Source organism: Rhinolophus ferrumequinum, chromosome 10 (genome assembly GCF_004115265.2).
Source record: "Rhinolophus ferrumequinum isolate MPI-CBG mRhiFer1 chromosome 10, mRhiFer1_v1.p, whole genome shotgun sequence".
In the NCBI taxonomy this organism is placed as follows: Eukaryota; Metazoa; Chordata; class Mammalia; order Chiroptera; family Rhinolophidae; genus Rhinolophus; species Rhinolophus ferrumequinum.
The window spans coordinates 30,117,279-30,261,457 of NC_046293.1; the positions used below are offsets into that span (position 1 = coordinate 30,117,279).

At 37.1% G+C, this 144,179-nt stretch overlaps 2 protein-coding genes across 2 annotated transcripts in view; one reads left to right on the forward strand and one right to left on the reverse strand.

Moving 5' to 3' along the window:
- Positions 1-28,107: 28,107 nt before the first annotated feature.
- Positions 28,108-97,812, reverse strand: SLC15A5 (solute carrier family 15 member 5). Its single transcript, XM_033118558.1, is given in 9 exon segments — positions 28,108-28,255; positions 32,746-32,854; positions 54,182-54,313; positions 62,171-62,359; positions 70,058-70,245; positions 74,485-74,704; positions 82,739-82,908; positions 93,343-93,565; positions 97,452-97,812. Coding segments are annotated over 9 exon segments (1,740 nt in total).
- Positions 97,813-143,600: 45,788 nt separating this feature from the next.
- MGST1 (microsomal glutathione S-transferase 1) overlaps positions 143,601-144,179 on the forward strand; it is a 16,657-nt gene continuing 16,078 nt past the window's right edge. The window contains exon 1 of the mRNA XM_033118045.1: positions 143,601-143,810. The gene's annotated coding sequence lies outside the window, so the exon portion shown is untranslated. The remainder of the gene's footprint in view (positions 143,811-144,179) is intronic.

The window sequence follows — 144,179 nt, forward strand, 5'->3', positions numbered from 1 at the left end:
CAGTAGAATTTAGGTCATTTGTTCTGGAGCCTTCATCTGAAACAGAGAATATGGAAAACTGAGAAATTCTCCTTTCTGGATAGTTTCAATCAGGCTCCCAAATGAAGTCTTGTTTCTCTAATTCTATTCTACCACCAGACTTGTTTTCATTTAGGGAAAAACCATACAATTTGCTTGTAACTGAGGAGCAGTCTCTCCGCACACGGTTCCTGCTGGGAAAACAGAGCTGGATCCCATCTTCTGGGACAGCGCCTGTGCTCACTTCCATGCATTGACTACCAGGTTACTGATTAGTACTTCTTAGAGGAGGAAGCCAACTCCTTTTTTGGGTTCTGCATTCTCTACAATCTCACCAGTGTTTCTATATAGTTTAGGGGGGAAAAAAAAATAAAGATCAGATAGTACTTCTGACATTGGCAGCTTAAATGAAAGTTAATTCAGATTCAGAAATACTGTGTGATCTAAATGAGGGTAAGATTCAAAGATTCCAAGGCTTTCCTTCGCTTTGGCTTGATTGAGAGTGATTCTAAACTGATGAGAGGTTTGGTAGTTCAGGAATTGAGTGAATGAAGAAACCATACTAATCAGGGTCCATGGCTGAGACACAATTCTTGTAAATTGGCATCGGCTTGCCTATTGAGAGCTTTTATTCATCATGTTTTGTAAAAGGAACCCACCCACAGTGTAACCATGCAAGATGCTTGTGCGGCAAATTACGGGCTCTGCTGCCTTTAAGATCTTTGGACAGAATGAGTAAACGTGCAATAACATCATCATGAGTTAACCAAGGACTGGGGTAGGTCTCGCTGATGGTTTCCCTTTTTTGGAAACTAATACTGTGTCTTGATTATGTTATTGCATGTTTACTCATTCAAGAAATGCCAATGGAAAAAACTAATTGCCCATTGTGAATAAAAAAATATGCCCTTTATATTAGTTCTCCAGTTTGGGTAATAAGCTTGACTTTATCTATGCAGACTGGTTCCCAACATCCCCCTGTTGTCTAGCTGTTTGTTGTTTGAAAGACCACTGAGGAAATGAGGAAAAGGTAGGAGAATTAAACTGTAACCTAATTAGCTCTAACTAGCTGAGGTAACCAATCACAGAAGTCTAAATTGAGCGCAAAGTTTTGTATGTGATCAGAATCATCTAAGGTGTTTGTATAGAAAACAGTCTTGGGCATCTTCCTCGGCAATTTTAATTCAGTGGATTTATGGTAGGACTCAAGAATCTGCATTTTTAATAAGCATAACTGGTGATTTGTCCTCAGATGGTTCCTGGGCCAAACTTTGAGAAACAATGGTTAAGTGATGCCTGAATCATTTGAATTCATTGGAGACTAGCTGGGATGCTACAAGGAAACAAAGCTTTACCTTTCTCCCAAGGGAAAAGAAGCATCAGAGCCCAGGAAACTGAGGGAGAAAAGGAGACAGGGAGGAAATGAAGTTGGTTAGATGTCTGTAGTATTTACTGCTATCATACACCCTGGGAAATGTATGAAGGCTTTCTCTCATGGTGATAGTTAGATAACTATCACCATTGTCTAGTTAAGACTGTGGGCTACATGTAGTTTGGAGGGCAGAGGAGCCAAGAACATGGACTCCGGGATCAATTTGTCTAGGTTTGACTCTTGGTTCTGCCACTTATTAGCTGTGTGACTTTGGGAAAGTTACTTAATCTCTAAGTGCCTGTGTATCCTTGTCTGTAAAATGGGAATTATAATAGCACTTATCCCATAGAGTTATTGTAAGGGTAACATGAGTGAATCTATAAAAAAGTGCTCAGGGCAGTCGAATGGCTCAGTTGGTTAGAGCGCGAGCTCTGAACAACAGGTTTGCCGGTTCAATCCCCACATGGGCCAGTGGGCTGCACCCTCCACAACTAGATTGAAGACAACGAGCTGCCGCTGAGCTTCTGGAGGGGTGGCCAAATGGCTCAGTTGGTTAGAGCGCAAGCTCTTAAGAACAATGTTGCCGGTTCAATTCCCACATGGGATGGTGGGCTACGCCCCCTGTAACTAAAGATTGAAAACAGCGACTAGACTTTGAGTTGAGCTGCACCCTCAACTGGACAACGACTTGGAGCTGATGGGCCCTGGAAAAACATACTGTTCCCCAATATTCCCCAATAAAATTTATAAAAAAAAAAAAGGAAAAATGCTCAGAACAGTGCCTGGCACTTAGTGATAGATAAAAGTTAGCTATCATTACTCTTCCAATTCAGTGCCTTTCTGGAAAGAAAGGGGATGCAGGTAGAGACAGAAAATGAAGCAATGGGATAATGTTATGAAGAATTAAAAAAAAAATGTAGAGCTTGTGAGCCCTTAAATTGTGCCATGCCATTTTTGTGACTGGACTTCAGTCATTTTAAGATCTTATAAATTGGTATTTGAAAATATATGTATTTGAACTTCTTGTTTTGATTTTGCTTTGCTTCTTGGGAAAGTCCCAAGAAGAAAAATTCCCATGTTGATGTAAAAGAATTAATGCCCTAGAACATTAATTCTGGGGCTTGAGGGAGTCTTGGAAGTTAAATTTTGCCTATAGATACTTAGGTGCACTTGTGGAAAACAGGTGAAAAATTTTTCCCAACCGAATTCTGTGACAGTACTGAGCCACTTAAAAGGTTACCAGTCATCCTCTGAGAGCCAGTGTACCTGTGGCCGCTTCCTGACCCCACTTTCTGTGACCCAGGTGTGGGTTTTCAGCCCAGGGCAGCTTTGCCCCCTTTTTCTCTGGGGGCATTTGGCAATATCTTGAAATATTTTTGGTTGTCACAACTAGTGGGTGTTACTGGAATCTACTGGAATCTAGTGGGTAGAGGCCAGGGATGCTGCAAAATAAACCTACAATGCAGAGGATAGCCACTCCCAACAAAGAATTGTCCAGTCTAAAAAGCCAATAGTGTTGAGGGTAAGAAACCCTGCCCTGGAGGTAATGTCAGTAGAAGCTCAGCTGGAGACTAGAGGCACATCTGGGGAAGGTGGGCACTAAGTGAGGAGGGGCAGAGCTGGGGGCAAGGGAGACACCACTCCTTTCCTTCTGGGCTGTTCCTTTAGCAATAGCAGGGGCTTGCTGTCAGTGCTATGCCAGATGCCAGTGGCAACTAATCTTCATTTATGTGTAGAGATATTCCTACCAACACTCTTTTTGGGTCTTCATGGCTTGGTACTATGGGGTACACTTCTGTCGAGTTGAATTTTACCACTTACCCCACTCATAGGTCAAATATTAGGTAAGCTCACTTAAAATTTGAATGTTTGATTCATAGGCAGACAGATTTAAATTTCTTTGTCTATAGCATAAACTTTATCAGGGAGACATTTCCTCACTTGGGTAATGGAATCCTTATAATAAGTAGCACTAATTGAGAATGAAGGAGGCAGTTTTGGTAGAAAGGCTGACAACTAATTCACTCATTGTGGTGACCTAGGGGACGAGTCTTGCAGTCCTCATTTTGTCACATGGATGAAGAAGAAGGAGGCAGAATTGAATGAGATTATTAAATTATTTTTTCAAGAAGCATTACATTTGTTATAAACAATCAGGAAAATATTTATTTGGGCCAAATGCCGTGAACCAAATACACACACACACACACACACACACACACACACACACACACACTTCTCTCAAAGAGAATCTGATCTCTACTTAATTATAGATAGAGATCAGAGGGTCAGCAAGATTATTCTTTGAATAATATATAGGTTCTGTTTAGTAGCCTGGGGATAGGACCACACGTGTCCAAGTCATGTCCCTAGAGTGTCTTTGTGTGACTCCTACTTAACTTTTCTTCAGTTTCTCCATTATTAAAATGACCTAAACTTTTATTGTTTTCTCTTCTGCGAAAACTCTTCCTTCCCTCTGGAGAACTACATTTTAAAGTGAGGTCAACATCAGAAAGAACTGTGAAATTTAAAGAGATGTGAGTTCATTAGCTTTCTAGAGTTATATCTGAGTTATCAGGAAATAGAGTGAGTATGAGAAAGTCATTTAGATGAGAACATTCCTTTTTGATGAATCACAGATGAGAAAAAAATCAATGAAAAAAAACTGGAAGACCTAGGGTACTTGCTATAGAAAATGAGATATAAGACTTTGGCTTTGTCATATAGACCTAGGGAATAGATGCCAATCAAAGTTTGCAAGATTTTGACGGTTTCTCTCTTATATTTCTCATGAGAGTACAGAATAAGAAGTGGTGTGGATTGTATGAGGGCAAGTTTTCCCTACTCCAGGACAAATGTGGCAGATGCCAAAGCTATGAGAATATCAGTAATCTCTGCCCTGTTGTTCTTGTGATTTTTCCATGAGGAGAAAAAATAAAGAATTGTCTGGATTCTAGTTCCAGCTTTGTCAGTCACTAGCTGAAAAAAAAAAACACAGAAAAACTTTCTTCATATGCCAAGAAGAAGGGATTGTGCTAGATGACATTTGAGTTCCCATGCAGAGCTAAGTTTCTGTAAAACTAGACTCCATGATGTTTCAAGAACACAAATTCAATCCCCAAAACATTTTATGACAGAAATTTCTATGAGAAATAGAGTAACATTTCTGTAATTTATATCCCTGTAACTCCCAGTTCTGAACAAGATCTCAAGCTCAGACTTTCACCTGGCCAAATTCATCATCAGAATTAAATTACTGCTAGTGAGTTCCAACCTTGAGTCTAAGCTGCTGTCACTGGAGACAGTTGGACATGTCTCCTTTTGGCAAAATCAAGCCAGTGAGATCATTCACCAGGAGCCTATTTGTACAATAGACCTGCCAACTCCGTGTATTCTCTGTCCAAGGAAGAAATTCTTAGAGAAGAGAGTTCTAGGCACCCAAGCTTGCTCTAACTACTGGCCTTGGTAGTTGAAAGGGTTTTGAATACATAATGGTGCCTATTATTTCTATTTGCCTGTTTCCACTGACATCTCCACAAGACGTAAAAGTGCGTGTGTCCTCTGCTTTTGGTAATGGGGGGCAGAACAGAGCACAAAATGGGCAAACTGTTTGGCAGGGAATAAAAGTGTGGCTTCAGCAAGTTGAGGGCTTCAGAATACAGAATCTAAGAGGCGCTGACAAACTAATAATGTCAGGAGCTGTCAAGATGCCTAGAGGCTCCAACAAGGGTATCTGGTAATGATGTTACCTGGGTGGGGTGGTCTCGGGTATACTGGAAAGCAGGACTCTTACAGTAAGTGGCCTCACTGTGGATACATGCTGTAGCTGTGCCAGCAAGATCCTCTTGAGTGTTTTTTTTTTAGTGAGTATGTATGTGTCTGTGTGGGGGTGGGACACTATGACGTGTATAACACATGGGGTGGAGAAGACTCTTCCATGAGAACTTGTAAGTCCCCCAAGGTTGAGACTTTGAGTAGGGCAGATGCTCCAACAATTCCAGGTCCAGGGGTGAGTTGGATAGACCTTGTGTATAACTGGAAATATGACTCCCTGTTTTCACTCTCCCGCTTTTACCTCTAACAGCTCTCCACCCCAAGCTCCTCTCTGACCACTCCCTCTTTCTGTCCCCCAGATGAAAACTACTTAGAAGTGAAATCTCATGGGAAGTCTGAACAGAACAGAGCTAAAACAGTTGCAGTAGTAGGTACTGAAGTGTTTGAAAGCAGTTCTTACATAAAAGATAGAAATAGAAATGACATTTTGGAGTCCAGGATAATTTGATGGTAAATTTGTGTTGATAAGGGTAATGCTAAAGGAAAATGCTAAAAGAAGCATCCAGATGGAATATCGTGGGACATGGAGGTGAGTAGAGACAGATGATGGTAAGAGAGACATTGAGTTCTGATGCTATTAGGAGCTTTCTGTAGCATCATATCAGACTGGTTTCATGGCTTTATGTCCTGCGCAGTTGCACAGGACCTGCGCTCAGAAGGACAGTGCACTTGGTTTAATGTTCAGCTGTTGCTGTCTTGAAAATCTTACTGCATTTTATGTTTGGACTTGTGTTTTGTAAGTGAAGTTCAGTGGGGACGATAAAGCATGCTTGTGAACAGAGGAGTACATGTAATACGTGTCTACCATTCCTTGTTACGTCATTTGCATAGAACATTCATGATGAACCAAAAGCACAGAATTCCAGTATACCCCAGAATATGTAGAGGTTCAGTGAGACTCAAAGAGAGTACAGGGTAAGCCCGCCATGTTTATGACTGAGTAAGCAGGGGTGCTGGCAGTCCTGAGAGGCCATGCTTTCCCTGGGAATCAGAACTTGCTTTGAATGCAGAAAGAAGTCAGTGACATTCTAAGAAACACAAATGACCAGAGCACCCTGTCAGAGCCTCTCTTACTTGTGTGTAACTTCCCTGTATTAGTCAACCATTTATACTGAAAATTATGACATAGGGAAAGGCAAAGAAAGGACAACCTTCAGTGCCGTTTCTGTTCAGTCCTTCCATACTCATCAATAAATCTGGGGGAGCAAGTGCTGGTAGAATATGTATGCATCGAGAAGTGAAATAAAAATTGTTGAGTGAGTTTCTGCAGTGTTTCCATTGTTCTGGTTAGAATGGCATACATATGCAAGTACAAGCTACAAAATATGAATTGTGCGATTTCGGTGATCCTGCGTGTGAGTTAAATGCGCTCACATTTATATTTAAAACTGGCATTTCATAATATAGAGATGAATTGTAAAATTCATGGTAATAATTTAACATTTAAATTTTTTTCTTTTCTTAGAATCATTTAAATAGCAAAACAAATAAAAAAAAAAAGCACCAACCAAGCAAACCGAAAAACCACTCCAAAAACCCAAACAACAAAACCACCATGAGTCAGAGGCAGGCTCGAGAAGAAGGAAAGAAGCCTAATGTTTTAGTATCTTTAGTGGCAGTCTTTTCCTGCATTTTGAAGCAGAAGCATGACGTTTTCATTTTTCACTGGATTCTGCAAATCATTTATTCAGTGCTGCAAGAGACTTGTGTTACTTTGCTGGGGCTGCTATAACAAAACACCAGACTGGGTGACTTAAACAACAGAAATTTATTTTCTCACAGTTATGGAGGCTAAAAGTCAAAGATCAAAGTGCTGTTAAGATTGATTTCCTCTGAGGCCTCTCCTTGGCTTGCAGATAGCTCCCCTGTTGCTGCCTCTTCACTGGCCATGCCTCAGTGCATACTCATCCCTGGTGTCTCTCCTGTGTGTCCACATTTCCTCTTCTTACAAGGACACCAGCTAGACTGGATTAGGGCCGACCATAGGACCTCATTTAACCTTAATCATCTCCTGAAAGGCCCCATCTCCACACAGACTCACATTCTGAGAAACTGGGGGTTAGGGCTTACACATATGAATTGTGATGTGATACAATTCAGTCCATAACTAGACTTTGCAATGGCATGAGCCAGTACGTTGCCTTTGTGTTTACATGAGGTATCTTGGGCGGCCTGTAGATGGTGCATTAAACAACTGAGAATGTGCAGATGATGAGCTGCTTGACCAAGGAGGCACAAGCTGCCCACTCGAACTTGGCCAGTAGCTCCCTCAGCATCTGAGCTCCCACTCTGGGGAAGTGAACACCCCTGGGTCGTTTTCATTAAAGGTGTAGTTTCAATACACTCATTCAAAGGGAGTAAAATCATAAGATTTATTAAAGATCACAGAAACAGGGTGGCATTGGGGTGGGGTTGGCGGCTGTAATGAACCTGGAGAAGGGCAGTCCTTCATCCCAGGTCATGACTGAGCAGGAGATAGAGAGCAGGGTAGCAAAAACCTATTACTTATAGGTGGTTAGGGCGGAGGTCACTAACTTTTCTTGGGCTCAACTCTAAGGATTATTTTAAAAAGTATCCTAGGATACCCTACCAAATCTTTATGGACAGTGTAGACGCCTGACCACTGCAGTGTACACTTGAAGCTGAAGCTGGATAATACTGAATGTCAACTATAAGTATATATATATAATAAATATATAATTATTATTATTATTAGTTTCAGGGGTACAAAACAATGTAATAGACATTTACACCCCTAACAAAGTGATAACCCTCCTCCCCCAATCTCCTACCCCTCTGACATTGTATATAACTGTTACAGTTCCACTGACTCTATTCCCTATGCTGTACTCAACACACACACACACACACACACACACACACACACACACATATATACATTAATATATACTCATATACCCTCAACATATATATACATATATATGAGTATATATTCATATATACTCAACATATATATATGTTGAGTACAGCATAGGGAATAGAGTCAGTGGAACTGTAACAGTTATATACAATGTCAGAGGGGTAGGAGATTGGGGGAGGAGGGTTATCACTTTGTTAGGGATGTAAGTGTCTAACTATTACATTGTTTTGTACACCTGAAACTAATAACAATAAAAAAAAAGGTGCCCTGGGAAAAACAAAGTGAGAATTTGTGGCAGAAATCCTAAACTAAGGTTCTTATGTAAGTGTCCAGATTCTGGGTGTGAGCAGAGTTGTCATACTGTAAAATGCCTAGGCAGCAATTCAAAATAGCTGTTTTCTCCTCATGTCAAATTAGGTCATTGGTTTTGTTTGTTTTGGTTTTCTGTTTTCATCACTAGAACTTGACTCTAATTGAGACTACTTCCCTGTGCAGCCTCTCAGCGCTTACTCCTCGGTATTCTGATCTCCGTGACAAAGTATTCCTTTTTATTAGTTTCAGGTGTACAAAACCATGTACTAGTTAGACATTTGTACCCCTCACAAACTGATAACTCCCCTCCCCCAATCTACTACCCCTCTGACATCGTATATAGCTGTTACAGTTCCACTGACTCTATTCCCTGTGCTGTACTCCACATCCTGTGACCATATATATATATTAAATTATAGTTGACATTCATTGTTATTCAGAAACAGTCTCAGAGATATAGAGAAAAACTGAGGGTTGCTAGATGGGTTGGGGGTAGGTATGAGGGAGAACATGAAGGGATTAGAAAGCACCAATCGGTAACCACAGGATTGCCACGGGGATACGAAAGACAGTTTGGGGAATATAATCAATAATGTTGTAAAGATTTTGAAGAGCATCAGACAGGCACTTGTCTTATTAGGGAGACCACTTCATAGACAGTGTAGATGCTTGACCACTGAGTTGTACACCTGAGGCTGAAGCTGAATAACAATGAATGTCAACTATAATTTAATATATATATATATGGTCACAGGATGTGGAGTTTCTGTTTAGTTTGTTTCTGATTAGTTTCTGATTAGTTTGTTAATTTATTCTATGCTTTAGAGTCCACAGATAAGTGAGATCATATGGTATTTGTCTTTCTCTGTCTTATTTCACTTAGCATAATGTTCTCTAGGTCCATCCATATTGTTGCAAATGGTAAGATTTCATTCTTCTTTATGGCCAAGTAATACTCCACATGACAAAACATTTTTAATGTTCTCAAGAGACCTGGAAATGAGGGAAGAGAGACAGATAAAGTTGCCGCGAAGGGCAACCAGGTGCTTAGGAAAGTATAGTTTCACACTTTGTTCATGAAGCTCTGAAAATATCAGTGGTAGTGGACATCAGATATCAGTCAGCCCCTTCATTGGCACAGGTAATAATAGAAGAGAGTTTGGAGAAGTCAAATCCAGATAACGTGGGAAGCAAGTACTAGAACCCACCTCTCCTGATGCCTATGTTATGATTCTTTTCACCCTACTCAGTGGTTTTTACCTCAGTTGTCCATAGTACAGAGATGAAGGGAATAATTTTTATCCCTGAATTTGCTCACCTTTGTGATAAAAAACTCACCTCTCAGGTGGTGTTTGCAATTTTTTTTAAAGCAAAAGATCATTTGAATGAGATATGTATCGATATACCAAGATGCCTGGCTAAATTCAAACCAGCAAAATATATGCCACAGAAGAGTGTTTTCTCATTTTTTAACAACTTATTTTATAGAAGTAATGCAAATAAATGCATTTCTTATTCAGGAAAAATCACAAATGCTACAATCTAAACTGAGATCTTTGTAGATGTGACTTCAATTGCAGTATGTGCGAGGTAATCAATAATTATAGAAGGCAACTTCTCTAAGGCAGTATTGGGCTTCAGAACCAGGATTGAGATTTAAAATTTAGAACACCCTCCACCCGTCCCTGGAGTCAATTCCACATGCACAGCATGGACTTTGGTCTCAAGAACAAACAGGGAGCAGAAAAACACTATTTTACTTGCATAATTTTCTAAAGAGGAATCACGTACAGGGTGGATGGATATTTTTTATTTATTGAATGTTCTCAGCATTTCTCATTGGTGTCTCTAAGCAGCGGAACTAAGATCAATATGAAGACATAAAGTTGCAAGATGGGAATGAAAAATGAGATTAAGAGTAATGCTTGTAAAAATGCAAAGATCCTTGTAGAGAGACAGTACAGGCTGCATGACCCAGACCTCCCTCAAGCTCTCCTCTCTTCTTACCTGATAGCACTTACCCTGTAGCTTCCTTGAAAAAGCTCTTTCCAAGATGTGGAGAAATAGAAGGCATTCTGGAGATTGAGACAGTGACAGAGAGCATACGATTTCAAGGGAAAAAATGATAGTTCAGTCAAAGTTGAGATGTTTGTCACTGCCCTAAGTACCCATAACTATAATGTGGCTGTTTTTTGGATTGGTTTTTGTTTTTCACATATATACTAATACATCCAAATGAATATTTTCATTCAAAATAGTCACCTTGATAACACATGTATTACAAAATAATAGCCATTGCTTCAAACATCTTTGGAATTGCCTTTATTCTTTGAATATATTCAGAGCTAATAAACATGTATTTGTTGAATTTTGGAAACTGCCAGAAGCCTGCAGTTGCCAAGTTTGGTGAATAAAGCCATGATTTAAGTGAATCATTTTTTCTTCTTTTTCTCCCCACTCTCTTTCTTTTACAATTGGTAATCAAACATGAAGAATCAATATAAACTAATGGAATTGATTTTCTTGTATGGTTTGTACAGTGATGCTGAAGGCTTAAGAAAGAGTTTGAACAATGACAACACCATAAATAGAACCTCCCAAGGTAGATATTCTGAAAGTCCCGATATTCAAGTACATTTGGTTATGTTTGTAAACACACACACACACACACACACACACACACACACACACAACTTGTATTGCAGTATTTTCAAATATCATGGTTGTGTAAAAAATATAACTTTATTTTATATACATTCAAAAACATTATTACTCTTTTCTTATAAACAACAAATCTAAGTCAACTCTGAGTTTCCTCTAGTTCTGGTTTAAATTCTACCAAGTCATAATTTCCCCTTTTTCCTGGAACTAATCTAAGCTGTAAGGTTTTCACAGTCTCACAGCAATAGTGAAGAGATAGTATTTACTCCTTGGTCTTTGCTCATCCTGCGCTGGTCTCCCTTGACATGTGCAGTTTACCCATTTGGTCCTCCATGGTGCTTCCTGCTGTGTGCCCCTCATCATGCCTGCAGGGCCCACCGGGGCACTTGTTCTCTCCCTCTTACTTTTCATTCTCCTCTCTCTTTTAGAGAATAACTTCTGTAAACCGAAAAGGTGGGAACAAGGGAAGGGTCAGTGTATCTCCCACACCTTTTGAAGTGCTGGGGACTTGGAGAAATCTTGGGACCTTTGTCCCAGACATTTTGTAAAGTCATTCGGCTCTACTGCTGCCTTGCTTTAGTGGTATAAAAGAAAAGCCCTATAAAGATATGCCTGGGACACAAGGATCTCTATGAATATTTGTTGATTGGCTAAACTGAATGTACATGCTATATCCCAGAGTTCCAGAAGGGAAGTAGGGAGTTTGTTTTCACTTCTTTTGGATTCCCCAAATTACCTAAGGATTTGATTCTTTTCTCCACTCTCTTTGAAACTAATCCTCAAATGGAAGCGGAGAGAAGAGGATGAGGCCCTTTCTAAGAGGCCTCAAAAGAGTAATTCTAGATCTCTAAGGACTTCCTATACCAACGTATTCACTTGAGGAGGCTGCCAAGTGCCCCACATTGTTTGGTTAAATTATACTCGTCTTTTAGAGTTTAGCCGAGACCTACCCCTTGATTCTTCTCTGGATTGTGTGGCCCCTGAGGAGTCTTTCCTGTCTGCATCACCTTTGTATTAGTAGGTATTATGTTTGGTATATCACCAGTCAGTACATATCTTTGAAATAATGTGAACGTGGATAATTGAACTATTTGAATCAAGCTATTTTGACATTTCAGAGGGTTACTGGTGAATAAAGCCATGATTTTGCTAGTTCAGTTATCTCAGAAGACTGGGAGGGAGCATCATCCCAGTCCTGGCTGCATCTTTGCAAATCTGGAGATAGTGACTTAAGAGGGAAAGGTTACTATTCCCAAGTAAGCGTTCCTTGTACAGCCCAAACTTAGAGAGATGATCTGGTTTTAGGATGTAATTTATCTAACTTTTCAGATAGTTGGTCAAAAGTTTTTATTTTTGCCACACATTTAAGAGTGCTTTATTAGAGTGCTTTGGGACAACTTGAGATGTGACAAAGTCTGTAACCATATGTAAATTTCTGGTTATATAACCGATAATCCATTTCTTACAGTTCAGATTCCTCAGTGACCATAAATGATTTTGAAAGGAAAAGTAATCCTCACCAACGAGTACAGGGAAATCTACATTGGACACTTTGCACAGTGAGGATTAGGAATGGCTGGTAAATCTTTAATGGACAGTTGGCTCCACTCTTCATGGGTTTATGAGAACAGCTGCACCAAACTTACTAAGTTGAAATATTTTGTATTCTGCTGAGAAAGGTCAGTTTTTCTCTTCTTTCTTTCCTTCTTCCCTTTCCCTTGTCCTCCCTCCCTTCTTTCCTTTTCTCTTTATTTTCCCATTCCATTGCTAGCCCGCATGTCTTTAACCTAGTTAACTAGATTTGCACAGAAGTAATTCTACTTATGATTGGCATTTGGGGATAAGAAAGAAGGCTTACTTCCACTTGTTCAACCTCATCCATATCCAATTCAGCTGTACATGGGAGCTAAATATTTTTAGGGGTGAAGAATAATATCCAAGGAAGATAGCAGTAGTCTGAAATTTCCTCTGGGCATAAAAACCTTCCTTTTATCAGATACAAATGATGGAGGGTTGTGATATATCCTCAGAGTCAAGACAAAAATTTATCATGTACATGCAATATTTGCTCGTTATTAACTCGAGTTCATCACAACAAGGCAGTTAGCCAATAGGAAGGGTGGGAGTTAGAAGATGTTAGTCCTTAATATTAGATTTGGGGTAGATTATTTAACTATAATTTTGAAATCTGAAACTTTCACTGGAGCAAACATACACATTCAATATGGTTTTTTTCTTCTTTCCTTTTTCTTTGTTTTGCAGTGGATCTTCCAAACATTAGATGAAAAACCTGGATTATTAAGAATCCTCTATTATGCACCGAATTGCATATGTCACTGACATACCAATAGCATTTATAACAAGCACACTTTAAACGAAAGTTTTTAGTATGGAACACTTTAAATACATATACACAAAAGTAGTGAGGATGGATTAATGAACTCCTGTGCACCCAATCCTAAATCAACAGTTACCAACTCATAGCAAAATTTTTTGATCTAAACTCCCACCTCTTTTCGTCATCCTAAATTATCTTGAAGCAAATACTAGACATCTTGCATCAGCATTTCTATGTGGATATCCAAAAGATAAGAATTCTTTTAGAAAACCACCATGTCATTATTATACCTAAAAATTAACAATAATTTCTTAATATCATCAAATATTGTCAACGTTCAAATTTACTCTGTATTTTTTTTTTTACTTTTGTTGATTGAATCAGGATCTAAATGAGTCCAAGTATTGCAATTGATTGATATGATTTTTTACTTTGTTTTTAAAAAAATTATTTTCTTGTGGTAAGAAAATTTAACATGAGATCTACCCTCAACACGTTTTTAAGTGTACAGTACAGTATTGTTAACTATAGGTGCAATGTTGTACAGCAGATCTCTAGAGCTTATTCATTTTGTTTAACTGAAACTTTATGCTAATTAGTAACTCCCCATTTCCCTTTTCCTCAGCCCCTGTAATCACCATTCCATTCTTTGATTCTATGAGTTTGATGATTTCAGATACCTCATATAAGTGGAATCATGCAGTATTTGTCTTTCCGTCTCCGGCTTATTTCACTTAGAATAACGTCCTCAAGTTTCATCCATGTTGTAGCAGTACTGGGTCTGGGGTAGCTCCACAAAAAGTCAGGATACACTGAAGCCTGCTGCCACCTGCCTGCTCCCTTAAGTTTCAGCCTCTGATAAAGTCTCGTGCAGTACACAAGTTGGGTGAGGCAGGGTCTTGGGGACTCACTAGAGTGGGCAGACTTATGGTCACCAGGTTAGTGTAGATTCTATTTTGGTGCCGGTGCTGAGCCTGGAGCTATTCAGCAAATCTCAGAGCAGCTCGAGGCCAGTCGCTACCGACCCGGGGCCCGCGGACTCCAATAATTTTCCAAGAAAAAGTACAATGTGGCCAGTGCTGGCTGCACAAGAAGAAAGTGCCTCTGGTGTTGGGGGAGGGGAGGGCAGGTTTCTAGTGAGTCAGTACCATGGAGCAGCAGAGCTCACCAGACCGGTCAGATTCAGATTTGGCCGTGAGGGGGTGGGCTCAACACAGAAAACATGGTGCCCCTCTGCTGGCTGTACAGAAGGAGGCTCCCTCACAGCGAAAATGGCAACTATCCTCCAGCCCTCACCCTGGAGCCACATGCTTCAGTCTGCCTCCCATATGACTGTGACGTGTCCCATTGCTGGAGCCCAGGGTGAGTGCCTGCAAGTGAGTGAGTCTGTGAGCGTGTCCCTTAAGAGGACATCTGGGTTTCCTGCAGCCTTCTGTCCAACTCAGATGGTCGGGATCCCCACTGTTGTTCACAGCCAGATGTTTTGAGGACTCCTCTTCCTGACACCAGTACTACGGCTGGGAAGTTTGGTGTGGGGCTGGGGTCACTTGCTCCTCTGGGAGGAACTTCCATGGCCCAGAAATCCCTCCTCATTCTCAATCACCACACGGAGGTTTGAGCCAGCCCTTTTTGCATCTCCACCTCTCCTACCAGTCTCAACGTGGCTTCTCCTTTATAGCCTTAGTTATAACAACTTCTGTTCAGCTAGACTTCAGATGCTTCTCCAGGTTGATTGTTCTATTATTTAGTTGTAATTTTAATGTGTTCATGGAAGGAAGCATGCACAGTGTTTATCTGCTCTGCCATCTTGGATCTCTATCTTTGCCTTTTCCTAATCTTAGAGGAAAAGCTTTCAGTTTTTCACCATTGAACTGATTGTTAGCTGTGGGCCTTTCATATCTGGCCTTTATTGTGTTGAGGTAATTTCTTTCTATTACTAGTTCATTGAGAATTTTTATCATGAATTTATGAAAGATTGTTAAATTTTGTCAAATGCCTTTTCTGCATCTATTGAGATAATCATGTGATTTTTGTCCTTTGTTCTGTTAATGTGGTGTGTCAAATTAATTCATTTTCATATGTTGAACTATACTTGCCTCCCAGGGATAACTCCCACTTGGTTTTGGTGGTCCTTTTAATGTGCTGTTGGATTTGGTTTGCTATTATTTTGTTAAGGATTTTTGCATGACATTTATCAGGAATATTGGCCTGTAATTTTCTTTTTTTGTAATATCTTTGTCTGGTTTGTTGGCAAAGTAATGTCAGCCTCATGAAATGAGTTTGATATCTTCTCCTCTTTAAGTATTTGAAAGCGTTTGAGAAGCACTGGTGCTAATTTTCCCTTAAACATTTGGTGGAATTCTCCAGTAAAGCATTCTTGTCCTGAGCTTCTCTTCATTGGGATATTTTTGATAACTGATTCAACCTCCATGCTAGTTATTGGTTTTTTTAGATTTTCTGTTATCTGCATGACTGAGTCTTCGTTGGTTGTGTATTTCTTATAGGTTATCCAGTTGGCTTACAGTTGTATGTAGCAGTCTCTTATGCTCCTTTTTATTTCTGTAGTATCAGTTGTAATTTCTCTTTTCATGTCTGAATTTGTTTATTTGAGTCTTCTCTCTTTTTAGCTTACATAGCCTAGCTAAGGGTGTGTCATTTTTGTTTATCTTTTCAAGAAACCAAGTCTTACTTTTATTGATTTTTTTCTATTGTTTTCCATCTTCCATTTCATTTTTGCTTCTGCTCTTATCTTTACTTCCTTTCTTCTGCTAATTTTGAGCTTAGTTTATTCTTCTTTTTCTACCTCCTTGAGAGGTAAAGTTAGATCATTTATTTGAGATCTTTCTTCTTTTTTCATGTAGGCATTTATTGCTACAAATTCCCTCTTAATACTGCTTTTGCTGCATCCCAAACATTTTAGTATGTTTTGTTTTCACTTTTATTTGTCTCAAGGTATTTTCTAATTTTTTTGTTGTTGTTTTTACTTTGACCTAATGCTTGTTCCATTGTTTAAATTTTACATTTTGTGAATTTTCCTTCAGCAATTAATATCTAATTTAATTCTACTGTGGTCAGAAAAGATATGTGGCATAATTTCAATTTTAAATTTCTTAAGATTTGTTTTGTGATCTACCTTGTAAACTATCTTCAAAAAAGTTCCACGTGGGCTTAAGAAAAATGTGTATTTTGATGCTGTTGGGTGTAATGTTCTGTATAGGGCTATTTGTTCTATAGTGTTATTCAAGTTCTTTGTTTTTTAATTGATCTTCTGTTTGGATGTTCTATCCATTATTGGAAGTAGGGTATTAAAGTATTCTACGATTATTGTATTGTTGTCTGTTTCTCCCTTCAGTTCTGTCAATGTTTACTTTCTATATTTATATGGTTTGATGTTGAGTGCATATATAATTGTTATATCTTCCTGTTGAATCTATCATTTTATCATTATGTAATATCATACTTTGTCTATTGTGACAGTTTTTGACTTAAAGTCTATTTTGTCTGATTTGACAGCCCTGCTCTGTTTTGGTTACCATTTGGATGGAATACGTTTTTTTCATCCTTTCACTTTCACTCTATGTGTGTCCTTAAACCTAAAGTGAGTTTCTTATAGACAGCATATAGTTGATATTTTTTATCCATTCAGCCACTCTGTCTTTTGATTGGGGAAATTTAATTAAATTACATTTAAAGTAATTTTTGATTGAGAAGGATTTATTGTAATTTTGTTATGTTTTTTGTTAGTCTTGTATTCTTTTGTCTCTGTTTTCTTCTTTTGCCATCTTCCTTTGTGCTTTATTGTTTTTTCATTGTATTGATATCTCTGTCTTTTGCACAGGTCAAGTAGGAGAATTTAGTGGGCATGTGGTGGGAATAACCACACCTGCATCTTTCAAGTCCTTAATAGTGACACTAATTTCTGCAATACCTCCAAGAATGTAATATTGCTTTTGGTTTACTATTTTCCTATGTAGAGACAGTTCTAGTGGCTTCCACTTTGTCTATCCCACTATAATAATGCTTATTATATAGATCAGGGAGTTGCTAAGTATGTCTACTCTAATTATGCATTCTGGAACTCAGAAAATAACCAGAGGATGGGTTTGGGGACCCACTGGATCCACTGTCAGATAGATCTGAGCTAATACTCCATTTATCAACTCGCCTCCATAAATCCCTACTCTTATTTGTGGGACACAGTCATGTTTTTTTGTCTCCTGGAATCAAAGTCAGTTCAGGGCCAGTATCCTGTAGTCCCCAGATGGTCTGATTATTTTCACTTCCTCAATGTACAGGTACTCTGGTAAAGGCAGTAAGTCCTTTTTGGAGAAGGCTGGGGGAAAAATTAACAGTATAACATTTCTATAGTGCACTGAGGTCCGTTCTCAAGGGGACTCCCTTTCTTCCAAATGGTTCTGGGTTTATAAACTGGCTCAAGCCTGGGAATTGATTGAAGACCTGTGACTCTGTTTTTATGATTCAGGTTAGACTTTTATTTCTTGACCTAGAACTTTACTGCTTATACAGCTCAAGTAAGATTCTAGCATTTCACATTTAGGAACACCATGATCAACTAGCCAATGCCATAGGACTGCATGAGTCAGGATATTCTGATTGCTGCTTTGACTCTGCTGTCCATTATGGTATCCATACTCACCCTGCCTTTGGTGTTTGAATGCTGCCACTTGGCCCTGCCACCCTGGGATCTGATCACTCCCATTGCATTTAGGTTTCCCAATTCGGTGACTGCAGTCCCACTGTAAGTTTTGGCCTCCAGAGAATAGTAATTACAGAGTTCTTCAAGGATGCTGGGGCTCCCTTACAAACTTATTTCTCATACTGTGTTTCCCTCAAAATAAGACCTAGCTGGACAATCAGCTCTAGTGCATCTTTTGGAGCAAAAATTAATATAAGACCCGGTCTTATGTTATATAAGACCAGGTATTATATTATGTTATATTATATTATATAATATTCCATTATATTATATTATATATAAGACTCAGTCTTATATTATAGTCAAATAAGACCGGGTCTTATATTAATTTTTGCCCCAAAAGACGCATTAGATCTGATTGTCCGGCTAGGTCTATTTTCAGGGAAACACGGTAGTACTGGTGAAAGGTATGTCTTCTAGACCCTCCCAGTGTGGGTGAGTAGATCTTAAATGATAAATCCAGACTAGCATTCCAATCTCTAAGCCTTTGAATCCCTTCCTATCCATTAAACCAAGGCAGGCTGGGCTTTTCCAGTTTGCTCACTGGTGGCCACCCTTTGGTCCATCTTTTAGCCAACCACCTGAACAAACTGTTAGAGAGCTTTTTCTATCTCTGAGCTGCAACAGTGAATGCAGAATATTGGCTTAGTGAGCCTATATCATTAAATTCTGCCTGATCCAACTTTATATTCTTTTTATCATTATTCTTTATCTTTAGTATACATACCCACACATGCTTTCTGATTTTCTGCCTGTATAAATTATAAAACTCAGGTAGTTCTTCTGGAGTGTAATGTATCTCCCCATGGGTCACATGTTGTACTTCACCTTTGGAGGTCTGGTGGCACTTGAGTTTAGAGGCAAAGGTCTAGAAGCAAAGAGGGTTGTTGGGGTGGGTCCCAATGATACTCAGCATTGTCCTGTATGGCAACTGCCTCAAGGGAGGCCATAACAGTTTCCTCAGGCAGTGCAGGGCTACTCCCCAAACCTAGGTGGAAAGGTAGATACTACTATGGGTGGAGAGGCTGATTCCACTGGGTGGGGGGTTATTAGGGGAATCTTTCCTTCTGGCAAAGACTCAGAATTTAGAGGTTCAATGTCCCCAGCTTCCTACACATTGCCAACCCAACTTACAGGATTCCTTTCTTTCCCAATCAATGCCCTCACTTTAATACCATGTTTCCCTGAAAATAAGACCAGGTCTTATATTAATTTTTGCTCCAAAAGATGCATTAGGGCTTATATTCAGGGGATGTCATCCTGAAAAATCATGCTAGGGCTTAGTTTCTGGTTAGGTCTTATTTTCGAGGAAACACGGTAGAAGACACATGAGGCTAAGAGTTCAACTTGGATTGTACAACAACCAGTCACAGGATGTTTCATTTGATTTTCAACAATTTCAGCCCTGTAGCTGCAGAATATAAGGGTCTCCTTCAGGGTACACATCGAAAGTCTGAAGTCATTTATGTGGTGATTAAACTGGGAAATCAAATGTCTGAGGTTGTCCTTTTTTTGCACCACTGTGTCCAGCAACGTTAGGAACAACAAGTTAATGTCATTATATTTATTACCTTTTCTAAAGTATCCAAAAGTATCATATACAGAGTTACTTAGCTTCTTGGTTCTTATATGTGGTTGATTAGGCATATTGAGTGCAGATGTTTTGTGTATCTCTATTGCCAGATCATGCCATGGACTATCAGTCCTCTCTTTACTACTGGAAACAAACACATTAGCATCTTTAAATCTAATCAGATTAGACAGCCAATTCCATAAACTCCAGAACAAATTGAGAAAACTTATCCTTAACATTCTTTTCTCCAGAATCACCGAGTACCAAAATCTGTATTAGTCAAGGTTCTCCTGAGAAATAGAACCAATAAGATATGCATAGGGAGATTTATTATGAAGAATTGGCTCACATAATTATGGAGGCTGAGAAGTCTGATGACCTGTTGTTTACAAGTTGGAGACTAAGGAATGCCAGTGGTGTAATTCTAGTCCAAGTTCAAAGGTCTGAGAATCCAGAGAGCAATGGTATAAATCTCAGTCTGAGGGTAGGAGGCCAATGTCCCAGCTCAGTAGGCCGTAGGGAGGGAATGAATCCTCCCTCCACTTTTTGTTCTGTTCAGGCCCTCAGTGGATTGGATGATGTTCGCCCACATTAGACAGTCTATTTTACTGGGTCCACTGATTCAAATGTTAATCTCATCTGGAAACATTCTCATAGACACACCTAGAAATGGTATTTAATCTGGACACTCTGTTGTCCCATCAAGTTGACACATAAAATTAACTATCACTGTTTCTTTCCATTTTATATAATGATTATCTGTCTGAGGCTCTATAACTCCATTTATAATTCAGTTATGAGTATCAAGGAAGAGGATATTTATTAATTGTATATCTGGAAAAATTCCAAATTACATGAAGTAAAGACTTGTTGTAATGAATCAATAGGAACTTCTTGTTCTGATAAATGATATTTCTATTTCTCTGACTCTTCTAGCCCCCAAATTGAAAGAATTTAGGGTCTAGTATCAAGACGATTTGGTGTTAATGGATAGAAATTTTATTTGGAGTAAAATAGGAAAGACTGAATGGTTTTAGTTTTTCTGAAATAAGAGTGAGGAATATAATATTAATTAATATATATCTGTGAATGGTTTGGGAGTATAAATGATATTCAATAAATATTGGCTGATAGAAGAGGAGGAAAAAATAGAATGTGACTAATTTGTACTGACCATCTTTGTGTCTGAGGGTCTTTGCTACATGCACTATGTATGCCGATGTATAAAGTACTGTGAAGAGTATGTTCTTACCCTATTTTTCAGATGTAGAAACTAAGGCTCAGAGAGATTAAATAACACATCAATGGCCACACAGCTACTACCCAGTGGAGATTTAATTCAAATCCAGTCCTGCCTGATTTCAAAGCCTATGTATTTCCCACCCTACTAGCATTTCCAATTTACAGCAAAGAAGACCAGTGCTGAGAAGTGTTCTCCGAGTAAAAGATCGTGTGGCCATATGAATGTAGAAAACTCTTTATTTAGTGAAGTTGCATTAATAGTCACTTAATTGCTTAAGTCAAAAACCTGGTGATAATCCTGACCTCTTTTTCTTTGTCACCACCACATCCAATCAATGTAGCTCAGTAATTAAATGTGTGGGCCTCACTGTTAGACTCTGTGAATCCTAGTTCTAATTGTGGGAAAGTGGGCAAGTAGCTTGATTTCTCTATGTCTCAGTTTCCTTGTGTAAAAAACTAAAGATTCCAAGATCATAGAGTTATTGTGAAAATTAAACAAGATGATTAAATGCACAATGGAAATTCAATAAATGGATGCTTCCTATTAGTCTTTGAATCTCGTAAGTGCTTCCTCTTTTCCCCATCCCCAGTACTGCCACCCTCAACGCAAACCTCGTTGTCTTTTACCAATATCCACTTCCAGGTAGTCACCAACCTGGGCTAAGTCTTATCCAGTCCTTACCAATTTATCCTTTACTTTTTTGACTGAGTGTTCTTTTGGAAACACAAATCTGTTACATTTTTCTGCTCTTGAATTTTTTGCTCCAGTCAAACAACTGTTCCAGTCAGAAGTCCAAATGACTTGCAGGTCTCGGAATACGCGGTGCTATGTCACACTTTGCTCTTTTGCTTGTGTTACTTCCTAATGGTACCTGAAATGCTCATGCCGCTGCCTTTTGTTCATCTAACAGATATCTGTTCATCTGGAAACTTAAAACGCCATAGCAACATTTCTGGTCCCAGCTGAATGTCTAGCATCTTGCTACTTCTCATAAAGAGATGGAGCCCATTTCCCCTCTCTTCAAATCTAGATAATACTTTCTGATTGCCTCATCAAATAGAATGCAGTAGAAGTGATTCTATGTAGCTGTGAGGCTAGGTCAGAAGAAGCAATAGGTTTCTGCCTGGCTTTCTTTTTTGGGATACTTGCCCTGCGATACCAGCCACCAAGCTCCAAAGAATCCCAAAGTAGCCCGTGTAGAGAGTCAACATGAGGAAGTCCGTAAGGAGAGACACAGAGCTTCTAGCCGATAGCCCCCGTCAACTACTGGCTGGAATTCTCTCTCGCTGTGTGTGTGTGTGTGTGTGTGTGTGTGTGTGTGTGTGTGTGTGTGTGGAAACATACAGATCCACGAAAATCTCTGCCTTCATGGACCACAAATCTTCTATAACCTTGTGGTCATGTGTAGGAAATAAGGATGCTGTAATAAAAGAGATGTCCTCAATAAGGCAAGAAGAGAGGAAAGTATCTTTCTAGATAGACTTAACTCATTAATGTGAAAAATCATTTACAATTTAGCATAAATTAGAAGACAAAGCTGGAAGGAGAGAAGGCCTTGGATTTTTTTTTTCCACCTGCTCATTTAGCCAGTGAACTTCATGGACGGTTATGCATTGAAGCTTCTTTGTAATGTAAGCCCTCTCTGTGCTGCATATGGCCATCTGAGCTAGCTGTCTGGGATGTGACTCCTGCTTCAAGAGTAATGATAAAGTTTCTAGCTCTCACTGTGGTTGTGGGAAGCAAACTGTTGTTGAAGTGTTATTATTAATGAGAATTACTTCTGGACAGCTTGATCTAGAGGATATTTATTCTCCGTTAACTTCTAATTGCAGTAAAATGGTTCATTCACTGTCACACTTGTCCATCTTGTTTGTTCCTGTCTTTCAGGCACGTTTGGCTGCAATGAAATAACGCAGAACTGCACAAGCTGCACGAGAAACAAAAGTCCACATTTCTGGAGACACCATGGAAACAGGTCAGAAAGGTTTAACTTGTGTAAGAGAGGCTTGGGAAAATGGTAAAAATCATTCTGGCATGCTCCAAGGGATTATAATCAATTCATATGAATTGAGGCACCTACTGTGTGCAATGTATTATGCCAAAATGGGAAGTCAGTGTTTCCAGATGGCCTCTCACTGCTCTCGTTTTTGAAGCTCACACTTTCTCTTTGACATTTCTGATAGTTCTTTCTCTTATTTTTTAAATCTAGCATATCCTGTCTACTCTGTTTATCATTTTGCTTCAAGAGATTGCATTGGGAAAATGAAAACTGTCCAGGATGATGACATATATGCTTTTTTAGTAGTATCTTTGATGATATGGTGTCTTCCCCCTGATTTTTGCCAAATTTCTGCCTCTCACTGATTCCATTTTTCTCTATCTTTTCTCCCTGGTGGAACTGTTGCCTTGCTCTTTGCATAAATGTCATTAAATGTGCTCCTGACTTGCTGCTACCATGGTAATAGACACTTGTCATCGGCTATTGACTCATTACTGTATTTATATGAGATTTGGTCACTTGTGGTTTAGCAGGCTTAAGAAGCAACCTGATTCCCAGCCAGTAAATTGATTCAAAGCTGTCTAAGATGGATGATAGATTAGGGTTTGGGTGCTGTTATTATTTAATAGTTAGTAAGGTCTCTGAGTGGACTAGTGACAGGGTATCACCTTGGGATGTGATCTTGGCTGTCAAATAGCATCCATTCTAGACAACCTTAGTGGGACAACAGCCAGAGAGTGGGGGTTGGGGAGGAGGCGGGGGTAGAGTGAGAGACAGAAAGAGGAAGAGAAAGAGAGGGAAACTGAGTCATGTCATCACTACCCTTGATTATCTTTGACAATTTTGTACCCACTGGAGAACAGGAAGCCTGGAGGGATTCTAGGGGATGTCTGTGTAGATGATAAGGAAGTGGAGAACCTAGTTACCTCTGGTTCCCATCTTGATCTAATAATGATGACTGTTTTATTTGAGGAAAAGATGGCTTAGGTTGTAATTTAAAGAAGACTGGAAAAGTACCCATACAACAGTTCTTAGATACATACACTCCCATAGAACCTGAAATTCTGCCTTTTAAGTCATACCTTTGGGTTTAAGCAGGAAACAGTGATTATTCACGAAAGGGGAGGGAGGGGGCACAACCTGGAGATGGTAAGAATGTCTGTTATTTCAATCCAGCAATTACTGGTGGAAGGAGTCATATTCTGCTGTGTTGGGACAGAAAAAGAGTGAAATCTCTTGGGCTAAGGTATCGTCTTCTGTGGAAGCCCCCTTACTATACAAAAATCTATTGTAGACAACAGCTACACTGAGAGACAGTTATGTAGAGAGGGCTAGCCCAGATTTTGTAGCCAGACTACCTGGGTCCAAATTTTCACTCTGTCCACAGTGTCTTTATAACCCCTGGAAAGTTATTAACTCTATGCTTCATGTTTTTTATCTTTAAAATGGGGTTAAGATTTATACCTAGCTCATAGGATTATTGTGATGATTAAATGCGCTAATATACCCCAAAATACTTAGAACAGTGTCTTGCACTTAGCAAGTATTGCAGGATTCTTCACAATTATTAATAATATTTGGAAGGTAAATTTGTTTACCTCAGATTGTTCTTATTAAAGGCAGTTTGGAATCGACCGTAGCACATTCAGGTTATTTGATGAAAACAAGAAGAAAAGGGGGTTTCTGAGCCCAAGATGGCCCTCGTCCAGCCCCGGCAATGGTCAGTCTGGGTGCTGTTTTCAGGGGAGGTGTTTCTGACGGCCTAAGGTCCACAGAAGGACAGTGCATAGCCTCACAGAGGAAATTGACTGAGGGGAAGAAATGTTAGAAAAATGCTTGTTTCTTGTTAACCATTTTGTCAGGGTCTCTGACCCCAAACGGGCTTTCCTCTTGTTCTTGTTCCCTATCGGATGATGTAGAGAGCATTTTGCTTAAGTGGTTGGGGATGATCCAGTTAGTGACATTTTGAGTGACGTTTGTAGAAGGAGCTGGCACTTCAGTGACAGACCAAGGTTCAAGTCCTGTCGGTGACATCTACTGTCTCTGTGACTCTTGATACATCAGTAATGTCTGGAGCTGCAATTTTCTCATTTACAAAACGGGCATGCCAAACTGTGCCTACCTCCCAGAAGGGTGGCGCTAATCAAATGTGATGATATGTGTGACAGCAACTTGTAAACGGTGAAAGGTGACAGAGACATGAGTGGTTATTATTAGTGGTTCCTCTAATTTCCCTGTTCTCTACACGCAGACCTGACTTTTAGCAGCGCCTGTGTGCTGTCATCGCTTGGCTGTTAGTTTTATTTGAGGGCTTTACTCCTAAGCTGGTGACCGGTCGTTATCTCTGGCTTCCCTCACAGGGGAAATGGTATATGCTCATTGCTGGACTGGCTGGGGTACTGACACCGAAGCTCTGTTCTCATAAAATAAGGAATCCTGATAATGTTCAGAAGGGGTGATTCTCCCTCCTTCAATTTGTAAATTACACAATATTAACAGGAAACTTTTTGGAACGATGAGCTGTGTTTTTGGTGATGCTGTTAATCTGATAGTCGATAAAACACTTTCAGAAACCAAGAGAATTAGAGGTTGGCCAGGGCGGAAAGAATGCTATAAATCAAGATTACCTGAAGGGGAGATGAGACATAAGGGATTAAGGCAAGTGAAGAGATAAGGGGAAATATCTAAGAGCTTGGACAAATTTAACCAACTTCCCGGAGCAGATTTCCGAGCGTTGTTCAGAACATCACTCTGATGGCAACATTTTCACTAGCAAATTCATATAATAAGAATATGGTTTTCTTAATTTTGTACACGGGTTCAGTGTAGTGACTTTTTGGCTGCACTGGATTGAAATGTTACAGGAATAAAAGAGGCAAGAGATGTCCCTGGCCATTGTAGATAGAATCAGGTGGGGTCAGACCTGTGCTCGCTGCATCACCGAGGACATTCTCACACACCTTGCCTTTCAGGTCTCGATCACGGACCGAAATAGAGCACAGAAGGTGCTTATTAGGGAAGACTTCATTTCCCCCATCTTTCACAACTGACAAATGGAGCGACTGAGTGGCTGGATATAGGCCCTTGGCACCAAGTGACTGGGAGTAAATGAAGCACTGCAGGGACGCAGAACTTTGCCTGCCATTAAGCATAATACTGGGGAAGTGCAGTACAGACCCAGCAGGCTTCTGCAAACAACGCATCCCTTTGAGTTAATTGGTGTTATATAGAAGCTGAAATGCTTCGCTTATTTACAAAGCTACGGATTTATGTAAAGCAAAACCAATTACACTTAATGCCTAAACTATTCCAGGTGCTCAATGATAATGTTGCTAGGCACTAGAGAAGCAACTGCTGTGTGAATGCATCCTGTTCCGAGTGGAAGCTTGTGTAGTTACATAGTTACTGCAATTTAGCTAATCATGAGTGTCAACCTCAGTGTGAGAATTCTGAGCTCTTTTGGCGTTTGCTTTGGGTCAACTTTATAATTCTGTAGATCTCTTCATCTGTAAGGACACATGAAAGCACAATGAGAAGCTTTTTCTATCATGCTGTAGAAAGAAGGAGAGGAACGCACATTGTTTTGGGGAAAAAAACATCAACAAAATAAGACAGACCCTTTTTCCAATGGTGAGACAGACTGTTAGAGCTTCTCACGTGTACTGAGGTGAGGTGTTTAAAGGTTCCTTGATCTTTTGGGTGTTCATTAAACTCAAATTGCAAACTTGGCATTTAACCTTTTGCAGCAAAGAACGTGTCTAAGGTATATCAGGGGTTGGCCTCACTGTTTTGTCAGAGAACAAATGTGAAAAAAAGGATTTGAAAAAGTTACAGGGCAAGAAATAATGTCTGTAAGAGCTAGTCTTTTTACTTGTCCTCAAAACAAGCAAACAAGAACACCAAAAAAATTAGTTTGAGTAAGAGAAACACCTGGTACTTTACAGCTGCTCTTTAGCAATTAAAAATGCATATCATACCTAATCAAGGTGACTACACCTTTTATTCTACAGATCTAAAATAATTGAGGTCTACACAAGGGAGTTGCTTAATTGCAGAATCATTTGCAATCAGCTGATAAAACCACCTATGCTATCCAGCATGAACTGTCCTGGAAAGCAGTAGTGCTCACATTCTGGGAATTTAAGAATAATCTGGATGTGTTCGTTAAGGCCACTGATTCCTGGAAAAAGATTTGGGTAAAGGCAGTGCTTCATCTGAAGCACTGAAGCAGGTGCTCTGCAACCAAACTTTCATATGCACTGCTACGAAGATACAGAACATTAGTTTCATTTGACGTGTGTGTGTGTGTGTGTGTGTGTGTGTGTTTCCACATTTCTTTGTTTATACAGGAAGAATCTCTTTCGGAAGACAGTTTCCTCAGTGTGTACGAACTGGCAGCAGTGGTGACCCAAAGATGTCATTTGGGTTAGGGAATCCCTTTAAGCATCTCCATTTGATTTGACCACTTGCCCTACTCTCAGCATTCATTTCACCTTCCTTAATTTTCTTCATTCTTTTCATCTCCGTAATTCCATAATTTACAATTCTTATACACTTTCTTCAGTATGTGGGTATTCTCTCCTTGGTAAGGTCCTCTATTTTAGTAGCATTGCTTTTCAATTCTGAGAAAATTGCCTTAGTTCATATCTTGATAATGTAATGTCAAGATCAAATATAGTAAAATCATGTGTAGATTTATTATTTGTTCAGAATAGACAGTATATGATCACAATGCCTGGCATATAATAAGTGCTCAATAATCTTAAAAGGAAGAATATAACATACTGTTATTTTGATTCTAATGGCACATTAAAACTTCAGAAAATATCATATACGTTGCTTTCAATGGCTGAACCATTGTAAAAAGTTGTAAACTATTGTGATGCATAGGAAACTGTCACTTGTTGTCACAGAGTAATCACCTAGACTTTGAAATTACTTTATTAACTCTAATGTATTAATTCTAATGTGTAACATATTAATGCAAAAGCATAATAGTTTACTAGAGGAGTCAGAATTACTCTTTGTAAATAAAGTATACAGACAGTATTCATAAAGCCACTCCCATACATATTAGCTCAAACTAAAATGCATCAAATATTCAGCTGGAGAAAACAATGAATACTTTGCTCATAAGACAGGTGGAATCAAATATAGTTTCATAGGGTTGTCTCCCAAAAATCAATACTCGAAGAAAATTCCTGCGTACTGCCATAAAATTTCAGAGACTTTTCACGGAGGAGAAGTGTTTCTTCAAGATTACTTCCACTGATGTTCTGGGCATTAAAATGATTTAGATTACAATATCTAAAAAAGAAAGAAAGCAAGCTTTTTTTTAGGACCAGATGTAGATGACTTGATAAATCATTTGCTTTCCTCCTGTGCTTGTCTACCTTTTATTATGGGCCCATAGATACTGGCACAACAGTGATGATTATTTAAGAGCTCCCCTCACCAGAACAGTCTTTATAACACGACAAAAGGAGTTTTAGTGCGTATGACGGTGTCTCATAAGGACCTTTAGATGGCGCTCTTTTACAACCTGCAATGAGTCTGACAGCCAGAGACTGAAGTCTGAAACCCTATCAACTTTACAGATTTCATGACGGCTAAGACTCATGAAAGGTTTATCAGAAACACTAGGGATTTGTAAATTTGGTGCTGAGACTATGTGGAAAACAACATTGTCGAAGAAGAAATCCAGGAATATATTTCTAGAATGTGTACCCTCCACCCCGACCCAAGAACTTCCTGGCTTTCCTGAGTGTCTTCTAAGTGGCAGGCACCAACCATGCTAGGGCACTAGATTTACTGTAACGCACTGAATTATCACTACAATCCTGGAAGGATGAAATCATGCCATTTCACTGAAGTTCCGAGAGGTTAGATGACTTGCTTCGAGTTCATATGAATAGTAAGTAGTTGGCAGAGGCTGGGTTTGGAATCAGAATCTCTTGCTATTCGGAATCCTGGCCTTTTCCTTCTATGGCATGCTGCCTCTGAAGACAAAGTATTTTCTTAAATACTTTTGAGTAAGCTCCAGGAGGGTAGGAATTTCAGACCGGTTTATTCACTGCTGTATTCCTAGTGCTTTGGACATAGCTGATGTCCAGTATAGATTTACTAAATGAACAAATGAATATGGGTTATAAGTTCATTTTAATCAAATACATATAAATCTCTGGGGTCACACATCTATTGTTGACTTGTGAAGCTTTCCAAATCTAATTTTCCCTTCTTTTCCTTCTCAATATATTGCTAAAAAATAACTGTAAGAGAAGAATATACATGAATAACTGGTTATTGGTCTTTGATTTATGTCACTTTCAATAATTGTTACAGGTTATGCCCAAAAGATTAAGTACAATGATAGATACCAAATTTATAAGATGTGTTTTACAACATGGAAGGGACAGTAGGGTTGTTATAAAAACAGACATCCATTTGCCACCTCCCCCCAGAAACATCCACAATGTCTTTTTATTTTAGCATCCAGTATGGTATATGTGTTTATATTAAGCACTATAGAGGTTTTATCTAATACTTTTCAGCAAGAAAAAGACCTTTCTTCTGTCTACTTCCTTCACCTACCACCTGTAGAACCTCAGGTACGACATTTCACCATTGCCCTTTTCAGATTTGATTGAGGAGGACTCTAATACAGAGTCAGGGAGCTGTTTTTGGTTTGTTTTGTTTGTGCAAATGCAAGGTAAATATGGCCTGACGTTCATGGATCATTCCTAACTGTAGCCAGTTACATGGTATTCCAGTAACCCTGACAGGGTCCGTTTGGTTCTATGACTTACACCAGGATTACATCACTCTACTATAACTTGGTGGGGTACCCTCCTGTGCTAACATAGATTTAATGCCACCTGTATATCGGTGGGGATGCTGTTTCATAATTAATCCACTGTCCTCAAAATCTTGGGGACAAGAAGAACTTGGGACTGCCCTGTTCTTGATAGATTAGCCACTGTTATCTGGCTCTAAACACCTTTGGATTTGGTAAAAATTGGATTGTGGTGGGATGTGTATTGTCATCAAACACTATCTGACTCACAAGTAATATGTTTCAATAATACTGTCCCTGGGACACCTGTGTTTTCTCCTATTTCATCTCATACTTATTGTTCATTAGTGTTTGACAATAATAATCAGTATAGAAATAAATCAGAATCATATACTCCTCACCGCAAACACGGATCTTCCTGCCTTAAATCGTCTACACCTTCTTGTTTCACGCTTCTGGCTTGGCCTGTCCTGTCCCAGTGGGCAATGTGTGCCATCGCTCTATGTAGTTGGTTCTAGCTACTTAATCTCTGCAGGGAAATTTTCCCTTTCTTCTGATAGGCGGCATCCATTCTTTTCTTGTGGAGTGGCCGATTAACAGGTGAGGGTGGATATAGTGACTTTAACGGAAGAGACTGGTTTCCTCCCTACCCACCAGAGTTAAGGGGTTGTCAGAGAGCAGGTAGCGGGCTCCTCTATGGCAATTAGAAGCAGCAGCATGTAGGAGAAAGTGTATTGGCTTTAGAGACAAACAAACTTGGATCCTGTGTGAACTCACGCTATGTACTTATCTAGATTCTTTAGTTTTCTTAAGTACAGTGATAGGATCTATGTAACAGGGAGTGGGTAGAGATTACACGAGGTTATTTGTATGTGTCCACCACGCTGCCCAAGACACAGAAGTGCTAAGCACATGGAAAATTTATTTTTTCCCTTCCTGCTTGTTTTGTCCTCTTTCTCCCTCTTTTTTTCTTACCTCAAAAAGTATGCAGAAAAAGAGAAAAGAGATGACAGGAGAGGGAGATTTACTAAAAATCAGATTTATTTCTAAATAAACCCTATAATAGTACTTAGTCCCTTCTCATCTTTGGTTTCTCCAATCTCTGGTGCTTTGTATATTTTATTCTCGCCTCCTTCTCTGCATCCCACTCTACCATCTCCCATTTCTTTATAGTAACATATTTGCCTGACAATCACCGAAAAAGAATCACCCTTAAATATTTTCATTCGAGCACTAGATGTTAGCTCCATGTAGACTGGTAGTTTGCTTTCTTTAATTCTATTTCTCTAGTGCCTGGAACAATGCTTAGTGTGTTGATGGAATGAATGGATGAATGAAGAAAGGAGGGAATAAATCTCTGAGCTAATAGATTCTGGTTCCAGTGCCAGTTCTACCTGAACTTAGCTCGTAATGGTCGTCATCTTGGCCACACCTCAGCCTGAATCTAGAAGAAGAATAAAAAGGTGGAAGGAGGGAGCATAAAGCAAGGTCTGAGGCCATTATTATTACTATTGCTAACATTTTCGAGCATTTACTCATCCTAACAACAACTTTATGGCACAATTACTATTCTTACTGTTTCCATCTTACAAATGAAGAAACTGAGGCTGAGCAAGTTTAGACAGCACACTGACGTGTGTGCCACTCTGTTGTGAAACTGAATTCAACTGGGTATACTTTAGAGATGGCCTTTTAAACTACTGTATGAAAGACAGGGTCAAATCTTACCCTGAGAGAAAAAGTGAAACCTTGAGAAACAGTACAAATTTGTGACTATTTGCAAAAGGGCACCACTTATGTGTTTGGAGGCAATAGACGGAGTGGTGAGAGGCCCTCCCGTCAGCCTCAGTTTCTGTTGTTGACTCTGTTTTGCTACAAAGCTGAGGACATTCTAGTTGGATTCTTCTGCAAGAGTCTGATTTTCTAATTTGGCTTTCAATTGAAGAATGAGGTAAACATTTCAGGGAAATTATACATTGCGGAGGGTCAATTTGATCACTTGCACATTTTAGAAGGTAAGAAATTTTATAGTTCAGATAACCATTGAGACTTTTGATTTTGTCATTAATTCTGCCTCTCTCATACTGGATCATAAGCTTCATGAGAGCAGGAGCGTAGGTGTCGCAATACATTATTGTCTGACTGAGTTTATATCCTTCCGGTTGACTGCAGCACTATCACATGACTGATGTTCCGAAAGAAATTTATTAGCTGAATAAAAGAACGATTTAGGCAAGGGAGAAGTGGCAATGAATGTGACAAATACAACTAAATTGATAAATGAATGGAGGGAAGTGAAGAAAATGAAGATCTGCTTCATTCCCACTATGTGGCCGATATTATGTTTGTCCCTTTATCAAAATTCCTCTCTCTACAGCCCGCAAGAGGTTAGTATTATTGTGTTTATTTTTATGTGTGTGAAAACAGAGGCTCAGAGAGGTTAGACAGTTGGCACAAAAGCACACAGCCATCCAGTATATGTCAGTGAGAGAGAGAGGTGTCCTGCAATGGATGAATAGTAGATGAAACATTCTGAGTCACTGAATGGTGTCTCAGGTGACTGGCTAAATCGTTTTGCCCAGCTTGTTATTGACCTTGAAATGGTCACTGCTGATTTAAAGGCCTGAATGGAATCCAAATCTGAAGCATCATTAGATTGCTAGCTATTTGTTTAATGATAGTTGCTTTTAGTGATAATGATTCATTCATTCTTATTACCAATATGGTTATTTCTAATTCTAAAGTGGTACTAAAGAGTGGAGGGAAAAAAAAGTCTTCCTTTAGAACATGATTTAGAATCAAGTAAAGCACTGTTTTAGTATAAGGATCTATGAAAAAAGTGAAGCCTAAATTGAAATTTCTTGCTCCGAATAATCTGTTAAATTTCTCTCATATGCTAATTTGTCCAGTCATGGCGTACAGGATTCCCGTTGTCTCTGTGACGGTTCTGAGATCGGTATTTCACGAACTCAGGAATTGTTCCTCCCACGACACACATACTGACCTTTGTGAAATACTCCAGAATCCCAGGACGTTCAACAATGTTAATGATGCCACGAAGGAGAAGAAGCTTTCTAAATTGCCTTTGTTTAATGTGTTTGGAAACCAATTGCCTGTTTGGAACAAATGTAATTGTTATTCAACTGCAGAGTTGTAAGTTTCTGTGAATATTTTATCATTCCACATTTCATAGAGCTTTATTCGCTTCAATAATATCTACAAAGCAAAAAGCTCATCTGAAACTCATTGTCAAAATTCATTTAATTCTGTAAATAACAGTAAAATGACAAGCAAAGCACCCCAAATATTTTGAAGGTCAGAAAAACAATTTGCATAACACAATATAGGTGTCAGAAGAAGTGGACTGTAAAAGTAACCCTGATTATCCTATTAATTTGCAGGAATCATGTTTGTCTTATTCATTTTTCTATTTCTAGTATCTAGCACAGTGCCTGGCATGCAGGGACTGTTTAGTAAATATACATCGAATGAATGAAAAATACTTGCCATGACCAAGTATTCTATTGCATATGCTAATTGTGAGGTTAGTGAGATATTATGTGTAGATGCCAGACATTATTTTGACGACTTAAATAAATCCAGTGTTACTTTATTATATACCAAAGACCCTATTGATCAAATTACTTGCAATCTTTGGTTGACATGAAGATAGTCTTCTCAACTGAGGAACAATACCTTTAGTTTAATTCTTCTAAAAATAAGTTATCCCCACTTTCTTCTGATGTGGAACTGGTGTGTATAAAACTACTCGTGTGTATATATAAAACTACTTAGGATTCAAGGTAATTGGTTTTATTTTGCATCTAAATTTGACTAGTGTTTTGGATCTTTGCTGCAACTCTTTCCTCTTTCCATACCCAAATATATATCTATGTATATGTATGATTATATGTATAAGTGTATGTATATATCTATCTCTATTTCTACACACCCTCAATTTTTCTTCAGTGAGTTTTGAGATATTATTTAATACATTATATGAAATATATATGCAACACTTACTTTTATGTAACTTTTAAAACAGCAATGGGATAGTATTAACAAATGTATTATAGATATATAGTATTATAGAATGTTTAAAAGATTTCTTAAAAGGCAAAAATCTCTCTTCACAGAGAGAACTTGAATTCAATTGCAGTTCTGAATGGGCAGAATATTTCCAAAAAATGTTATGCATTATGAGAACAGAAATTGATCATCTTTTAACAGCCAGATGCCGAGGTTTTTGGCATTTTCTTGCTTTTTTATAGGAGCAGCTCCTACAGTGGGTTATGAAGAGGGGTGTGGGATCAGCACAGTCTATGGGCTAACAGGCTTGCTTTTCAGTGCCATCTTTGGCACGTGGGCTGTGGGTTGCCTCCTGAACTAGAAAATGGTTCTTGGCCTCTCTCTTGACAGTGCATACTTTGAAATGGGATTTGAATTAAATGCTCTGTTCAAGGTTGATAGTCAGCAAGTGCATGCGTATGACAGCTGTGATTAATTGTGCCACTTCCCATTTAAAGCTGTTTCTCCTCTGTCATTTAACTTCTCAATGACTATTATTATGGATCAACCATGAAAATTAGCTTGTGTCCATTATAGTCTTGGGCCTATAAATGAAATGTGGTATTGAGTTTAAAGCTATTTTGTAACTTCTACTTCCCCATTTTATTAATTTGTGTTCCATTACAATAGAAATTTATGGTTTTATTGCTATATTGACGTGATGCCTTCATCTGATATTTAGGAGCAGTTGCACTGAATGTTTCCCTCTGTGTCTGGCTATTGGATATTTTGTAGCCCTCTTAGTGTGTGTGTGTGTGTGTGTGTGTGTGTGTGTAAACGAAACGTTTGATCATATGTGAATGAGAGTATTTGGGGTGAAAGTCAAGGTAAGGTGAGATAACATCACACATATTTTCAGGAAAAACTAAACCATCCTGCTAAACCTATTCAAACAGTCCTATTTTCTTATTTCTCTTGAATTAATATCCCAATCATATTTCTGCCCTTTTCATTTCACATCAGCACTTTGCATGTCATATGATTATACCATTTTATCACCATGTTTCTCTGGCTAGAGTAAGGAGTTTGCACAGAGTATGTGAAGCCTCAGAATTAACATGACATTAATTCTTCTTGGAGCATGAATTTTGGTCCATAATAAGTAATTGAAAAGACTGTCTTTATATTATAACAAAGTCAGATGAGGGAGAAGAATATAAATTGTGTAAGATCTGTAAAGGTAAAACATAATATTTCTGAGGAATTGTGCAATTACAGCAAATACCAGTCTGTCAGGAGATAGCACCAGAACCCCCAGGGCATGCCAGTGTGCTTGTGTCTGTCACTGGGGGTAGTGTGGCGGGCACAGATGAGACGCACTGTGACTTGGTATTATGGGCATGTGGGCTGACAGAAGGATGTCTTACTAGAAAGGTTAGAGAAAGGCAATGGAAATTCATGAGTAACACAAAACATTTTGTGAGTGGAGTTGTTTAAATAATACAATGAAAAATCACCAGATCACGTATTCAAACTCCCGATAGCACTCTTATAGTCCCTCTTAAATATCATTTTTAGAGTTCAGCTTTCTTCCTAATGCTGATCTTCCTTCTAGCCCTGTAATTTTGCCTTATTTAGCTATAATTTAACATTCTCTGTGTAGCTAATTTATATAGTGAACTTCATGGTAAAATCATCACCTGTATTGATGGCATGGAACAAACACTAGTATCAAGTTGGAATGAGAGATTCTTTATGAAACTTAAAATTTGCTTTATTTATGTAGAGATTATCTGTCTATGCAAAGAGATAGCATTAGGTATAGAATGAGATAGAAAGAGCATGGGGCTTTGGAGTCAGAGAGACTTTTGAAGTCAAACATTGTTTCTAAGAGCTTCATCGTTGGACATTTGCCCAAGTGGACCACTTTAGCCTCGATTTCTCCGCTCTAAAATGACAACAGCACCTCTGTTACTGAGCTGTTATGGGAAATAAAAGAGATAAAAATGTGAATGGTTGAACACAGAGGAGGTACTCCATAAACACGCGATTATTCCCTCCCCTTCTCTACTTTTGAGGTAGCTCATACAAAATCACATAGCCTAAGCTAGAGCTTGGCTGCATTTCCTCAGATATTTCTTCATATTCTGTGTGCCATTCTTTTTTTTTTTTTATCATTATCCCAGGACTGGTTGTAAAATGTTTGATTTAACATTGTCAGTTGACTCAGCTCTTAGGTACTATAACTTTATTTTAGTAGCTTATAAACTTTTATTGTCATAATTCACATTTGTGCCATTTTTCATCTGACACTTCTAGTAGCTGATTGAAATCAGGAGCATCCTTGCAAAAGGAGGTAAAGAGAACATTTTAGCCCTAGAATAGAACTAACTCAACTTCTCCAGCTCTCAGCTTGGGTGGATGAGAAGGTTAACATGAGAAAAAAATGTGCCATGTAAAGAGTCTGGGCCATTTGTAATGCTCCCAGTGAGCCCTAGGTAAATAATAGTACACCCAGCTAGTTAGTAATGAGTGTGAGACCACTGAGATAATGTAAACTCGCAAAGTATTTGGACTTGTTCAAAACTCCCCCAAATGTTTCTTGTTCAGCTGGATTTATTTGTTCATTTGAAAATCCTTTAAGAAATTTGTATGTACCAGGAATGGACACTCCATGTTGTTCAAGAAAAGGGACTCATAGTTTAGTAGGAGAGACTTGCAAACAGGTAATTATTTATAGACCTTATAGATACTAAATAAAATATTTCTATTTATCTTAAATTGTGGTGATCATTTTAGAAACAAAAGGACAATCAAATTATCTAGATTAGTTCTTGTGTTTTACAGATTAAAGAGTGAAGGCACAGAGAGAGGTGAAGCAAAGCGTCGCTCGGTACAACACTCATCTTCTTACTTTCACAATAACCGCACTACTGCTATAGCCCCCACTAGTGCTAACGGAGCTACCACTTTTATGACTTAACATCTTCTTAACAGTTTAAAAATGTCTGGATAGCCGTCTTTGAAATAGCTTATCCCAAATACCCTTTAAAATACCTAAGACGACATTTCCACCTAAATCCCAGGATTGACATTTAACCTATTGTGAGAGTCTTGGAGTCATTTACACTAAATTTAAGGCTTTTGAAATTGAATTGAGAAACATATGGTGACCTACACATGCATACTACAAACAGCACAAAGTTGCTAATATGAAAGAGGAATATGTTTTATTCCTGTCCCATATTATGACCTGTATTGTAAGGCTCACAATTTCATGTGCTGCCTTTCTGTCTTTGATTCTCACAGGGCCCTAAAGTCTTAACCACATGTTTCCCTGCTCTGGTCAGATATGCTTCCCACCCAGCTGGAAATTCTCCCCACCTGGCTAATTCCCCTATTAGCAAGACTAGGGGCACTCTACCCAGTCCTCAACCTAACAGCTTGCACTTCCCTACTGGACTTCAACATTATTCAAACAAGCATAACATCTGCCTGCAGGAACCAGGGGGTCATACCATCATTTGTTACCACAAAGCCTGCCCCTACAGACCCGGTTTGTTCACTCTATTCCCCAGTGCAATTGCCCTATGGCCCCATATGGCATGCTTTCCTCCTTTGGGCTGTGAGTATATATGACTAAAAGACTGCTGTCAGTCTCATCTGTTTAGTGTCAGGTGTGATGTTTTCAGCCATCTTATACTATTCAGGTTGAGGATCCCTCCTTCACCAACAGGATGAATAGAAGGTGACCAGAACTTGCCCCAACCGTAGAAATCAAGGTCAGTTCTAGACAGAATATTAGTAGCTGCTGTCGCTCTAATGCATAATTACTGTTTGGGGAAGGAGAAGTAGCCCTTCCATGTACCCTTCTAATCAGTACCCAGTGACCAGTTCTTCTGCTTTTAAACTACACCAGGGAGTGCATGAGATAACTAAACCATGAGATAAGAAGTAGTGGGAGCATGCCACAGTCAGAGGACAATGCATCGAAAAAGTGTAGCTCCCAGAACTAAAGCATTGTAGAAGATTGTGAATTCTGGGGAGCACCTGATAATCACGTGTACTTAAGATTACAGTTTACAATCATATCATCTGATTGGAATGTTGGAAAACTAAAAAATGGCATAAAGTTCTCACTTTAGACCAGCAGTCTGCTTCTTGCAGTAACTTGGGTTTTAATGAAGGCACTTTGACAGAAGATTTTAGCAAAAATATGGACAGTAACCAGGGTTAAGGGAATCCACACACATTCCCTGATGGTAAATAATGCCTCTCAGTAAATCTCCTTTAGAGGATGAGTAAATAGAAAAAAGGCCAAAGTGAGAAAGGAAAAATGACTATAGTATATGTTATAACTATTGCTTACCAAAAAACAGCTCTAACACAAAATGACAACGTTATAATAATAATAATAATAATAACAACAACAGAATGAGGAATTGATAAGGCAAAGACAAAATTAAGATAGCAGAAAATACTAATTTTAAGCGAAGTTGAATTCATAGGGAAAACCACGTTGAAGGGAGGGACATTGAGGATCTTTTTATATTGATAAAAAGCACAATCCAAATTAAAGAAAAGTCAATGAACATCTCTTAAATAGTGAAAGATAACAAAATCTGTTAGAATTGCAGGGACAAAAACATGTAAATAAACAATTCTTGTGAATAATTACATCACTCTTTGATTAGTTTTTGATAGAATAGGCAAAAAATAAAATGATGTAGGGAATTAGAATAATGTGATTGATAGTAGTTTAATAAAGATTACTTTGTTTAGTACAAAAAGAGAATATACTCTATAGAGGTATAACATAACATAAATAACAAATCAAATCTCCTAGAAATTGAAGATACTGCTCCTAAATAACTATAGTTGACCCTTGAACAATGTAGGGGTTAGAAGCATGGACCCCCTGCACAGTTGAAAATACATGTATAACTTTTGGCTCTCCAAAAACTTAGTTACAGTAGCCCTTGGTATCTGGGGGGTATTGGTTCCAGGAACCCAAGTTCATACCCAAATCCTCAGATATTCAAGTCCCTTATATACAATTGCATAAAATAATACATACAGTTGGCTCTCTGCATCCTCAGATTTCCTATCATTGATAGAAAATACTGTTTTCTATTCCTGGTTTATTGAATCCAAGGCTGCAAAACCCACAAATAAGAAGGACCAACTATAACTATTGAAAAAAATGTTGTGTATAGTGGACAATGTAGTTCAAACCTGTGTTATTCAAGGGTCAACTGCAGGTGGTCAAAGAGGAAATGAAATCCACAATTACAAATTATTTAGAAATAAAGAAAATGAGGAAACTGAATTTACAAATTTAGGGATACAGATATAAATTCTACTCTGAGGCACATTTAAAGGCCCATATGTTTTCATTTTTAAGGAACTATTAATATTAAAAACAACAACAAAAACCAAGAGACCCCAAATGGAGTCACTTGTCCCCAGGACAGCAAACCAAGACTATTGCAATTTCAAATTCTCCCAAAAATGTTACCTTTAACCAGTCAATCTCAAATTTCCTATTTCCTGATCAGCACTAGATAAGCAGCACAGTAGACTTCTGCCCTTCCTCTCAAAAGAAGGCCTAAAATAATCTTTTTTTTTTTTTGCTAATAACTTTTCTTGACCCACCCATTTCTGTTTTCCATATTATACAGCTTCCCAAAGCTCCTTTTTACTAGCTAAATGGGATGCTGCCTGATTAATGAATCATTGAGTAAAATGAATTAGCTCTTCAAATTTACTCAGTTGAATTTTGTTTTTTCACAGATTGAAAATAAATAAACTAAGCATGGAACACAACAAAAATTAGAAAACATAAAACAAGTCTAAGGAAACTAAATCGAAACAAAATAAAGATGAGAGCAGGAAATCAATATATTAAAGTATATTAGATTTAATAGTTCTAAGAGCTTATTCATTACAGAAAAAAAATGTAACAACAAAAGCACCTGACAAATCTAGTCAGGAAACATAACAAAAGAATCAGAGGAAATAACAATGTTTAGTGATATGTATGCTATATTAATGTCAAAAATCTTACAGGAATAGGATAATTACCTAGGAAAACATTAATTGCCAAAATTGAACCCAAGAAGAAATGAAAATTCTTAATGGCAAGAAATAGGAGAAGTTACAAAATATTATCTTCAAAAGGGACATTAGGTCCTGAATGCACCTTTTAATTTTAATGGAAGAAATGAATCTTTCCTCTAGATCTTTCCAGAGCATAGCAAAAGGATCATCAAGTATTGATGCTACCAAGTATTATTTATTCTGTGTAGGTAAAGCTGATTTAATATTGAAAAACCTGTTAATTAAATATATTATAATGTCAGGAGCAGTAAGAAAATCAAAAGGTGATCTCAAGAGCTGTTTAAGAAGCAGTCAGTAAAATTTAACCTGATTTGTTTAAATCGTAGAAACCAAGAAATAGAAAGTTTCTCATAATAAAGAATATCCTTTAAAATTATCTTTATAAGCCTAAAAATATGCTTAATAGAAAAATAAGAGATGCACATTAAGATCACGAGCAAGATAAAATGTGACTGTCTTCTGGTCTTAAAATTGTCCCCGAAGTTCTGCGTCCTGAGAAAGATACAAAACATAGGAGTTAAACTGGAAATATGGATAAAAAATTATATTTAAGATTAGATAATGGTACTGTAAACTTCGAAAGATCAGCTAAAATACTCACAAATGTACTAAGGAAGTTTAAGAAGTTGGATGCAAGATGAAGACATAAACATTAATAATATCCCTATATAATAGATATAATTATCTCAGTAAGTTGTAATTGTTGCTGGAGAAAGGGGTTCTTGGTGTTTGTGGAAGGCGAGAATATAAATATGCACTAATAAGCCGAGCAATTCGTAGGTTTATTAAGAGGACAGTACGCTCACAAGATGGTGTGAGTGGGCAGGCCCAGAGAAAACCTGCTGCCCCGAAGAACAAAGAGGCTTAGGAATTTATTACTTCTAAAATGAGGGTGAGAAATATTCAAGATTTGGGGGTGAAGGGTGGTATAGGCGTTCCTAGGCGGTCCTCCCTTCCTATAAGGAGGAGGGATTTTTGTCCTTATTTGGCTTTTGTTGGCACTGTCATGGCGACATAGAGGGTGGAGATTTTTCTTTGATGCCATGCAAATTATATTATAATACATTATAATTAGCTAAAGTTCACCTAAAGTGACAAGATGGTGTCCAGGGTGCGCTCGCTGCTTCTGAAACCTAGTTCTAGCCAGTATGGTAGCTGCACTTTTTCTTAAGGATGATCCCATCTCCTCCCTCCTTTGTCTCCCCTCACCTCCTCCTTTCCTTTCTCCCCCCTCTCCTCGCAGCCCTATTCTTTCTGCTACTGTAACATAATGAGGGGGAAATCATTCAATTCATAATAGCAAAAAGAAAATGAGTATAAAATATCTACAATAACTCCAACAAGAAAAGTTCAGAAATGTTCAGTGTACATATGAAGAAAATGTTCAGGGTACATATGTGACTGAACTAAATTTTTAAACATTGGATAAATAAAAAAATATGTTACATACATAGATGGAGCACTACATACTGTAAAAGCTTGATATTTTCTAAATTAACAAGTTTCACTTATTTCATTAAAACAAAAATAAGCTTTGGGAAATACTGATAAAATGATTCTAAAATTCATCTCGAGATATAAACCATAGGAAATATTATTTTTATAAATGAAGAATAACTATAAGGAGAAGTATGATTATTAATACCTGATATGTAACATATATCACCAAATTGTAATAATTCAAAAGAGGCTGATACTATGTTAAAATCAAGAGGCAGCTGAAAGGAACAAGACAGAAAGACAGACCTGAAACAATCCAAAGATCACCTAAAAACTAAGAATATATTAGAATATACATCATTAACTGATTAATTTCGTTCCAGTTTTCCCATGGTTGTGGAATATTTATGGTTTAACAAACATTCCACGGCATATATCAAACGTATATCAATATATATCATTACGCTGTGATACTTGGTTATCTGAAGCATTATTAAACTATGAAAATTCCACAACCATAGATAAATGTAATAAAATTAATCACAATGAAAAAGGTTGTAGATTTGATTACATATATCTGCATATAGGTGAGTTAAAACAAACTCACCTATGAAATTAAATGCTGAGTTAAAACTGGGAAAATATTAGCAATGAATATGACTAAATGGTAATAGCCCTAAAGAATAAGGAACATGTAAATCAATAAGAAAAAACACATGGCAAAGATGTGGGAAAAAGGGAACCCTCGTGCTCTCTTGGTGGGATTGAAAATTGGTATAGCCACTAGGGAAAATGGTATGGAGGTTCCTCCAAAAGTTAAAAATAGAACTACCATATGACCCAGCAATTCCACTTCTGGATATTTATCTGAAGAAATCCAAAACACTAATTCAAAAAGATATATGCACCCCTATGTTCATTGCCGCATTATTTACAATAGCCAAGATATGGAAGCAACCTAAATGCCTTTCCATCAATAGACAAATGGATAAAGGAGAGGTGGTATGTATATACAATGGAATATTACTAAGCCATAAAAATGAAATCTTGCCATTTGCAACAACCTGAATAGACCTAAAAGGTATTATGCTAAGTGAAATAAGTCAGACAGGGAAAGACTAATACCATATGATTTTTCATTTATATGTAGACTCTAAAAAAATTAAACAAACAAAAGAGAAATAAACTCATAGATACAGAAAACAAATTGATGATTGCCAGATGGGAGCGGGGTTGGGGGGATGGGTTAAAAAGGTGAAAGGATTAAGAAGTACAAATTAGCGGCTACAAAAACAGTCACAGGGATGTAAAGTACATCATAGGGAATATAGTCAATAATAATATTAGTAATTATGTATGTATGGTGTTAGATAGGTACTAGACTTATCTGGGTGATCACTCCATAAGTTACATAAATGTCTAGTCACTATGTTGTATACCTGATACTAACACTTGTATAATACTGTATGTCAACTATAATTGAAAAAAATTAAAAAATTATGAGAAAAGTAAGCAACTGCCATTAAAAATAAAACAACACCCCCAAAAAGAGACACCAAAAAAAACCCCAAAAAACAAAAAACAAAAATCAAAATCCCCCCCCATACAAATAGACCAAGAGCAAAATAGGCAAAGAATATGAGTAAGCATTCCACGAATGGAAAAAAATTAAAATGTTTATAATGTTAAAAATGTCAATTTCCCATTCTAAAAACTACATATTAAAGTAACAATGGAATATAATTTTTGCCAATCAGATTGACAAAGATCAAAATATGCTCATGGCTGACACTAATATGCTGACACAACTATTATTCTACCACAATAGCATTAGGTTGGTGCAAAAGTAATTGCAGTTTTTGGAATTATTTTCAACCTTTTAAACCATAATTACTTTTGCACCAACCTAATAGAATAATTGATGCAGCCTTTTAGAAAACAATCTGCTATACTTCTCAATAGTCTTTAAAGTATTTATCCTCATTGAAGGAAGAATTCCATTTCTAGGATTCTGTTCTAAGGAGACAATAAGATTATACAAAAGAACATTCGTAAATAGTAATATTTATAGTATTGAAAAATTGGACACAACCTAAACATTTCTTAAGAATGGAAAGGCAAATTAATATATATTCATGCAATGAAATAAGCCATATAGTTATTTAAAGTGGACATCCTTTTTTTTTAAGAATTTCAAATGACATGTAAATATGCTCATAATACTATTTAAAGGAAGAAAAAAGTGAGTACTTGATACAAATTTGTTTATTAAACATTTAGTAAGTTTTATTCAGATACTAATTTTGTTTAAAATTTATACATGTATAAAAATTTAATACTTACACACACATGCACACAAATAGAAAAATGTTGAAAGAAAATGTACTCAATAATTGCTTTTCAAAGTCTTTTTCCCCCCTCCATTATAGTTTGGACTTATTTCATCATATAATGCCTTTACAACAGAAAAATAGTATTTTAAAATCATTTAATCAAACATACTTTTGGAAAAATTGATTTCCAAAAATCATTTCTGATTTATTATAAAACAACACAAAAAGGGGTGGTTTTTCCATCACAACCAATTCTTCTGGATGGCAGCCTCAATACTATAACATGGACGTTACTATGAAACTATCCTAAGATATTATTTGGAAATCATAATACCCCAACTAACAACAACCAGTTGATTCTGAACCCTAAGATTCACTCACTTCAGTATACTCAATATATTCACCTCAAGTATACATAGCATTATTTTAAGTTCAAGCATATTGCTTTTGATCCGAAGAAGATTTCTGCTGTCTCTTTTTGAAGAAAACCGGTATTTCCTCTTTTTACTAATTATTGCTTTATTTTGAATGCAAAGGAACTTTGAAATTTTTAATATGTGGCTTTTGGAATCTCTTCAAAAAATGGTTGGGCACAGCAAACAATTATTTCCTTCAGACTTTGTTAGATCTTTTTTTTTTTTGTAATGCTTGTGATCTAGTAAACATCCAAAATTGTTGGGACAAAACTGAAATGGATTTTATACCTTATTTTATTTTAGATACAGCTATCACTTCACTATGTGCTCTTTGCTTGGGAATGAAGTATACAATTAAAAAGATGTAACAGTTTTTCTCCAGGGTGGATGTACTTTTGTGCGATGGGAAATAAACCCTGTACGATGAAAAGAGCTTTGGTATCAGAAATCCACTATTGCTGTATGACTTAGGCAACTTGTACACATTTTTTGAGCTTATTTTCCTCTTATATATGATGGGGCTACAAATATCTAACACCAAAGAATTTTTGTAAAGATTTAGTGAAATAATATCTTTGTGAAGTGCATATAGCAAGGTCTGCATGTAGCTGACACTTAATAAATGTTAATTTCTTTCCTTCCTCCTTTCAGAAAGCTGATTTAAATGCTTCATTTGAGATTCATAGCTCTCCTACCTGAGTTAATTTTTAAAACACATTAATTTTCATGATACCTGTAGGAAATAATACCTAACAACTATATTCTACTTTGACTTCTCTACATTTTTTTCGTATTTATCTAATACCCACTGAAATTATTACCTTCAATTTACAGACGAGGAAACAGAGGCACAGAGAGTCTAGGCTGTTTTCCTAAAGTCATGTAAAGGAGACAGAATAAATATGTGTTAAATGAATGGGTGAACTGAGATTGGGCCCCAAATCTACACATGCTCAATACTTTACTCTCATAACAGTGTCTGCATGGAGATTTTAATTTGCATTCCCACTTCTTGGGAATTGTGGATTAAAATGAAGGCAAGTTGCTGTTTCAGGAAGGGACACTGTGTCTTTCAAAACTGTAGAGAAATAGCTATGCATTTTACACCTCAAATGCAGAGAACAGACATGGGTGATATTTGGGATAACAAGCTTTCTTATAAGGGTGAGTTCATTCTCTTGAAGAGCATTGGGAGGTAAAAACCCATCAAGATAGTGTGTTCTCATGATGATTTCAATGAATTATCATGGAAATGAGTTTTAGAAGAGAGGTAATGCTCTGTGATAATAGCCCGATAATGCCATTAGCTATGAACTGTAATTGTAATAGCATTAGTCAAAGGAATATATCTGATATATATATTTGAGTGTCAACTATTTCTACAAGGTTCTTCTTGTTAATTAAATATCAGCCTTGGTATTATTAATTCAGTATCTAGCCAGTACTTGCACATAGTAGGAACCCAGTATGTGTTTGTGGACTGAATTAATAAATCAATCTCTTTGTGGAGCTATTTAAAATAGTAAAATATTGAATTGAAGTCATATTATGGATACAGCAGGAACTGATTTTGCCCAATATCTGCTTGTTTGTACAGTCTGTTCTCTCATTTGTAACTCTAATTAGCTAATGGTATAGACGTGTGAACATCAAAATTTGAGAAGAAAGCTTCTCTCTCTCTCTCTTTTTATTTATTTATTTTTTTTGTATTTTTGGAAGGAAATAGCCTATAAGATTTACCCCAGGTTACTTTAATTCAAGAATAGAGCTTGTGTCTTTCTTCCTGTGTCTTGTAGTCTTTAGACCATTTTAAAATCTACCCGGCAGCTTCCTGCCTACCTCGAGCACCTGAATGTCATGGGACGAAATCATACTTCAGGTCTTTTGGTATCACTTTGAGCACTGACATTAACTGGGTCTTCAACACTGCCAGCAGTCTTCACTTTTCTAAATCAGCTTTTCTTGCTCTTGTAGTGAGTTCATATCCCCCTGCTCTTCCTAGTCCTCATTCTCATCCTAATCCCCTTTTCTCTCATGAATGACCTGCTGCTTCATAAAGAAAATTGGGAACCTTGAAAGGAGCTCCAGCATCTTTCCAAAACCAAGACTACACATGCGCTTGTACCAGCACCATCTCCTTTTTCTCTGTTTCAGTGCAGGAAGGAAGTATACATTCTTCGATAAGTCAATTTCCCTTTCATGTACATTTTTAACTTCTCCATCTATACCAGATACTTTCATCAGTTAAATATGCTCAAGATCTCTCAAAATAGTAAGTATTTTAAGCCCACATCTGATGCTTCCCGGATAAAATACAGGGCTCACAGTTAAATTTGAATTTCAGAACAACAATGAATTATTTTTTAGGATAAGCATGCCCTGAATACTGTACAAATAATTTTTTTTGTGTGTGTGTAATATGCCCACACTCTTTCATGGGACATACTTAACACTAAAAAAAATATTCACTGTGTCCCTGAAATTCACATTTAGCTGGGCATTCTGTATTTTTATTTGCTAAACCTGGCAAATCCTTCCACATCTCCATCCTGCCACCACTGTATCTCTTAAATCTTTAGTGCCAAGTTCTTCAAAAGAAGTGTTTGAGTGTGATACCTTTATTTCCTCACTTACTAGGTATTCTTCACCCTACTCCAATCTGGTGTTCATTCCCTTCTCACCACTGAAATGACTCTTGCTAAAGTTATCAGTGATCATAATGTGGCTAAGTCTATGAATACTTTCCATTTTTCCTTCTACTGATTTCGCAGCAGCATTTAACACAGTTTACCATTTCTTGCTTGAAATAACCCTTTCTTTTCTTCAGCGCACGCACACACGAATGTAGATGTAAATTCCCCCCCATCTCTGACTGTTCCTCTTCTTTATTTTCCTCCATCTAACCTCTGATATTAAAACTTTTTAGGTCTAGGTCCTGGGCTCCCTTTTCTCTTCATTTTTAATGTTCACACTAGGTAATTTCATTCACATCTATGGGTTCAAATGCTATTTTTGTGCCAGAGAGTCTCTTATTTATACATCTAACCCAGATCTTTTTTCTGAGCTCCAGATATTTCTATTTGGATGTCTCACAGGTATGTCATACTTAATGTGTTAAAAATGAATGGGTGACAAGTTTTTAAATTTATTTGACTTATAGTATTCTCCATTTAGAAAATGGAATCTGTGCCCACTGGTTGCTCTTGGCAGAATCTGGGACGCCTCCGTGATACCATTCCTCTCTCTTGCATCCTACTGCCTCCTGACTCTGTCAAAACCGTCACTAAGCACTATTGATTCTACCTTAAAATCAAGCTTATATCCATTCATTTCTCTCCACCGGCCTCTTCCTCTCTAGTTCATCGCTATCTAGACTTGCCTGGATTACTGCAGCTGTACTTTTCCTGCCTCTCCCTAACCATTCTCTTCCCTTCCAAATTATATTGCATCCGCAGTGATCATAAAACACAAATAGATCATGTCATTTGCCTGATGCCTTTATGATTTCTTATTACATTCAAGTTAAATAAATTCCTGAAAGCCAGTGATCCTGTGTGATTTTGCTTCTGACTCCTCAAACAGACTTCATGTGATTCTCCCTCAGATTCTCTCTTCAAAAAATGTTCGCAGAATATTTTCAGGTGACTGATCTTCTCTGAGTTCCCCTGATGCACCTACTGATTCTCTGCTTCCAGACTTTGGTGTGTGTGCTCCCTGTCATAAATACTTCCTCCTATATTCACCAAGCCAAATACCACTCACCATCCTAGTGTCCACTTCAGTCCCAATTTCAGGCACTCTTAGTATGAACATGGATGTGTATCTAACTCTATCTGGACTTATAAGTTTGCCATGCAAAGGAAGCTCCACTAACGACATGGGTCCGTGAGTGCAAGAAGAATCTCAGAGCACTGCTTTATTTCATCTCAATCCAATCTAGACCTGGAACTGAAGTTGAATAGGATGACTGAATTCTGCATTTATGGAACTTACTTTTTTTCTGAAGAATTATTAAAGTGCCATACCAGAACATCATATCCATGCTAATGCTAACCCACCTGGAAAATGTTGAGATCCCATACAAATCACAATAACAACAACAACAATCATTTTCGTGCACCTCTATTTATCTGATGCTTTACATTGATTTCTTTTGTCCTCTTAGAATTCTCTGAAGTTAAGTTATTAGTGACACCATTTTAGAGAAGGAGAAACTGAGGCTCAGAGAAGTTAGGTAATGTTCTCAAGATCTCACAGCTCATTAAGAGCTGAGTTGAGTTTAAACTCAGGTTTACGTGACGCAAAGTTTTGCCCTTTCTGTCTCTTGTGAGCCAGCTGTAATGGACAGTTGCTTTCCACAGTCTCAAGGGTACTTTGGGCTCTGCCCTGATACTGTTATGAACCCGAATGCCTTTGAGCAGCAACAAGGGTTTCTGTGGAGCCAAAGGTTGAGGGTGTAGAAGAAATTGTTTCTGAAACACATAACTCCATTGTACAAGGAGAGCTCTGCATCTAATTCTCACTGAGAACCATAAGCAGGGCTTGCCTGTGGGAACTGTTGGGAGCCTGCCTAGTTAGCCACAGAAACTCTTGCACTAAACCAGTTGACAGACAGTAGAGTTTGGGCTGGCTAACGATAGATTATGGGGTAGCAGGCCACTCCTTTTTCTCTTCTGGGTTTAAAATTCTGTCATCTCAAAACTCAATGTGAAGTTGGACTTGAGACTTTGATCTGAATTTGAAGTAACACATCTCTTGAAAAATAAAGCATGGGTCTGTGAAATTCAGATGAATACCTTTCCAGATGCATAAATATTTTCTTCTTTCAAGTTTATAGCAACTGTGAATTCCTGTTTTAAGAGTGACTAAATGATTCATGCTGACATGGCTGTCAGTGGCCTCACTAATCACAGATGTTTAAATGAGAATTTTAAAAGATCCCATTTTTAATTTAAAATGATCTTGATGGGAGTTAAACCACTAAATTCTTTGTTCCTTTCCTGAATTCTGAGGAGGAAGGACTAGCAGGGAAAGAAGATGTATACCTTGACCTCTTGATTCTGTCCAGTTATCCTTTTTCATTTTGCTTTGGATCTTTCAATCACCTGCACGTCCATAACTAAGATGTTATTTTTCACTGAATGCTATTTTGTTATTTTTTACCAAAAGTTAACTTCGAACTCATGAGTGTGAGAAAACGATCTGGCTGCTAATGGGATATAGTTGAAATAAGCAGTTTGACTGACTTCTTCACTCCCTTATATTAGCATTGCTACTTTTAGATAAACTATTCCTGAAATGATTAGTGTAGGAGGATGGGTTTAGTCTTGTATCTTCTCCTTTAAAGCACTCAGAGTTAGAGATCCCAGAAGGATCGGTTTTCTCACTTGTACTGAAAATGTCACTCTAACAGTTATCTGTCTGCACAGTCAAGTTTTGAGAAATCTTTTGAATTTACCGCATTCACACCATCCTCCATCATGGTGCTAAAAATGACTAATGCAGCTTGGAGACTGGGAGACTGTGATAGCTGATTATCTTTTCCAATCATGCACTAACACTCACACACACACTCACATACACGAATCCTCAAAGGTTTAAAATATCCTATATGCTAAATGGAAGGAGGAGGCATGTGGCGTGCCTAAGCACACAGGGATAGCGTTGGTTTCATTATGGTCGGCTCTGTCAAAAAAAAGGTCTGGTTGTTTGACTAAATAGGCTGATCTTGTTTTGAGCCAAATGGGCCACTATAATATATGACTTAATTTGTATTTAAAATAATCTCTGACATTAAAATTTTCAAATGCTTTATTTAATTTTATCTTCTTATCATCTTTGAGAAAAGTGAAGTGCAGCATTTCCTTTTTGAAATAAGAAGAAACAATCTTAGAACGATGAGGGCGACTTGCTCAAAGTCAGGTGTAAGGTCAAAGGATCCCTTTCTTTTAAAGTCCCTAATCAGTCACTATAAGTCAGTATAGGGTCACTAGAAGCAAATCATCTAAATGAACATCCTTTCCTTTCTTGATGAATGTTACACTGATAGCTTAAGGGACTGTCATAAACACAGCCATATCTTCTTCCAAGAAAAACATATGACAGCGTGTCCTGTGATGTCATTCAAGGAATGATGGAAAAGTGTGTGGGCTGAATGATAGTTATTAAGTGAAGTGGGAACTGATTAAATCTAAAAGGGAAGGATTAGTTGATTGTCATTAACTTGCAGTGAGGCCTTTAGGAATTTTCTATAGGCTCTATTTTTGGTCCTGTCCAATTCAACAATTTATCAATTACCTGGAAGAAGTCTAGGTACTTGCTTACTAATTTGCAGATGACACAAAGCTAGTAAAACAGCGAAGTTTCAATGGATGACAGAATCAAGATTTAAAAATGTGTTACTTAGGATGATAGGCTCACATTTATTAAGGTTAAAATAAATTCCTGTATTTAATTAGAAAAAAACTATAATAAAATGAGTGGAACTGAATAAAGAGCAGCTGTTAAAAAAAGAAGAAGCTTCAGGTTTTAATTGCCCATAAATGTGATGCAACTACTGAAAAGTCAACATAATCCCTGCTGGAATTCAGAGAGAGAGAGAGAGAGAGAGACAGAGAGTCTAAGAGAGAAATCGAGAGACCAAGAGACCGAGAGACCAGGTTGATAAAAGTGATATATTCTGGTTGTGCCCATCTTGAGTATTGTGTTTGATTCTGGAAACCATATTTTAAGAAAGATACTGGCAAATTGTTGCTTGTTTAATAGATGGAGGGGGCTTTTAGAGTGAAAAGTCTGGTAATCAAGCAATGTGAAAAAGTCAGGGTGGTTTGTCTATAAAATAGAAGGGAATTATGATAGCAACCTTTATTGAGTGCTTATCATGTGTATTAATTAGTTAACCCTTAGAACAAGATGATGGATTATTTATTGGCATTTCTGGTATGGAAATGGAGGACACATAGCTAGACTACCTGGATTCAACTCCAGAACCTACTCTCTTAACACTTTGCCACATTATTTCTCCAAATATTTATCAAATGTTTGAAGAGTTGCTGTGTGGAGAGAACATTAGACTTATTTTGTGGAACATCATTCTCAACAGATGGGCAGACTGAGGTTATATTTCAAAGTAGAGAATTTTTCTAGGTACTAGAAGATGCTAGTACATCTACTAATTTTTGGTACAGTGTTAGACTAGACAACCTCTAAGGTAACATCCAATTGTAGGATTCTAGCTTATTGGGATATGATTTGATATAACACAGTATTATTATGAAAAGAAAAACAAACCTTAAAAGAAGAAGTATATTAAATTAATTAGTGGTAATTTATATGGTGCTCTCTTGAATACAAGTTTAGAGACTGCCCCACTGCCCATCTCATTTTATTAAGATATCCTTATCATATGTCCTTAGTAAACCTTCTTTCATGGGCAACAAACTCTGCCAGAATTATGTAAAATTTGTTTATCCATCTTTTCGTTTATCTAGGGTATTATCAATAACATCTTATATGCAGATCCCATCCAAGGAAGTTGTATTGCAGAAGTAACAAATGTTATTAAAAAGCCATTATTTGGGTGACCCCTAATAGCTGTTTGATGTGTTGAAATCAATGTTGATATGGGTTTCAGAACCCTGAGAGGTCAGATAGTAGTTGTGATGACTGGAGCCCTCCACTTTCTTTTCTTCCCCCTTAATTGTTACATTTAAAAAACAAGGATCATAATATCACCTTTATAAGGTTGTTGTAGTAAATGCAGTCATGTGTGTAACAGCTCCTACCATACTATGCAAATTCTCAAAAATTTAGGTTTTGAGTGAAACAGTTGTGTGTAATAAAGAAATGCTTGGCCTAGTCCCTGGTTCCTGGGAGGTTAAAAACTCTAAACCCTTTGAATTTCCTGATTGGAATATCTTTGCTATTCATGGTGAGCCTTCTTCAAGCCCCACCTGATGGTTTATACTAAAGAAATGATTCAGAATAGGGGCTGGACAGCCAGGAAGACAAACCATGTGATTAGAGGATTGAGACTTTGAGACTTGATATCAGCTCAATTTCTGGAGAGGGAAGAGATGCTGGGAATTAAGTTCAACCAAATAGCCAATGATTTAATCAATGCTACCTGCATAATAAAGCCTCAGTAAAAAGCCTGATGCTCAGATGAGTTTCCCCGGTGGCCATACTCCGCATACTGTCACACACTCATGTGCCAGTTAGGTACTGCATCTTTGAGGATGACGGAAGTTTTACTTTGGGAACCTCCCAAGAGCTTGTTCTAGGTGCCTCTCTTTTCAGCTTGTTTTATATTCTTTTGCTATCAGAAAGCTGTAATCATAAGTATTCTGTTTTCCTGAGTTCTGTGGGGCATTCTAGCAAATTATAAAACCCGAAGAAGTCTGCCGTGGACCTCCAAATTTATAGTTAGCTTATCCAATGTGATGACAGTCCTGGGACATCTGAACTTGTGGCTGATGTCTAACGTGAGGAACAGCCTTGTGGAGAACCTATCCAGTGACACTGGTTTGGCCTAACTCTGGAAGTTGCTTTACACACGCGTATGAAACGTTTAGATTTATATGAAAGATAAACTGGTAGTAATATTTGACTTTGCAGTTCCTGTAGACTATGTCAAATGGTGTTTGATTGTAGAACTTTGGGTTTTTAGCAAATCTTCAGAAACATTTTCATTGAGTAATGAGAAGAAAAGAAACATGTTCAACACCTAAGATATTTTAGGTAGACATATAGGTAAAACTTTTCCAGGCTATCTTATAAGACCCTTATACCAATGCTTTGTTCCTTGTTTACATATAAAGAATCTAATCAACCAGAGAAGTCAACAACTTGCCACAGTTCACACAGTTAGTGCTGACAGCTTGGATTTGAGCCCTTTGAGAATTGGCACTATATCTCATTTAATTCAGTGTAGCTCAGGGCCTGGCATATAGTAAGTACCCAATACATGTTTTTGCTTAACTTGCTCAGTTAACTAAGAAAAAGGCAGGGCCCGATCTTGTTAATAATCAATCATGGGTTGTAGATTTGTTCCCTAAAATTCTAGGATACTTACCATTGTATTTATCACTCTTAACTTTATTGCTTCCCTAAGACTCTGGAAATTTTATGGGTGTTTAGAAGTGTTTATTCTGCTTGCCATGGTACCCTCAGTGCCCATATGGTACCTGGAACAGAGTGGGACCTTGATATATTTCTAGAATGGAGATCTACTGTTAGAAGGCGTCTCTCGTTCATAAAACTTGAATTTCTGTAGTTTGTAAGTAAATAAATTAAATTTGTTGGTTTCAAGAGAACATAAACCAACACTTTCTTTACATTATTTTAAGTGTACAACTATAAGTATTTTTGAAAGTAGAGAGGAATAAGCTTGTGGTATTCTCCATAAAATAAGCAAAAGTAAATTTTAAAAAGTTTTAAACTATATTACCATCTTAGAACAAAGAAGGGAAAAAAGCCTCTAGGTTTAAAATACAGCCAAAGACATTTCACTGTGACAGCTAATCATTATTGTTATCCTGTTTGATTTTTCTACCAGCACATGTAAGAGTAGCACTTTGTATGTTTGCATGTGAATTTTTCAGTTTGGTTGCATCGCCTGACCAAAATATCTATGGGGAAAAATTTTCCAAAATCATTTGTTATTCAACACACAGTTTCTCTTTGGTGGCATAGACAAGATTTCTGGCAAATCACAAGGAAAAAAGATCATCCAGATACCTCATTCTCCCATATTTATACAGGACTTACTTTTCTGAGGATTATCTATGCCAGCCATGAGGCATTATTGAATATGGCCTCACTGAAAGACCTAATAAGAATATAATGACCAGTTTGTTTAAAAAAACACTAAAGAAAGACAGCAGGCAGGGTCTCATTAGTAGTGACATTCTGTAATTACCTCCTCCTATCAAAAGAAAAACAATTCCCAGAAATTAATGAATACAGCAGAGTCTATTTCCTATCTTAATTCTATCTTAATTGCAAAAGTGGATCAATTAAAAAAAAAGAGTACACTGGAAAAGCCCCTCTTTTTAAGGTTCAGTCTCCCAATTCTCTAGTCATCAAATCAATATATATAAGCATACCGTAAACCTATTTTTACCTTCAGAGATGAGATATACCAACTCTACCAGCAGTGCCCCAGTGAAACAGCCAAATCCGTTGAACAGTGTCAAAAGATTCATAAAGTTTCCTCTCCTGTTACTTGGAACAAATCTGTATGATATTACAGAGACTGAGAGAAAAAGAGAAAATCAGAATTTAGAGCATTCTCTCTAACACAGTTTCACAGATATATTCAAGTTAGTCTTGATGATACCTCAAAGAAAATTTACTGATACAGTTAAAATTTGGGTTGGACTTTGCTAAACTTACTACAGTAAGATATATTATGATCTTAAAATTTATAGACGTTTACGAGGAATAAAATATGGCAAAATATATCCTGTACAGTTACCAGAAAATTTTGATCACTTGGTGGTTGAGTGTCCCAATATATTCACCTAAATTTCATCCCAACTTGAATATTTCTTATGAATTTTGGATTGAAGTGAGGCTTGTCCTAGATGATATCATGACAATCTATCAATATAGTCTGTAGTTCTATGGTTCTATGTAAACCATTAGGTTCTCTTTGGAAAACTCGAATTTATCCATAAAATTAGCATGGAAGTTAAGAGCATTGGCTCTGAAGTTAGACGAGATTGTACTAAAACCCCAGGTCAACCATTTACTACCTCTCTGAATTGAGGTAAGTTATTTAAACTTTTCAAGCCTCAATGTCCTTCTCTATAAAATGGGAATCATCATTACTCATTTCCAGAAGCATGGTGATTCTTACTTGCTATAATATATGTAACGTGCTTATTACAATGCTGACTTGTAGGAACTAAATAATGTTAATTATTTTTAACAATATTAATTTTACTAAATTAAATAGCTCTAACTTGTGCAATACACTGTGCAAAGCCCTTTATGTGCATTTAAATCATCCCATTTAAGGAGAGGGTTCCTGGAGACAATAGCTTAAGCACTGGGTCTCCAAAATAGTTACATTTTTCATCCCAAGTCATTGTCGGGGTAATAGTAATGATGGTGGAAGGAGGTTGAAAGAAAATCATGAGGGACTTTTTTTTCTTCAATTAAAATTGCTCTTGCCAATCATTTTTTGATCTAACTCTAAAAGCAAGGGCGGCAAAAGCAAAAATGAACAAATGTCATTTTATCAAACTAAAAAGCTTCTGCACAGCAAAGAAAACCAACAAGATGAAAAAGTAGACTACTGAATGGGAGAAAATATTTGCAAATCATATATCTGATAAAGGGTTAAATACCAAAACATATAAAGAACTCATACACCTCAATAGCAAACAAAACAAAACAAAACAAAAAAACCCCAAACAATCCAGTTAAAAAATGGGCAGAGGATCTGATTAGACATTTTAAAGAAGACATAAATGACCAACGGGTACATGAAAAGATGCTCAACATCACTAATCATCAAGGAAATACAAATCAAAACCACAATGTGATATCAACTCACACCTGCTAGATTAGCTATTGTCAAAAAGATAAGAAATAACAAGTGTTGGGAAGGATGTGGAGAAAAGGGAACTCTAGTGCACTGTTGGTGGGAATGTAAATTGGTGCAATCACCATGGAAAACAGTATGGAGGTTCCTCAAAAAATTAAAAATAGACCTACCTTATAACCCAGCAATTTGACTTCTGGGTATTTAACTTGAAGGAAATGAAAACACTAACTCAAAAAGATATATATGGAAACAACTTAAGTGTCCATCAGTGGATGAATGCATAAAGAAGAAAATGTGGTGTTGTGTATCTGTGTGTGTGTATGCCATAAAAAAGAATGAAATTTTGCCATTTGTTTCAACATAGATGGACCTTGAAGGTATTATGCTAAGTGAAATAAGTCCAACAGAGAAAGGTAAATACTGTATGATTCCACTACATGTGGAATCTGAAAAACAAAGCTCATAGATACAGAGAATAGAATGTTGGTTGCTTGGGGGTGGGGGAGGAGGCAGGGGATGGGGGTGTTGGAGAGCTGGGTGGAACAGGTGAAGGCTATCAAGAGGTACCAACTTCCAGTTATAAAATAAATAAGTAATGAGTATGTAATATACAGCATGGTGACTAGAGTCAGCAATTTTGTGGTACATATTTGAAAGTTGTCAAGAAAGTAAATCTGAAAAGTTCTCATAGAAAAAAAAAAAACCCACCAAAATTTGTAACCTTGGATAGCGACTGATGGTGAATAGACTTATTGTGGTGATCATTTTGCAGGGTATACAAATATTGACTCAGTAGGTTGTATACCTGAAACAAATATGTTATATATCAATTATACCTCAATAAAAAAGAAAAATTCAATTAAAACAATTTTTTGATATCAGAAATGGATGAAAATAAGTATATATGATTTTGTACATACAATAGTAACATAACTATATTAAAATATGCATGGCAATATTAGGCATACTTGCTAAAATATTTACGATATTTATTATAATATGATATCTGGGATTTGCTTCAAAATTATATAGCAAAGAGGGATGGGGTATGCAAATGAAGACAGAGATGAAACAAGTTTGGCTGTGAGTTGAAAATTGTTGAAGCTGGAACACAGGTACACCGGAGTTTATTATACTAATTTCTCTACTTTGTATATGCAGGGTAAAAAGTTGCAAGAAAACACATTAAATAACAGAAACAGTTTTAGCTCTGAGTGGTTGAATTATTGGGTTTTAATTTTTCTTCTTACTCTTTTGTACTTTTCATATTTTTCTACAATGAGAGATCATAAATATACATTAAAGCTCATTTAAAAAAGAAAAGTGGTGATAGAAAACTGACATACTGTAAACACTAAACCTTTAATTTCCTTCTCTATAAGAAGAAAGAGATGTTATCTCCTCCCTTCCCTTTCAGGAAAATTTCACCCCAGTTTGCTTGTCATACTTTACCCCAGTAAATGTATCTGCCAAGCACTTTTCAACCAACTTACTAATGTAAATATATTTACGTTCCTTCCTGTGTTTAACCTTTCTGCTTTGCTTTCTGTGTTTCCTTCACATATTTTTATTTATCCTCCAATAAACATTGAAAGGCGTCCTTATGTGTATCCTAGGAAACGTGCCTAGTGCTGGGGATGAGGGTGGGAAAAGGCATTGTTACAGGTTTCCTGGATTTTAAACTCGGGAAGGCAGAGAGCAAAGATATGCACAATATGAAGGGCAGTGCAAACAGGCACTTAAAACCACAAATACTTGTTGGAGATGCAGATGATGATAGTGATAAACAGAATACTGTGGCGACGGGCTTCAAATATTGGTGACAAGGGGCTCTGGGTCCCCTGGCTTTCTTGTGCAGTGCAAATTACCAGCAGGAGCCTGGAGTCAAGCTGCAAGTTTTTTCAGGAAGATCCAAAGGAGAGTATGAGGGAAACACTGAAGAGGTTTTGAGAAGAAATGATTCACAGTTATAAAAAGGATTTGGCTTATGAACTTTCCTCTCTATAAGTATGAGGAGACAAACAATGGGCAGAAAGACTAAGTAGACCGATTTCTTTCACAGAGAAAAGGCAGAACGTATGAGCCCATTATTACTCAGCTAGTTAATTATTAATCCTGTGCTTTTCTCTTGCTAGAACTTCTGGTGCGGTATATAATTCATGAACACACTTTGCCAGCCTCTGCCTGCTGGTTAATCTCTCTTTGGTGTCATGTTAGTCGTTTTGAAAGCCTCCGGTTCCCTTTCATAGGACTTAGCTTTTCAAGTCTTCGGATCTCCATATTCATGCATCTTCTTGCATGTTCTGATCTTTTTCGACTTTAGTGATCGTCAACTCGATTTTTTAGGCTTCATGATACTCCTTTTAGTGCATTATAGTATAGATATTATCAACAAGTCTGCCTCTACTCTAAAATTCTTATTTTACTATGAAGACACAGTAAAAAAATATTCAAAGTGTATGTGAAAGCAGGTCTTCTTGCCAATGAGAGCTGAAATGTGCCCCCAGGTGGAGACTGGTTAGTGTTTGCAAAGATGCCCATCACAGCATATTCAGAATCTACAACTGTGGGGCCGTAACCACCTTCCTGAGGCACCGGGTACTTGAGACTCTCTGCTGGAAATTTCTATTACTCCAGTTGCTCTTAAGCAGTTCAAATGTGTTTGTTGTGCTTGGTGAGAAGTTATTTTGAACATGTGGAGGAGAAGTACCACAGTCCCAGAAAAATGGAACTTTATCTGATTATCACTTCAGTTCATTATTCCTTTCTCATGTCTAAAAAGCATCTGATTTGAATCTGTTCTCCGATTATATGCCCTAATACTTCTCTTTTGTGCTCTCATCTGCCAGTTTCTAGGCCATTTTCCTCTATTATTCAGTCATCAGCTCCTCTTTTATCATCACACCCTCTAGTACTACTCCTGCCTTAATTCTTGATAATTTTAATATGCATATCGATCATCCTTCCATCCTGCCGAGTCTTGGTTTCTCACTTCCTTGATCTCTTCCCCAATGTCCTGTCCTCCACTCTACCTTAGCCATTCGTACCCATGGTCACACCCTGAACCTTGTACCCCAGACCAGGGGTTGACAAACTATGGTCAGGTAAGTTGCAGCCTGACACCTATTTATAAATAAAGTTTCATGGGAACACCGTCAAACCCATTCATTATATGTCTATGACTGTTTATACACCACAAAGATGGAGTTGAGTAGTTGTAACAGACTGGTGTGCAAAACCTGACTATTTACTATCTGACACTTTTCAGAAAAAGTTTACCAACCCATGCTTTAGACCAATAATTGTAATCACTCCATAATCTCATCTTTGTGCATCCCCCTTTGACTACTACCCTCTATCTTCCCAGCTTGCTCTCTAATACTCAACCACGCAAATGCTTGTACTCCTCCAGGACCTCCACTCCATCGCTCCTTTCATTATTTCACCTCTTTCATGCTCTTCCCATCCTCACTATTCTTTTTACCCAAGTTAAGTTTCATGGTCAGTTGTTATAATCATATTTGTTCATACTCTCATTCCTTTGCCTATCTCTTGCTTTCTGGAACTTGACTGGCAAAACAATTCACTGTCTGCCCTCTCTGCTCCTATATCCATACAGCCTAAGGTAGCGGAAGAAAACCCATAACTACGTTGGCCAACTCATTTTAAATTCCTGCCCACCAACCTCAAGTGACCTCCTAATGCTACCTGACTACATTCTATATTCCCCTAGTTCATTCACTCCCCCATGTCTTAGACAAATTTCACACCTCTCCAGACTTCTCAAACCGCCGAGATGTCCTCCCCATCCTCACTCATAGCTCATGGGCTGGCATCCTACTTCACTGAAAAAATTGAATGAGCTAGAAAAGAATTTCCACACCCATGATCTTCTGCACCCACATTCTCTGCCATCCAAACTGTTAGCATTGATGAACTATCATGCAACTATCCAAAGTCAAATTCTCAACTTGTAAGTTATATCTCAGCTTCTCTTCCTCCATTATTTCCCCTCTCCCTGATACTATTAATTTCCCTTCTTTACTGAATTTTCCCACTATACTGTGGCATTACTTTTCCTTCCTTAACCCTCCAACGTACCCCACCCCTAACACTTTTAACCCCATTTCTTTGTCAGCTACTGTTCCATTTCTTTGTTCCACGTTGCTGCAGAATTCTTCAAATGGTCTTCAATTCTTTTCCCATTATCTCTTTAACCTATTCTAATCAGGCTTTTGTGCATCCCCAAACCCCACATGGAAAAGCTCTTGTCAAAATCACCAATAACCTTCAAATTGCTTAATCCAATGGTCAATTCTCAGTCCTCATCTTGTTTGATCTATCAGCAGTGTTTGACAGTTAATTGCTCTCTTCCTTGATACCTTTTCTTCATTTGACTTTTAAGATATTGCTGTCTTGTTTTTCTTCTTTTCTCAGTGGTCACTTCTTTTCTGTCTCCTTTACAGATTTCTCATCTCTGGAATGTCGTAATGATGAAGTACCGCAGGACTCAGTTCTTAAATCCGCTTCTCTGTCTATACTGACTCTCTACCTACCCTAACTCCCTTGGTGATCTCAACTAGTACCATTGCTTTAAATACCATTGATATGCTTATGACTCTCAAATGTGCATTTATCCCCTACTGGAATACCAAATTACAGACTTGGATATCCATTCCTTACTTAATATCTCTATTTGACATCTCATTCTTAAAATGTCCACAACTAAACTCATGATCTTCTCCCAATGCTCCACCTGTAGCTTTTTGTCACTCTGTAGATGGCAACTTCATCCTTCCAGTTGCTCAAGTGATAAACTTTATTGTCATCATTAACTCCTTTCTCTCTCTCTCTCTCTCTCTCTCTCTCTCTCTCTCTCTCCCCGCTCTTTCTCTTCCCTTCTCTCTCTCCTCCTGTTGGTTTTATCTTCAAAATATAAACAAACTTTGAGCATTTCTCACTACCTATTCTACTACTTCCTTGGTCTGAGACACTTGTTTGTCTCCCCTGGATTACTGTCTCAATTCATTTATCCTTTTTAAATTTCTAATGAAGTGGTCAAAGGGAAGAATGTTATAAAATGTAGCTGGAGTAGTACACAGAGTCCAAATCATGTGTAGTCTTATTCACCATTTAAGGAATTTATCTCCAAAATCCTACTGTGGAATTCTAAACAGGGAAGTGATAGGATTTATTTATTAGGAAGAACATGGTAGCTGTTTTGAAGAGAATGGATTCATGGAGCAGGAGAGGAAGAGGGAGACAAGTTAGGAGGCTCTGATAGAATTTGGGCTGGAGACTAGGCAAATAGCAAGGGAGACAGTGAGACAGCCAGATTTAGATGGTATTTCAGAGTAAAGACTAAGACTTGCTGTTGTATTAGGGATGAGAAATAAGAGGAACAAGGGAATCTGGGATAACTCATGTGAGAAAGTCATGATTCTGCTCACACTACTATGTCTCCTGGCGTTTGAGTTGTGGTAAGTTTGGTGGAAAGAGCAATGAGCTATGCTTGAGTCCTGAGTCAGAGTTTGGCACTATTAATTTATGTGAAAGATGAAGATGATGATGATGATGATGATACAACAGTACACATTACAGCTGCTAATTCTTGAGGGCTGTGCTGTCTATATACTAGACATTCTGCTTTTTCCTTTACAGAAAATATTTGATTTAGTCCTTACAACAACCTTCCTCATTTTATAGATGACGAGAAAGGCTCAGAAATGCAGAATTGTTTTGCTAAGATCACACAGCTAGTCAGTGGCAGAGCTGAGTTTGAACTTAGATCTGTCTGACATTAAAACTCTTATGTCATGAAGATAAAACCAGATATTAACCACTGTGCTGTACTGCCTCCCAGAAGAGTAATTCTTGGTTTTACAATTCAAAGCACCCTTTCACATTTTACATATTGCAATAAGTCACTGAAATATTTTGATGAATTTTAAATTGACCACTTTAATTAATATCGGCAATCTAGACAAGCCAGAAAACCCTTGATATTTAATAAAGTTATTTTGAACGTGTCTTATGAAACACTAGTAATCACACTTAATTTATTGTAATTTAATTTAAAGACACTGAGTCATCTGGAAAATTGCCCCAAGTTTTCATTTCATTTGCATGTTCATAGATTCTCAAAGTACATTACAAATGTCATCTTTGGAGGGAGTATGTATGCGAGTTCATCTATGATGAAAAGAGGGAAGGTAGAAGAGAAGAGGAGAGTTTTCATCTGAATACATTGGAGTTTTCTTCTAAATTTTAGCAGATTTTTTTTCTCCTTTTGTATTTGACCAAATGGTTACTGCCTTTATTTAACAAGGTTAGTAAATCTTTCATTCCATCTACATTCAAAATTAATAATTGTTCTGTATGTGGTAGAGAAATGAAGAAAAATTAAACTTTTTTTTTTTAATGAGGGTGACTCTAAATAGGCTTGTTCTGACATGTGGGAAATTTCCAGGGAGTGAATACAGAACACATCACCCATTTAAGGTGTTCTGTATAGAAACTCAGTATGTTCTAACATGAAGTGATACAGTTGTCACTCACAGGCTGAGTTGACCAGTGTTTCAGCCACTCCAAGTAAAATGTATTGAAAAATGAGGTGGAAACTGGGCATGGAGGAAACAATGAGAACTTTGCCTGAAAGAGGCTGTTCCACTGGAGGAAAGTGCTTTCTGTGTATTTCAAAGAAGCCAGCAACCATCACAGACAGTACAGCGGAAAGATTTCCAGCAACTGAAGGAAAAGAACGCACAAAGGAAAAAAATTAAAGAAAAAGCCCAAATCAGTGTAATTGGCCATAGTTTTTCTTGCAATTGACTCTAGGGAATTTTTCCTCAACATTTTTTGCCCTGAGGATATCCAGGTGTCCCCTAACTGTGCTTAGGCTCTGGTAGGCTGTGGCTGCATTGACTCCATGTTTCCTGACTTATTGGTTACATGGCCTCGGGCAAGTTGTTTAACCTCATTATCACTTTCCTCAACTCTAACATAGAGTTAATGATGCTTGCTTTGTAGGGTGGCTATGAGATTTAAATAAAATAATGTGCTGGTATTATTATAACAGTTCCTGGTAGCAATTAGTAGCAATTAGTATTAAAGATAAAGCAATACGTTTGAACTTTTATCCTCAGATATGTCATTCTTGATAACTTTTTTAGATGTATAGGAATCAAAAATGATATGGGAGAAATTTAAAATAAAATTCTCTCTTCATAAGGTTTTAATCATTATTTTTAAAGTGGTTTTGAAATAACCCTTAAGCATTATCAGTCTTCAGTTGTCTGAGATTTCTCTAATCTTTACAGAAAAAGTAAAGCAGCTATTAGAGCATTAAAGACTAGAAACTTTTGTTTAGGAAAAAAAATATTAAAGGTGAATTAGCTAAGTGAAGAATATAAATGGAAGCCATTATTCAGATACTGGTCTAGTTCTTCTCTTCCTTTTACTTTTAAGGGATTTTCTAGGAAGTTTTGTTGAAAACGAGTGGGGATTTTGTTAGTTTTGTTACAGTTTATATCTACCACAACCATTCCATTTCTCAATTTAGCATTCACATTACTGGACTTAATCCCATCGTTAGAGCAGAGGCAAACTTTAGCTTGATGGAATTTACTTGAAATTTAGAGATAGTCACATTTTGCTAACTTGCATAAAATTTCAGATAAGGCAAATCTTTCAACTCAGAAAAATCAATCTAATGTTTAAATAGCTTAGTGTTTGTTTTGGTTGATAGAGAAACTGGTAGGTATATTTTTTGATTATATCTCAGCATTTAAATGTATCCATAAAGCTTGCTCTTTACCAAGTCCCCAAGAAATGGAAGGCGTGAAAAAGGAGGAAATCTGAATAACAGTTAGAAAATTTGAGGGATTCTTTAGTTATTACTATTTTAAAGTTCCATTAAGGCCAATTCACAGGGAAGTAGAGACTTTGGTTTTGTAAGTAGCTCACGTGAAAAACATGAATTTCATTATTATCTATCTTTAAGATCAGACTCAACACATAATTGCATTTATCTAGATTACTTGTCACATTATAGACTCATCAGAAAGGGAACTAATATGCCAATTCAATTTAATATTTATTCTATTCCTGCTATAAGCAAGGCAGTATGCTAGGTGCAGTTGTCTGATATAAGATGAAAAATATCTGTTCTCAGTCATTGCAGGCTCATATTCTGTTGGGGAATATAAGAGGAACTTATTTCTAGTTGGAGAGGTGAGAGAAATCATTTTATGCTTCAAAGGAAAAGGGTTTCAATACGAAGAGCTGAAGGCAGCACAAATCACATGAGCAAAGGCATACAGTTGACAAAGTGTCAGACAAATTTTCAGAATGGTGAGAAACTCAAGTTATTAGGAATCAGGAGAGAAGATAGATTGGGGTCAGATCATAAGAGGCATTTCATATATTTTTAAGGAATTTTGAAATTACTCTGAAGATAATGGAATCATTGAAGATCTTAGACACAAGTGAAATGATTAGAATTGTCATTTAAAATTATTACTCTGAAGGCCATGTGCTGGTTGATAGAATGGGAGAGATGTTGGAGGTTGGAAGATAGTTAGAAAGTCAAAACCTAATCCAGGTAAAATATGATGGGGGCTTCAGTTACAAGCAGGGCACCCACTTCCAGAAAATATAGAGGGTGGAAGCACAAGCTGCAACGGAGTCCACTGATAAAAACGTAGCATCTGAAGCAAGGATTGAGGAAGCAGATGTCAGTGCTGATTGTGAGTCCCGTGATTGGGAAGATGGTAGTGACAATATAAATGAGACCCACAGTAGACATGGAGAAAATTAATTTGATTTTGAGTTGAGTGAGAGGTACAAGGGGGTAATCTGAAGAGAAATTGTGGCATCTTTTACCTGGACCACAGCTGCTTGTATACAGGCAAGACATGGGAGAAGACAATCTGTTGGCCTCTCCCTCTGTTCTTGAAGTGTAGCCCCTGACAGCTGCTTGTATACAGGCAAGACATGGGAGAAAACAATCTGTTGGCCTCTCCCTCTGTTCTTGAAGTGTAGCCCCTGACCGTAGCTTGGTTACCACATGGAAGCTTGCTAGCCCGGCAGAATCTCAGGCTCCATCCTATGAGGACTGAATCAGATCTGCATTTAAATAAGATCCCTCAAAGATTCCCATGCACTTTAAACTTTGAGAAGTACTACTGTAGCATAGAGCACTCTGAGAACTGATCTAGGAAAAATCCAACGAAAGACAGTTCTCTGGAGAATTTCAAGCAAAGCCCAAATATTTAACTCATTTATCCAGACATTTTAGGGCAAGCCGTATTTTACCTGAAGAATCTAGGTAACTACATTTGCTTTTTATTTGCGACTGCACTCTTGTACCAGTGAAAAATGACTTTTTTGAAATTCAAAACAAAGTTTGATTCCAACCTAAATTTAATCTGCTCCATTTTTATTCTTAACTTCTATGAGATCATAACTCGTCCAAAGCAGAATGCAGTTTATTAGAATGTACACATTTTAAACCTCTAGCAGACCTGTATTTTCAAGATAAAGCACATGATTCCAAAGGAGATATTATATTTAGATAAATAATATATCTTTTAATATTGGCTGTGTGGTTGTAGACAAGTCCTTACGATTCTTGAAGCTTTTATAGTTTATTATCTTACTATGTAATAATTTTCCAAATTAGACCACAATGAAATAAAAGTCATAATTTATTCAAACATTAAGGTTGCACTTGCCATTTCATACTGAAGCAAAATCTCATACTAAAAAATAGATATGTTACGATTCTTCAGTTATTAGCTAAATTTACTCACTGAGAAAGCTATGGATTTTTATCGGTGGTCTGATGTATGAGTCTCTGATACGTAACACAACCATAAGTATGGAATTCTGTTGCGTACTTGAGAAATAGCCCTTGGATCCATGATTTTGGAAAATTCCCAGAACAGGAAATTTGCTCATGTGAGAGCATACTGGTATCCATAAATCTCTTTCATACAGACAGCTATAATATTGTCACATGTATCTGCTGACTCTGACTTTGCGGAAGATATTTCTCACCTGCTATTAGAATGGGATGTTTTGTTTTGTTTTGTGTTTTACTTTTATTGTATCTCTGATTAGTTGTGTGTTCCTGTGTTTGAAGTGAGTTATCCATATTCTGTTTTTTGTTTCTCTTTAAACTACTGTAACTCATTTCAGGAGATTCAGCTTCAGTTTGTGTTTTAATTTCTGAGAATGGAGCCTCAATTATTGCTTTAGATAGTGTACTAGATGTTCTACTTCACCTCAAATTTAATTCCAATGTTGATGTCAACTTTAAAAATAGAACCTGAGAATATTAATTTGCTTTTATTAAACAAATGAACAACTGAATGAATGAGTTATTCAGGCTAGATATTTACACATTACTTCCTTTAGTGTTTACATAGTTTCTCCTGTGAGGTATTTTGCAATGGATATTCACTATGATATTTCTTGGAAAAATTTGTCAGTTCTAAAACTGTAATACAGAAAAAGTAGTTTTGCCAAAATAATCCTATTTTCAATGAAATAATTAGATCCCTGACTTGATTTTTAATTTATGAAGTACTTTGGTTCCAACCAAAAAAGAAACTTTGTATCGCTGCCAATCATTAGAACTAGTAGAAATTACTGGTTATGTAAAAAGGGATCAACACCTTGACTGGAACTATATCATAAAGAACTTTGAGTTAGAGTTTAAATTTTCACGTTTTTATTTTAAAAAGGAAGGTCTGGCAGATATTTGAATGTACTTCATCTGCATTTCAATTTAAATGTCATTTAAAAGCCAAGATAATTGCTACCTCCTGTGTTGTACACTTCTGCTTTGTGTAAGGCTTAATAACAATCTTAATTAGGCTAATTTTAGTCAGATTAATACTTGTGTGTGTCAGCACTAACTACTAAATGCCACATACTGCAAGATTTTAATTAATGCTAAAGAAAGGAAATACCCATGATGTAAACATTTTTGAACCGAAAACGGCTAAAATGAAGTATGTCCAATTATGACATATGGATAAATCACAATGATATCACTGATTCTAAAGTTTTGGTAATTAAGGTTAACTTTTAAATAGATAAATCCGCTCCTATGTAACGTGAGGGAAATAGAGTTTTGAGAAAACACTCTGAGCACATGAAGCCTTCGCCTTTCACAGGTCTGGAAGACTTAGAGATATTTTTATAGTTGGTACTGAGATATACTTCTTGATTTCTTTAGGTGATAAACTCAAGAATGTCATATCTTGAATCAGAAACGCCTCTTGTGTTGCACTGTTTATGAGCTAGATAAGAAAAATATGTTTCTTTTTTCCTTTATTAAATTTTCAGTTTGACCAGCTGAGTGAGATTTCCTTGTGCGGATCTGCCTCTTGGCCTGTGCTGTGATTATCCGTGTCAAACACTGCACATCAGCAATATCAGCACCGTCTGTCTCCTTAAACAGGGTGGTCCTTGGATGGGGATGCCCGAATGTGGAGGGTGTAGGGGAGTCTAAGGAGTAACTGCTCATGGTGGTGACAAAGAATCTTTTCATTAACTTCAGAGCCTTATTGGAAATAAGGATTCCGAATTTATACTGGTAATTTAACTTCGGTAATCTACCGCTGTGTATAACTGGTGAGTGGAATAATAATAATAATAATAATAATAATAATAATAATAATAATAATAATAAACAATGGTCTTAGAATTAGGAAACATGAATTTAAATGGCACTTATATTTGAGACCCTTGACCTATTAAATGCTGGTTTATCATGAGATTTAATGGGATATGTATATGAAGGTGCCTATGGTTCAAATTAAGAACTCATAAATATTTGTTCATAATTTATATAGTTACATGTCACTCACATTTTCAAGGCACTTGAGTTCAAAGTGAAAGGAAATTTTAGTATTAGACTAATTCAGTTACGTAAATTATTACCAAAAAGTACTCTAAGTTTGTGCTAACATGTCTTGGTAAAATGTAATCTTACAAAATCCAAACCAGAATATGGGAAATTTAAGCAAAATCTAGTTTAAAAGATGCATATCATCATCCTTTTTTATATTCCCATAGCAAAATATTATGCAAATAAAATGAACAAGTACGTACATGGACAAACAAATGAAATCTGGTTTAGAAAACTAAATTCAGTATTGTGTACTCAGAGAACATAGCTCAGCTTTTTGAAATGAGTATAGTTTTTCCCTTTTGCTGCCCAACAAGTCTGTTTCCAATATTAAAGGGGAATATTTAGTTCCTTAACATCAAGCATTAGCTAATGCTGCCTAACTTTATCCAGAAAAAAACCGTACCTTTCTTTAAGAATAGACATCATTTCAAATATGCAAGATTGGAGAATTGTCCAAGCGAAAGTGTCTTATATGTAAAGTGAATTGAAGATTTCATATTCTCTGGAAGGATTTCTAATGGTGTTCTTTCAGCCATGTTGTGTAGCATATTTTCCTAAAGTAGTACAATTTAAGGAATTTTTCGTAATTAAGTAATTTGGAAGCTCAGACGGGATTATCATGATACTTCCTGTACAAGACTGGCGAAGTTTTTGGCATTTTGCAATATAAATTTACTCCCCTTTTATCCTGCATTCATTCTGTTTTAATAATATGCTTACTGAGAGTATGTACAATGTCTTTTCTCTTGAGTTTTCAAATCATGCTGGACATTCACTAAATACTGGTTTGGGGATTTCCACATTGGCAGACAAAAAAGCACTTTTTTAAGATTTAAGAATTTTCAAAAACCTATTAATATTTATCGTTTGCCTAAACGTATTACAATAAATAACGTTGGGATTACTGGCTTTAGAAATAAATCAAAAAAGATTATGTACTAAAGGCCTCTATAACTGAAGATAACAAAATAAACTAGGGTGAGTTTAGTCATTTTGAGTTCTTCCCCAAAACAAATCTTCCCCGTGATGTGATTTGGAGTGATTGTGGCTTTAGTAAATGACAGGAAGCACACACACTAAAATGTAACTTCTATAAACAGATAAATAGCAAAACATATAATAATGGGTTACTAGAAGACTACATGGTCTCCACAGATCTCTAAAAAGGAGGAATTAACAAGAAGAATAGGTTAACGAAGGAAAGAGACTCTTCGAAATGCCTGCCCCTGACTATTTCAATGGAATCATTTCTCATCTAGATGATAAGACATCAGGTTACCATTACATGATATTCCACAAGAGTTTCAAACTCCCTTTGCTTTCTGTTGATGCCCACCAAACAGTTACACCCCTCCCTTGCAAATGATGATTCACTCAATACTCGCTAACATTTATAGAGCTTTCCCTCTATGTCAGGACTATGCTCCAGGCACTGATATCATCCTTAGTGATTCCAAAGGTCTTACAAAATGGAGGAACCCAAAGTTGTTTTAAAGTATGCCCCTCAATGAAAATAACAAGTGAACTAGAAGCAAACAAATATTAGGTGGCTTTTCGAAGTCTCCCAACAGCACCTCAGTGACAGAGCATAGGCTGAGATCCAGACCTCTGATTGGTAGAGTGAGCCTGGTTTTATTGTACCAGCACTGTCCTCTTGTTTCACATCAGTGCCCAAGGGGCCACGCTTGGTAGAGGACAGTGTGATCAGAATGGATTTCAGCTCCTTCTCTCCCATGTCAATCAGAGAAAAGTTATTTTATGGTTTATTAATTGTGTTCTGAGTAAGGCGCTCTATTTTTTTTTTTTTTTACTAAAAAGTGAGAGTAGAACTTTAATGTCTTCACCCTAACAACAACAGCAACAACAACAACAAAATGGTAATTATGTAAGGTAAAGGATGTGTTAACCTTATTGCGGTAAATATTTCACAATATGTATATGTACCAAATCATCACATTATACACCTTAAAATTACATAACGTTAAATGTCAATTATATTTCAACAAAGCTAGAAAAAATGTTTGAAAATTATTGCTATATACCTTACTATTTGAAGAAGTACTATAGTAGAGCTGTGAATCACAGTAATAATTTTAAATCAATTTTGCCAGTGGTTCGGAAGTTAATGCCTCCCAAGTATAGCCTGGCATTATGTTTTAGGTTTGTTACCTGTGGTACTTTTTAAGAACATACTCAGTGTTGACTCAGGAGTAAGGACCACCTTCCTTGAAGGGGATAGGCCATTTGATGATACTGGAAGTTTCACCATGTCTTTATCTCAGATGTGTCTTCTGAGGAAGCATAAAGAATAGGAAGAAAATGGGACACTGATGTCTGCATAGAGATTTGAGAAGCTGGAGGTTATCACTCTCAAATTCACCTTCTTCCCAATTTGTCAAAATCAGACTTTTTTTAGAGCATATAGCTAGCTTAGATGTTAGCAGAGTGGTTTTTCTTTTTCTTTTCTTTTCTTTTTTTTTAAAGTTGCAACCAATTCACTTGAGATGGTAACTGGTACTTACTAATACATGCTGACAGAAATAGTCCATCTCTGTTAGCGGGAAATAGGCAAGTGCTGAAATATTCCATACAAGGAGCCAGGATTCACAGTGGCAGGATGCTGATGACATTCGTTACTGCAATGGGCAGAAGAAACCCATCCAAATTCAGGTCGGAATTCATTGTCTGCAGATAATATCCGGAAGGAATCGGTATTTGAGGGGAAAAGGAACCATGCACTAAGACAGGGGTTTAACTTTGGTGAAAGAGTCCTGCTGCAGACGCCTTGTCCGTTGCATGTATTCTGTGACAGACGAGCTGGATGTTCCCTGGGTCTTCAAGGTCCCAGTTGTGAGCTGACAAAGGGCAGTAGGAGCTCTATTTAGCCTACTGACAACACTATTGATTCTTTATGGAGGAATCTTTTGTCATCTAGTCTATCTTCTTAATTCTCCTGTGAAAAGTGGCCCTGATTTTGTGCTTAGGATGACACATAAAATATCAAATGACTTACGCTTTGCATTTAACTTATTTTTGAACAATAATGTAACAACCAGTGGAAAGTATTACGGATGTCTGTTTTTCCCTGATGAAAATAAGTTTTAGGCTAGAATATATCCTTTAAAAAGCATCTGGTTTAGTGACGAGATTTTTTTCTGAAGAAGAGGGGCCCGTGGTGGAAACACATTACTTGTTGGAGACCATCTTTATGGGCTTCCTGGTTGGGCCTCATTTATAACATGAGCCAAACAACATGAGGAAAAAAAGAGAGAAGACATATTTGTGTCTCAGCTCTCCTTTTAATTAATTGTGTCGCACTAGAGGACCAAAAAAAAAAAGAGAACTACATGAAAAAGGTTTGCGTAAAAAAGTAGCAGATACAATCATCTGCCACTTAATGACATAATGAGGATATGTTCTGGAGAAATGCATTGTTAGGCAATTTTGTTGTGCAAACCTCATAGAGTACACTTACACAAACCTAGATGGTGTAGCCTACTACACACTTAGGCTATATGGGATAGCCCATAAAAAAAAGAAAAAAAAAGTAGCAGATAAGAAATGGGAAAAACAAAATATCCTCTGCCCCACCCCAAACCTTCAATGTTGTGTTAGAATTTCTTCATTTTTAAAATAACCCTAATAATCTAAGCCTAACTTAGAGCCTCTTCATGCATTCCAAACGTCTTGTTAGGTTATAACATCAGAACTAAAACACATCGTCACCGGAAAGGGGACCTCTCCTCACTTTTCTAGTTTATGAACTTGGTGGAAACGATCACATCTTTATCATAATCATTAGCAGCACAGAGTTTTTCTGTTATTCCCCGTGGCACACAAGCTCCTAAGTGTTTTAGAGAGACAGTCAACCCGAGCCTTGCCTTTGAGGAATGAACTCTCCAGTTTTTCTTTCAGTACATGCACTAACTACATTAGGATTCCTGCCTTTCCACCATGCCGGAAGAGCAGCCTTGCTCAAACATCCAGAGGATAACGTCTTGTTTGAAACCTTCACTAACCCCTTCTGTATCATCAATTGTGCAATCTGAGAGGGTATAGGAGAAGCAGAGTCATAAGTCACTACAGCTGTTAATGAGCCCACCAAATGTAAAACGAGCCTAGTGCTGTGTTAACCGCTTAAACCCAGGAATGAACCACATTTTCACTGAGGTGTTTTTTCCTATCTCTGTAAAATATGTCTTGGTAATAATTGGTCTCCAGTCTTTAATTTGACTCTTGGCATTGTAAACTAGGATTGTTTTGGTTGGGTACAGATGGAGCTAGTGAAGAGAACATTAGCTAGTTCTGCCCTAGTTCAATAAAATTAAACATGTATCACCCAATCAAAGGAGAATGAATAATGTTTTTTCAAAAAAGTGCTGGCAGCAGAACTACTATAAGACTGAAAGGCTCCCAGCACAACTTGGAAGTTTCTGTTACTGATTTCAAATGAGAATTATTGTTAATAGGAATAAAGTTATTATCGGCATGAATCACAGACACAGAAACCTGTTAACTTAATAATGTGGCAAATGTACTATTAATCTTTAGTGAAGCAATATTAATATATTGCCTAATCTAAGAAAAGGCTCCAGTGTCTTGAAAGCTTGAAATCATTTCTGCTTCTGCCTCAAGTTCTGAAATCATCCCCTTTTAAAATTTTAAATACTTTTATTTCACACAAGCCTCTGAGTATTCAGAAATAATTGCTGTCAATAGAGATTCATTTTCACCTTTGAATGACCAGTAATGTCAAACGGCAACATCATTGGCCTTAATATCAACATATTTTAAATGTATGTCTTGGAACTGAAGGTCAGTAATGGCTATTAAATTTAAAATATGGAATTCTATGATATTTCATTCTTGGTACTTTGATTGCCTTTATACCAGTGATTATTTCATCTGGAGGCAAAAATTTAATTCCAGCCTATCCCAATGGAAGTTTTCTTTGCCTCCCTTGAGAAGTACATTCTAACCATTTCCTTTAAAGTTTCTGGCAAACATGACTGTAGATAATTTTGGAATCTATGTAGTCTGTATCAGGATTTTTAATCCGGCTGCAAGAGAGGCATTGTGGGCAATTGCAAAGTATGGGCGTTGGTGCCAGCCCGGAGTTGATATGGCTGCTCTGCCACATACTATTATTAGCAGAGTGATTGCCAGCAAGTACAAGTCATTTAATATCTCTGAGACTAAGTTTTAGGATGATAATATCAGCCATGTAGACTTACTGCAGAGATTAAATTAGATACTGTGAAGTCATTTTTTGGAAGCTAGGACATATAGAAGTGATCGATAAGGATTAATTTTTGTTCTTTGCAATAAATTGGGCATCTAGATTTGGTAAGATGCATAAAAATCAGTTTATCAGAAATTATTGTAATTTATGTCAAATTAAAAAATATATGACATTTTTCAGAGAAGGCTCAGTCAAAAGAAATATAAGATGTCACTGCATTATAAAGACAAAGAATCAGTAATTCGTGCTATTTGCACAGAAGATTCAAGGCTAGCTATGGACCACTTAGTAATTTTGTACTCATTATTAATTTGTTCATTCTAAGATGTGTTTATGATATTAATTATATATGTGGGTAATATTTTTATGTTTTTGTGCCAGTTATTATTGTGGAGTCAGGAGGAAGGCTGAATCTACTAAATCAGCCTAGCTTTCCTGCATTATTTAGAGCAAAGGTCAGCAAACTTTTCTGTAAAGGACCAGATAGAAAATATTTCCATGTATGGATGCTATTGTAACTACTCAGTTCTTCTGTTTTCATGTATAAGTAGATACAGTATGACTAACAAGTAAGAGTGGCTGTGTGCCAATAAAACTTTATGGACACCAAATTTTGAACTTCATACAATTTTCATGAGCCACAAAATTGTTTTTCCTTTGATTTTTTTCAACTATATAAAAATGTAGAAACCTTCTTACTTTGCAGGACATACAAAAAAAGGCAGTTGGCTAGGTTTGGCCTGTGGGCTGTAATTTGCTCACCCCGGGTTTAGAGAAGCAAGCATTCTACTAGAATCAGAAGGCAGATTCTGCTTTTCCTTTCACTACTGTTAACTGTGTGATCTACCCATCCCTCTAAAATCACTTAATTTTTCTGAGCCTCATCTCCTCTTCAACAAATTAAGTAGTGAGTAAGTTAATCTCTAAGTGTCTTTTCAGCTCTTTTGTTCTATGATATATCAATACAACTCACTCGTTAGCCATCTAAACTCTAAATTGGGGGGTAGCAATGAGGATAATACCAAATTTCTTTAAAGACTTTTATAATCATTTGATAAATGAAGAATATATGAAGAAATTATATTTCTTAATAAGTAAGTCTTTGAGCATTATCACATTAAAAAGTTTTTTTAAATCACATATATTTATAAAGCATACTTTGGACTTGGTGTTTTTTCTCTGATTTCTCTACAGCATAGGGAATGATTCACCAAGGAACTAAGAGTGGGTGGGGAGAGAGTCACTTGCTCATTAGTACTGAGTACTCAAGAGTACCGCGGAGGTGATCCTCAAATCAATCAATTTAGCTACATGTTAGTAACAGTTTTTAAAGGCTTAATGAAGAAGGAAAGCAAAACCTTTGGCGATAGAGAGGTTGGGTAATTGCTCATCGATCTCATATTTTCATGGGCTGCTTTTATGCCTTATAACTATGCACTCTAAAGTATTATCTGCACCTACTGACAGACATTCATAGTTCTACAGGAGAAAGAGCATACCCAGATTCTCCTGAGGTTTGCCTCTGCCTGACCCAACTTAGCTCTTGAAATTAGAGCCTGTAATGATTAGAAGCATTTATAGAATAACTGCCTGATGAAACGTTTGGGAAGAGCTTTTGTTGGGATGAAAATAAGTATTTACTTGTAATATTCAGATGCAATTATTTTATTATTGTTGGGGGGGTAGTAGTAATTACCCTTCCTTACCTGCATAATGCACATTTTGTAAAGGAGCTGAAAAACGAAAAGAGGGAGAAGAGGCAAGAAAAATTTTGTGTCTTCCACTTGGTGCTCTCTGTCGTTGCCACCATTTTTTTCCTTGGCATGGACTAACCAGCTTGTCACATCTCCACGAAGATGGCAATATTGCAGACAACATGTTTTCAGTGCATTAACAAACAGTCCAAAAGTTGTGAGGAGGGTGCAACCTGCCAGTAATTGGAAATATTATGTATTAGTAAAGGAATTGCTCTTCCGTTTTCCATGATGTCAATCAGGAAGATGACAATTATAAGGATGAAGGGCAGTAAAGTGACTGAGAATGTTTTAGCACCCAAGGGGTTGAATTCAAAGGAACAAGCTCTGACAAGAGTTCTGGCCTCCTGGTGACCAGCCCAAGGTGGTGCCTGACAGCTGATAGAAAAAATGAAAAGGTAAGATCAAGGGAAACTATTAAAAAGGGAAGAAAGGAGACAAAACACCAAAGTAAAAATTATAGAATCTCTCAGAAGTCTCTAACTTTTACTCATTAATGAATAAGACAACCTGAACTTTCCTTTACAGCCTTGACACAAAGAACTGGTACTGTTTTTTAATATAAAATGTTATATAAATAATCTTCACTTTACTTGTCATGTAGAGGGTGGTTTCTTATTTTGACATGGCGATGAAGGGAAATGTGTTCTCTGCTTTGACTTTATCCATGAATTTCAGACGTAAACTTTGAACTCTCCAAATGACTTTATACATGTTGATAGTGTATATCAACATGTATCAATCCAATCTAAAAGTTCAGATTGGATTAGTTGGCTTTTGACTTTTCCAGTAGTTTCCTCTGGGTTTATGTGGCTGTCACTTTAGCATCAGAAGCATTTTATTGCTTTAGATGTTTGCAGTCACTTACTGCTAATGATTTGCAACGTCATTGTTGCTTATTTTATGATCTTTCAGATTCCAGCTTTTCTTTGATTCCATTAGGACTCCCTGATACAGTGACAGATAAGAGACCCCTGTTTTGTTAACAGTTCAGTTGTACCATCATGATTGTTACAATTTTTTTTATAGAACCCCTTTGACCAGATAATCCTTCCACAAATTACATAGACACTAAACCATAGTTTCAGGACAAATGGTGAAATAAATGTGAAAATCTTTGAGTTTCTCTAAAGAAACTCTAAAAAGTATAGTTTGGTTATCATTTGATTATGTTCAAGTTTCCTACAAAATTCTAGATGAAATGCATTCTAACCGAGTTCATTTAAATGCCACAGAATTTTGGATTTTATATTAAAATAAAGAATATGTATTAATCTTTCTTTTTATGGTTACAGAGTGATTATATTGATTTGATCTGGTTTTTTCTCTAAGTGTTATAAGAGACGTATTATGTCATTCGTTGATTAATTGAGGAAGCTGGGGGCCGAGTAATTGGATATGGAGTCTTTCACCTCTAAGTCACTGAATCAAACCCAGCCCAAATTGGTAGTGACCAAGAAATGATTACAGCAGTGGCTTTTTGGTGGCCTCTGTGAAGCGTGTAGAGGTCAAGTGGAAGTATGTTGGGATAATTGCTGACAGGAGATGGGTTCATATCTATAGTAACTATTGCCTCTTTTTAGTCACTATTTCCAGACACAAATAAGAGGCCCAGGGACTGAGAAGGCCCAGGGGACAGAAACACCTATGAGTGGCCAAGGTTTGTGTCTCTTAGGAAAGAAGTAATAGGAACATCTCCTTATTATTGCAGGAAGAACTGCTCTATTATGAGACTTTCCTAGCTATTTCAATTAGTTTACTTAAGGTTTTAAAAGATGAGAACTGAGAATGTCTTGATGAACAGCCTAGAGACCAAATTTGAACAGGTCTGGGCTAGGAGGCTTAACTTTCTGACATTTCCTTATTATCTTGTCTCTGTTGCTCATCAACCTGTTCTCTGCTCAACTCTTGCAAAACATTGCTATATAGGTTATTACTGGCATTGATCCAGCTTACTCTATGCTTTCAAAAAGGCTTTATTATTAACTGATAGCTATTTCCAGGACGAAATACTACTTCTAAAGATATTCCCCTCAATTTTCTGTCTATGTTTCAAATTCAGGTATTTTATTGAATATGACATGTTTTAAACTCATTATTCTTTTTTTTTTTTTGTATAAACAAATCACTGTTTGTTGCAAGATAAATTTGGATCTGTTCTTATACATGATAAATTGATACCTGCAATTTTATTAAACAGTTAAATATCACTATCATATTATTTCTGAAGGTTAGATTAATGCATCTTAAACTAGTGGGGTTAAAAGACAAGTTTTTTTTTTTTTTAATTTCTCAACTATCATGATCAATACATTTGTGAAATACAATAAAAATGAAATACCAAAAGAATAAAATAAGAAACAAGGACATATAAAATATAAGTCCTGATTTTTTTATTATTAGATTTAACGGATATAAAATATAACTTTCCATAAGTACTTTTACATGTTTGCTTTCAGCGTCTGTATTTATTTTACTGCATACCAGTAATAAACAGCTTATTGGCCAAAGCTGCTCCATGGATTAGGCTTTGAGTATCACTGGCTTCAAACCAATAAACACTTTGAAAAATGAATTTATTTAAGCAAGTAAAATTGTATCTGATGTGGTGATATGAAGCAACAAAAACAAAATGGTTAAGAACAAGAAATGGATAATCATGAAGGAGGTCTAAAGTTTTAGCTAGCACTGTGAATGCACATAATTTATGCCAAACAAATGTTTCTAGTCCTTGAGAACATACCAATAAACGTGACCTACAAACTCCTGAGTTTTGTTTCTGGTGGGGGTCACACTAAACAAGCAAGAAAATATTAGGCAAGTTCAAAGATGAAAACAAAATGGATTGATAAAATAGAAACCCATGGTAGGTTTTGTTGTAGAGGAGACTTAAAAAGTTGAAATTTGAACTGAGGATTGAATAGGCAAAGAGATCCAGAGGAAGCATATGCCAGGCATGTCATGAGGTAGAAATGAGCTAGGAGACGTTCAGGAATAGTAAAGGCCAATGGGACAGTAGCTCAGTTAGTGAGAAGAAGATTGGAAGGCGAGGAGGTTCAAGAGTTGTTCAGGGGTCAGACTTCACAGGCCAAAAGAAGGAACTTGGATTTTGTTCTCAGTGTTATGGGAGACCATTAAGTTTTGTATAGAGTAGAGATATCATATGCTGTATAATTTAAAAAATATTCTCTGAGCTCTGGTAGCTGTATGGATAATGGATTTTAGGAAACAAGAGAGGAAGCTGGGAGACAGGCAAGTAGTGGTGACTTGTACATAGTAGTAGCAATGAAGAGAAGTGAATAGGATGGGACTTGTTTTTGAACAATCAGTAGGATTTTCTGATGTGGGGAGGGGTTTAAGAAATGAGAAGATTGGGGATGACTACTTCTGTTTCCCTTAAATAACTGGTTATTGTTGACTTACATTGATATGGAAAGTCAAGAAAGGGGTCAGTTTGCAACTGGAACATTCAAGAGCTGAGTTTTGGTCAGGTTAAGTTTGAGACCAGTATTAGATAACCAAGTCAAAACATTGAATAGGAAGTTGGATATATGACTTTAAAGGTGAGGAGAGAGGTCACTACTGTGTTTCCCCGAAAATAAGACCTAGCTAGACAATCTAATGTGTCTTTTGGAGCAAAAATTAATATAAGACCTGGTATTATATTATATTACATTACATTACATTATATTATATTACATAAGACCCAGTCTTATATTATAGTAAAATAAGACTGGGTCTTATATTAATTTTTGCTCCAAAAGACGCATTAGAGCTGATTGTCCAGCCAGGTCTTATTTTCGGGGAAACACGGTATGAAATTGAGTGCTTGGTGTATAATTGGCATTAAAAACTGTGGAACTAGAGATTACTTAAGGAAAGAGGGTGGGAAGAGAAGAGCCAGGGTCCCTGGAATGAATCCTAGGGCTCTGCATCAATTAAGAGGAGAAAACTTAGCCAAGGTGATGGAAGAAGAGTGGACGGTGTGCTAGATGGGTTGTAAGTCAGAGGGAAGGAGAAGTAATAAACCTAAATTGATCAGCTCGGCTGAGAGGAAGCCAAGAAGCTAGTTAGAGAAGGCAGGAAAGGAACAGTACAGTGATCTCCCTGTCCCATCAAACTGCAGAGTTATCACTGAATGTTAGGAGGGATATCTCGTTGAAAACATCTACACCTATACATCACGCCACCTCCTCGGATTAATCCTTTAAACTTAATAGAAAATTTGTGCCTTCTATACAAATAATTTGGGGTGTCATGTAGACTCAGCCTTTAAAAGAATCCATTGTCATTATAATTCTCAAATTGCTTTTCTGCACCAGGAGCAGAAATGGGAAGTTGGAAAAAAAAAAAAAAAACTGGAATGAAAATGCAACTGAGACTTCAAGCTCCAGTTTAAATGTGCAAACACACCGGGTGTATACATTTTAAAATAAAACAGATGAGCTATTTAAAATTTTTTATTGCAAAACTTAAAGATTGTCACCATTACTATTTAAAAAAAACAAAACTTTAGAAAGCAATTTTCCATTCTTTGTACCTTTAAGTCCTTGGCTCTGATGCTCTGCTCCTCTGACCTTGATCTAATCATGAATATCTATGCTACTTAATTATAATAAAAAAGCCTACATTGCACTCTAGATGGTAGATGCACATTTTTTTCTTCTTTGGTCACCTGCCAGTTCTCAAAATTATAGCAGTGGGAAAAAATGCAAATGAAGCCCGTGCTTGACAGCTAAACATAATGGAATGCATGGTCCACATTTGAAAAGTTACCTTAAAATAAAAGGTAGCATATAAAAAATCATTTCTTTAAGGTCACCTATGGCTTTGAATTACAGCTTGGAGGAATTTCCAATTTAGTCATCAGAGAGGAAGGAGCCAAAATAAAGATTATATACTTTGCTAGAGGGAAGACAGAGTTTTACTTCATCAAGTTGGGTGATCTTATAACTTGGAAATAGAAACAGAACAAAATAAAAACAAAAACAAAAACAACTCCAAAATATTCATTTTATAAAGTATTACGTAAAGTAAACCACCAGAGAACATTTTCTATTATAATTTTACTTGCAGCTAGTAAACTTGTTTTGTTTGTAAATTTCCAAAGAAAGGTTACTTTATCATATGTTAAAAAACGTAACATGTGGACTACTATAATAGGGCTGACAATACACAGAGTTGATTATATAGATCTATGTAACTCAAAAATCATATTTATTCAGATGAATATATTTTCAAATAGGAGATTGGAAAACAAATGAATGGATGCTAAATAGTTATTTAGAAAATATGAATCTAAAAAATTATATATATATGTGTGTATGTATATATATGTATATTCATAAAAAACAGAATTTTTGATAATTACACACTCCAAAAAATATCAGTGATCTTTCAATAAAAGTTTATACTTTACATTTTCTTCTTTTTTGCTATTCAGGGATGACAGAAAGATTCTCTAAAAATTGAAGGAAAAAGTCCACAATCCCATAGAAAAAAATGGACTAGATATATGAACAGGTAGTTCACTGAAAAGAAACAAAACAAAACTCAAATTACTCCACAGCAATGAAAAGATGTTCAACTTGTCTCATAATAAGAGAAATGTCAATTAATATTTAAGTGAGATTTCATTTCCCACCCTCAAATTGGCAAAAATCAAAAGTTTGACGATGTACTGTGTTGGAGAAACTATGTGGGAATAATCATTCTTATACCATTTTGGGAAAAACATACAACATGTTCCAACGACTGTAGAAGGAAATTTGGCAATATGTACCAAAATTATCTATGGATTTACTTTTCGATTTAGCAAACTTGTAGGACCTATCCTAAAGATAAGCTGGGGGACAAAGTAAAGAGAGGTATACACCAAGCTATTCATTGGAACCTGCTTAACAGCAAAAGTAAAGAAACAACCCAAATGTGCATCAACATAAGATGGTAAAATAAACAATGGTTCACCACACAGTGGAGTACTATGCAGCTATAAAAAGGAATGGGGCATATTTTTGCAAACAGTTATGAAGCAACCACTAGGTTATACTAAATTGAAACAAGCGAGTGAGAAAAGTGTGAATAATATGTTACTGCTTATATAAGAAGGGGGAATCCATATACATGCACAGAGACACATACACACATATAAAATTTTAATAATTTTGTAAATTAAAAAATGAATGTTGATTTTTAAAAATAGGTAAATTGAGAGCTAATGGAATAGGAGGGGATATAGGAATGTATAGACCTTGTTTTGGACATAAATTTTACATGATTTAAAACAAATTAAAAATTTTAAAATACCTGGAAGTATAAAGAAAAATGGAACTAATGCACTTAATTATACACATAAATTTAGTGGTATAACCAGAGAGAAACTATACCAAGTGACTTTAAACCATAATAATTCTAGTGAACATTCCCAGGGTTAATGACATTAAAGGGGAAAAAAAAAACTGCAAGAAGAATCTTAACACTCTTTCCAACAATCGTGTTGTTGGTGGTAGTGTTAATCTAAGATTACTGAGTGTGTCTTTTGAAATGAAGCAAATATGCAAATCTACTGCTGTCATTGAGAACTGGGATTTTTGGCACGGGAAGAAGTAGAAAAAGATCTGAGTTTGATAAAGTTAAGTAAAAATCCTGTAGCACTGGTTTTGATTAGGGTATTAGTGTAATCCAAAATGTATGTTATCTTAGAAAGAAGAAAAAGAACATTTTTTAGCTTTGTGCACTGAAAGACTAGCAACCGTGATAGACTCAGGAGCAGTGGGCATCCCTAGTGCTAAGATTGTAGTCTCTACATTCCTTTATATACAAGAAGGAAACACAGTTTTTGGAGAAAGAGATGGTTCGAAGTTCAGGGAAGGAAATGATGACCGTACACTATCTTATCATAAAAGCCAGGGAGCAACCAAAGACAATAGAGGCTTGTCTGAAGAACACAGGCACTAAAGTGGAGAGGATATCACGGCCCAAATACAGAACACTGTGAGCATCAGTAATTGGAGTGGACAGAAACACGTTAAAATTCTTATGTCCATGAATTAATAATAATAGTTAAAGAAAACTAACAGGTCATCTTTGGTAGATAATGAAGCTCAACGTATTAAATCCAAAATCTAAAAACAGGGAAATAATTAGACATTTATTTCTTTTCCTTACATAATCTGTACCTCTGTGTAATTAAGTAGTTGTTGAGGAATTATTTCAGCTAATAAGAGAGAAAGAAATATAGAACATCACCATCCTGCAGCTCCCAGTAAAGTCATGGATTTAGGCAAAAATCATCAGTGGGTGCTGACACTGCAAAAACAGAGTAATCAGACATTATGCCTCTTGATTGAAGCACATAACATCATCTATGAAGGAATTCCCCCTGCCAAAAAAATCTGAATCTGATTAAGTACCTAGGTCTGTTAGACGATTTACAGGAAGTAAAGAGAAAAACCTGTTGGATCACACCAGGTGGATGCAATCAGCAAAATCCAGACTATTGCAAATGCTCTATGAAAAATTGAAAAGAGAGAGACAGAAATGAAGGGGGAATATATATGATTTAAGAGATACATCTCCCATTTGGAATATATGGGCCTTATTTGGATTTGATTTGAATAAAGCATAAAACAAAACCAAACAAAAGGTTTTTTTAATGGAAACAATTAGATTTTAACAGTGACCAAGTATTTGAGGATGTTAAGAAATTCTGTGTGTGCATGTGTGTGTGTGTGAGGTAATGACATTGTGATTATGTATTTTAAAGTGTGTGTATATATATATATATATAAACATATATATAACATATATAACATGAACATGATACACACACACACACAAATGAAATGCTATAATATTTAGTTTTTGCTTCAAAATTACTACGGGGGGATGGGAAAAAATGAGTAGAGATAAGTTCTTAATTGCTGAAGCTGAGAGCTATAGACAGATGGGTTTCATATATGATTTTTTTCTCTTTTTGTTTATGTTTGAAATATTCTATTATTAAAACTTTTTTCTAACAAGGGAAAACTAAAAGAAGATAGAGATTATTGATATTCTTGCAGACTCTGTTGCTCCCGAGTGTAATAACTAGCAGCATCTACAAATTCTATGAGTTGAAAGAGAAGTTGTAAGGAATCAAGGAGGAAGGAGCTGTATCAAGAAAGCCAGAAAACCCCAAAAATTAATGTAATGTGTGATTTACTTACATTTTTCAGGCTGATAAATCAGGTTATAATGCATCATATGAAGAGTTGTCAGAGCCACAAGTGCAGACATAAAAGGAACAAGTAAAACCAGGGCCCACGACCCTCAGTGCTGAACGTATGCTATTCCCAAAAAGACAACAGTTGCATTTAGGTTCATGATCCAACAAAACCTGAGGTACACAGAGAGACAAAAATAAAAATACCATTTGAGTTATTTCAGATAACAATTGCTAATTTTAAGGCTTTTACATAAATGGAAGTTATAAAATAGTGGCATGTGAGCTGAACGACACTTTGCAAATATTGTTTATTAGATTTCTAAATAAGTTTATACTTACCAGCTATGTCTTACCAGTTTCATTATCTTTGTTTCATTCCTATTTAGAGAAGATGTAGAGAGAGTGTGTTCTCTTTTACCTAAAGCAGACGTTGACAAATATTTTCTGTGCAGGGCCTCGCAGTAAATAGTTTAGACTTGGCAGGCTATGTGGTCTCAACGCAACGACTCCACTCTGTGTTGTGGAGCTAAAGAAGCCACAGACAACTGAATACAGCTAATGAACCTGGAAAGTTTACACAGTTAAGGAAATAAATCTTCTTATTTATTCCACTTTTCAAAGTAGGAGGAAACTCAGGAATACTCAGGTTATACCCAGACCATGCATTAAATCAAAGAAATAGGCGTCATTTGAATAAAACTTTCAGTGTCTTCTCCTTGTGTATTACAAATAAGTACCTAAATCAGTAGTCTGATGTGCAAGTTCTGGGAAAATAAGCTCTACCTCCCAGCCTTTCATTGGGTCTAAATCGTGCAGAATTCCATTGCAGAGGAGGGTGTCTTCATAGTAACTTAAAAAAGGTATTGAAGTAAAATTAAATATAATAAAATGTGCCCATTAAAATATATAGTTTTATGAGTTTTGGTAAATGTTTCAGTTATGCAAACACTAATAAATCTAAGTTTTAGAACACTTACATTGTCACTAAAATTTAAAGTGCTTAGATCAGGCCCACCCAGGATACCAGGATAATCTCCCCTTTGATTAACTCAAAAGTAACTGATTAGACCTTGATTACATTGCAAAATATCTTTACCTTTGCCATATAACATACCATAATCAGTGGGTGATATCCGGTCATCTTGCCACATTCTGTTGGGCAGAGTCAGATCACAGGTTGTTCCCACACTCTGGGGGGTGGGTCTGTCAAGAGTATGACCCATTGGAGGTCATCCTATGGCATTTCCTGTACATCTTTTAACTGAAGGAGAGAGCAAATGAGAATATGGAATTAGATGGTTAATTAATTAAAGACCAGCCTCCTTTCCCCACCTCATTCCACTTGCTGACTGGGGGTGGAGTCTTGGCTTCCTGCTGTGCCCAGCTGACGGTACCCAGGAGGATGGGTTAGAGCACTGTCAATTTCTGCTGGGCAGGGGACCGAAGACCAGCTCGTTGGGTGGCCCTCCCAACACTGTTCAGGATGTGGTAGCAGAGTGTCCCTGCCTGCTTCTGCTCAAGAGTGTGTATGTGTGTGTGGGGGTGCGTGTGTAAAATATTAGTTTCCTGTTTGCTGCTGAAACTATGGAGCCAATGTGGGGGAGGGGCAGTTTTTCAATAGTGTTTGAAGTGGGGCAGGTATTGTCAACCAGTTATTTATTTATTTATTCATTCATTCATTTATTTATTTAGCAGTTTTATGGTTTAAATTTTATGTAAGGTCAATAATCCACTTTGAATTAATTTTTCAGTAGGATGTTATGGGTAATTTTTTTTTCTATGTGATATATAGTTATTTCAGCACAATTTATTAAAAAGATGATCTTTTCCCATTGAATTTTTTGGGCATTTTTGTTGAAAATCAATTGACCATATAAATGTGATTCTTTTTTCTGATTCTTTATTCTGTTCCACTAATCTATCCTTATGCCAATATCATACTGTCTTTATTGCTATTGCTTTTTTTCTTTTTTAAAGCAGATTTGTTGAGAAGTAACTGGCATACAATTAACCGCATGTATTTAAAGTGTGTAATTTGATAAGTTTTGAGTATGCGCGCCCCCATGAATGATCACCCCATTCAGGATAGTGAACATAGCATTACTCCAAAATTTTTCTTTATGCCCTTGGTAATCCCTCCTTCCTGACACCCCCTTCCCATCTCCAGGCAACCACTGATCTTTTTTCGGTCACTTAGATTAATTTTCAATTGATAGACTTTTTTTTTAGATGTAATTTTCAAGTGTGTACTCTTTTTATTTGGCTTCTTTCACTTAGCATAGTTATTTTGAGATCCATGTTGTGTTTATCAGCAGTTGATTCTTTTTTATTGCCAAGGAGTATTCCTGTATATAAACACACCACAATTTGTTTATCCATTTATCTGTTGATGGACACTTTTCTCAGCTTGTGGCTATTACAAATAATGCTATTATGAACTTTCATGTACAAGTCTCTGTATAGACATAAACTTCCATTTGTCTGGGGTAAAAACTTAGGAGTGAAATGGCAGGGTGATATAGTAGATGTGTATTTAACATCTTAAGAAATTTCCAAATGATTTTCAAGCAGTTTTAAAGTTTTACATTACCACCACCTGTATATGAGAATTCTAATCTCTCCACATCTTGGGCAACATTTGGTATGATCAGTCTTTAATTTTAGCTATTTTAGTAGATACGTTGTTTTATCTTTGCATTTCCCTAATTACTAATGATACGGAGCATCTTTTCATATGCTTTTGGCCATCTGTATGTCTTCTCTAGTAAAATTTCTGTTCGAATCTTTTGCCCATTTTAAAAAATGGAGTTGTTTATTTTCTTATTGTTGAGTTTTAAAAGTTCTTTATATATTCTAGATACAAGTCCTTTATCAAATATGTAATTTGCAAATGTTTTCTCCCAGTCTGTGGCTTGTGTTTTTATTCCCTTAACAGTGTCTTTTGAAGAGCAGGAATTCTTAATTTTTATGAAATCCGATTATCATTTTTGTCTTTTACAGGTCATGTTTTTAGTGTTGAATCTCAGAAATCTTTGCCTAACCCCAAGTCACAAAGTGTTCCTCCTCTTTTTCAGAGAAAAAAAATCTAAACATTGGAGAACTGAACCGACTGATTCAAAATCTTACAGCTCTGTTTTTGCACAGCCATGAGTAGTAGCTGCCATTCTGGTGCCGCCTCTAAGGATAGGCTCACTGGGCTAGGCGTCCTTTTTATACTCCTTTCCGGGTCTTTCCAGTTATAGATTTCATGACACCACCATTTCCTCATTAATCCAGGCTTTAACATTTGAAAGTACCTTTCACTCACGTCTCTTACCATGTTTTCTATATCATTAATTATGAATATTGTCCTTTCTCTTTAGAATGGTGGTCAGAAGACATACGTTTGAATCACAGCTCAATTACGTGATCTGTGATTTTTGGCTCTCTGGAATTCTGGGTCTTTATCTTTAAAATAGGGATCATACCATCTGGACAGGATTTTGGTAAAGATTGAAAGAAGAACACAGACTGTAGCTGTATAGTGCCAAAAAATGTTACTTGTTCTTCATTTTTCTCCCTTCTTGATTCCAGGTACAAAATGTGCAGTGAAGTTGGAGCATAATGAGCCAGGGATAGTGTTAGAGGAGAAGGCCAAACACTTCCGTGTGGTCCAGATTGTTTAGGTCCTTGAAGTCCATAGCAGGGAATTTGAGTTTTATTTATAGCACATTGGGAAACCATTCGAAGGGAATTGAACAGGGGGCTGAAATGATCTGATTTTAAATGGAGAAATAAAAGATTATTGTGTCAGCTCTATGACTTATAGATAGGGCCTGGTAAGAAACGATCACAGCTATTGTAATAGTCTGGATGAGAGCTAAGTGTGAAAAGGACAAGTGTGGTAGTAAAGGGAGAGAAGTAGATAGATATGTGATATGTACTTGGGAAGGAGACATGTCCAGTTAGACAAGTCTCACTGTCTTATAAACATTCCTCCTTCTTTTTGGCCCTGTGACTTTTCATGTTCCTTGGCTTGCCCTCTCTCACTTTCAAAGTCCCTTATCAAATCTCTTTTTCTTCATTCAGTACTCTCTTGAATATTCTACTTCTCTTCTCTGAACTTCTAAAGCAAATATTCATTCTTCAATTTTCACTTTTATCGGTTTTATTTTCTCATTTATAGATTGTCAAGATCCCTGAGAGCAACACCTTATTCTTTATCTCTACTTCTTTGCCTCCATGGGACCTAGCACAGTGCTAGATCCATAATAAATGGATAGTAAATAACTAATTGATTAATAACATGGTGCCTCTTTTACAAATTCAGTCAGTCAAACAAACAACAGCATTTAAAAAAAAAACAAATTTTCAATAATTGACCTAGGAAAGTAATCAAATATCAAACACAGAGGAAACTGATTTACTATGAGGTCGGACAATTACGTTCACGAACTCATCCTAGAAAAAATGCTATATACCTCATTTGCTGAATATCACTATGGTCACCTTCGAAGTACTCCCCTTGGCAAGCTATGCACCGAAGCCAGTGTCTAGTCCACCCTTCAAAGCAATTTTGGAACTTTTTTTCTAGAATGGCCATCAGAGCTGTTGTCATATTACCCTTGATGTCCTGAATGTTATCAAAGTGTTTTCCTTTCAATATTTCCTTTATCTTGGGATAGAGAAAGAAGTCATCGGGGGCCAGATCAGATGAGTAGGGAGGGTGTTCCAATACAGTTATCTGTTTACTGGCTAAAAACTCCCTCACAGACAGTGCCGTGTGAGCTGGTGCATTGTCGTGATGCAAGAGCCATGGATTGTTGGCGAAAAGTTCAGGTCGTCTAACTTTTTCACACAGCCTTTTCAGCACTTCCAAACAGTAAACTTGGTTAACTGTTTGTCCAGTTGGTACAAATTCATAATGAATAATCCCTCTGATATCCAAAAAGGATAGCAACATCGTTGCAACCAGTTCGCGAACTTAATTGTCAGACCTCTATCCATGGATAGAAACATCACAACATAGGTGAGGTACAAAGTGAGAATTTTCTAGGACAGCAGAATAGAGTCCCTATGCTCAGCCTTGGGGCTTCCTTTCCTGCTGTTGCAAATTGCACATCTGAGTTGTGACTGTAGCAACTGAGAGAAGCTGGAGCTGAAAGCAAGGTTATATTTCCTTCCATCTTTAGAAAATAATTTTTTTAATGTCAAGTATTGCTGAGAAAATCCAGGAGGACACTGTGTGACTCTTCACTACACCACATGGTGATGTAAACTGAATTCTCTAAAGAGGGTCAAGGAAAATTACAATTAGTCCAAGACTTAAATCTTGTGAAAGGTAGCTAGAAACCAAAGAATTATAGGCTAACTACATATAACTGATTGGAACAACTGATAGGAAGAGATTTCACATAAAGCACTAAATGTATTTGAACAAATGCCACCCAACCTATTTGATTGTGTAATTTTCGGAAAGAATTACCCAGTACAGGCATGTTTTATACATGTCTTTGTTGATCCATAGACAGGAGGAGCCATAGATAATTAAGGGTGAAATTATATATATAGCAATTGTAAAAAAAAATAAAAGAAAAATCTACAGTCTTCAAGCTCACCATTAAGACTCCTTTCACTAGCAAATTGAATATATAAAGCACCTTTCACACAGAAAGTCAGGGAGCAAAGCACTAAAGCAAAACAAATACCAGTGATTAAGGAAAATTGAAAGCAGCAGTAAAACTATGTTTCTTTAGTCTACTTTTAAATACAGACTGGGAACTGCAAATAACTAGGAGTATACATAAGTGGAAATTCTTTTTTGTCTTCATGATTCTATGGTGTTGAATACAAATGAGAAAAAACAACTTGTTGTTGCAAAACTCAGCAACATTTTTGATGTTATTTAAATATTTACCTTAATTTATTTATTAATAAATTTTAAACTCACTCAAATATTTTGTCATTCCCTAGTCCAAACAATTTTGACGTGCTTTAGACTTATTTTAGGAGGAATGGTTTAAAATCGTCTTTCCTAACTTGAAAAGTATCAGAGCAAGGAGGCAAACTTTCAGGTCTTCATAGCACTAGTGAGCAATTTGAAGAGTTCAGAGTGAATGTTTTATTCTGCATTGAACAGGACTTAGATAATTCATCAGGGGATTTGCAGCTCTTCAGTGGGATAAAATTGAGCTGTTTAGAAGAGTTAGTGAAACACTTGGGTGAATAGCTGTTATCAATCATTGCTTCTTTTAGTGTAACCACTGGCCTATTGAAGTACCTCAAAAAATGCTCTGGCAGCCAGGAATTTGGAGAAAGAAGGAGCAAATGAAAATTTTACAGCTCTTATTTTTTATCTATAATTTTTTTCAATAATGTTGTTAAATAAAAGGCAGTTTAATAAAGGAAGATCATTGATTTTGGTGAATAGACAAGATGATTAAAGTAAAAGGTATATTTTCAATTAAGAAATTTGGGAGAATGTTTCACTCTCCTTCTCTTGCTCTCCCTGTCTTTCTTATACTTTTAACTTGCTCTCATTCCCTTTCTCTCTGTCCCCCATTCTTTTACCAACGTACCAGTTTCAACAGGTGTTTATGTATATCATTTTCTCCTTTCTGCGTTGAAGAGCTTTGAATCAGCTCATGTTTACTGATGAAAATAAGTCCCTACTCATTCACCTACCAAACTTAAAAGCTACCAAGCAGAGCTTAAGAAAAAGGAGGAGGCAGCAAAAGCAGTAAGAAATAAAAGGAATTTGTCTTTTCTTAACCCTAATTATTCTTTGTTTTCTAGTTAGATGTTGGAGAGAAATTCTGAGTGTATTTCCTGAGGGTTTACAATTTTGGCAGAGGTAAAGTAAGAGGTGCCTCTTGCAATTAGGGTGAGTGGGAAGCATTTATTAAATTTGGCTCAAACCCATGCAAATAGAATTTTGGAAGGACTAGTGATTTTTTTTTTTTAAAGGCTATTTAAAAGCTGTTCCTCATTATGTAACTCAGAGGATATTTTGAGTATTTATGAGTATTAATAAGATTAATCCATGAACTGCATTGATTTTGTTGGCTGAAATGTGCCTTATAAATTATCACTTCACTGTTGCAGAATGCATGTAGATTTATATTTTGTTTTTTTCCTCAAGGATTATGTAGACTTTCTCAATCAAGTAGATTTTGAAGTGTGGTGGAAAGTTGCTGAGTCTTCAAAGATTTTCAATGATCATTTAGTTCCATTTGTTTCAAAGGTAATCTCTAGATTACCTTTGGAATCCCCTTTCTTTATGTCTCTGGAACTGTTTTCAAAATTCTGAAGCAGTTGCTAAAATTCCCTAGCAATGTTCCCAGGAAATTCTGATCTAAAAGGTTGGGAGTGAGACTGTCAAGCAATGCTCAAGTGAATATTAAAACAGCTTTTGGAAAAATGCTGTGGGATAATAAATTTTTACCTCAACTATTTCGCTAAGATAAAAGACATTCAATTTGAGTAAATAAATATTAAAATCAGAACATTTTAATATAAAACAGATATCTTATAAGGTCAATTTGAGTACTAGATAGTCAAAATTTCTGGAATGGAATAAGTCTCCAGACTTTTTCAAGTACTTTACCAATATTCTATTCAACGCTTAAATCATATATAATTAACTCTGGTAACTAGTTAGTAACAGACTATGATATGCAGATATGATGTAAATTATCAGGTGAATTAAGTAGAGAAATGTGGAAGCAAGGTTTGAGGTTAATTGTGGTAGAGTTTAAAATTATGGTCATGAACAGACTTTAAGTATCCACCTTAATTTGGCTTCCAGAAAAGATTCTGCACAGGTGTATTTACCTAGATGATCTCTAGTGTGGTGAATCTTAATTGTATACCTCAGATTTTGGAAAATGCTGAAAGAGCCAGGTTCTGATCTGGATAATGGAGTGAGAATGTTGGCAGATTATTATACCTCTTGATTTCTGGGAGTTTAGCTTTAGTCTTTCAATGAGGTACATCGTTGAGGAAGATCCAGTACCAGATGGTAATGTTGGCTGGGAGTGGTTTTCTCACCTACATTTGGCAGCTCTACTTTGAAGTGGTGCTTTCAATGCCTGAAACTTCCAGTCTACAGCATTTCACATGATCACTGGGGAGCTTTATCTAATTATCTAAGTAGATACAATGACACATCTCATTAAAGGTCCTGTAACTGAACATCTGACATCTGTGCTGAAAATAGAACTGGATGCGGCCTTCAAGAGGTATGTTGTTTTTTAAAGACTCTACTGAAATTCCTTGTATTAGCCAAGTCTGTAATTTCTAGAGGCATTTTTCACTTGAAGAAATAGATTATAAGTGAATGGGCTGCCTATTTTAAAGATAGCCTCCTGTTAAATAGGTACCATCTTTTCCAGAATTCAGACAATAATATTAACTGATGACTTATTTGTCATTTAATAATAATAGTAATAGCTATCCTAATTTGAGTATCTGTAATGTGCTAAGGTACTTTATGTGTAGGCTATACAACAGCCCTCCAAGATATTCCCATTTTGTAGATGAAGGACCTGAAGCTCTGAGAGGTTAAGGCACTTGCTGAAGACCATAAAACTCCCAGGTGACAGAGCCAGGATCCTGCCAGCTGTCTGGCTGCACAGTGGGGTCTCTTGCAGTCTTGCCACCAACCCCTGCAGTATGGACAGGAATAGAGTTACCATTCATTTCTATAAACTGCCACAAGCAGCTGTTCATAAAAGTTTTCATGTAGTTTACGGTTTATACTGAATATTTTTCTAAGAAAAGAGGAAGCAATCAGATTCAGCCTTTAAGGAGCTTACCATTCAAATAATCCTTTTCCACATTAAAGAATAACACCCTGATTCTTCATACACATTTCTAGGTGCTTTAACTTTAGGTTTTAAAAATACTGCATGGTTCTTATTATTGAAGATTTTAATGAAGTTAGGAAATAATAGGTAACCAAATCGAAATGTGTTTATCCTAAATTTGGTCTGGCTCCTCACAGCTGTAGAAATTCATTTTCACTCCTCTCCTCTTCCCCCTCTACAGAGTCCTAAAGCACAAACCCATTGGGAGTCCCCTCCATTGCCCAAAGGAAATATTTCATTCATATAATGTCTCCTTTGTAATCAACACTGAGAAATGTCACTTTGATTAAACACAACTCTGAATGACTAAGACCACAGTACAATAAATTCTCCAGAGCTGTCTTTCAGAACAACTGATTGCTCTCCAGTCTTAATCCTCCAGAGTCTTATTTAATCAAAATGATGTTGCTAATTAAGGATTAAAACTTCCGAATAGAATAAAAAAGAAGGATTTTTCTTTCTCCTTTGGGCAGGTCAAGGAGGCAGAATTTGCTATAAAGAAGTAGAGTCCTTTCCACCTTTGGTGAAACTGCATTATTCTCTGACATTTGGACTTAATCCAAAATAGGCCTGAGTGCTTTGTAATATTAATATAATCAGAGAAGGGGTGGGGGCGGGAGGAAGAAAAAGAGGGAAGGAAAGAGAAAAAGGAACTGTCTTGGATAGCTGCATATACCTAGATAACATTTATTCTAAAACTTTTTTATTTAATAATTTTAATATAAATTTTCTTTAAACATTTTCTCTGATGCTCTCTGTGCATTGCTGTTATCTGTTGCTCCATTATCCATTGCTAATGTTGCAAAGAATATTTTAGAAAAATATTGGCAACCCACTTCACAGGAAAGGGAACAAAATACAATGTATCGCAGATCTGTTTGACATCACTGATGAATAACAATAAAAACAACACAATTCTCTACTAAATGCTGAAATACTCTACCTTAAGATCAAAATTTCAATTTTTTAAAAAATTTGTATTTGATCATAAAAATTGATTCCTTAAAAACACATAGAACTGTATAAGAACTCATTGGGAGAGGCAAAGATTCACAGAAAGGTTCTTTGGTTTTCAGGGAATATAAACTCTTTCAGATGGTGGGGCCAAAGTGGATGTGAAACAGGTGCTGGTTGATGTTTTAACAAATTGTAAAACACTTCTTCTATTCTTTTCATCTTCTCTTTGCATTGCCCTGTGATTGTATAATCCCTGCCACATTCATTTACTCCAATATAATAACTACCAATAATAGTTACCACTTATTGATCGCCTACTATGTGCCAGGTTCTCTGCCAGCAATATAGATCTGATAGCCTGTAATAAATTCCAAGAAGAGGCATTGTTATAACCTTTCAGAAATAATCACACTGAAGCTTATAGAGAATAAAGACTTGATCAAGGTCAGGTAGCTTGTGTTAAGTAGAGTTGAAATTTCCACCCAGGCCCATTTGGCTCCAAAGCCGCATTCTATTCAATATGACAAGCCATTTCACACTTATTTACTTGGAGGATAAATTTATCAATGTATTTCGAGAAGGTGCTGATAAGTTGTGTTGGTCTTCACCTGACTCGTAAGCTCCCACGGTTACTGACTGAATCATTGTCACAGGCATTGCCATGTTGTCCATTACCCATCCCAATCAATAAAGAAGACTGAACTACTACCATCAAAATGGGGCCAGAGAGCAAACAATGAGAAATCCCAAAAGGGAGAGGAATGTCATCAACCTTGTTTCTCTCCCAACTAGTGCTACTTACCAGTTAAAAAAAGACATTCGATTCTGTGATCCATACTCCTGGAGGTTGTAAGCATCCAGTGGGCAAACAATGGCTCTAATTCCTCCCGTACCCAGGCAGATGGCCAACAGTGCTACGTAAAACAGCCTGTTCTGCTCCTTCTTTGGTATTCTATTGACCATATGGTGAGTACCTATATAGAAATCTTCCAAGGGAAAAGCAGCCATAGATAACAAAGCAGTACCTGTAGACAAAGAAAAAAGGGGAATAAATATGGCATAATCCAATTGAATCACCAAATCACATCACACATAAGGGTTTTCCTCAGAAAGTAGCATCACTCTGTGATTGTCTTATTAAAATGTTTGTTAATCACTGCCGTTCTGGAGGTAGCATAATTATTTTAAATGTGAAAATTTTCTTCAATATGCATTTTAACTAATCCAGAATTCTAGTTCCCTCCCCTTCAAGCCTGAACTATCCTTTTCTCTTTGAATGTATAAGAAAATCATGCCCATTTTAACAAAATTAAAACAATTCAGAAATATGTCATGTAAGAAACTAAATATGCCTATAATCCCATCCCCCCAGAGAAAACCACTGTTAACAAGGGTTATTTTTTTTCATCAATCAAGTGATAGAAAATGTGATGATCTCAGACATCTCAGAAGCCTGTTAAATAAAACGTTTTAAGAATAATATTATTGTACTTAGAGGAGAACATAACCTCTATTAGCTTTTTCTACTTCTCTTCTCCTTTTAGTGCCCTTCTTATTTCTCCATTTCTCAAGCAGTGGGGTGGAGCCTTCTTTGCTTCACACCAAGGTAAGAAAGCTGGAGAGAGGGGTGTGAGTTGGGTGATGCCGTCCACGGCTGAAGGAGGGGAGGACAGGTCATGATAATGGAGGATTGAGCATTCCCTGCAGGGACCACACCTGGAGACTTCCCTTGTCTAATAGAAATTATGATTCAATTCCACACTTTTGCTAAGCTCTTTATAGTCTGTATTACGTTGTTTCCTCTTGGAAAAACTTGTGATGTCAAAGGATAGATTTTCTTATTCTGATTTTGCCAAAAAGGAAAGAAAGAGAGAACAAAATAGAAAAAAGAAGAAACAGGTTCAGTAAGGTTAAGTGATTTGCCCTGTGTTACTGGGTACCTCAGATATAATCTCCCTTTTCTTCGAATTCCTGTCAAGTGGTCAAATCATCAATTTTTTTTTTGTCAGTTTAATTAGAGAAAACAGCTTCTCCATGTTAGGTTTTGTCCTCCATTTTATTAATTTAACATTCATATTTTTGGTATAAATTTTTATATGATTAGTTTTCTCAATTAGACTACAAGCTCCTACATTGGACAAGATATTTGTCCAATGTATCTGTCTCCCTTACAGTGGCTTTCACACGCAATAGTTATTTGGTAACAGATTGATTTACCATGAGGATAGGCCCTTTAAATTATTCAGTTTGTAGTGTTCCCTATTGGGGTTAGTCAGACATAAAACAAACTACTGTCTCTGCTACTCAGTGCCCATCTCTGGAAGGGTGACACCTGGCAAGCTAAGGTTATCCAAAGAGGATGGGCAGAGGAGTTAGTTCTTGCAACAACCGTTTATTTAAAGACAACACTTTTAGTGGTACCATTGTGTAAGTTACAAAGGCACTTCACTTCCATCTTTTGAGAACATGTCATAATATACTAATTTCAATAGATCAAAACTTTATATCTGCTATAAAATTGATGTAATAAAAATACAAATCAATAACATCTCTGATTTAAAAGTGTCTTTTTGATGTGTGCTATTGTGCAGTGCATAATCAGCACACTCGGACTTGATAGCCCTGTCTAAAGCACCAGGATGTGCCATATCCCCTATTAGGTGGTGGGAGTCTGCTGGCTCTTCTCTCCAGGAGCCAATGAGTCCAAGAGAGGGCAGACAGGCAGGTGGACAGTTATATTTTGATGTAAATACACTCATAGAGGTATGATCAGTGTGTTGTTGAGCACAGAGAAGTGAGCAGTAAACACTCACTACATGGTTCTTGAAGGAAAAACAGGAGTTTTCAAGTCTTGGGTATGGGGTGGAAGGATAAAGACAGGTTAACAATTTCAGGCACAGAAAAGAGCATATATAAGATTAGAAAAGTAGGGAAATAGGCAAGGAGAAGTTTTCTGTGGTTGAAGTTGTGTATTGAGACAGAAGTCTGGAGAGGTAAATTTGGGACAGATTGTAAAGGTTCTTATGTATGAAATTGGATTCTATTTTTTAAATAAGAGAGCCAGTATATATAGATTTAGTCTTTCAGGAAGTCAGTGTTGTTGGTAGAAAGGTGTATGGACTGGAGTCACACTGATGGCTGAGCCCAGTAAATAGGCCATGTGATGGTTCAGAAGCCTTTTTGAAAAAGCTAAGTTTTAACAATTCAGACAGAAGACACATTTTTTGATAGAACCTCTGATACGTAGTGACTGGTTGGAAATTGATGGCAGATGTGAGGGGAAGACACAAGGAAATAACATTTAGCTAAAAAAAAAAACATAAAAAAAGAATGGACATGGAGTTTGACTTAGGTGTTTTGCTTGCCAAATTACAAAATTTGAACTTCAGTCTTAGTCTGATGATTTACACAGGATTTTAGACTAATAGATATTACCATGTTAAGAAGTTACCAAGTGCTACTGATATGGCTTGTTACCAAGTTAAAAAGAGTAAATCACTCAGGCCCTTTCTGAAATGTCTCCTTATCAGAAAACATCCCCTGACACAGAACAGCAACCATGTCACTCTCTAGTCCGTCCTGTCCCCCTACCCAGCATATTCTTCATCATGACGCTCATTAACACCTGACATATCTATTTACTTATTTTCTCTCAACACCAGAAAGTCTACTTTGGACTTTCTTCTCTGTTGCATTCCCAGATCCTAGAACAATGCCTGGGACAGAGTAGTCAATGAGATAAATACTTGTTGAATGTTCAATGAATATTTGCCATACAACGACTTGATTTTTATTTCAAAGAATTGAAGCAGTGAAGAAGCTTATAAGTTTGTATTACACTCTAATCGATTCAGCGAATGGTGATTGACCATCTGCCTGATGTTGGATACCTGATACCCATCCCTTCCTCATGTATTTCCCTGTCTATCCCCCCAGACCTACATTTTCCTTGTACTTCTCCATATTGAGGAACAGCACACTACTTTCCTGAGTTCCTCAGCTTAGAAGCTTGGAGCTGATTTTTGTTCCTCCATCATATTTGTGTCCTTATTTAGTTGCCTAATTTTTATGGTTTTTCATATGTTCTCTCCTGGATTGACACTTCTCCGTTGCCAAGACCATCATCCTGAGATTTTCTGCTCTGTATTTAACCTCTCACTGTGATTGCCCATCCTGTTTATTGAAGAAAAGCATTTCCCAAATATTTTCATATCTTCAGTGACCAGAAGAACTTTGTTGTCCAGAAGAACAACTTGAACTTTTTGGCCTAAAATACTAGACTGTTAATCGACTTGCTTACTTTATCAATCTTGGTATTTCCCCAACATTTCTTATAATCTTTTCATTCCCAAACTTTTCTAGATATATTAATTATTCTCTATGTAAAGGAGCACAGTGTAGTGTTTGAATTCACTGATTTTTTTTAGCATATAGTCATAGGTCACAATATAGAAAGTGTGTCTTCATAAGCAATTTTAATTATGACATTAAAAGATCACTATTTGATGAAAACATTCCTCAATTATTCTACTTGAACTTCAAAAACATTTTTAGCACATTTCATCTTAGTTGTGAAGCAAATGAATTTCATGTTTCACATAGCATTTGTCATGAATTTGGTCTTGGGGTAGGAAGGGGGAAAGAAGGACATTCTGAGGAGTACAGAAGACAGAAATGTAAAGTATTCTAAAATATAATCAGTGCAAAAATCTAGATTTCAAAGCATGCCCTAACACACACACACACATTTACTAGCATCCCTCAAATAATACAGAAGATGAAATAATTTGAAAAAAACATCCTTACTTCATTTATTGCATTTTACGCTAAGAATGAGGTAGAAGTAATAATAAACTAAAAATTCTAACAAAAAATCTTTGCAAAACAATCCAGTCAGAGGAGGACACTCACCTAGTAAATGTAGAAATAAGCAAATGTATACCAGTTTGTTTCTTCCTAGACAGACATCAGCAAACCATCCCACAAACACAGGGGTACGTATTGAAGTTCCGATAAAACACAAGTTCAGAATGGCTGCCTGGTAATTGCAGTAGCCAAGCCTGACAGTGGAAAAGGGGATCATATTGCAGATGACTTCAAAGAAAGTGAACTTCTCACACAACTCCACCAAAAGCAAACAGATTCCAACCCGAATTTTTTTTCACAGAGTACGATGAATTGAAGTAACAGTATGTCTTACAGTTTTCTCCTTCTTGATGCTGTGATGTAAGGGTACTTCCTCCTCAGTTATTTTAAAGTCTGTAACAGACATCACTACCCTCTTTGAATACGACTTATGTTAGTGGTTTGAACTTGGTGATTCTTTTTTTACCCCCCACCCTTCTAATGAAAAAATAAATAAGATCTTTGCTTTGAATTTCACAACTCCGTGCTAAAGTTTCATAAGGTTTTTGGCACATTAATGTTGTTCATTTTGACGATAGAGTAGCACAGGAGAGGAGACATGAGTATTTAAATGTTCATGGTAGCCCAGAGTAGCCAAATGTGATTTGTCTAATTATTTAGAGGCTAAATTAGGCTCTTCCTCCAAAATTATATTGAATTACATGAACCCACTTGCGTGCGTGTCGAAACTCATCTGCCTCACACTGATAAAGGTTTAAATACTGAGGCACAAGAAGCAGCTTTACAGGAGAATTTGAGCACTAGATCAAGAAATAATTTGAGTCTAATATTTTCTGATACTTTAATTAAACAAGCCAGAACAGTATCGAGAGATAAAGCGTGAAAGGAAATCTGTTTTCAAGGGGCAGGATACCTTATCATTATTACATTTCTTGTTATTTTTGGTTGGAATTCTGATAAGAAAGCTAATTAAGTAACAAAAGTGCTAGTACATTTAGGTAAGAAGCAGAGTTTGCAAGAAAGTAATTTAAGTGCACTAATGAAAGGCAAACATATTAAACAAAAACCCTCTTCCTTTAAGTTGACCCCATGCTTGTAGAGCAGCCTCTCGGAGGAAATCAGAATCAAAAGGCGCCATTTGACTCTGTATTGCTCGTCAGCAGCAGGGGTATAGCTACCATCCTACACATGCTTTGGGGAATATTGGATCTGGTCTCACCCTGACCCTTCAGCTGGGTGAATGGATGTTAGCATTCTATTTTGGAAAGCAGGAGGGCACCAATTAAGCTAAAAAAGCAGCAGTAAAAGAGAACACTTTAACATTTAGGGGTTTAGCTGCAAGGACATACAAAGACAAGGGAATGGAACTATTGGGTCAAAGTCATAATTCAACACATAGAGAGTGAGGATAGGAACACTGTTTTCATGTTGGAGTCAGAAGCAAAAGACTGATAAGGGCTTTTGACTCTGATTCTTATCTTTTGACCTGAAAGATTGGGAGCAAAACACTTTGTTTTGACCCCTGCTAATAGTCTCATTGTCCTGGTAGCTATTTTCATCTGCTCAGCATCACTTCCCTCCTCTTTGGTAACAATGCCCTATTTTTCCTTTGTGTGGAGTGATAATGCAATTTATTATCCAAACTTGGACACTTTTGTGAGTGAAAGTGATGCTATTTATAGTTATTCCTAAAAAACAATTATAAATTGGGACTGTCTAGGGCAAACCCCAACATGTGGTCATCCTGCCTTTGGGGAAAGAATCCCATCTATTACATGAGGCCCTGGTGGGGCTGTTAATCAGGGTATCTCTTGTCTTCTGATCACGGAGATCAGCACATGGTCAAAGACAGTCCTTTTAGTTTTTCTGCCCAGGAATTGTAATCATGAGTGCAAGACTCAAGAATGGACATAGTGGAAGCTGAGTCATTCAGCTGGCAGTACCCAAAAAGGGATTGACTCTGAGACTGATGGAAAACTCAGTGACTCCTTAGTTGTTATCCTCCATGAGACAGGATTCGTTTTTCCTTTTGTAAAGGACTCAATTTCCAGTCAACTTTGATTTGATTAAGTTAACCTCATTTGGTTTCTGTGGCTTACAGAAATCCTAAGTGTTTGACCCAGATGCAAAGGGCAGTCTTTCTCCAGCGCCTAACAAAGAACTCCTGGAGTGTTATTTCACAATAAAGGGAGTGTGAACCCTCCTAGGGCCTGATGATGGTTATGTTTGAACTCTTTGGCTCATTTGTGAATTCTTCTGCTCTTTTGTCCAAGAACAGGCCACATAGGAAGGAACCTGTGGTTTGGGAGTAGCTGAGTTAGGGAGAATAACAGTATTTGCTAAGTAGAGTTGAAACAATAGGGTAGACACCTTTTTCTTACTGGTGTTTCTCAATACCAAGCTCAGAGTGAACTTGAAGGACAAATACCAGCTCCACTTGAGGATAACACTGGCAAGGAACATTGAATATCATCCTCTTTATCAACAAGTTTGAGCTTGAGTGGGAACTTACACATACTTTAGTTTTGTACAACTCTCCTCACCCCTAGACTTATTCTCTGTCCCTCTCCCTTCCTGCTCTACACCCCTCAATAATGTAGAATAATGCTCCTCCATTATAGAAGCGATGTATGTACATTAGAAACTATTTAGAATATCTAAAAATAGACATAAAAGAGAAAAATACATAGTGAAATTTTGGGGAGCATTTCTTTTGCTAGTTTTCCGTCCATTACTTTTTTATTAGTAGGTTTTAAATATTTAAATTGTATAGTTGTATAATACATTTTCTACCCCTTTGGTAGTTAATGTTATAAGCACATTAACATGCCATTATGAACTCTTTCTAAACATAAATTTTTATGGTTACATTAATAGACACTTAACTATTCACTTAATTATTCCTCCACTTTTGGTTACATTTGTGTCAGATCATTTATAAACAGTCTTTCTTTAGCTTTTGACCATGAACCCACATTTAGAAGAAAAAAACACCTTTATTAACAATGCAAGAATGAATATTTGTGCATAAAGCTTCTCCCATGCTCACACTATATTCTTAGGCTAGTTTTTCAGAAACGTATCACTGGGTTAAAGTGTGGGAAAGATTTCAGGTGTCTTAATATATAATGTCAAATTAGAATACAAACTTCACACAGTTTTATTTTTTAATTGGAAAGCCCATGTTGTTTTTGGAACACAGAGGCTGTATTTAACAGAGAGCATGCTCTCCAAAATACAGAACATTTTATTCTTGAATCACCTAAACAAGTTGTTTTTACTGGTTCAAGGAGCAGATTTAGAAGGCCAAGATCAAGGAGCTTCATGGATGTGGGGAAAAATGAGTGATGAAGCTGAATAGAAAAAATAAACCAGATCACAAATGGCTTCATAAGGCAGAATTTTGATTGGTTCTTGAAGTTATTCCTCTTTTATATGCTGGACCTGTCCACATAGAATGACTTTCTACAATAGAGCAGGGTATAAAGGACTAAAATATTTCATAACAAGTTATTTTTTTATAGTCAAGATCAGAAGTATGAGCACTAGTTAAGAGCTTTTGACAAGACTCAATAATCCTTAGCCACTTATTTTACTGCCACCATCACCTAGAGTACTAGTATAATAATCTATGCAAAAATTTGTGGAATATAGAAGTACCAGGATTTGGTAGAAAATTGGACACAGAATTTTTAGGACTAATTGGATGTGTGGCATGAGGAAGTGAGGGAGGGCCTCAAGGATGACGTGCACGTTTCTAGCATAGACATGTCAGTGGATAGTTGTGCTATTCAGTACAAAGGAACAGATGTGGGATAAAGGAAGATTACTATTTGACATACTGAGTTTGAGACACCTATGGCATATCCAGCAGGTGATGAAAGAGGGGAATCAAATTCCCTTTTGTGTGTATGGGGGAAGAGTTACTTCTTTCTTTGAGTGGAGGTGAAGCATAACCTCCAATGACACTGTGTGTAACAATGGGAAGCATTTTCAAGGCAAAGGCAGCTTAGAACATTACCATTTAATCACCTCTGCTGAATACCATTCGGATTTCCTGAGAATTTATGGGGCTCTATGCAAAGCTGTAGGAGACTATAGCGAATGCTAAACATAAACTGTGGAACAATAAACTTTTTTTTTTTTTTTGAGAAAAAGTTAAAGTTTTTATTAAAACAGCAAAATGGATATTTTAGTTATTTTGAAATTCATTACAAAATACTAATCTACTTCAATTTTAGTTTGAACTTTTATTTCTTAGAGTAGATTAAACAGTTTGGCTGTGTTTTTAGCACTGAATTATATTTTCATAAAGGGAAAACGTAAGCGGTTGGAACATGTTCTATGTTAATGTGAAGGTGAAAGTAATTCCTTGTCATTCATTTCAGATTTGGGGTTTGCCTGCACAAGTTTTAGGGAAGATGCGTAGGTGGAAATGATTAACCTGTATAGCACTAGCCTTAAAAACTTAAAATATCAATGAATGTTGAGGCCCCCACTTTTAAACCAATTATTTCCTTAGAATATGCGCTTGACCGTAAGTTAACAGACATGTTTTGAAGGAACGATGGCTTCTTTAAGGAAGGCATCTTACCATAAAGGGAGAGAGCATTGAAGATGGTGGATACACAGGTAGAACGGGGGCACTTGATTTAAAAAATTCATAATTTTAGACCAACTATCTATTAATTTCAAAATGATACAATTTTAGATCTGAAAGAAGGCATTTTGGCTGTACTCCTTGGTTTACAGTGTTTTGCAACTGAAGGTCTGAGAGTTGAAAAGACTGGTCTAAGCTGACTTAACTAGTTAATAGCTTGTGCTGCAATAATATTTATGCCCCTTTGCTGCCAGCCCAATTTTATTTCTATAACATTGTAGTTGGGTAAAAATCTATCTTAGAACTTTTAAGTTTGAGTGTCTTGAAAATTAGAAGTTCACCTGGACCAACAGAGCTTATTATGCTTAGTCAAATCCATAATATTGTAAAAATGCTTTTAGACCTAGTTCTTCTATTATCTACACAAATCTGTACAATGAACTTAATAAATATTTAGGACCTCAGGTTTCTTATACAGTAACTAAGGGCTTTGCATTAGATGACATTTAAGGCCCTTTCTAGTTCTCTGCTTCTAATTTCCCTTGCTAAAGACCCTGGAAATTTACAAGAATTATATCCTTTTCACAGTAGTAATAGAATTGTCTTCCTATGAATTCTGCTTTTCATATATGTAAACTATGCAGACAGTGTAAGTAAGATTGAACTATTTTAAAAGATGCAATTACCACGGTTATGGCTAGATTTCTATCTTTGCAGTACTGTCCCTGCGGATCCAATTTGAGAGGTGGGGAAGGTAGAAAGCAGAGGAAGAGATACTGTGTTCTCTCTCTTTGGACCCCAGAGTTAAAAAATTATCCCTGGCCTTTCAAAATTTATATTGGAGGAAAAACACAAAATTTAAAAATACATAGTTATAAATAGCACTTTGGTTTTGATTTCACTGTTTCTTCAAACTCTGCAAATTTTATTCTGGGGACTTCATTCAAACACATGTAATTACCTAAGCTAAGCAGTTTTTCATACTTTCAAGGCTCTTCTTGCATTATTGCACCTGTACGAAGGCTTTATAATTCAGTAGTAATTGAACAGCAATTATTTTTCATGATGCATGTACATTTTTATATCAGATTGTTGGCAGATATTCTTTATGATGATGTCGTTTTCACTAATGAGGAAATTAGAGTGAGTTATCAGAGAGTGAGCTATCTTTTTCTGACTCATTTCCTGCTTCTTGACTTGGATTTTAGAAAATTTTTTGTATTGTAAAACAGCGTAATAAGATGGGGACAATGTTATCTCTGAATCCATGGAAGGCAGGGGAAGTGTTTATAGGGCTAGTAAGATCCTGTCTCTCTTGTCCATGTGATGGAATTTGATGTTACATTTATGTGTGTGTCTCTATGTACGTTATATATTTAGATGGTAAAATTATAAGCGAACAAAGACCAATCTTTGTAAGTTTTTCACAGTGCTCTGCCCAATATAGGTCCTCAAATGACAAATGAGCGTACTCGACAGTTTGGCATAGAACGAGAGAACAGAGGGCTAGCATGGTTTTCCAGTGAATTCAGACACCAAATCAACTCAATCTAGACTATTTGGGACCAATAAAAAGTCAACATTTATTGAGCACTTGTATGACAGGCACTCTGCTTGATACAAGAGATTCAAAGGTGAATAAGGTCTGATCTTTAAGTGTCCTCCATTAAATATATTATGTATTTTAGATATGCCATATATACACCTAAGCTGTAAGATTACTGCATTCGTTCAAGAAGTATTTGTTTGTTGTGTGCTAGAAAACTGTGATAAATAGGGAGGACCCAGAGAAAAAGACACAGATTTTGGATTTCAAGGAATTCATAGTCTGATAGTAGGGACTGAAATAAATATATAATTAGAAAACAGTGACGTTTGTACCCATAGAAGCATACACAGGGCACTATGAGACAACAGTGCACCTTAATGAGATTGTACAGAAAAGACTTTCTGAAGGAAGTACTGCCTGAGTGAAATCTTGATGAGGAGCAAAGGATTATCCAGGCCACGAAGGAAAGAAGGTGCATTCTGGGAAAAGGGAGAAGTAGGCCACAGGCAATGATATGTGAAACCAAATACAGATCTGAGAACTGCAGATATTTTGTTAGTACTAGAACACAGTGTAAAGAGAAGGAGTGGTGAGAGAGATGAGTTAGATGGGGCAAAATTGTGGAGAGTCTTGTGTCATAATAGTTCAGATTTTATTCTGAACTCAGTAGAAAGCCATCCAAAGTTTCCACCTGTGGACTGATGGAGTCAGAACTATATTTTAGAGAGCAATGAGGAGGATTTTTCTAGCAGCAATGGGGAAAATGGACAGGAGGCCATAGAAACTGGCTAGTATAGAAGTAATCTGGGTGATGTGATAAGAATCTGTTTATGGGTGTCTTAATGAGGATACAAAGCAGTACAGATTAGAGGGTCATTAAAGAGGGAAGTTTACAAAAATTTCTGGCTGATTTAAATATCTGTGATCCCTAAGGGCAAATCAGTCTTGACTCCCAGATTTCTGGCTGGAGAAATTTCACAGCACTACTTATTGCCTGAGACCCATGTTAGTAGAGAGTGTTGGTAGTGAGGAACTTGATGAGGGTAACGGAGAGAATGAACAAAGTTTCGATATATTGCTTTTGAGAAGGCTGTGGGACATACAGCAAGAGATGTCCAGAATATTCATATCTGAAGTTGACGAGACAAACCTACACCAGAGCTATAGATTAAGCGTTATTGGTTTACTGATAGATACTATATGAAATCATAAGAGTAGTTGAAGCCATTCAAGGAGGGTGGGGAGAGAAACACAAAGGCAAAACAAGACATCTGGTAGGATTTCAATATTTCAGATAGAGAAAGAGTTGCTTATTTGAGAATGTAGGAAGAAAATGGGAGTGGCGGTAGGGGTGGAATTGCCTGGTAGATTTAGGAAGAACTGAGCGTTCAAATGTCAAGTTAGAGAAGAAATAAAAGGTATCCATGTGATTTAATAAAAAACAAGATATGGATATTTTTGATGAGTGACCAATTTCATTAGCACATTAAGTGCTATACTGAAGATATCTTGATAGTACTCAGAACATGCTACGTGATATCTGTGTGAGAGGGAGGGATTGTTTCCCCTGAGGTGAGGAGGACATTCAGATGATACTTGAGCAGGCCCTAACGAAAGTGGGAATTTGCCTTGTTTTTGAAAATGTGGAAAAATGAATTCTATTTAGATAAATAGTATGAGCAAAACCTTGCAGACTGATAAACATGGAATATTTGAGTTCCTGTGTGGCTGGAAATAACCAACCCCCTCCCCACTCCAAGGCTCCAATTTAACATATTCTCCCACTCCACTGCCCCATAAATCAAATTGAAGTAAAAGCCATTTGGTAAGAGAGTTTCAGAAACAGTTTCCAGAAGTCAGTCTCCAGTTATATAGAGCAAAGTAAACAGAAGGGTGGGAATGGACCTGAGAGAAAGTAATACTGGAAATGGACAGAGGGAGATAAATGCAGTAGACATGTCGTAGGTATTGATGCCTTAATATGCTGATTTGGTTGGAATGGGCCAAGGATATTGGCTCCAGAAGGATATATAAAAGGTTACTTCATCCCCCTTCCCCCAGGTACCCACGCACATTCTCATGAATGATGTTTAACTGGGATGGAGATCACAGAAGAAAAATCAGATTGGGGTCAGATATTTAGCCTCAATTGAGGCATATGACTGAAGTGACTGGGAAACATTCAGATATTGATAGAAATATAGGCCTGGGGAACAAGAATATGAGCCATAATGATGTTGATTGGGAATCATCAATGTATAATCACTAGAGCCAATAGAACAGATGAGGTCCTTCAGGGAAAGTGTGTATAGTAAGAAAAGGAGATCACCAAAAGCACAACTCGGTGGGGGATTCGAGAATTCTGGATTAAATGTTTATAATATCTGTTTTTATCAATCACCCTTTTAGATTCTGAAGTCATTGTCTCCAAGGGGTATCCATGGTAAGTAGGTAAGTGAAGTGGAATATTGAGGTTATTCTAATATTGCTAAGTATTCTAATATTTTCCTTAAAAAAAAAAAACAAAAAAAAACTTCTGCTACTGAGAGAAAGTAAACTTTGGATTATTTAATTCATTATTTGCTAGTATATTTATTCTTTTTAACAAAACACAAACAAACAAAAAATACTGAAGATTTGGGTCGACTCACTTTATCATGTAATTTCCAAACACCTCCTTTTTTTGGCTTGTGTACTTCTAGTCATACCCAGTTAATCTGCTTTAAAAAAAAACCACATCTACTTCGGGCCTTACTTTGGCCACCTCTACCGAGAGAAATCAATGACTATTTCCTGAATCTTTTTTGTGCTGTGCTGACAGTCTCCATTTAACACCCAGAGAGCACAGAGCATTTAGTTGTTGCATTCCCTTACATTTGCAATTCATTTTCTGTGTCAACTCATGTGGTTGATATTATAAAAATCATTTTAAACCTAGTTTAACTTTTCTTTTTTAACGTTTGGCTTATTCATAATTTTATGAGCTATAAATTTTATTGCATTGTGAATTGCCTTTCCCATCTGCAGATAACTTGGAGGAAGTCCTTGGAGAAATTGCTTAGGATGTGGTAAAAATGAAAAGAAAGGGACTTCTGTTGAGATTTGGTCCATGTTAGGCCAAAATATATCCTTGGTAGAAAATGACCAGGAAGGAAAGATTTGGAGCTCTGTAAATATGGTTTTATTAGAAGTATTCACTCTAACTGAACAGGTAAATGCTGCTCACAACAGGCAAAATGAATATGAAATTTAATATAATTGCATGGTTTGCTGAAACAGTAGTTCTTACTAATTCATATAAAGCCCTCTACAGCTAAAGATTTTTTTTCACTGAATTATTCAGATAAGCTGTCAACAAGAACTAAAATAATGAGAAAATGCAAGTTTCTGGGGTGTGTGTGTGTGTGGGGGTTGTGGGTGTGTGAGAAATGCTGACTTAGTTTTGGTACAGATTATGTAAAGCTGGGGTTAATCTAGTCATGCCAGATATTTATGAAATGCTTTATGATTCCCTCACTCATTTTATTATTATGGCAAAAAGCAGAAATACGCAGAAGAAAAATTATATTGACTGATTTCATGTTGGATTTATGTTGGGTTTATTTATATTGACAAAGTGTAAATGACTCAAGGGATGTTAAAGAACAGCTACAATGAATTTTGGGTCCAAGTTCTGGTTTGCTGATTCAGCACAAATAATATAATTTTATCCATTCGCTAACCATTTAAACCTACTGTTTTTATATGTCTCATAATGTACAGTTATTCCCCTAGAGAGTTTGGAGAAGTCCAGTATCAGAGTATTAAGAAGTAGAAGATCTTGGATTTGAACACTGCTCTTCTGACTCAAACGTCACTCTTAATTTTGTTGCCTTATAGGCGTAGTCTGTCTGTGATATTTATTTTCACTATGTCCATACATACTAAACATGTCCCCACTGTAGGCACTTTTCCTAAGCTCTTTCCTCTGTCTAGAATGCTTTTCCCCCAGATATCCTCATGTCCAGCTTCTCCACCTCCATCAAGACTGCTCAGAGACTATCTTCTCAATTAGACCTACACTGAACTTCTTTAAAATTTTTTACTGTGTCCTCAGTCCATACTTTAGGGTGACCAACTTATCCTGGTTTGCCTGGGACTTCCCTGGTTTTAACACGCAAGTCCCACATCTTAGGAACTTTCTCAGTCCAATATCCCTTACTCTAAGTTTTTTTTTTTTATTCTATCTGTCTATCTATCTATCTATCTATCTATCTATCTATCTATCTATCTATCTATCTATCATCTATCTATCATCTATTATCTATCTGTCCATTTATCTATACACACACACACACACACACACACACACACACATATTTAATTGAACATTTCCCTTTTGTTGAATTAAGTTCCATAACAGCAGGAATTTTTGCTGTTTTTTCCTCTGACAAGCACATCCAAAGGCCTCAAAATAATGTTCAATGAATACTTGTTAAATGAATAAAAAAATTATATGTCAGGGAAGATTAGTAAAAATTAGAATAGAAAGGCCATGTTGATGTTCCATCTGTCCAAATAGCTACCAAAATTATGTTTTGATTTTTATCATTTTCTAATTCATACATACAGGTCAACTCTGGATGAATCAGAGATTCTAAATGGCAAGAAATGTAATGTCTTATATACTGGTAGTTTGAACTGAAAATTGAGATTTATGTAATGAAAATGCTGATTCATATCAGAATTGTGCTACAGGATGATCAGATTTGATAGAAACTTTCAGTTGTGTCTCCATCTGTTGGAGATACTAATAGAAAAATAAAGAAAAGAGAAGGAAATGATGGGCCTAAGAGAGCATTACAGAACTAGCTTGGCATTGGACTTTAAAGAAGGTATGGCACAGTAAGTTCTAGCAGATTTAGAGTCACATTCAATCAACCAAAATGTGCTTAGGCACTTTTATATGTAGCATACAGATATATATATATTCTAGTAAAAAATAAATAAATAAATAAATAAACAAGAAAACAAATATAATAGACCTGGATATGTTATTAAATGGCCTCAAACCTAGTACTCCAAGTAAAAATGAGGACATTAACCCAGGGAAATGAGATGATTTACCAGGGTTACTCAGTCTCTCTGTCTACATGTCTTTATCATGTTTTCTTTTAGCTTATGCCCTGGCCCCATGGCTCAGTGTTGTTACCTTTTATTATCTCCCTCCTCCTTTCTCATTTAAACTTCTGAGGTTTCAGCTATTTATTTTCTTTCACTGTCCTCCACATCCAGACACTCATCAGGCTAGACCCATTTTGTCTTCAGATATTTTTTCAGATTGTCTTCTCTTTTCTACCCTGGGCATTCCTTGGTCAGGCCCTCATCATCCCTTGACATAATTAATTGTGAGAGACTTCCTACTGATGACCCTGTCTTCACTTTGCTGACATTACAATCCCTTCTCTATTCAGCCGCCATTGTCCTCTATGCACCATGTTACTCTCCGAAAGGAAACTCTTGCTCCTTGAGAAGGCTAACATTGCTCTCATAACCTGGCCTCCCCCTGGTTTTCATCCTTCAGCACTTGCTCTGCTTCAGCACTGAACTACTTGTAGTTCCCAGCACAATTCTGGCCTTATTTTCTTTTCCTTAGCCCGTGCTGTCTATTTCATGAATACTATTCTTTCTTGTCGGCTTTTATTCATATTTCAAGATTTATTTCAGGTTTCCTGCCCTCTCGGAAGATGTCCCCATGCTGTAGTCCATGATAGGTGATGTGTTCTTTGTCCATGCTTCTATAACACTGTGCTTCGAGGTATTACATTATAATTGCCATTTATATCTCTTTTCCCCAGTTTGCCCTTCCATCTTGCAGACATGGATGGAGTCTTACTCCTCTTCAAATTGACAGCATCTGGCAAAGTACTTGGTTACAAAAACAACTGTTTGTTGAATGATTGAATACATGAATGAATGTTTATATGACTTCACTGTTATCAGCGTCACACTGATGGGCACACGTAAGTCATTCATTGGTCAGCAAAGGACTTCCGTTAACTCCTTTTCTTTAAAGTTTCTCTTTTGTTTCTCTTATGGAGAATCTTCTTTTATTCCACACCTGACAAATGAGTCACACCTCAGCTGTAATGAAATTTTCCTTCTGCCAATTCTCTGTTTCTGATGGAAGGATCCGTGTTAAAACTTTTTATTTTATTCCCTTCAGACTATTGTCATGGTCTTTTGGCTGGTGTCCCAGCACACATAATTAACAGTCTTCAGTTGGTATGAAATGTTGCTGCTAGAATCCAATTCAACACTGGATCAAATAAGCACATAACTCTGGTTTTCGTGTCATCAAAATTAGAGATGGAAAATTATTATTAGTTCCACATAGACCCTGTTCCTCTGGGGAGTTAAGGCAAAATTGTTCCCCTCTGGTGTTTTGTCCACTGAGTTTAAGTGAATTGAGCAACAGGTTCTCTACTATTTCCTTTGGGAGATTCTTTCACTGTCAAATAGAAGTGATTAAAAAGAAGAAGGAGAAGAAAAACACTACAACTTATATTAGGTTTACTTTCTAGCCTCTGCTCAGTTGAATTTCGAAGCTTCTACACATGAGAGAGTATATCCTTTGGCCTTTTGGTTTATTTTCCTTTGTGATGGTCCTTGAAGGCATTGCCTTTATAATGACCCATTTAATCCCAGTCACTTGGAAATGAGTTAAATACTACCTCCTTCACACAATCTAAATTGGTTTAACATCTTTCAATGCAAGTTATTTGTGTAATTCACTGCACATGCTAATGTGTACACCTTGTTCTGACTATAAAGACATCAGGTCCAAACAAATGATTTCAGGGGCCCAGCAGCGAATTACCGTATTGATCTATTAAATAGACCTAAAATGCTTGTTTGGCTTCGGAAGTCACTTGCAATCAGCAGCATTTTAGTGAAAGGCTTAGCCTGTGCATGATTTAGTAGTAGGAGGCAAGGCCATGTTGCCTAACTACCTAAAGGGATTGGTATTCCAAGAAGTTTCCCAAAAGGCTTTCACTACTGTGTTTCCCCAAAAATAAGACCTAGCAGGACCATCAGCTCTAATGCGTCTTTTGGAGCAAAAATTAATATAAGGCCTGGTCTTATTTTACTGTAAGACCAGGTCTTTGTCTTTATAATATAATAAATGTAATATAATATAATATAATATAATATAATATAATATAATATAATATAATATAAATAATATAATACCGGGTCTTATATTAATTTCTGCTCCAAAAGAGGCATTACAGTTGATGGTCCGGCTAGGTCTTATTTTCGGGGAAACACGGTACTAGCAGGCTTTGCTATGAGGCTTGATGTTAGTTTTCTCCATTAAGATAATCCTTGAAATTAGATTATGGACATAGAGGAACTTTTTCCCATTCTACCTCTTCACAGTTACCTACTACATTCATTAAGGGAGGATTTTAACACAGGGCAAAGAAAGCTTGCTGGGATTTGAAACTGGGTGGATGTCCATTCAAATACTGATTCTCCCACCTTTTAGCTGTGAAACATTAAAAAAGTGATTTGCCTTTCTAAATCTCTGATTTCCCATTTATAAATTGGGATTAGTAATATAATACTCATGTGATTGTAGTGGGGATTAAATGAAATAACGTACATAATGTGTTTTGGAAAATGGTGACAATTAAATTTTGATTTCTTTATCCTGTCCCTTTTGCTAAGAAGACTATTCTACACAAATCAATGAAGTTGTGTTGGAAAATGTAGATGAACATCAGGGATGAATTCAATATGTATTTTATAGAGATAGGAAATCAAGGTACAGTTTATATTCAATTATTAATAAATTACCACAAATGACATTAAATAGAACGTTCCACATAAATTCAAGATACTACTGCTACTGCTGGTATTATTATCCACTTAGTGATCAGTCACATCCCTGTAATATCTCCCTCTTGACCTATAAAGCCCTTTAAATGTTTTTTCCAATGCATCTCTCTATACTCAGTATTATTTGGGGCACCTCAATCTTGCCTGTTCATGTCAATAGTATGTGAATGTATCATACCAAAAAGTTATATGTTCCGGAAGCCTTTTTTTCACCTCTTGTTTAAAATTAATTAGTCAATAATATTAATTAAGTTCTCAGAGTAAGCAAAGTGTGTGTGTGTGTGTGTGTGCGTGCGTGCGTGCGTGCGTGTGTGTATTGGGGGAAGGAAGGAGTGTTGAGCCAAAAACTGAAAGAGACATTATGCCATTTGACAGGATCCAGCCCCCCAAGCTTTCATGATCCTCCAGGCTTATTTTTGAGGTCCTTGAAGCTTTCATATGTGTTTTGTATGACTGTATATCCTGCTTTGTTGCCTACGTAATAAAAAGCAGAGGAATATTTGGATTTCGGATGAGGGTGCGGTACGGGGGTTGAGGAGGAGGGTCCCAGCCTCATACCACCTGATCGATTTCTTGCCACCTACAAGAAGCCAGCTTGATCCAAGTCCTTTGGGAAACCTAGAGGAGGGTGAACTGCTTTGCAGATGGTAGTCTTCAGCAGATTAGCTATAAAAAAGTTGATGGCAACAAAGATTTCTAGGTTGTATTTCAAGCTAAGTTATGATTCAGTGAAAAGAATTCAACTTTTGTTTGCTCTCCCATTTGTTCCAAAAAACAAAAAAAATTTGTTGCCTTAGCATTTAAATCACATATTTTATTTTAAGAGGTTTCTAATTTTTAAAAAAGATAATTCTGTGAGACATCAAAATCAACCCTGGTTGAAGAAAAATAATTTCTAAAGGCGATGTGTACTGTAACTTGTTTCTATCTAGAACTCAGCTGTGGTCCCATTAAAAAGCATCAGAGCAGTATTAATTTGGTTATTTTTACATAAATCTGCATTAATATCAAAGAGACCCTACTCCAGGTATGCAAATAAAGTAGCATTAATTAATTAGTGCTACCTCTGTCAACCCTATTCAAGCCCAAAGTTCAAAGCATGCAAGTGGCTGAAACACACAAAGGTATTTAAACCAATCCGTGCTGATTCATGCTTAGAGGAGACATGCAGAGAAAGTTTTCAGACATACGCACACAAAGGAGGATGTCACACACAGATACCCTCATATTTGTCACTGGAAACATGACCACTCCCTTTCAACTCCGCACCGCGCCCCTAAAAACAGCTTCCACAATTAACAACAAATACAGGCTGGAGAAACAGAAGGCCTTGGTCAAGAAGTTAATCAAACCTCTATATACAGTTTTTCAAAATTTATGTTAGTTTTTAATTTTCCTCAGAATTGTCAGGATACACTTTTTTTCCAAGTGGCTGTAGCAATTTGAATTATCACTAGCACTGTGTTAGACACTCTTACCTTGTTTTTGATTGAATTTTAATTTTTCATTTATCATCATTTTAGTTGTCACAAAATTAATTATTCATATCTCGCTGTGGTTTTAGTTTGCATTTTTCTGATTACCAATGAGGATAGGCATCTTTGTATATGCTTAAGGCTATTTGTGTTGCCTTTGCTCTGAAATGCCCATTCACGTTCTTGCTCATTTTTCTGTTGAGTTTTCTTTTTCTTATGGATTCTACATATAAATCTTTTGTTAAAAATATGTAGAGTAAAAACCTTCACTCTGTGATTTGTCTTTTTAACTCCTTATGTCTTTTGATGAACGCAAGATTTTAGTTTTAATGTAGTGATAATACCATTTTTTACTTTATGGTGCACAGGTTTTATTATGGTTTAAGAAATCCTATAGTTTTACCTTTCATATTGTCTTAAATCTACAAGTAGTAACTGATGTTTGGATGTGATACGGGTTAAGAATGAAAGTTAATTAATTTCCTTATAGGTAACCAATTGTCCCAGTCCCAGCCACTGATTAACTTATTTCCCTCTTGCCCCACCCCCACCACCCAGTGAGCTCTAATTCCTGCTCCGTATTATTTGTCTGAGATCATTTTAAGTATCTATCTTTTTCATTATTCTGTTAATCTAACCCCGAATGCGAATGCCACACTGTCCTATTATAGTTTTAATAAAAATGTTGGTGTCAGATAGGACAAATCTCCTATTCTTCGTGTGGAAGATTACCTTGGATAGTCCTGTTATTTGCGAATCTATCTTACCTGCAGAATCAGATTGTCATGTTCTACCATGTTATTTGCAGATTGCATTGTTTTTATAGATTAATCTGGGGGAGAATTTTTGGCTTTAGTTCTTTATTTGTTTTTGAAGTTTACTTAAACTCATTTCTTCTGTATAAGTTTATCATAAACCTGATCTTTATATATATTTTTTTAATATGGGCTGTAATTTCTGTTCAAAAATTAAACAGAGAAAGTAAAGAGGTAATTGGTAATTGTAAAAAAAGAAAAAAAGAAGAAGAAGAGACTTTTGTTGTTGCTTACAGGATGAATTCATACATTCAGAAAAGAAAAATAAAATCTTAGATGGAAACAATGAAAGTACAAGTCAGAAAAGGTAAGTGTGAGGAGCAAAGTGTGTGCCTGATCTTACAGAGGGAAACAAGGAAGTGAAGGCCATGGTGGCTACCACCTGGCCTAGATTGTCTTAGGATGGCTCTGCTGAATTCTGGAGCACTCCCCCAGGGAGTGAGCAGAGGACTCTGATAAATACTGAGGGTGGGAAAGAATGAATTCATTATGTAAATAATAGTTGCAAGCCAGATGTTCATAGCTTGGGTTTACCTTAGTTGCCTAAGGCAGTTGTACAATGCATTTTGAGGGAGTTTTCATATCCTCAGGGGCCTTGCTATCAAATTCCAAAATTACTCCCTCTCCTCAGACAGCTTTCCTCACAACTGCTGAAAAAAGAAACTGTTAGGAAATCTCACATTGAGGAATTTGGGTAAAGTGCCTTACATGCAAACAGGAAGATAGCGGGAATTAAGCAATTCAGGTAATTACTGTCATGAATGCTGGACCTTGTGAAAAAGGGAAAAGATTTTGCTTTTTAATGTTTACACTGAAGTACATAAAATGGAAAAAAAAAAAAAAGTATGCCATGGAGCTAATTTTTTAAAAACTAAGCGGGCTTTTAGCTGCTCAGATCCCATAAAAATCAAAAGGACGAATGTGACTTAAACTTGCTTTACTGAAGCAAATTTTCACAACTTGGCATTTAAATTGAGCTTTGGGGCACTCACATAATCCCACAAGCATGTAAAATCTGATACTCTATCTGCATCTAAGTATTCTGCTCTGGGATTTGCAGTTCCAATTGGCAACCTGGGAAAACCATATTACTTACACTTGCTCAAATAGTCTCTAATTAGTTCTTCTGACCCTCTTGTATACTAATAAATGACCCATTATGAAACATTAAAACCGAATTCTTTCCATTAAAAATGATTTTCTTCCTAGTGAACACGATCTAGGTTTAATGTACAATGTTGATTAACTTAGATTGTTCTAATGTTCAGTGAATGCTTTCCAGTATGAAGTGATCGTAGCACTAATTAGACTTTCTGGTTCAGTTAGCTGAGGTGGGTGAGTCTTCCTACAGTGGTCTAAATATTGCTTATATTCTTAGTTTGTTTTGGGTCTATCACTTTTTGATCTGAAGAGCTGAAAACGCTAATGTGAAATTGTATAATGAGCCTTGGAAAATTATGAGCCGTAAGAGACTTTTAGCTCACCTCATTAGGTCAATTTTCAAGTTTTATTTGGCTAGTGGTATGAATAGGCTGATGCAATAGGAATTTCTTTTAGGATTCTGGCACACTCTACAGACCATCCAAGGCTTCCTTGGCACCTAGTACAGTGTCACACACGGTAGGTGTCCAATGACTACATGTTAGATTAATATTATGTTTCTGAGTGACTGGTAATTAATATTTCTGAAAAACTTATCTAATCAATCAATAAACATTTATTGAGCACCTATATGTGACCAGAACTGTGCATGACAGGCCCAAAGGAAAATTCCAAAATGCACTATATATGCACTATGAAACGATATCATAGGGATTGAATTTTAAAACTTATTTTAGATAATTATAAACCAGCTTAGATTGGTTTCCCAGAAATCCTGAGCCATAGGCTTCCTAACTGCATGCTGTTCTGAATGTTGAGTAGGAGGAGGTCAGGGAAAATTTTAACAGAACAATCACACTGTATTTTTATTCCTGAGTTGATATGGTGGGAGTTTTACTCACTGAACTAATACTTGTCAAGCATCTGGTATGTGCCAGGTGCCCTGCTAGGCCCAAGGCACATATCAAGTATTATTACTGCCCTTTAGAAGAGCATGCATGGTCAGATGGGAAAGACGGAGACATGCAAACAAACATTACAGTAAAAGGGAGTAAGCACCACAAAAGCTGTTATTACAAGTTTAGACTGACTGACCCCATCTCCCTGCTGAGCTGGGCTTTGCCTATGCTGGCGGAAAAGCAAGAATCCCATGACTAGACAGGGATAGCAGATGAGGCCAAAGGAATTGGTCAAGAAGGGTGAATAAATAGAAACGTACGGGAGCAGGGCAGAGGAGAGTTGTTGAATGGTATAAAGTCTGATAGAGCTTTGGGGATTTGGTTGGTACCCAGTTTTGCAAGAGCTTCCCAATGGCTCTTCCTGTTTTCAGCTTGAACTCATAAATATCAAGTCAATCTTCTTCAAAATGTAGCCTTTTATGCCCTCTTCTCAAAGGTATCCAATTTTTAAAGAAAATAAGCCCAGACTCCTTATTGTGACTTTTGAGATCTTATACTAGTTAGCCCCAACATATAATTTTAACCTACAAAAATGGCATTTTTGTATGTTTCAAACACATAACTTTGTCTCTCTGCTCCACAAATACATTCAGCTTTAGTCAAACCTGATTCCTTTATTGTCCCTCTGTCTTTTTCAAAAATGCTGCTCATTGCTAACAGCCCTTTTTCTAATACTGCTCTTTTAGGAAGGTCTTCCTGGTTCTCCTTCACCGACCACCGCCCAGAAAGAAATCCACAGTGGGATTTCTTTTTCACCTCAATATACACTGTAATTTACTTCTCTCTATGGTGTCTTCTATCTCATAATTATTTATGTACATATATATTTTCAACCTCCTTGATTACATGAGATTCCTATTACATTCAATTTTTTGCCTTTCATTTCACTACTCTTACAGCAACTAGCATAATGTAAGATCATAAATAACAGCCACAAAGAAGAAAATTGAATGCTTTTTGGAATTGATAGTGAGAAACTTGAAAAATCCAAGGCAGAAGTAAAGTGTAGGAGAGATGTTGAGTTGTGATCTTCTGGAGGACTAATTCAAGAATCTCTCTCTCTCAGTCTCTTATTTTCTCTGTTGTGTGTGTGTGTGTGTGTGTGTGTGTGTGTGTGTGTGTGTGTGTGTTCTAAATATTTAAATCAAGATTAGGAATTCTCTGCTAAAAGCATTAATAACTGTGACTATGCAAAATCATTATATCCTCTTTATTTATTTTATAATGAGATTGACAGCCTCATTTAAACATTTTGAATAATGCAAAATGCCTCTGTTGAGATTCCAATGCACATTTTTCTCTCCAACAGTTTCAATGGATGAATACAAAGTATTCTCGATGCCAACAATTTCTGATAACAATTTGACCATAAAGATTTTTGTCCCCTACTTGCATAAAATTGTTTTACAAAGAAATGCTATATATTTTTAAAGAAAATTATTTAGGAGTGGAGCAGAATATTTGTGGATATAGGTAGAAAATCTGAAGTAGATACTTGTATAATGAAAGATAAGTATGAACAAAATAAAAAGAAACATGCATATGAAATAGAACAGCACGTACATTCAAATAAATGATGCGAATCTACCTTTGCTAACATGTTTCCAGATATAGCTGGTTTACCACTCAGGGAGTTCTTCTCATCATACCTATAAGAGGTGAACATTTTTTCTGATGTGGAAAAGGAGGTCTAGAACGATCATATAAAATGCTCTAATTTTCTTTCTGGCTCTAGCTTTTGCTCTCTCTGTCTCTCTCTCTCTCTCTCTCTCTCTCTCTCTCTCTCTCTCTCTCTCTCTCCTCACCACTTAAAGAAAAACTCCTCATGAATGAAGAACTCATTACTATGTTCTCTTCATATATTTCACGCTCTTGCTCTAATCTATTCTCTGGCCACCTTTAAACTCAGATCCTCCTCTAAAATAGTGATTTGTTCAGATGCAGACACTCTCATCTAATAGACAAACTTCTTTTTGTTTTGATCCCTTTTCTTTCTTTGCTATTCCATCTTGCAGCTTTAAAATATTGTTATTGATCTTCCGTTAACATAGGCCTTATATCTATATTATTATTCCCGTTTTTCTGGTAAGAATGAGGTCCAGAAAATTTATGAGACTTCCCCAAAGTTACTGGGATTCTGGGATTACAGGTTGAAATGTGTGTGCCTCCCCCACCCACACCCCCAAATTAATATGCTGCAGTTCTAACTCTTAGTACTTCAGATGATCACCTTATTTGGAAATAAGGTTGTTGCAGATGTAATTAGTTTAGATGAGAGAATATGATACTAGAGTGGGATGGCCCCCTGATCCAACATGACTGGAAATTTAGAGACACACACACACACACACAGGGAGAACACCATGTGAGGATAAAGGCAGAGTGCAGAGTGATGCTTCTACAGGCCAAGGGGTTCCAAAGATTGCAAGCAAACACCAGAAGCAAGGGGAGAGGCACGGCTCAGTTTCTTCCTTACAATTCAAAAGGAACCAACTTTGCCGACATCTTGATTTGGAACTTCTGGTTTCCAGAACTGTGAGACAATAATGGTGTTTTTCAAGCACCCAGTGGACGAATTCAGATGCCAACGAGAGCACTCAGGGCTGTGCTCTTTGCACATCACAGCTGCATTTTCGGAGTACATGTCATTTCAACTTGGGTCTAAAGTCTGTGTTGTTTATGCAAAGTTCTGAGGAAGAAGAAATGACTTCTGCCTGGGTGTCCTAGAAGTTTTTATTGAGAAGCTATCACTTGTTCGGGGCCTTGCTCAAAGTGTTGGAGTCTATCAGACATAGACAGATTGGTGAGGGGAAGGAATTCCAGGTAGAAGGAACAATATATATCTTTCACTTAAATGTAGGAAAGGGGAAGGACAGTAGGTTAGGGGGAAAAAAAAAAAGATTAGGGTAAGTGGATAGATTAGGTAAAGGTTCCAGAACTCCCCTGTAAGTAAAGTGAGAGAAGGCTCAGGGAGGTGGGACTGTTAGAGTGCTTTTGTTAAGTATGACTCACTATTTGATTATGGACCCTGGGAGGGCCTATGCTACAAGTAAGAGGATCTATCTTCACTGAGGCAATAAGGAATTCACTGAAGAGGAGGACACCAAAATCTTGGAGAAACTTCCTGGTGGCTGTTTTCTGCAGGCTGGGGTTGACAGTAAAATATGCCAGGGAATTAAACTCCCTATTATCTGTCATGATGTTGAGATTCCAGAATGTCAGGACCAGGTGACAGCATTTAACCATCAGAGATAAGATGGATTTAATTACAGAATAGGAAGTAAAAGTAGCAAATCATCTATGACAATTAGGGTTTGTTTACCTGCGGGAATCTGTGGCAAAGACCAATAAATCGTGGTATTCCTGAGAGTGAGATATAGGAACAGCTAACTATGGTATTGTTCAATTTATGTAATTAAAAAAAAAAAATGAAAATAGAGCTGTAAGTAAAAGGTAGTTGCTATAATGGAAAACTGGAGCCCCTCATTCAGTTTCCAGCTCTAAGTCAGTTTGCAGACATAAGTCACACTTATTGAAAGGGAGGCTGAATCCCTCTGAGGAAAGACCCCACACCACCACCACAGGCATAGCCAGTAAATACTTCTCTGAACCTTCAGAAAAGGTCTCGTGCCCATTTACCAGAGAGCAAAACATTTTCAAGGATATTAAGTTTGTGATGTGATGTGAAGTTGCCTTGTAGTCCTTTGGTTAGCAGAGGGGCTTATGGAAGGCAGATGATAAATGGATTGCTGGCTTCAGGGTAGGTCCTGTGAGTCCATGGGTCCAGCCTGTGGTTATTTCCCTATTCCCTTAAGGTATAATTGGGATAGATCTGGTTAGCTGCTAGCAGAATCCTCTCATTGGTCCTCTGACCTGTGGAGGGTCCATTATGATAGAAGGGCCAGGTGGAAGGCCCTGCAACTGCCTCCACCCCTTGGACAACATAGTGAATCGAAAGCAATATTGCATTTTGATTCAGGAAAGATTGCAGAGTTGAGAACTTTCATTAAATAGGTGAAGAATGCAAGGATATTGGTTTCCATTATACCCTTGCTCAATTCACCTGCCTGGCCTCTGCAATAACTTGATAGATTATGACAAGATCACCACCAACTTGGAACCCCAATGCAACTGCTATGCCATATGTAGATTCTTTCCTGCAGCCGATCAGCATAGCCTCTGGTACATGATATACAGATATTGATTGGGTACCTGGAGGCTCCACCTTCTCCAGTGGCTATTCAGAGGGACGCAGCAACCTGGTGGAAGTGTGGGGAAGTTAAAACTCCAAGGGTTAGATTCTACCCAGTAGTGCCTTGCGGAACCGAGGAATTGGGTGGATTTCTTTGAGAAGCTGTGGCAATTTAATAACAGATCATCTATATTTGCTTTTTCTTCTTTTCTCACTTTTCCTTTCCCCTCACTCAAATGTTAGCACTTATGCTTTGCCTTATACTCTGATTTTAGAAAGCCTGGGCTAAGATATTGTACTTGAGACATGTTGAAGACCTGAACTACATGAGTCACATTGCAGATAGTAAAGAGGGGTAGATGTGTGAGATATTAATAATTAGGGGGACGAAATTTCCATATTTGCTATTGCATTGGATTGGAATTGGAGACCTGAGTATGGATAAGGAAGGCAATTATGAAAACTTGGAAGATTATAGCATTGACAACTGCTGAAATGATGCATTAACTGAGATTTCAAATATTAAATGTTTGGATAGAAGGTAATGAACTGAATTTTTAATACATTCTGCTTGAGGTGCTGTGGGATATCCAGGTGTTGAAGCCTAGGAGGGAGTTGGAGTTAAGATGGTGGCTTCCGTAAATAAAAGGTTGAGGTCAGCTTGCTACAGTGTGAAATTTTTATACACATAGATTTTTTATGGTCACATTTCTGGCAGACATGTAGGTGTGTTTCAGCAGTGAATATAATACCTTTTGGAAAATAAATCATCCAATAGCATTTATTTGAATGTCCCTTGCCCTAAAACATTTTAACACTCCTGTCATTTATTTCTTCCAAATCATCTATCATTTATCCTTTCCTGGCTAAGGCTACATTTATCCACAGGGCTGGCTCTGATGCGCATTCAGAGGTATCAGTAAGGTGGTTCTGTCTTAGGAGGTATCTCTTGTACTGCCTTGCTCAAGCTTGATTTTCAGAATTAGTGGTTCTACTATTGAAATGAAAGATGTAATTCATCAAAACTCAGTAGGTCATTAGTGGGTTTGGAGAGACTCAGAGTAATAGATTCTCCCTGAGGGTAGATTTTTTATTGTAAAGAGAGGTGTGCGTGTGTGTGTGTGTGTGTGTGTGTGTGTGTTGGTGTAAGAGAGATTGAGGTGGGAGGGAGGGAGAGAGTACCAGGGGATGGCATGCCCTCAGTGGTGTAAAATGGTGGTTCTGTTTAATGGTTAAGAGCTCAGGCTCTTGTGCCTGTCACCTGTGTTCGATCCTATCTGTGTTCCCTGGCTCTATCACCTTGGAAAAATTACTTCACTGAGATCCAATTTCACCGCATCTGTAAGATTGGGCATAATTATGGTAAATGCTTGTAGAGCTGTTGTGTGAATTAAATGAGAAAGTGGATGACGGGTACTTAGTTTATAGTAAGATCTCAAAAATTATTAATAATATTTTTTTAAGTGTGGATTGTGATGCCAAAGAAAAACATTACCTACTGTATAATTTTGTCTGGAAAAGGCCATTTAGATCATGTATAATCATTTGTAAGTAAATTTAGATTTGGGATCCAGTTTTTTTTCTCTTAAGTCATTCACTTTATAATTTAAATAAACAGATTGGTTCCAAGCACCCTACTCCCCCATCCCCATGGAAATCTCATCAACCTGCCTCACTTTATGGCTCACTGAGAAGACAGCTTCTCATTTTATGCTACTCAATGACATTTACTTGGAAGGTGTACTGTCTGCTTTACTTCTAAAACATACCTTAAATTATCCACCTTTCATCATCTACATGGCCATGGCAATGGCCAAGTGACTTCCTGATAGGATTCTAACTTTCATTTTTGTCCCCCTACGATGTTCTTCTTTCAAAACAGAGACCATATTTAGAACCCTTCATTGATTCTAAATATGGTCAGAATATATATATTTTTTAATTTATTGGGGTGACAATTGTTAGTAAAATTACATAGATTTCAGGTGTACAATTCTGTATCACATCATCTATAAATTACATTGTGTGTTCACCACCCAGAGTCAGTTCTCCTTCCATCACCATATATTTGATCCCCCTTACCCTCATCTCCCACCCCCCACCCCCTTACCCTCTGGTAACCACTAAATTATTGTCTGTGTCTATGAGTTTTTTTTTGTTTGTTTTTTTTTACTTAGACGTTTATCATTTATATCCCTCACACTGTGGACCCCCTGCCCCCGATTCCTGTTTTGATTAGAGTAAAATTCAAATTTCTAACCATGGCCTCCAAGGCCTCCCGTTCATAGATTCCTATCTCCCACCTCAGTCTGTAACAGCCACAAATAAAATTTCATTTTATTTCTCAAAACATCAACTCCTTTTTTGCTTCTGTCTTTGTTGCGTTCTTTCTTGGGCCTTTCACTAGTCTCACTGGCCTGAAATATCTCTCCCAGCTCCCGATGTGTCACAAATTTGTGTTCACAAATGACCTCCCTACTGTGATTTGCAGTCACAACACCCCTTTCATTTTCTTCATAGTTCTTATATCACAATTCCTTGTAATCATCTTGTTTCTTTATTATTTCATTTGTATAAGCCCCTTTTCTAAGAGCTGCATGAGGCCAGACGCCTTATTCCTGTCTTGTTTCTCTTTGCATCTCCAATGTTAAAAGAGCCTTACCTAGTATAGGTCCTCAATAAATATTTGTTTAGTGAATGAACATAAGGAGGTATTATTGCCCATTCATGTCTCCATGACTAACAGAGTCAAGAAAATGAGGTGACAAAAAGGCCATCACATGATGATAATATGCAAAGTGTCTCTGTGCCTATGAGTAGATAAAAAGAAGTAAATATGAAGCTTTTAACAGTTGAGAAAGCAGTGTATGATAATAACAAGCACGTTGTTTTTGTTTGTTTGCTTGCCAGGGATTGTTCCAAGAAATTTAAGCATCTTAACTCATTTAACTCGCACTATAACCCCACAAAGTCGAAGCTGTTATTAACTGTCTTATTTTTGTAGATGAAGCAATGTGATACTAAAGATCACACAATTAGGAAACGTCAAGGCAGCGTGTGAATCCAAGCAGTCTCCTCCCAGAGCCCGTGCACATGGCCACTCCACTCTGTGGTCTCAAAGCAGCCTAACAGGCTCATCAATGTGAATTTGATACTAGATGATGAAATCAAGAACCACATCTTATCAATATTTATGTTCACTCGGCACTTAATCCATTGCCTTACCTGTGGTACTCCTTTATCAAATTGAATCCGATATTGAAGTCCCTGGAAATGTCAGCGGGGTAGGTGAGGAAAGAAAGGTACTAAGCTAGATGTTAAAAATCAACAAGTTAATTGGGAGCACATCCCAGAGACAGGAAAAAAATAATGACTAAATAAAATTGGGGAACATGTGATAATAAATACAAACAATAAAGTTCTTATAAAATCTGGAAAAAAAATAGGGTATAAATGAATGTGTCTGCAAGGAAAGCGTGGCATTCAAAAGAGAGGGTAACATGACTAGAGAACACAGATATATGATTAGATTGGCAAACATAACTCTTCAGGGGAGAGGAATGACTCACTAGTCTTCATAGCTTGATGAAAATATCATCTCTTGAGGCCATGCAATTTCCATTTCTCTGACTCCACATTTACCAAGCAACCTTAGAATTTAAATCCAATTTCTCAGTGTTTTCTGACCCGGCTAAGAAAGCACCAAGAAACAAAAAACCAAAAATACAAACAACCTGTCTACTTTAAAGCAGAATTTTCATGGAAAACTATTGAATTTTCTCTTTTACCAATTCAAAAAATGCTGTTGAGCACTTACTCTATAAAGGAATTCTTCCAGGCTGTGGGGAGGAACATCGTCCCTGTTCTCAGCTTACCTACAAAGCTGTGAGGGCCAGACTATGTTTTTGGTATCAAAGACAGCCTTATCATCTGCGGTTGCTGACCATTAAATTCTTTGACCTGTACCAGTGAAGGATCAACTACTGGAGCCATATTGCCTAGGAGTAGTATGTTTCCACCTTCAATGCCCCCATTTTCCAGGAAATACATAAATTTCCCCTTTTAGAGAATTTGCTCCCTTGGTCCTGTTCAACCTTAATTCCTGCACCTTCTCTATCCTATGAACTAGTACTGACCTGGGGAACCAGAAATGAACATTTCAGCAACTAAAGACTAAAATAATACCTGGTCTTTCATGATAGTGGCACCATAACATTTGTGCCATTAGCTCCTTTTTCGAAAACTTAAGAGACAAAGATTGTGTGATCTTTGCAAGAACTTGAAAAAGATTTTGCTGTTTTAACCTGCATCAGAAAGCCACAGAAGAATAAAGCCTGTTTTAAGAGTGTTCATTTTCAATCAAGAATTATGTGCCTTGATCTCTCTCTCTCCTTCATGTGCGCACACACACTCATGAGCACGCATGCACATACACTGCCTTCTTCTAGCATACCGTTACGTAATCTGATTTTTATCATTCCCCTAACGCAGACTAGAACCACACATACCATGTGGGTTGAAGATTTGTGAACAGAACACGGAGATAACATTATCTTGAAAGATTTGAATGAATTTATTTACCACTGCGACCTTCTCCCTTTGTCCTACTTGTCGTCTGCTAACATGTTAGACTTCTCAGCATCACCCCAGGAGCTTGGGAGCGTGAGTTCCTCCCAAGGCTAATGTCAATAAGTTGACACGAAAATACAATTACACAGATCTTAAATATCACGTAGGATAAAGATAAAACGCATTCTAAGGCAAAGGGAGCAGAATTTATCACAAATGTCTCTCGTAGATAAGGATTACAGGTGTGATGGTTATAACTCTGCTTTGTCCTCTTGTATCTATGACCTTGACCCCCAGGCTTATGTTGCAAGGCCTTAAATCCTTTTTCAGCCTTGATTAAAATCAGTCTAAACTAAATGTGAGGCTTTTTTCCCTCCTATCCCCTTTTCTGCTCCATTCCATTACTTTTTCATAGTTAATGTCTATGTGGAACTAACTCACCACACTGTTTTTCAATTCATACTCCCCGAAGCCTCCTCTGGAGTCATAAAACCATGAATAAGAGGAATTAGCAAACAGAAAGCCCTATGATTTTAGAGTATCTGGGGTAAATGGGAATATAATTAGGCTGGTGCTGGTTTACAATTAGGAGAGGGATTATATCTGCCTTTCCTCACTACCAAGGTAACCTGGAGAACTATGACTAATTTGGGGGAGAATTACCATGTTAGCCCATCTCTCTAGGTCAGCCTTTCTCTCCCCCATCTGTGGTAACCCTACAGGCCCTTCTCACAGAGAAAGCACCAGCTACCACCCCTGCTGCTTTATAAATGCTCTCTTCAACCTGGAGGGCTTGTGCTCACAGCACAGTGCAATTTTCATTTAGAAATGGGTTTCCAATTGTGTTGACACACCTCATTAGCTAAGCCCTACCTCTTAAGTGAGGGACTTTCATACAGGTGTTAAATATATACTGAAGGGGAAAAAAGAAAATAACAAGTAAACGAAACAAGCTTCATTTTGCACCTAAATAAATAAGGGAGGACAGTCAGTGTTCCTTATTTCGAGTTCCTTGTACCGTATAATTCTAAGGTTTATTCTTGTTGTTGTTGCTATTGTTTTATTTTTCTTCACTTCAATGTAGGAAGTCATATTCCCTGTAGATGATGAGGGCGAGGTTAGATATAGGTTTGGCTTTTTAGAATTATAGAAAAATTGCTCAATATTGCTTTTCTCTATATGGCTTCGACTGCTGTGCATTCTTTCATCGTCAGGTGTGCCATTTGGAAGTATTCAGTTAAATTTATTTAAATGTTTTATTTTACCAGTCTCTGCTGAGGGGACATTTGGCATGTGGTTTTACTTATTGGTTTATCCGAGGATCCGAGGAGTGGTTTCTCATTTGTCTTAGGGAATATGTGTACTGATAACTGAAGCAGGTGTTTAAGCGTTTGGCAGGGTATATCACTTGGAAGAGAACCAACCCAGTTTGGGCCAGGTCCTATGCTGGTGAATTTCAGCTCCACTGTAGGTTTCTTTGCTCATCGATGATCTACATGTCAGGAAAGGCATCTAGGAGGTCCTGTTGACTTAGATGGCTCTGCCATCCTCAGAAATATTTAATGAATCAATTCCCATTATAAGACCAGCCTGGAGACAATTGCTCATCTGTTTTGCTCTTTTTTCTTCCTGCTTCTTTCTAAGCACTTTCCTGAGAAAGAGAATTGCATCATAAACCTGCTGTGTGCAATTAATATGTGATACTTGCCTTTTTTCTGGACACCTTTTTATGTTGCATGATTAGCTTTTGCTAACAGCCGAAATGGGAGAGAGAATGTTGAGAGAGAAGCTATTGAAAAGGCTTTATGTGACAAACCATATTGTCAAACATTACCAGAAAAAACACGGCTGCAGAATGGTGGCAACGCACTGGGGGCAGCACCACAGATTTAATTTCCTTCAAGTTCTTTAGTCATGGTTATGCTTCCGCAAAGCATATTCTGGAATGCCACTTGGGTAAATTGATAGTTTTTAGAACCATAACATTTAACTAAGTAAACTCAGTGCCCCCTTTCTAGGTTTTACGGAATCATTTTTGTTTTGGCTCTCATTCTATGTCCTTTTCATTTGACCCATTCGTAAACTGTGATTTTGCTTCATTCTAATTATTGGCTGTCTCTAATGATGTTTGCAGAGCCATCAAAGAATGATTCTCCTTTTCAATTGCACCACCGCACCTAAGAAAACCAGCAAGTAGGCCCCTGCCTGAAACACAATCCTGTTCTCTTCAAAAATGTTTTCTGCAATTCAGAAATTGCGTTAACGTCTTTACTTGCTCATTTAAAACATGGCGCTACCTCATAATTGTAGTCAGTCTCAAATTATGCTCTGGAAAAAGTGTCTTAGTACGGTGTTGCTGAAATTTGAGTAACCATAAGCATCGCTTTCTTGAAAATACATGTGCAGATTCTAGTCTGAAATAAGAATAATTTAGATCAAAATCTGCAGGGGGAGAGGCCCAGGAATCTTTACTTTTGACAGAAGCTCACTCTTAGTAATCAGAGAAGTTTGGGAAACACCTCTCTGTGTCTATGAGCTACTGGTATAGGGGAAAGAGAATGGTCTGGGAAGACACACAGACTTGGTCTTGAGTCCCTGCTTTGTCATTTACTGATGATGTGGTCTTGGGCAAGTAAACGTCTCTGAGCCTCACTTGTCTCATCTGTAGTTTAGGGATAATACTGATAGTCAGGGGCTGGTACTCAAAATATTTGACAGCAAGAATGGGATGGCAGCAACCAGTCAGAATCAACAGTGGCCAGGGCTCTGTGCCGGACATCACTCTTCTAATTGCTGGATCATGGGGAGGTGGTGGCCAGAGAGCCTGGGTAGCTGGGGAGTCAGGCAAGGGCGCTTGGAAGACAGGCAGTGGCTATGTACTAACCCATGAGAAAATGTTACAGTATGTTCAGAATTGGGAAGGCTATATCCGTAGGCCTTTCAGAAGCTCATCAGCCCTGTGTAAATTAAAAGGTGATTGTGACTAGTAAAATAGTGCTTGAAAACACAGGATCTAATACTTTGTAAGTATTCAACAAATAAAAATTACTATTATCCTTAATGCTTTTTTATTACTTATATGACACCTGTTATACTTGGGTGTGGAGCTGATCCAAAGAAGGGTAGAACCTCAGGGCTTCTAAAATAGAATTGCAACCAGATTATTGATCTAGCCTTGGGAGGACAGAATGTGACTACACAAAGGGAATGTGAAATTGGGAGATGACACCAAAGGAAAGTTAGCATATGTACCAAACAAAGTTAGAGTGAATCTCATGTGTCACTTTAAGCAGAGATGAAGCAGTTAGCTTTATGGGGTTTACAGAGACCCCATCTCTTCAGAGATATCTGGCAAAGATTCAGACAGGCCGGTATTCAGATATTCAGTCGTGGATGTGAAGAACCTAGAGGTAGGGATGGAGTGCAAAGTAGGCAAAGGACCAGGGGATAAAGATGGCTTGGACAGTAACCCAGCCTTGCAGAAACCTGGTTGCACTAGTCACAGTGTCATAATATCAAGCAAATTGATTTAACATGGACATAAAACTTCTTAAGTATGAATGCTTAAATTCCTTCTGCCTAACGACTGGGCTGATTGCACTGCATGGGGCAAGTCTTAGCCTACAGAGGAATGCTAAGTGGACATTTTCCCACAATACTCTGACCTACATGGCAAGAGACAAGGACATCATTGCAAACTCCCGGGCAATACTGAGAAAGGATTGGGTGAGATACTGAGCCAGTGATTTACAGAGGGACAGGCCTGGGAAACAGGAGAAGTCAGCGGGCACAGAAACATCCTCTGGTGACGTGTCAGTCTTTGTCTTCCCACACTCACCTGCTCTCTCTGCCTCTAGCCCAGTGTTCTCTCATCTATTGACATTTGCTCCCCAAATCACGTAATTGTGTGGAAGCATATCTCCCTTGCCCTGGGAAAGTACCATATACATTTATTAAATGGAAACAGAGCTATTTGTAAAAAGCTTAACTCTTTGTTTGTTTGTTTTTGTTTTTAATTGAAAATACTGCCCTTAAGGTAGTGGCAGCGGTGTGGCCTGTAACCCTATCACTGAACTATTGCTGGAAGAAAGAATCCAGCTGCTGGCACCTCCGTGGGGCTGGAAGAGCCACCGGAGCCAGAATTGAGAAGACTGTGTTTTGTAACCCATAGCAGCATTGATTATTCTCCGCTGCCTTCTTTGGGAACCAGAAATCACGGTAACGAGAAGGTTGGCCAGGGGCAGGAAGAAAAAGGGGTTTTCAAGGAGTTCAGGAAGCACCGGGGAAGGGAGCATCTATTGACTGGGACCTCCGGGTCCCAGGCTGCCTTTCATAACCTGCCTCTGCCTCCGCTTACCCGTGGCCAGTGTTGATGGGGCATCATCGGGGACATATCTTCATCCTATTATCAACAAACTCCAAAGAGAGGTTTTACCAAACTGCCTCCTGATTGCTCTCATTCATACATTTTGAGCTGATGACTACAGTTACTTTAACATTACAAGGTGGGTACCTTGTACTCGATGACTTAAATAATGCCTATTTATTTATATCTTTAAATAAGTTTCTTTGGGCATGTACTGTTCTAAGAAGTGTCACAGTTAAGCTGAAGGGGGGTGAATTCAGGCTGGAGAGGCAGTTTCTGTTTCTTGAGTTTAAATGAAATCCTTGGCATTGTAAAACATTACAGATACATTACCATTGTCGATTGTGTACTGTTCATCTGTTTTTGCTGTTGCATTATTCAGAATTAAGTTAAAAATTCTTTTTATTGTGTCTTAATGTTTCTAGGATGTGGACAGATCAATATTTCTACCCTGCGCACACACTCTACCTAAGGGCTATGAATCATATTTGCTTTGAAAGAAATAGCACTTAAGGCCTGTCAGTCAAGTCAGTTGTAAGAAACAGAACCCTTTAAGAATTACTCTGCCACCTCCTCACATCTAAATATAGCTAACTGGTTAGAATGTCTAAGAAAGATAGCTCCACAGCATTCTAAAAATGGTGCAATTGCAATTAATCAATGCAAATAAAAGGCTCAAGGTCCTTTTACGTATATATATCAAATACCGTGTTTCCCTGAAAATAAGACCAGGTCTTATATTAATTTTTGCTCCAAAAGATGCATTAGGGCGTATTTTCAGGGGATGTCTTATTTTTTCATGTACAACAATCTCCATTTATTCAAATACAGTCATGCCATCTTCTTCTGGAACATCGTCATAATGTACTAAACACATCTGTCTGGTTGACAATCTTAACTGTGGTTTATTTTTGAGGTAGGTCTTATTTTCGGGGAAACGCGGTATATAATATTTATTAAATTAAAAATTATATAACAATATGAGTAAGGAATATGTATAAGGAAATAACCCAGTTTCCTAAAGTTATTTGTATGTCAATATTATACTATTTGTCAATATCATACTATTTTGTTTTACTCGGTCTTTATACCCTGGTTGCAAACGCACTGGGAAAAGTGTGAAAATGGGATTTCTAGTCTCCATTTGGCCACTGCTTAACTGCATGACTTTAAAAAACTACTGCCTTCTTTTCTTCCTTCCCAAGGTCTGAGTTTCCTTTCAGACTACGGCTTAAGGAGTACATATTAAGAATTAACTACATATTTTCAGATTTACTTGCTGTGTCTCTGTGAGAGGCTGAATTAATATCAATACAATTTGATATAAAAGAAATCCTCCTTTAACATTAAAACAGGCTTGCCTAATTAATATCTGTCTACTGTTCCTGAAAGTAAAAAAAAGCAAAATTGTTCCTCTGGTATCCTATATACCAATAATGTGACAACTATTTATTCACTGACTACTTACTTTAGGCTCAGCATTGTGCTGGGTGTGTATATATTTAATCTTCTCCCTGTATGAGCTTTCATTTACCTATCATCTAATTTATATTTGCAAAGTGATATTTGGATTCTTCTGGCACATTACTGCCAAGAGTGCCAGTAAAGGAATCATACTGTGCCCTAATATCCCTGAATATATTGGTATCAGTGTCTGCAGAAGTTCTCTCAGCAGACAGAACAATGGACTGGGCCATTAAGTTAGCACAATTTTGCAGCATTGCCTGGCGAAAGCTCACACTTAATCCAAGAGGTTATTCAACCCTATCCAATATGATTACTCTATAAATATTTGCCCAAGCTCAGCACCAGCCGTTATATCACTAATCACACACAGGTTTGTTATAGCGAAGACCCCCAGTGTCAGCAATTTGAAAAACAAAGCTAATTAGTTTTGATTTAGGGATGGGAAGACTTATTCAGTTGAAAGTGAACAGTTCTAATAGTATAGAGGCTATTTAGAGCACATGTGAATATGAAGGAGATTTACTGTTGTTTGTGTAGGATTTTAAGAAGGAACGGAAAGAATGCTGGCTAAGAATACGGCATATGTAACAACCAGTGGCAACAACCAGACATGGCTCGAGAGGGGACGGGGCAATAGACAAACCCCTTAAAAATACTACTCCAAATAAATATACATTAAATGAACTGTACTTTCTATGCGACCAGCGTTAGAACAAGTCCCTGGCTTCCCCTTCTAAACAGATCACTGTTCCTAAACTCCTCCAGTAAAGAATTCCAGTTTTTGACCCATATGGTTTCATTTGGGGGGAGGGGATCAAGGGAACCCCTTACCCTTGTGTGCCTCAGCTACCAGGCTACTGTGTTATTTGAGGTTATTATTATTATTATTATTATTAATTATTATACTATTGTGCTTGTATCCTTTACAAAAATTTGACTTAGTAACATATATGTTAATTAGCACGAAATAATACAGTATTATTTATTCCAATTTCTGGAAGGCACTACTGTTCAATGGGAAAACCTCTACTCTGAGACATGAAAGGAAGAGAACTAACATTAATAAACCCTTAAATTGGGCCAAGCACTGTGCTACCCTCTTTAAATATGATCCCCTTCAGTTTAATTCTCATAACAATTTTATTCGGTAGGGTTCATAATTTCCTCTTTAAAGATGAGGAGACTGAAACCCAGTGGGGTTAAATGACTTAACGATGGTCATCTCAAACCATCCCATTGACATCCAGATTCTCCTACTCGCAGGTGAGATCTTGGGTAATTCGTTCCCTTCTTTGGGGTCACTTGCCTCCTCTCTGAAGTAAGAGGGACAGGCAAGATCACTGGTCTCTCAGCTTTTTTTGTTTTTAAATTATACTATCCGATCAGAAAAAAATAAATCTTTGAGCATTTATCCTCTAACATATTTATCATGTTACATATATACTATTTTGAATCCATTCACTAAATAATGAGCTCATTCTTTATTAGATTTTACACTAAAAATACCTAAAAATATAAATCCCGATATATTTTTCTCCTCAGTTGAATGAGATTTCTGTGCATCTTCCTTTGGAAACTACTGGGCTAGGTGATCTCCACAAGTTCTAAAAATTTGATTCTTAGGTTGCCTGTTGAGCTTTGTAAATTATAGAAAGAATGCATTGATGAAAAGCTTATTGGCACAGAGGAGCCAGAAGGAACTGAAAAAAACTAGGCCAGGAAAGTTCAGTTGAGAGCCCTAAGCCATGTAATGTGAAGAAACTGAGAACTCAATAAATGGGTAAGAAGAAGTGGGGATGGAAAGAGATGACAATAATAATAATAGTAATAATAACAATAACAACAACACAATAGAATACTTTCTATGTTTCAGGGCGGGCTTTCATAATTTTACATATATTTATCTATTTTTTAATCATCACAGCAACCCTACGAGGTAGGAACTATTATTATCTTGAGCTGAGGAACAGAGAAGGAGAAAATGAGAAAAAGAAAGGTCAAGTAACTTCCTGATGGTCATATATCTAATAAGTGGCCAAATTGAGATTCAAAGCCATTCACTTGGTCTCAGAAATGAGTTATAAAAGAAAGCAGAGAGAACAAAGGTCATGGAAAATTTCTAAGTCTTAGGGGATATTTATTCATTGTCTTGTTAGGAGCCAAGCCTCCCTACCTCATCCTAAAACTATTTCCGTTTCCCAATCAACATTTGGATGAGATTGGCTCTCATCCCTGACTCTGGAGGTTGACCTACTCAGCAGTGTTACTAGTCAAGTTTCTCAAGAGCAGCAGAACCAGTAGGATGCATATCTATCTATCTATCTATCTATCTATCTATCTATCTATCTATCTATCTATCTATCATCTATAGATTTATTATAAAGAATTGGCTCATGTGATGATAGAGGCTGGAAAGTCCAAAATCTTTGGTGTGGGCTAGCAGCTTGGAGACGCAGGAGAGCAGATAGTGCAGATGAAGACCTATGGTGCAGATAAAGCCTGAAGGCAGTCTGCTGGAGGATTCCTTCTTTCTCTAGGAGGCCAGTCTTTTTGTTCTACTCAGGTCTTTAACTGATTGGATGAGGCCCACCCATAATATGGAAGACAGTCTGCTTATTCAAGGTTCACTAATTTAGATATTAGTCTCATCCATAATCACCTGCATTGTTAACACATAAAATTAACTACCATAGCAGTATAAGCCATTCAGTGTATTTCACCTACCTGATTTCAGAGATGGATACTTGAAACAATGAAAACCAATACAATACACAGATGATGTATTATAGAATTGTATACTTGAAACCTATATACTTTTATTAACCAATGTCACCCCAATAACTTTAATTAAAAAAATAAAGATAAATAAATAAAACCAATTAGGGCCAAGAAAGATTACCTCCATGACTTAATGTGCTTCCAGAGACAAGACTCTCTTGCAAACATGAAAGGGAGAGGTTTCCTGGAATGTAGCCAACACTAAAGAAGCAGAGTAGAGTAATAGAGAAAGATCCCAATTTCACATTTTATGAAACTTGACCTAAGCCCTTACAGAAATTAGGTATACCTGTGGACTACCCAATTGTGTACGCTACTAATTCCCTTTTAATTGAATTTGGGTTGGGTATTCTGATATTTTCAACACCAAACGTTGTAACAAATATATAGAGAGAAGTTAGGCAGGGAAGGAGCCCAAACATTTTGAGATCAACATCAGGCTGTAGGCAGCTACTATACCTCTTTCATAAAAGGACAACAGCACCTATTAGGCAGATCCAGGATAGCATTGCAGAACTTTTCATGTTGTTCTAGGTGCAGAGAAAAGCCTGGCCGACCTTTCCTGCCGATAAGCTATTGCCTACTTCACAGTCTCACCTAAGGCTCACTTGGTGACTAACAAATAAAAAGAAGGATGTGGCCATACCTCAATTAAATCAAAATCAGAAATCGTGAGGGATTTGTAACTAAAATTATCATTATATATTCTGTAAAATAGTTCATCTTAAACTCCAGTGAAAGAAAATCTTGCAATAATCTCCTATACAAACATTGTACATTCTTTTTCAATCCAGGTCAATCTCCCCCTATTTCTGACTATTCTTTTGCTCACATTGTCGCTCTCCTAACTGTCTATCCAGTGGTACCAAAAAGTGCTGTCTTCTTCAAAAGCATTTTCCTGTTTATTTTTACTCATATCGATCTTTCTTTTGTAAACCATCAAAGATGGTTATTGCCTGTTCTACTCAGGTGAGCACTTAGTCATTTGTTGTCTTACCTTGTAGACTTGTGCCTATGAAACATAAGAGATGTATCACTCCAATTAATTCTTAGAAGACCAAGATAGAATATACTCAAGGATTTTTCCCTATGGGTTGAGCAAGAAAGAGAAAACAGAATAGGAGGGAAATCTAGACATGTTGCTCAGACTGGGGGTAGTAAATTTAGAGATAGACGCATGGAGGCTGGAGTGCTTACAACTGCAAAATCAGGCCCAATGTGGAACAGGCAGAAAAATAAGTACCTTCCAGTTCAAACAAATTTTCACTGTCTCTCAATGGAGGAGCAAGGTAGCAATGAGCACATGGCCAAACAACAGGTCAGGCCTGAGGATGAGCCCAGGAAATAACCACTGGGTGACAGTGAAACCTTCCCAGGGGCCTGGAATGAAAGTAGTGCTCTAGAAATTGAAAACTAGAGTGTAAACAGAGGGTAGGGACTGGAAGATTCAAATTGAGTGTATGTCTCAATCTGGAATTAGGTCAGAGAAATGGAATGCTCTAAAATAATCACAAATAGGAATGGAAGTATGCTATAATAGCAGAACTTTAGACTTAGGAAAGGTAGGTTCTAGTTACCAGCTGGGTGGTCTTGGACAGGTATTATACACTCTGTGCCTCAGTTTCCTTCTTGGTAAAATGAGAGTGTTTGACTAGATGAAACTCAAGGTTCCATGCGGCTGAATCAGGGGTTTCCTAACGAAAGTAGTACGTATTTGCACCAATCACTGAAGATTTTAGGCCATCTGAGAAACGTACACTTTGCCATAAATTAAAGTTCTGTGTTAGATTTCATTTGAAAATAGAATTCTACTGAAAAACAAATAGTCTGAAAACCACTTGACCTGCTGCTACTAGAGTCTGTTTTTATTACATAATCACGAGAACTCAGATTGTTTATGTTTCCAGCAAATTACCCTAGATGGTAAATGATTTGTATTTTATTGATATGACTTGACAGTATCTTATGAAAAAAAGGCCTAAAGTTTTGGCAAAGGAAGTAATCAAATATTTGGATTTCTGATCAAATATATTTATTATTGTATTTTTACATTAAACAGTAACACATATTATGAGGGACACATTCAAAAGCAGAGATAAGTATAAGGAAGAACATGAAAATGATATGGACGCCTTTAAGCCACAGAGAACAATTATCACCATTGGGTACATTTCCTTCTAGTCCTTTTGTGTGTGTGTGCGCGCGCGTGCGTGCGCATGTGCACGTTGTGTTTCAACAAAGTTAGGGTCCTATATTTATCATGTACTGTAGATTGAAAGGTGAGTACAGATAGTCTAGTAGGAGTGTTAAAATAGTACAAAAGCGGTACACTTACAATGTAACATATACAAGGTGCCATGAAGAAGGTAAATATCAACTGCTACAAAAAGTTCAGAGATAACGAAATCTCTTTTAACTGCGTTTCAGAACTAAGGAAAAATAGGAGTTAGGTTAGGCTCTACAGTTTTTAGGTAGACTGAGGTGAGAAAGAAGATATTCTCAGATAAGACAACAGAAGTGAGGAATAGCAATGAAAATAGGGAAAACCTGTCAATTGACCAACCCCAGAGTCAGCAGTATATTCAGACTTTCCCCCCAGTCTTTTGCTTTCTCTGCCTGGCCTGGAACTTCATATACAGTTAAGATATCAATAATTTGTATACTTACTTGTCATGAACATATTTGGGCATGTTGCAGCCATTACTGAAAGAGAGTATAGGGGATGGAATCTTCTAGTGTTAGTAGGCAGTGTCCGGTTACAGTCAACGTCAGTATAGAGCAAACTATTTTCAGATCTCAGGTGAAGCAGGAAGCCACTCTCTTCCTCACAATAGGGGGTCTAAACTCCACCTCTATCTTTCCTATCCCCAGTGAGTAAGAGAATAGGAGGTCACTGACCTTACAAAGAGGTGGCCCCCATGGAGCGCATCATCATCATCTGCAGCCAATCAGCACGTAAAGATCATATTGGAAAAAAAAAACACACACACATTCCCATCCAGGTTGTCTGGAGCCTCCCACATACATAGATGGCCCTACGAGTAAATGTCCGAGTAAAGATTCAGGCTTCACAATAAGATTTCCAAAACTAGATGCAACGTAGGTTTTGCTGTACAAAAATAGAGTAGAACACATAGGAGAAAAATCCATTCTGAGTGAAGTTATTTCCAATTACTGAGTTATTAAATCCAATGATTGCCAGTTTCTTCCCAAGGAGGAACCGGAACTGTGATGAGAGCCTGCTGTATGCTCATTATTTGTGAGTTGTTTAACCAAGACATGGCTGTGTTCAGGGGTCCCCAACTTTCTCAGCCTGTTGGTCGGAGCCCAGCTCAGCACCTCTCCTAAGTTCCTGAAAGAAAATCAACTCCCTAAGTCTTTAGAGTGAGTTGGAGACTTTACTGAAGATGGCACGGGGAAAGAAGAGAAGTGTTGCGTTACACACCATGCCTGAAATCCCAATGAAAACCCTCACTAGCCCCATCTATTCTCCCTCCGGAATCCCTCTTCTGCTCTAGTAACCCTCTCCTCTTTTGATCTCTCTTCTATTTTACACAGAGGTATTTCAACTCTTTTTCTGTTGCCAATTTCTTTCAAGGATGTTGGGAAATTGTAAATTACAAAATTTCCTCAATGCAAATTTACATTTTGACATGGGTACATAAGGTTTATTGTTTGTTTTCAAAATGTTTGCTTAGTGATTTTCAACAAATCTTTCATACGCTTTCAAAGAGAGAAGCTTGAGTATATATAAGTACTCCTTTGAGTGCTGTTATGACTAGGTGTAGGTCCAGCTTACCTCACTATTACAGTCAAGATTTTGACACCCCAGAAGTTGACTGAACCAGGTAAGAAAACTCATTCCATTTCCCAAGTACTTCACTTTTACTGCAGTATGATCCATCCTACAGATGAGATTGGAAAGGTAGACTAGTTGAAATTATTGCGTTTCTTAAATTCTACTATAAGTTCTGAATAGAGAGTAGCTTGATCAGAGCTGTGCTTCACAAAATCCCAACAGGCAGTGCTGGGTGGGCTATACTGGTGGGGAGAGAGGCTGAAACTGGAGAATCCATTTAAAAACTTGTCAGTATTTCTGTGGTCACTTGAAAGGTATCCATTGATGGGGATTTGAGATAATTCTCCAAGTTCTAGTACAGCCTGATGAGGCATTTCCTTTATTCTGGACATTTCGTTAGTTCTCATTTGGTTTTCCACCTAGAAATGGAATACTTTGCAAAGTAGCTATGAATAGTCGGATTGATGGAAAAGCAGAACACTCCTTTTTAACTTAAAAATTGGAATTCTGATTTATAAAATAGCAATAATAAATATATTCGTATGAATTCATTTTGGAGAGCTTGAACACTTGCCTGGGCCAGTAAAAAGGAAATATTTAAAATCGTTTAATAATAAATTAAATATTTAAATTACAACATATTTAAAGACAAAGGCATCTGTGAGGCATCTTAGTCAGCCGTGCTTCTCCCCTCCCCCCTTCATTTTTTTTCAATTGTCATATGACATTTCAAGGTCATTAATCTCTGTTCTTCAGTTTCCTGATCTATTCAGGGAAGTTAATAATTGTCCTAACCTGTTGTTTTAAGAATCAAATTATCAGTAGAAGAAAAAACACTTGGAAAAAAAATGAAGTGCTATAAAGATTTAAAGGGATAAAAGGTCAACTTTATAAACAGAAATTGTTTGGCCCTATGTTCGTGATGGGCAATACCTGGCTGTGCTAAAGAATAAAATACACTTAATTTATATAAAATGTATGTCCCTGTCTCTCAATGTTTACTATAATGTGCTCTATTCTTGGGTTTTGCATAGTGTTAAGAAACATTTGTATTAGATGTACATTATTTCTGGGATACATTTTTTCGTTAGTATAAATTGTTACCTCCATAAAAGAGTTTTTTGAATGTTTAGAAAGATGCCCAACCAAGATGAGCCAAATCAGATGTTCTCAGTTTGGGGTAAGTTGTTCTCTGCTCACCATAAATACAATCCTTCTTAATAACATTTAGTAATCTCAGTGCCTGAGTCTCCCTTTCCAGCACGAATTTCATACCTCAGCCTTGCCTAGCAATTTGTACTGTTGCTACCGCTGATATATCTCTTCTAGAAAGAAACAGGCTTCAGCTTCCAGGATTGTCACATCAGGAGCTTTCACAAGAACACAAAGATTCACTCTATTGTTGCACATCATAGAACTCATGCCTGTAGCTTGAAAATAGAAGTCTTTGGTGTAGGCATTTGCTTGTTTGACAGTTCTGTTCTAAATTTTGAAACTGGTGGTACTGTAAAGTGCCTGTCTGACAATGGTGTACCAGAGCTTAGTCATGCAAAATAATTATTGTTCACGGTTCCTTAGCTGAAGTCAATAGCTCCGTGCAAAACACAACATAATACAGAGATCTAAAGTTACTAAATCAACACTGAGAAAAAGAAGAATTTTAAGAGGTTTGGCAGGAAAAAAAATAGCTTCTGTAGGATTTGCCACGTGATTTCTCTCAACACAGGGAAGACTCTAATATTTCTAAAAGAAGCTCCATGATGGAAACGATGGTAACTTTCAGTAGTACATTCTGGTAACTGTTGTCAGTAAGCTTATATGATGTCAAAGAAACAAAAGCAATTATGGAGATATTAACAAATGGTGTATGGTGCTTATTTTCTAAACTGAAATAATATTTTCAAGTTTGCTTCTGTGAATGCATTGTTTAAAAGCCTCCAATATAACACCTACACTGAAGGGATTGATTAAATTAATCTAAGTTTATGACTAAAATTTTGTGACTCGGGTGCCAGGATGTCTCCCCTGGACCTGTAGTAGAATCCATGAATCAGTGTAGTGGTGTATTCTGGAAAAGTCAACACTAATCCCACAAATGAAGAATTAAGTCTCCACGTTGCCTGAAACATTTGTCAGGGAAACTTGGCAAGCTGAGGTGTTGCTGTTTGACTGCTTGAAATGAATGGATGATGTCCTTCTAAAACCCTGGCAGACAATTGCACTTAAGAAGATCCCTCTTCTGGGAAAAGCAAACAATATCTTTCATTTCTTTAGAAGAGGGAGAAACACAGAAATACACTAGGATTTCAAAGACTCCTCTATAATATATTTATCTATAGTTTCCTTCAACACTTTCCATCCAACATTAAGATGGAATTGATAGAGGTTAATATGTATTTTAGGCTTAGCTCATTGCCACCTTTCACAAAGTTTATGAAACTTTTAAAAATTAATTTGTATTTAGGTATAATTTGCATATAGTGAAGTATATAGATTTTAAGTGTGTAGTTCAATGAGTTTTAACAAATGTATACAATACTTTCATGTAACTAATATCCTGAAAATTTTCATCACTCCAGAAAGTTTTCTTCTGCTCCTTTTAAGTCAATCACCACCCTCATCCAACCAGAAAGAAAACACTTTTCTCATTTTTATTGTCATAATTTTACTTGTTTTTGAACTTTATATGAATGAAATCTTATAGTATGTAGGCTCTCTCTCTTTTTACTTAATAGAGTATTGAGATTGGGTCATGTTGTTGTATATATCAGTAGTTTATAATTTTTTTTATTGTGATGTAGTTAGTATTCTTATATGAGTATGCCACAATTTATTTTTCCATTTTTCTGCGGATGGACATTTATGCTTTCCCCATTTTCGGTAATTATGAATAAAACTGCAAAGAAATTCTTAAACAATCCTTTTTGTATCTCTATGTCCTCATTTGTCTTGGGAGATACCCCGGAGTGGAACTGTTGGCTGGTAGTCTAGGTCTGTGTTTATCTTTACAAGAAACTAGGAGACAGTTTTCCTAGGATGGGTGTTCTGTTTTATACTCTCACAGGCCACATGTGAGAATCCCATTTGCTTCACACCCTCCTCAATATTTGATTGAGTCTGTCTCTTTAATTCTTGCCATTCTAATGTTTTGGAAGAAGTATCTCATTGTAGTTTTTATCTGTTTGTCTCTGAAGACTAATGACATTGAACATTTTTGCATATGTTTCTTAGCCATTTATGTATCTATTTTTGTGAAGTGTCCAAATCTTTTGCATATTTTTCTATTTTTAATTGTATACTTTGTCTCTTAATTATTGTTATAAGTATTCTTGGTATATTTTGCATACAAGTTCTTTGTCAGATAAATATATTGAGAATATTTTCTCCTAGTCTGTGGCTTGCCTATTCATTTTCTTAATGATGTCTTTCAGGTTTTAATTTTGATGAAGTCCAATTTATCAATTTTTTTTTTCTCTTATGGATAATGATTTTTGTGTCTGGTCTAAGAAATCGTTGTCTACCCCAAAGTTATGAGGATATTTTTCTATGTTTTTTTGTAGAAGTTTGTGGGAACAGAGTCCCAGAGAACGGTTTCCAGGCTCTTGGCCTCACGTGGAAAGGTGCTGGCTCAGTTATTAGATGGCCATCAGCTGTTACCTGTTAGCCATTAGCCACTGATATAATTGCCGTGGTTACGCTAGGGGGTTGGTTGGTTGGCAGAGAAGCAGATGGCGGATTGCGCGTCATGTGGCTCCTGCTTCCTGTATCTCCAACCCAGCCGCCAGCGAGAATATAGTTGTATGACTCCCCTATTCATGGCTCCGTTGGTGTTCCTTTTTGGCCTCTATCCTGCTTTCTTGTGCGGGGAGTGGGAGCTGAGTCCCTGCATTACAACGTTTTATAGTGTTAACCTTTAGGTCTATGATCTATCTTCAATTAATTTTTGTGTATGCTGTGAGCTAGAGGTTGAGTTCACTTTTTTCCAATATGGCTATCCAGTTGTTCCAGCTCCATTTGTTGGAAACTTTCCTTTCTCCATTGAATTGCTTTGGCACATTTGTTGAAAATAAATTGACCAATTAAGTGTGATTCTGGACTTAATTCTATTCTTTTGACCTACTTATCTATCCTATACCCTTACATATTCTCTGGATTAGCTTCAGAAGTTTTCCCATTTTTTAGTCTTGTCCTTCTCATTGTGACTACTTTTACATCCCACAGGCATTAGATTCAGAGTTATTTCAGAAGTTAGTACAACTTCCAAACTCCTCTGGATATTAGAGTGTCGATCTATAAAATAGGAAAAATAAGAACTCCCTTGTAAGGTTGTTGGGAAAGATCATACCTTTAAAAAGTATATTATAATTCTAAACTAATACTTGTATGTTTAGAATTTTGTATATTTCTGATTCACCTTTTGCTTCCCTTAATCTTAAGATATGTTTTTATGTATGTTTACTGAAATCTCCAAGAAGGATACATGCCCTTAGTTTCAGATTGTGGGGGCACCTAGTCTGTGGATTTAGGGAAAAACAAAAATCTAAGATAATTAAAAGGAGTGATGGGCACCTGATTTCTTGATGATGGCAACCCTTTCGGATATTTCTCTTTCGTCTGTTTTGTAAAAGGCATTAACTATTAGACTTCTATGTGTAATAATGCTTTATTCTTCCAGACCTTTTTGATTTGATCTCCCTCTTCTTTATCGTGGCAGCTACTCTTTGCTGAATAATCTTTTCTCTCCCCACCCCAAATCAATGACCTTTTAAACTGTTTTAATACTTACTAGGGAATTTGTCTCAAGTAATTTCCTTATAGATTTAAAATGGTGGTGAGGAGAAGGGGTCTAAGTCTGAACCCTTCCTGTTACCCAAACTAAAACAAGCTGAATAATAACTCTTTCTCTTCCTCACTCATTTAAGAGCATATTACAAAGAATAGAAAGTATACATTCTTTCACAACCTTTTTCCTCTTATAGTCTTGGTTCATACCCCAATTTTCATTCTCATATCTAAACTGAAGTATTTTCTTCCTCAAGTTTAGTGGCAACTTTTTAGTTTATTGGCTTTTGTATTTACTAGATTGTAAACTCCTCAAGCACAATTATTTCATTTTTATTTATCTTAGTTTCAGATTTTAGCATCAAGCCACGTCCTTTTATTTACTTCATAAATGTCTCGAATTAAATTTATTACAATCAAATGATGATATTGTACAAAGACAGTGTCATGTATATAACAGACAGGCAGTAATTGTTCATGGTTTACTGATAGCAGGAACTCAGTGTTTATCATTGATTAGTTAAGTTCGAATACATTTTATAATTAGAACATCAGATGAGTCTGGTGCTACTTTCTTTTTAAAAACATGTTATAATTGCTCATCTGGAACTCTGTAGATTTTTTAAGTAGTAGCTAAAAAAATAGCTTCTGTAGCTTTTCCTGTAATGTTATCCATAAGATTTGGGCCATGTCACCTCATAAAAAATGAAAAGTCTCTTAAATTCTTGTAGTACTAAACTCCCATGGTGAGAATTCATAAGAGACTTATCTCAAATTCTGCCCTATTCCAGTTAGTGTTACAGCCAAGTTTCAGTGTACTTTCATGAGATAGGTGAATACAGTTTTCAAAAGATATAGACATAAAAATGAAGCACTAATGTCTTCTGATGCTAGATTTTCCAACACAGACACTGATATGTTTACTTAAAAATTGTTCTCAGTCTGTGATTAGTTTCTCTTTCCTAGAGCTAACTGGTAACTGTTACTTTCATTTTTGGTGGAACTTAGATTTGTCCATCAAATCCAAGACAACTAGTCCTGGGGGCACCCCTTAAAGCCTAAAGGAGGTAAAATTAGGACCCAAAAAACCCCCAAACCTCAAGCAACAACAACAACAAAACAAGGAAGGATACTACACATAGCAGGTAGTAAATGCATGCGAAGTATTACCAGGAGAGAAGTAACATAGATCAAAAACATAAATCCTTAAACATTTTTAAATAAAGCTATGGAAGCTAGACCCATAAATATTGTTGTGGGTTAGGTAGCTCAGAAATACCTCTAATCTATTGATATTTGAATAACTATGCCTTCCTAAAACACTCCCTTAACTGTCCCTGTAAAAACCATACTAAGCTGATTGTGTAATGAAGTGATCCAGTATGATCTCCTCCAATTCCATTTTGAACTCTGTACACAAGGGGAAAGATTGAGGAAGCAAGTTGTCTGGGATACAGATTTCAAAGGGCATAGGTGATCTGTGCTAGATGTTTACACTGGGTCAGTGCCAGCCTTCTCCTTGCCCCAGGTGTAGGGAAAAAGTTCAACGAACATAATTTTACCAATGACTTCTAAGCAGTTTATTTTCCCCTAGAGATTTAAATTTTCTATAAAGCTGTTAATGCTTTCAAATTTCAACATGAAGAGCTTTTTTTTGCATTGTTTCCAGCATAGTAAAAGGTAACGGCCTTTTCCTTGCTTTCATTCCCATAGTTAGAATGTTGGAGGATACAGAAGTCCTCTAGACAATCACTAACGTCCCTGCCCCCACTGAATAGGAGAAACGGCATTTCCGGAAGGAGAGCATCTATAGGCTCCAAATAGAAGGGCTCAAACAGGGGAACCGGTAGGCGCTGGTTCATATCCGAGAGAAATATCAGGCGGTTTTAGGGGAGGGGCCTGGCAAGGCTGGGAGTCCTGCTTTAAACTCTGGAGGGCCAATTAGGAAATTAGCCAGAGTGGGCGCGGCGCCGGACTCCCGCCCACCCGCGTGCTCTGAGAAAGTCCCCGCGGTGCTGCGACTCACCCGCTGGACACGTCTGCTGCCTTACTGCTGCTGGGGTCCACAGTAGGTGCCGGGGAGGGGATGTGAGGGAGTGGGTTTGGACGGTGGCGGGCGGAAGGGGAAAGGTTGGTGGCGGGTGCAGGCGGCAGAGGTCTCTGCCAGCCTGCAACTTTTTGGCTTTATTTAGCTGCTACCGCGTTTCCGCAAAATAAGACCTAACCGGAAAATAAGCCATAGCATGATTTTTCAGGATGACATCCCCTGAACGTAAGCCCTAATGCATCTTTTGGAGCAAAAATTAATCTAAGATAAGGCCGGGTCTTATATTAATTTTTGCTCCAAAAGACGCATTAGAGCTGATGGTCCAGCTAGGTCTTATTTTCAGGGAAACACGGGTAGGGACCGTCTCTGGGAGTTAAAGCCTCAGATGTT